Source organism: Hyalella azteca, unplaced genomic scaffold (genome assembly GCF_000764305.2).
Source record: "Hyalella azteca isolate HAZT.00-mixed unplaced genomic scaffold, Hazt_2.0.2 contig12726, whole genome shotgun sequence".
Taxonomy (NCBI): Eukaryota; Metazoa; Arthropoda; class Malacostraca; order Amphipoda; family Hyalellidae; genus Hyalella; species Hyalella azteca.
The window spans coordinates 193,147-325,925 of record NW_025942676.1 but is presented as its reverse complement, the minus strand read 5'-3'; the positions used below and the strand labels follow the sequence as shown (position 1 = coordinate 325,925).

General features: G+C 39.5%; 1 protein-coding gene across 2 annotated transcripts; it reads right to left on the bottom strand.

Moving 5' to 3' along the window:
- Positions 1 to 16,437: 16,437 nt before the first annotated feature.
- On the bottom strand, positions 16,438 to 82,217 carry LOC108668866 (abnormal cell migration protein 10). Of its 2 annotated transcripts, none has more exons than XM_018156123.2 (10): positions 80,888 to 82,217; positions 25,235 to 25,505; positions 23,854 to 23,970; positions 23,619 to 23,723; positions 23,000 to 23,127; positions 22,467 to 22,704; positions 21,980 to 22,176; positions 21,613 to 21,798; positions 21,183 to 21,350; positions 16,438 to 20,813 (listed from the first exon to the last, which is right to left on the bottom strand). In XM_018156123.2, exons 1-10 carry the CDS (start codon positions 82,091 to 82,093, stop codon positions 19,014 to 19,016), a joined length of 4,416 nt encoding a protein of 1,471 aa, XP_018011612.1. In that variant the 5' UTR covers positions 82,094 to 82,217; the 3' UTR covers positions 16,438 to 19,013. The 2 variants fall into 2 exon arrangements, with proteins under 2 accessions (XP_018011612.1, XP_018011613.1); XM_018156124.2 differs by lacking the exon at positions 80,888 to 82,217 and adding an exon at positions 26,291 to 26,780.
- Positions 82,218 to 132,779: the final 50,562 nt, after the last annotated feature.

Sequence of the window (132,779 nt, the reverse complement as noted above, 5' to 3'; positions counted from 1 at the left end):
TTACTTAATTAACTTATGAAGTAAATGGCATGGACATACACCTATCAATGTGCCAAACACCAACATAAATTATTTATGAGCCTATTAATTTGAGTTCTAATGAGCGCTGAAATTTCCATAGACTCATATTGTTTCATTATTCCCCTGTTAAATATCACATGAATGATCGGTTATATTCGAATATACTCACATTAATGTAGCTATCACGAAGCCCTTTTTGGGGGGCTTGTGTTTCGTATTCCCCCCTCCAGTTGGCTTGAATTGGGGTGATGAACCAGAGCGTTTATCCATTAGTGTGAAAAAGAATATTACTTACTATAAAACGGAAAAATCCTGTAAGAGTTCATAAGTTTCTAATTCCAATTCTCAATGTGATTAATTTAAATATTTTTGAGGGTTAATGAAAAGTTGAGACATGGATAAATAGATTCCTAAGCGACCCCTAAGCGATCTTAAGCAAGTAAGTTTATTCATTTTTCATTCGTTTTATAGGTCGGTGTGTTCCGTAATGATTTCAGCAAAAACTTCAGACGTTTCAAATTATAATCCAACTTTAAATACTCTATTACTGTGTATTTAACTACATATACTGTGGTATATGTATACCGGTGCTGGAAGAATGCAACAGCCTCGTCATGCGATGCCCCGACGCCAACCGCCTCGCGATAGCTGAGGCCTTCATCAATAATTAAGGATGGAACTCCAGCCATCAACCTTCAAACTGCTGGATTTGTCAGAAAATCGAGACTGTTTTCGGAGTAATTTTCGGTGTTTTAATTTTTGGTCATCTTCATACTTTCGTGATTTGGCAATTATTCCTAAACAGATTTATTTTTGAGTAGTATGCTATTTATATAATTTTGCACTTGATTATGTCGATTCAAATTTCATCACTCCATGCGCTTTGTAACTTGATAATGAATGATTGATACATTCAAAAACATTGTTAACGAAATAAAAATGTCAATCGGTACCCTGATTTTTGATTTACCGGTGCAAATTAAAAATAAAATGCCTTTAAAATATAATTTTTAACGACAACACTTCTAGAGAGGCCGGTGTCTCCTATGTTACACTTGTAAAATGAATTTATTATTTTATTTTCAAATATTAAAATAAATAGTTCAAAATTTTTTCTTTAATATTACAACTTTTGGTTACTTTTTAAAATTATTTATTTTTCAATTAATTCAAGCATTGTCTCCGACTTTACGTAAGTGTAAAAAATTTCAGATCGATTGGACAGACAGAACTGTGTCACTTATCAATAATAATATATGATTTATAGCAAACAAACAAAACAGAAGTGAAGTTAAAGAGAATTATTGTAATAATAATGTTCCATGTAAAAGAAAATAAAAAACCTTATCATGAATAATATAATCCCTGTAAAAAAACGGATTGCTTCAAGAAACTAATGTTGTTTATAAATTCTTATGTAATAAAGAAGGTTGTAGACTTCTGCAAAATATAAACTACATTGGTTTTACTAGCACGACCTTAAGCCGCCGACTCACATGCCACCTACAATCTGGAGGACCTAAGAACCACATGCGGGAAGCTCACAATGAGACCATCACCCGAGCGACATTGGAGGCCTGCAACAGCATAGTTATGCGGTGCCCCGACCCATCGAGACTGGCGATAGCTGAGACCCTCATTATCAAGAGCCAGTCTCCAGCTTTCAACCTCCAAACTACAGGATTCGTCCGGACGCTGAAATTATTTTCAGAGTTATTTTAAGCTTAGATTTCAAATTGGATCCCAAATACCGATGATTTGTACTATTGTCATTTAAAAAATGTTCAATTTCAAGTGTTGCTAAACCTTCACCTGCTTGATAATGAATATTGTATATTTGGAACGTCGCAGTCCATTAAAATGTCATTTGGTAACCTGATTTGTGATCTCCCGTCGTAAGTAAGAAAATTTCTTTGACTCATTGAAAAAAAGCATATAAGAAGATTGTTCACAAAAAACATGCTCAGGTCTTCAATCAAACTTACATAACAGAAAGACTTCTGTCTTTCATTATATATATTATACATATATATAATATATAGTAATTATAATATATACTATATTTAGCGATTAATAACCAGAGAATTCGTCGGTTTAATTTCCAGAGAGTCGAACAATTCTTCAGATGACGTTGGTAGATTAAAACGCATGTTTCAGGAAGTAGTTTGTTATGTTATCCAATGTTTTCGATAACATTAGAGTTATTGGAGTCACAACTGTGACATTGAACTGCCGTTTCTCCTACCACCTGAGACAAGCTCAAAACCAGACCAGGCCTGAAAGCATTACGAACAAGCAGCTTCATCTCAAGATCGTCGATGAATTCAACAGGCTTCGGTGTCACCCAACAACGTCAAACTCCTAACTAAAGCAACAATGGCCCCTGCATGAACGCGGGTGTTAATTAACCTAGAGGCCGGTATAGTCTATACATTTTTCTTCAAATAGGTTGTAGACTTCTTCTTGATTTGGACTACATCGGACAAATGAGAAAAGCTCACAACCAGACCGTGCACTCGCATTGTGCAGGAGGAACCCACCAGCATCGTCACCAAGCAGTGGCCCGACATCAACTGACCGACGAATCGACGATCACTGAAACCCCTCATCTCTACGGATTGGAGACCAGCTATCTATCGCTAATTGCCGGATTTATCATAACCTTGATGTAGTTTTCGGAGTGATTTTACAGGTTCAAAAGTTTACTGTTAATTGTATCCTTTTTATATATATTATGTACTTTTTTCCACCAAAATTTCAATATTTACAGCTTCTTGTAGCTTGAAAATGAATGTTTGCAGCAATCGAAACGTCGTTAAAAACTATAATTAATTCCTTAAACTTGCCTTCGATCTACCAACGTCATTTGAAGAATTGTTCCACTCAGTAAATCAACGAATTTTCTGGTCAGTAATCGCAAGTGTATAATCAAGCAAATTCTTGCATCTCCTACAAATCGTCCATCTATGGCAAGTTGTCAAATCTAAATTGCTTTTATGAATAAAAAAATTGAGACATCCAGACATCAATTAATATTGAAATAGTAGTAATATTATTACTAGTATAGTAAATTAAGTAATATAGTAACTAATAAAAATAGTTATAATTATAAAACAAATATTATATATGATAATAATTATAATTTAATAGTGGTTTCAGTGTTTATTAGGCTATATGGGCCTGGCGCCGATTCTTCTCATCACAGAACATTCACAGCTTGTTGCAGCCTCGAACGCGAACTCGCTGCTGCAATTTTGCTTTACTTAACCGCCCGTCCTCCTTGCCTATTCTTACCACAAACTGGCGCACAGAGCTGGGTTTGAACAAAATCTCTCTGCTCCAGTCCTGATGCTCTGAACTGTAACCTCTGTGCCACTTTGCCAATAATTTTCGAATTCGCAGGAAGCGAATTTAAGACACGTTTTGAAATCTTATAAAGAGTATTAAGGAAGGTGTGTTTGTTTATGTAAACGTGCTCGGAACCCAGTCAGGTAAACACGAAATGGCTATACGAGTATCAATGTACAAGTGTGTATCGTGGGGGGGCCCTAAATCGAAAATTCTGTGTAGTCAACTAAATTTTACAAAAAGTTAGGAAAAAATTTCGTTCTATGATACAATTTCCTTAAATTTGATAACGTGCTGTATTGTGTTCTTTGGTAATATAAGGTTGGATCAGGCATGTCTTTGTTCAATAATATTAATCAATTTATTTTAGAATCATTATGATAGCAGGGAAGACCATATGATTTTGGGTTTCTCTTATATTTTGTATTCCTTAGTATCTTTAGTATTTGTTTGGGACATAGCAGTCCCAGGCCACGATGGATCGCCGCCTCTGATTATCGTTCATCCGCCCTCATTTGGGCCACCTGATGCACGATGCTGTTGCTTGCTTCTCGCCGCTGGTAGTGTTGCAGGGGAGGTCGATCTGGAATTGTGCTCAGGAACACGTCTAGCTGTCTCTTGAAGGTCTCCAGGGTGAACTCCCCCTCTCTTAGATCCCTTGGTAGGGCGTTGAACAGCCTTGGTCCTGCCACGGAGAGTGATCCTTCTCGCAGGGATTGAAATCTGACTGCGGATCTGTTACGCAGGGGAGGGATCTTGCACAGTCTCCCCCTTCTCTCGTTGTGATATGTCTGAATCTTGAAGGTCTCGCTCTCGAAGTTTGGCACCATTCCGGTTATCATTTTCCATGTGTACAGAATGACATACCTCTCCCGTCTCCTCTGCAGTGAGTACAGACTCAGTCGCTGGAATTATCCCACTCAATGGCCGGATCAATTGCTGGTCCTTGGCTCTTTACTTGAAGTTCTTTCTGGACATTGCAGTCCCAGCCACGATGTTTTGGGAAAGCGTCGCAACACGCTACCTATTACCATAACTAAACCTAAGATGAGTCAAATAAAAGTGGAAAATAATCACGGTTTGTCTGAGAATACAGGGTGACATGGAGAATGACATGAATACAGGGTGATTTACGAAAACGTCCTGGTTTGTATTTCGTCCCAACCAGCCAGATTTTGCTAAAAAATTACGAAAAGTTTTCAACATGAAAGGCAAGGTCCTGAAGTTTTGTGTCCCGCCTAGTCAGTTGCCACTATGCATTGTACAAATGAGCAGCGTGCGTTTGTTGTTAAGGCGTACTTCTGAGACAAGATTTTGCAGAGCGCCTATCTCCTTGAGAGGTTAACTTCTTCAAGCGGCCCAAACCCCCGGCTTGGCTCCGTATGATTTTTTATGGGGTAATCTCCCCTTATTCGGCTCCGTGTGTTTTTATGACTGTCCAAGGACATCCTCTCTTTAGAAGAGCACAATACGTCAAGCCACCGCCAACATACCCGTCAATATGCTTCTGCGAGTAGTACGAAACTTCAAAAATCGACTAACAGGATGCATTGACAAAGAAGCCGTCATTTTTCCCATGTCATTTTTAAGTTTAAATATTTATCGCATATCAAATTCAGGTACTGTCTTTTTCAATAAATTTATGTTGTAATGATATCTCAGATAATTCTTTTTTAAATGAGTTTTTAAATCAGGAAGTTTTTGTGAATCATTAATCCTGTAGAATTCTGAATATGATATGGTGGAGAACGTCGAAGTAAGTACGTGATACTGAAATTGGGACTGAAAGTACCGGAACATGAATTGAATTTGAGTAAAACGACGAAATCTTGATAGTAAGGTACATCATGTGGCGAATGATAGTCAAAAAGTAGTCGAATTCACTACGATAAACTTCATGACGCGATCAGTGGTCCTTTGGGCTGGTTCCCAACAGTCGCCGCTGTAGTCGCAGGTACAAAACTTTCATAGGGACATTGCTTTTGATGGTCGAAGCACTGGGGCTGGTTCCCAGCAGTCATCATCCACATCACTGGTTAAGAGTACGGTCGCAGATATAACTGATGAAGTAGTTGACAGAGTTCGCTCCCGCCAACTGAAAAACCAGGGGTACGTCCTAAAAACTTCAGAGACTGTCATCAACCTGAAGACTGAAAGATGCTGGAAACAGGTTTTAGGTAGACTGCGAGTAGTGCGCTGGAGAAAAAGAAAGTAGACCCCAGTTCTCAAGAATTTCGGGCTACTACAATGCTGGTGTTCTATTATCCCAGCCACGATGGTGCTCTAAAGTCACAGCCGTGCTAGTGCTCTAGTGTATACTGTTGCTCTCAGCCTTCGGTCAAGAGTTAGAGGGGCAGGAGAACATAACTATTTACCCTCATTATTTTGCTTACCTCTTGTCAATCGTAGAAGGGCAGAGGCGATCAGAAATTTTACTCAGGAACACATTCCCATTACCCATTAACGTCTCTATGATTGAATCTCCCTTTTAAGATCCAACGTCCTAACTTTAAACAGCCTTGGTCCCGCCATTGGCAGGGATCCATCCCGTATACCTGTACATAGGACTTGTGCAGCAGCTCAGGTGATTTTTGAGGGCATTCTGCAGTATGCTCATCCTCTTACTGCGATATGTTTCAGTCATGAAAGTTTTCTCTTCAAAGTTAGGGTAAACCTGGTATTCATTTCCCCTGTGTACAGAATGATTTTACTGGTCCGTCTCATTTGCAGTGAATACGGGCCTATAGGTGCTTCAGCCTCTGCCGGTAGTACTCTCGCTTATATAAAAGGAGAAGTTGAAATACATTGCTCCTGATGGTTGCTCTGCACCTCCCGTCTAATTTAGTCACGTCACAATAGCTGTACTTGCGTACAGGGAGCATAAAAGCTCATGGAGGGCTACAGTATTTGTTCACTCACTTTAACGTTGAAACTTCACTAGAACTTTTCCTAGAATTGCTGTTCGTTTCTTTTTGTTAGGTGGATGTTAATGACCAGTGTGCCTCGATTCTTCATCCATGAACTCGAACCTTTCCGAAGAATTCTCGTTGCTTTTCGTTAGGCAAATGTGAATAACCAGTATGCAATGGTTCTTAAACTTTTTATGCAGTGACATCATCGCAGGTCATCTCTTTCAAAACAAGATATTAACTATTACAACGTTTTCTCTGAAATTGCTGTAAAAGAGCGATACCAGGAATATTATGTCTTTCATATCCCAGAATCAAATCATGATTTTAATTTGGAGCATTCCTTGAACTGATATTAGTTAGACCAAGTACTGATGCTAATTATTCTTAGGATATTGGATTTCTGGTATTTTCATTTAATGGTGGTGGGTTTTCGCTGAGATTCGTTCTTCAGATAATTACGGAAGCTTTTTGACTCATCATGTCTGTCGAAACGTACCATGGCAGTGGACGTTGATTCATTGCAAGTGATAATTGTCGATGATGGAAGGAGTTGCGATGGGATGCAAGTATAGAACCATAAGGAAGGGGATGATCAAATAACAGCCAGGTGAAGTTCCATAATCAAAATAGCATTAAGTGGCTAGACGCAAATATTCTTCTATGAGCTGAATAAACAGCATATCCTTTGCAGCGAGATTGATGGTACAAAACACTTGCATAGTCTCCTCATTTGCTGGCAGATCATGCACCACTAATCTCCTGTCTACCTTGAATAATTAATTGGACTCGCCTGCTGGACGAAAGGAAGCCAGTGGATGCACTGTACCTCGATTTTGACAAGGCATTTGATAGTGTTCCGCGTGAGCGACTGTTACGTAAAGTGAATTCTTTGGGAATAGAGGGAAATGTACTCAGATGGACCAGGAATTTCCTACTAGGCAGAAGACAACGTGTCAGAATTAACGGAACCGTATCAGACTGGGTAACTGTGCGCAGTGGCGTATCGCAAGTAAGCGTTCTTGGGCCTGTTTTGTTTGTCGCTTTTATAAAAGATCTACCAGAAGTAGTGTCAAGCGTGTGCTCCATGTATGCCGATGACACAAAAGTTTATAATACAGTTAAGGATGCGTAAAATAAAATGCAACTGCAAAATGTTTTTGACAGTTTAGTTGACTAGGCTGATGTATGGCAGCTGCGTTTCAATGCTGACAAGTGTTAAGTACTTCACCTCGGCAAGAACAATGAACAGCAAGATTACAGCATGAGAAGACACGGTTGCAACGATAGGGTTATTTATGGTTGAGAAGTCTTGCGTGGAAAAAGATCTTGGAAATTGGGTCGACAAGTAGCTAAAATTTTTTAGGCATATTGAAACACAAGTTAATAAATCCAATAAACTGCTTGGGCTGATCAGACGCTCCTCCGAGTACCTAGATATATAAATGATGAAGCTGTTGTTCACCTCTGTCGTGTGCCCGAACCTAGAGTTTGGAAACGTTGTGTGGTCATCGAGACTTGAAAAGGACAGAAATTTAGTTGAGAGTGTTCAAAGACGTGCAACAAGGATAATTCCAGGCTTAAAAGGCAAGTCTTATGAAGAAAGATTGAAGATTATGAAGCTTCCCAGTCTCCGTTATCGTCGCCTGCGTGGTGACCTCATTGAAGGATACAAGTATGCTCATGGCTTGTACAAGGTCCCAGAAGGATTACTAGAATTTGAAACAAGAACCAACACCAGGGGCCACAGCTATAAACTAAAAAAACTGCTGTGCAACCTACCCACGCAACAACATTTCTTCTCGCTTCGAGTCACCGACATGTGGAACAGCCTCCCTGAAGATATTGTTGACGCTCCGAGTATGAACGCGTTCAAGAACAGACTAGACAAGGCCATGCAGGAGCATATGTTAGTCTTAAAATGCCTCGTATCCTTTGGAACAACTGAAATCTAGAAGCGATTTTAAATCTACCGTCCGTTGAAAAGATTTGATCAAAAGGCCAGTCTAGTCAAGAAAAGTACAAGAATCGGCGACAGGCCTATCCAGGCCTATTCTTCAATGCCGAAGATACTATACTATACTATACGATTCCCATCTCTTGTCGAAGATGGAAAAATTATAACCGGATAGGCCTCAAGCTTTGAGAACGAAAGATATTCAAGTTTGTTATGTATCACAGAAAGAGAAAAACAGAATGAGAATAATACCCACATTAATCAAAAGAGCAGCGACAAGATTTGAAATCTCTGCTGGAAGGATCCCTTTTCGTGACGGGACTGAGGCTGATGAACTCTGAAGATGAAGCTGAGAGAAAAGGATTTCACCCAACAGACCTTCAAGCGACTGCTGTAAATACGTACCCCAATGCACAATCTCTGAACATCACCTAATTATCCTAATTAAAATCATGCACACTTGAAAAATTATTCCTGGGATAATATTTTTTAATTAATCTGATTTTAGTTTCATCAGGGTAAAAATGTAATTCTTATTTATGAATTTTAATTTCTTCGAATTCCGAAACGAAGTTTAGATGAGACTTAGTTTAAAACGAGCGACACGTTAATTCACCAAACTTCAGTTTCAAAATTATTACAATTACGTAAAAGTTCAATGCACTGGGAAGACCATGTTGACCTGCTACAATTAAGTATACTAATTAACACGCGTTACAATTATGTGCAGGCACAGGAGCAGGTGGGCATTGAACTCCATTTTGCAGGCCGCTACTGAATTTCGGTGAGTATAATTCAAGATTTTGCACATTGTGAATGATTCAATAAAATTTTTCTTTTATTTTTCTTTGACTGCCTCTAATTCGATTTGATTGCTAAGACTATGGCTTCACTACTACATGACACTGATATACAAATTCAGTGCAACGACTTTCTTGTGACTGCCGGGATACAATTATGACTGCTATTTCAAATTGACAGCAATTGTAAATGATTGTATATTAATTTTACTCGTACATGACTGACGCATACCCTTAGAGGAAACAACCATTGATATCGCTTCTTTGCATGCACCATGGCATGCTGAATTGCACGAAAGTCCGCTACCGCTATATTAATTGATTAAACAGGCCACAGTTAAGCAGCCGGAAGTTTTATCGGAGAGTAAGTTGAGCATATATCGAGAAAAAAAACAATGTCCGCCATATTGCGTTAGGTATGCCCCGCAGATTATTATTGATTATTATATTAATTATTGGACATGTTATACATAATAAAAATTTGACATAGTTTAATGAATTATTGTTTAATAATTTTTAATAATTGAAATTTTATCACAGAAATCTATTGGAAATATTTTTGCCCAAAACATCATAAAAATGGCAAGCTCTGACTTTCAAAAAGGCTAAATTGATGGTGCTCTAATTGTTAGAGTGCTACTCGGACACTAAATATTCAAAAATTTTATGAACCAAAATAACTGCGTTGTAACACATCCATGCGACAACATTTCTTCTCGCTTCGAGTCACCGACATGTGGAACAGCCTCCCTGATAGCATCGTTGACGCTCTGAGTATGAACGCCTTCAAGAACAGACTAGACGAAGCTATGCAGGAGCATATGTTCAATCTTAAAATGCCTAGAGCACCTTACGGACCTGACAATAAGTCCAGCAGCTATTTCAAACAATCGTCACTTATATAAAAATCGGGTTTAAAGGGCTGGATCCTTTGTGCATCAAGTCACGAAAAGTACAATAATCGGCAACAGGCCATTGGCTATATTTCTTCTGTGCCAACACTTCTATTCTAATACTTCGGATAATTGAGGTATTAATTACTGCAACTCTTGTTTGATATAAAAAATATAACTCAGTATTCACGGCAGTGAGTGACAGAGAGCGCATTTTCTCGTCGACGAAAACGTGAAGTCACGGACAGACGGACGGACAGACTGGCAGACAGTCGGACATGACGAGCACAATAGCGCCTTTTTTCCATAAATGAGAAAATACGCTAAAAATGTGTTTCCTTAATTTGCCCAATCACTGTATCTCAGTTGTTCGTTGTACGCAAAAACCGTAATAACTCAGTTCAAAGCGTTCATATCATCACATCATCCAGTTATCTTGATCAAGTGAACCAGTCATTTCTTAACTGATGTGCTGCAGAACATTGGCAGTCTGATAGCTGTATGTGATTAATTAAACAACTTTTAAAGGAAGTACTAATTTCGATTTCAACTATATAGGCTCTGTTCTGCGTAGAGTACGCGTTGTTCATTGGGCTTGAGTAGCGGGGTGTAACTTCACAAGATCGCAACAAACTTTAGAATTATTGTTGTCATATCGGACGTCCAGCTCTACAACACAGCTTATTAGTGTTGTTGGTTTCAAATTCAAGTTGACAGCGCATAAGATATCTCACGACATTGGTTATCACCAGAACACTAGCGCGCAATTTGGTGATGCTAACACGATCAAAATTTGGATTCGACTCGATCACGAGCTACTGTGCTCTTGGTTTTTGTAGCTGATGAGTCGTTGCCGTCTACCTCTCGGAGCCACTCTCTTCGGGTGAAATGATTCCGGGACTAGATCAATTTTTTTAATCAAAAAGAATGTTTTATAACAATTAATGTGTCTTTCATCTTGTGAGGTTTTCACACAATCGACAGGTAGTTAAAGAAATAATCAAGGAAACTTTTATTTTTATTCATCAAACAGAATCATCTTGAGTTTCAGTTCGAATGGTTTAGCTTCATAGTAATGGCGAAAATATTTAGTCGAAGAGCGCCGAACCCAAAAGTTCAGAATACGGCATAAGAGAAGTTGAAGGTTGATGGTTGACAGAACACGTGACGTAGATATAACGTAAGGCCGGCCAGTTTCAGGATCGGGTTAATGTATACTGTAGAAGAAACAAGTTAAAATTATAAATTTTGCGAAAATTACGAGGTAGCAAATTATAGCCAAAATAAAAAAAAATGTCAATTTATTTGTAATGCCCAGTGTGGTGATCACTTATTGAAGGTAGAATAATGCAGGAAAATAGCGGAAATCAGTTTAAGGGGTGGGAAGTTGGACGAGAAAAATAGCTAGAACAGTAGAAGGTTTTGATGCTTGAGAAATTTGAGATAAAGACTTAAGACTAAGATTTAAACAGTGATCTTTGCAAGTGACGTCAAGAAACGCCCTTCTTGAGCAAAAACTACTGAAAATTTGAATAGCTTGATTTGATTTATAATAAATCCTGAATAAATTTACAAAATTAAGTTTGATTTAGAATTAATTTGAATTGTAGCACTTAAACTAAGTCCAACTTCCCAACAGATTGAATCAATGAATTTAATAGTGCAAAAAAAATAAACAAAACGAAATTCAAACGACATTCACACAAACCAAGGGATAGAGAAACAGGTTTAAAGGAAGATGGTAGATACTTGAACGTTGATGCAGGTAAGTTGACGAACGGTACGGTTGAATGGCTGATATAAGTGGCAATTGGCAATAACTGACGAAATGTCAAGCTTTTAAATTTAGATGAGAATATCGAGATTTGAACACCGATGTTTTCACTGGCGGCACGGATAATTTTGATACAATCGACAAAAGATGCTAATGAGGACCGATAAGATCCGCGGCAGAACCCCTGATTTAGACTACTGGTAATACTTATTCTTCGGCTTAAGATAGAGAATCGGATTCTAGAAGTAAGATAATTCGGTTAATAATGGATCTTATAAACAAACCCTAGCATATATACTAATTAACGGTGGGAAATGAGGAATTTCTCACAATCTCTCCTACGACGCAATGCTTTTATTTAGAATGAAAATATATTTTTTTTTCAATCAAATTTCAATCAAAATCAATTGATGGCTGGAAAAATCTCTTATCTAATAGAAGAACGAAACTTTTTCATTCTCTCCATGCGCAATGTGCAGGGTTCTATCCCTCGCCGTGACTGTCATTTATTTGGTGAGGGGTTATCGCAGATAACATCATGTCCAATCAATTAGCTTGTTCACATTTAATAGAATCCGTACGATTTAGGAACAGATAGTGCATTATATTCAAATTTTCAGGTAGTTGACTCCTCGAAAATTAGAATATAATCGATTCTATGATCATTAATTGTACGTGCTTCAGGAAGAAAACTTTGCCGTAAAATACTGATATGAAAGGATGAATATCATATCATAATATGATATATCATACTATGATATATCATATGTTAATGAATATCATATCACATCATAAAGAACTGATTTGAAAGATGAATATCATAGTTTGAATCCATCGGTCACAGGTGAGAGCCTGACCAGCAGAAACGGATTGGACGTGGTAGTATTAATTATACATAAAAAATGTAGATGCTAAGTATTTCAAGTTCATAACGCTAATTTTATAATGCATTACTGTTAGATCTTTTTTGATCGAAAACTTTTTGCCATTCAATTGCACCTGAAAAAACGGAGTAAAAAAATAAAGGATGAAATTTGAATACTTTCTCACTCGTAAAGAACAGTATTCACTGTAATGACGCATTGAATGCAAGTTATCATGCTGGCAGATACATGAAGTCATCAGAGCGCTGCAATTCTCTAATCATTATTGAATCGCCCCAAAGTTCCATTCTGAAACTGGGAGCATAGTGGACAGTTTACAATTAATTTCATTGGACTTCTGTCTTATAGATCTGTAGTGGTTAGCATTCGGCTGTTATAAATTTTCTTAATGATTTCGTTTATTTATTTGCGTACGGTATCCATTTTATACATACGTATATGATTTTAATCTAGGGATATCCGTAGCCTGCATCCAAAGAATAGGTTTTACTGATGATTTATTACTGTGCCAGAACCCACGCTGGCAAGATGTGTACGGTTGTTTAGTGTCTTTTCGTATTTGTTTATATCCTGTCGTGTTATCCATTTCGTCATTCAGTGTGCATATATTCTAGCAAGGTGTATATATTGTTTGGTATGTAATAGTTTGCTTATATTTTAGTAATTCAATTCATGTTACCTTTATTCATTATAGTTCTGTTATTTCTTAGCAGGAGTCAGGATCGTGACCCAAGTTTGTTAAATATACTGTATATGCACTAAGAATCAGATAACACGTTAATATGCAAGGAGATATGCAACTGAGAATCTGGGGCGGATCCCCTACAGTCCAATTATCGAATTAGATGACGATTTATCTGAAGATGACTTTTTTTGTTAGATTGGCGACTTTCTATCGGACTGAGCTTGCGATGGCACAAGTGAGACGCATATATAACTCGATAACGCAATGAAGGGTATATATTCTCTCTCCAGCCATGTAGGAGTCAAATAAATACTTAATAGCTGTTAACGAAAAATGGCAGTCAAAAATGTATTCCAATACTCACATGAAAGTTATAGCAGTGTGGTCACAGTCCTAGAATATGCAAATCAATGTAAAATAGACAAATAATGGTACGGAATTCAACCAATTGATCGATTGATTTTTTTCCATTAAATCAATCGCAAATTCATTAATTTAACCGTTAATAAATCTCACCGGAATCATTAATTTTATTACAAAAACCTGTTCTGGCCTACGAAATCATGTACAGGACACACCTGCTCCGGTGCCTGCACATTTGTTAACGTGTGTTAATTATCGTTTCTAATTCTAGCAGGTCGATGTGAGCGAAATTGTGCAGTGAAAAATTGTCATTTACTTTATCTAAAAATCTGAATTAAAAAAAATAAAGTCTTGTGAATTAAAGGATGGCTCGTTTCAAACGAAATCACATTTAAAACACATTCAAATGGTGAAATAAAATTGCAAGTTATAAATAGGAACTAATTTTTTTACAGCACTTATCTTTCTTCACTTCTTGTTGTTTGTTTGTCTGTCAACTACAAATCTTATAATCGATATTTAACACACTCCTACCTGTCTAATCGATCTGAAATTTTGCACACTTGCGTAAAGTTGGAGACAATGCATGAATCGATTGACAGAATAAATAATTTAAAAATTAAAAAAGTTTCAATATTAAAAGAAATTTAAAAATAATTTTTTCTGCTACAAATCTTGGAATCCATATTTAACACACTCCTACCAGTCCAATCGATCTGAAATTTTGCACACTTGCGTAAAGTCAGAGACAATGCTTGAATCAGTTGACAGAATAAATAATTTTGTAAATTTACAAAATTTTTATATATTAAAAAAAATTTGAAAATTAATTTTTTTCAATATTGAAAATAAAATTAGAAATTCATTATACATGTGTAACATCAAAGACACTGAATTCTTTAGAAGTGTTGTCTTTAAAAAGTGATTTTAACGCATATTATTTCTTATATATTCGCTCAACTTAAATAAAGTACGCCAATTCCCAAAACAACGAAAACGATAAGTACTGCGGGTATGTAAACGCTCGTATAGTTCCTACATATTCACTGTGTATGCATGAGTTATATTCATGCAAAATGTATGTATTATACATGCAGTGTCAGGCTTCTATCAAGTAACCCATTTCATGAAATATACATGGTTGAGCAGGAGGTTTTGCATCACTTCCAAGTTGAACTAAGTTCTTCAGTAATATATTTAAAGTAGGCGTTTCTAAGTAATTAATATAGGAAATTTGACTTGATAATGCCCTCAACGCTTGCTCGCAATACAGTTATTCTCACCTGTAGGCTCTCTATATATAGTGTTTTTGACATGTGTACATGAGTAATACATATTCCACTTTTTTATGGCTTCAATAATGTGGGAGTTAACATCGTTACCGAACAAAGCGCATGCACGTGGAAGCTAGCCAACAAAGAATGTTTCGCATGAAAGAACTCTTTTCCAATCCAGGTGCGTGAGCTCATGAAGTGTCCATCCTGACGGTGAATTTGATGTTCTTAGCTAGAAATTGGTAGCGAAATTTCATACCAGAATTAAATGAAAGAGAGAGTCCAAACGGAATATTGAACCTCATATCACTGGTTAGATGACAGTGATCATGTTCCGTAATCAATAAAAAATTCCTGGTGAGTTACGCCATGGTTGAATTAATTCAACCATGAGTTACGCTATCCCAAAAACTCATAAGAACCAATCATCTAGGCTACCTAAAACAACGATTAGATAATAGAATAGAAGAATAGAAGTGTCGGCGTTGAAGAAATAGGCCCATGGCCTGTTGCCGATTCTTGAACTTTTCGTGACTTGATTCACAAGGGATCCGGCCTTTGGAACCCGATCTTTCCATAACTGACGATTGATTGAGATGCTGCTGGACTTATTGCCTGGTCCGTAATTTGCTAGGCATTTTAAGACTGAACATATGCTCCTGCATAGCTTCGTCTAGTCTGTTTTTGAAGATGTTCATACTCGGGAGCTTCAACGATGCTATCAGGGAGGCTGTTCCACATGTCGGTGACTTGAAGCGAGAAGAAATGTTGTCGCATGGATGTGTTACAACGCAATTTTTTTAGTTTATAGCCGTGGCCCCTGTTGTTGGTTCTTGTTTCAAATTCTTCAAATTCGTCAAAATAAATCTGACTTGACGATATATCATATATCCTAGCGACGATATGGTCTCATCTCTCCTCAAGCGCGAGCGGCCTTGGTCTATTTTTTGCCGGCTCACTTCCGGTCGCACAACAGTCGTAAAATCATGTCAGGTCGACGGCGGTCACGAGCGGTGGGATGGAAGGCGGCAGGGGAAAGAGCAAGCAAGTGATGGCGGCATTGAATGTGCTGCGTTGAATGTAGTATGAAGTTTGGCGAGTAAGAAATCCTTCTCCAACTGAATGCTTGTGGATGGATAATCCGGCATATCTACAATATGACTTGTTATATTATTATTAGAGAATTTTGATTCTTGGGAATGCCTCGATTTTTCGTTTACCTGAAGGGAACGTTTTCAAAACACTTTATTCCCTTCTGTAAAATAGTAATTAAAATGCTAGAAACACTAATTGTTACTGGAGTGCTTTTGAACGTTTGCGAACTAACTTTGGTTTGCACTATTAATTATTGCAGAATAGCAAACTGAATATTTCGTCTTGAAAAAATCTTACGGGTTACATATGTAAATAAAGTCTACAGCCACGCCTATATTAGTCTAATCTCAATTTATGGAGCGAAATTTTTTAAATAAGCTCGTCTACTTCATTCGCAATAAAACCCTCTCCAGGATAAATAAGAGAAAACTTAATGGTCATCTTTATATAGTTATATAATTTCTTTATGTATTTTCAAGACAGGACGTAGAAGGACGTTGTAAACAGGATAACTATGAATAATCAGACTGTAAATTTCAACGAGGCTTAGAACATTAAATGGCATTGAAAGAAATTAAAGCGACTCCAAATAAACGACTTTAGGATAGTAGGTACAATGTTACATACGTTAGGGTTTCTTAGGAGCTCAGGAATGGACATTTCAATAGCAGAAACATTAATCATGCATTCAAAAAGTCAAACATTTAAAGGCGCAAAAAGGCAAGTGTGACATCAAAATTTTCATTCTGCAAGTTCAGCTTCTACATCCACGATACTTATTGCCCACATTCACAATGAACAACTGCATAATAGAGTACGGTCGTGGCTTCAGATAAACTGTTGATTTCCATGTACGGACTTTACGGGAAGTTGGAAAAGAATGAATAAAAATAGTATGATGATAAGATGATGATAAATTCTTCTTGAGAATTTTTGTAAATTCACGTGACCAGAAGTGATCCAAGAATATTTTTTGGACGTTGATTCATTTTTTAGGCAGAAAGGTTGAACGACTCGCACACTCGACAGACTTTTGGCAGAAGAGGTCTGCTCCATCTTCCTAGTCGAGTGTTTGATATTAAATGCGCATGTCGGAGAGAAGAGCTGATCAACGGTAAGAAAGCTAAAAGACATGCACGGATTTTAAGCATCATCTTAAAACGTCACTTCCTGTCGAACAATGACGACGCACGAAAATTTCCGAGATCCTTGCTCCCCACAAACGGGTAATAAATTAAAAAAAAACAGTGCCAATAGGTTACCAAAACAACGGTAAACTGGAAATACTGGCCAATACATGTCAAGGCCTTTGGTCAGGTAAAGAAAAAATTTTACCGGACCCACAATGGTTATAAGAAAATGAAGAATGATTGCCGGGAGAATTAGACCAGTCTTGTAACAATTCAAGTATACGCTGAAAAAAACTGGAAATAAAACAAATCTTATCTACCAAACAAATTAAGATGCATGAGCTCAATGGGAAAATACGCAAACGAAATGGTCGCAAGTGAAAATATGAATGTAACCTTCTCATCATGTTCAACTTTGTTCAGCCATCAAAGCGAGTATAGAAACAAAGCAAGAAACACAATCACACAAACCAATATTTGATTAACAATTTATTTATGTGTCTTTATGTGAACAATTTATTTAGTTCATGTGTCGACTGTACATGAACCAGTGTGAGTAAAGGCAAAATAGGTACTGTCGCGGAACACTACATATGAAAATATGTACAGTGCTCACGTCCATCGGTTCACTAGTACAGACTCTAAGGCGCTACATAGGGTGATTTAATGGGGACAAAGAAAATTTGAAACTCAACTGAATGCTTACAACTGAAAATCATAATGAGTCATCGCACACTGCGTTCAATAAATTGCATCGAACAAATAAATCTAAAATCGTTTGTTGTGCATCTTGAGTCAAATAAGAGATCCCTGTAATGTTTGGCCGAGAAAACTACGAAAATCCTAGCATAAAGCTGGCAGTGTAATTCAAGGACTGAAAAAAAACAATGCAAGACGAGTTTTAAGATGAGTGCGTCTTAAGACTAGGCGGCGTTGTTTCCTCAACTGAAATCTAAGAAGGACGTAAAAATGAAGAATTGAGAGAAGGCTTAACAAAGGCACAAAAAATAGCTGAGCAGACGATCAAATTTAGTGGTTCGGTCATGATCTGGATGAAAAAAGTATTTTCAGTCAATAATATCAACTAAACCGTGAAAAACGATCTAGATGAGGGAGCGCTACTTCCGAAATTCTGCTCAAAGGCACAAAAAGAAGAAAGGTGCACCTTTAAATAATAGTTCATAGAAATAATTATTTATGTGTACTTATTTTTGTCCTCACTAAAAACAATAAATTACCCTGCTTGAGTTATATAGATCAGTATGAACTTTTTAATGTGGTACCGTCCTTGAGGTAAAATGTTTACCACCGCAAATCTATGATTGGTTATTAAAAATAAAAAAATTATACGATGATGTAAAAAAAGATGCAAGTATTCTGACGTCGTCAACACGAAGAGAAGATAAATTATTTCACAATAACGAAGAACAGAAAAAAAACAGACAGACTACAAATACCTCAGGTCACGAGCACCTTCACGCAAACTCTCCTGCACAAGTTCGCGTAATAAAAAGCGACCGAGATGAATAGCCAATGTAAACTTATGTTATTCTTTTTACAAAATCTAACATTATGTACATGTGAATTGGAAATCATTTTGTAGACATCATGTTTTTTACAGAGCTCACTAATATTAATTAACAAATTTGAGGAACTACCTTGTCACTCTGCAATAGAAAAATTAAGCTATTCTTGGATTTTGAATGAGTTTGAAGCTTCCTTCCGTGAGAGTAGTGGAATAATTTTGTTTATATACATGCAACACTTAGTAACCTGGCTTCATATTGAATGAGCAACGTGGCTTCATAGAACGCTGACCGCTAAGTTTCGCGAAGCCCTTAGCACCACATCTAATCACTAATCCTACAGGTAAAAAGTCATCAGTGAATCGAGGACAGATGCGTGCTGTCAGATCGCTTTGGCGGAGGTGGCGGAGGTCTTTTCTTGCCGACAGATCCTTGGCTCAGGCGGTTGCTGCTAGCTATGCTAGAACCGGAGCATGGCACATCCGACAGTGGTCTTTGAGACTGAACAGACGGAGAAGATAAGGGAGGGGATACAGGAGGAGGAGATGGTAAAGGTGGGGAAGGTAAACTATCGGAGTCACTACACCCATTCTGATTGTTTGGGTTGTTGCCCAAATGATCGTAGATATTTCCGTAATGCTCTTGGATCCATAATCCGACGTTTCTCTCGGTCTCTGTAGGCGGCAATGAGTCCCTGAAGCCCAAAACTTCATGCGGGTTTTGATCGAAATCTTTGCATTTTTCTGCAACTTGCCACTTGCGCTGCATGACTTTTTGCAGGCTGCAGAGGAAGGTGCGAGGAGGCGTTAGTTTGTTGGCAGGATTGGATAAACTCTGCGGGGAGTTGGAGAGTCGCGTCGAGTCTGAGCGAGGTGGGGGAGGAGGCTTACTGGGGGAAGACGGCGTAGGGGGTGAAGGGGATGGTGAATAAATACAAGGAGGAATGTTTTGTACATCTTCTTTAAAGGAGATTTTTTTCTTTGGCTTAGGAGGCGGCTGCACAGGAAGCTTATTTTTCATGACTCCAACAGGAGGAGAAAGCGGTGATGGAGGAGAGTGAGAACTGGAGTCAGAAATTCGTCTTGGCTTGGGAGCGACGGGAGGAGGAGGAGGTGATTTGGGCTTCATAGAAGCATGAGGAAGCGTGGGTGGGGACGCGAGCCGAAGCTCGAGGTTCGCTAAGGGGAGAGTGAGAGGCGGAGGGGGAGGCGGTAAGGAGATCATACTGCATGTCATTTCATCCGGATTGGGGGGCGACAATTCATCTGGAGGAGGTGGAAGAGACGATGCAAGACTGAGGGTGGAAGCTAGAAGTTCGGGGGGAGGTGGAGGCAAGAAAGAGGGATCAACAGGATCCACATCAGGTAAGGGAAGAGGAAGTGGAAGGCCGTCTATCTCTGCAGACTGATAGCTCGGTGCAGGCATTGAGGGGAGAGTTGAATGGCTGTTGCGTTCTTCCACAGAATGTTTGGCGGACGAAAAACCTCTTGGCAATGTGCTACTGCTTGAGTTTCTTCTCTTGAGGCTTGATGATGATTCGTCGTTAATAGAGCGTCTAAGCGACTGCCGCAAGGCGGTTATAAGCGAGGCACCGCTTGAATTGCCGATGACACCCGCGTTGTCTCCGCACTCAAACTCGCGGTCGTGCAGCATTTGTCTAGTTGTGTTCGTGAGGGGGATTTTTGGGGCTGCAGGTTTTCTCTTGATGGTTCCTTGCTGGGAGAACTCTGATTCAAAGCCGTGCTCTGTAGAGGGAGTTGAGGCGTTTGAGCGATGACTCATGCAGCCGCTTGATGATGAACTGCTTGTAGAAGTGGTTGAGGCAAGTGTGTTGTAAACACTGGCATTATGGGTGGCGGCCACAGATAAATCATTATTTCTGCACCACGCATGTTGTCTATCTAAGGTATTAACGGGAGTGGCACCATCGCTGTCGCAGTCATCATCCCTGTCACTATCGTCAGCGGACGTAGCCACGCTAGATGCCAAGCAGGAGTCCAGGGAGCGGGACTCGCTTGAAGGAGTCGTCGCCTGGCTGGACGGCGCCGCGACGGACGCGAGGCTGAAGGATCGCGACGACGCCAGCAAGTCGATGTCTTCTTGGGCGAGGTCCTCGATCAGCGCCCGGTAGTTGGTCAACAAGCGACGGCCGCACTGCAACAATTAGCTAAAGTTATTCTTCGCTCAAATTTATTACCAAGCAAACACTTGATGGGATTCCATTATACCCTCAGGGTTTATACTTCTTTAACAAGGCTCTGTGTACTTGGTCTATCCTTTTCAACATGGATGTCTAATTTCCTAAACTAATAGAATTATCTAAATGATCATAATCTTCTGATGAATGCCAGTTGGTATGGGGCAAAATTTATTCCAAATAAAAAACAATTTGCAAATTATCAAGTTTAAAAATTATCTACTGTTAAAATAAGTTTAAGCGCTAGGTAACAGGAGGAATCCTGCATAACGATCTTCGTCGGTACTCCTCAAATTCTAAGAAGCAAGTGCGAGAGCAACAGTCACCTTGGCGATGCGGATAGCAGTGATCCAGCGATGCATGCTAGCTGCGTCGTCGGTACACAAATATTTGATGTGCTTGCTGCTTTTGGACTGCAGAGCCACAGGCTTGATGGCGAATCCCCAGTCGGTGGGAGACTTGTGCTTCTTACGCCAACCCACGCCTTGGTAAACCTGCCGAATGTGAATGGAATATAAACGATGTCATAAACTGGTATATATCTTTCATTATTTTGAGAAGCCACAAAGTGGCTCAGCAGCAGACTTGTGGATAATAAGCGAGAGAAGAACCGTCCACTGACAAAAAACATCGTCAGCGAACATTGCGAAAACTTATAATGAGGACACGTGGAGTACCATTTATTCGACCACTGTTATAGGAAAATCAAATTTTTCGACTAGATATATAGTTATAAAATATATTTACAACCCTTACCTGGCTTCCATCAAAAGTGACTAAGCAAACAAGGTCCTTAGATGATCTGGAGCTCTTGCCTTTCGGGCAATAGTATAGGCCCGAAGCTCTAAGGATGAAATAAAATTTTTTCCACATTTTCTTCCCCTCAGATTTCAGGAAAAGAGGACCTTCAACCTCAGGCACCGAGCCGGATGAGAAAAATTCCTGAAGAAAAAGTATTAGGCAATTATCAGGAAAGACATCCCATTAGCCTGTTTAGGTACGGCCTTAATTAGTTCGATTGATAACTTGACGATTTTCGTCGAAGAATACACGATTACACCAATGAGTGCAAAACAGACACGTAGTCAGCGAATAGTAAAATTACAATGGTAAAAATTCTCACTTCTATCAGATTATTTTTGGCCTCATCATCCAAAAGAGGCTCTGCAGGAGTTGACTGAGAGGCGTTGAGGAACTGCTCGGGCTGCCAGAAAAGCATGTACTTGTCGGGCCGGTCCAGGAAATACAATTTATTCTGACTGTCACGGGCCCACAGCAGCAAATTTTCTACGAGCATCTCGTCGTCCTCATAAATGCGTTCTGTGGCAGAAGATTACACCATTACGCATGTAGAGAAATAATTTTTAAAATGCAGTTATGGAACGACTTTGCAATTCTTGAACATGCAAAGAAGCACAAGACAACAAGAAAAAAATATAAAAGCATTTTACCTGCTCAATTAAACCATTGCGATAAAAATGCAGATGTGTCACTCGATTCAAAAAATGCGACTTCAAGATCGATTGAGATTTCATTCACTGAAAAAGGGATATTTTATTACGTCATAATAAAATGCAACACGCAAAATTAAAGGTTCTTCAGAGACGCACCCATGTAGAGGTCGGGGAGGTGCTCGACGATGGTCCACTTCGGGTCCATCGTGACGTGGTTCTTGTCTGCCAGGAGTCTAGTGACGCGCGCCACGGTCATCTTCTCGTCTACCAGTAAACTTTTGCTCGAACCGTCACGGGAAAAGGCTTTCAAGAACAGCTTTTTAACATTCGCCTCCTTGATTTTTTCCAGCGCCAACTTGATTTTTTCTGCTTTCAGTTGAGCAGCGTTGTCCACCTGAGAATATAACGAAAAATAGTTATCTGATCTGCCGATTCACCTGGAAATGCTGCTTGCGGTTGACTTAAAGCTTGTGCAAAATTTCAAGTTTGTGTAAAAAAAGTCGATCGTTTCAATATTGTCATTCATTTGCAGATTTAAATACATTATCTTACATCTGGAAAAATTTGACAAAATATTTTTCGCTGGGCGATATAATTATTTTAGTTTTCTATTAGGAATAATAACGTCTCAGGTTTTGATTCTAGTTGAAGTTTTGTGCGGAGAACAGCAAGTAAAGTCACACTAGTACCTGATTAGCGAGCTGCAGCTGCTGCTGACGGTGGGCGTTAGAGGCGCCGCTGCTGGCGCTGCTCTCTGAAGACAGCACGCTGACGCAGTCGCTGAACGCGCTGTCGTTGTCAGGACTGTCAGTGCGAGCTGTTGAAAAACAAGCTATGAGGTCAGGGTAGGCAGGTTAGCCCAGTGAGTCAGGGTGGGCAGGTTAGCCCAGTTGCTACAGAAGTGCGGGTTCGGTCCCAGCTTTGTACGACACTTTTGAGCAAAATCGGCGAGGAGGCCGGGCAGTTAAATATAATCAAATTGAAGCAGTGAGTTGCGTATTCGAGACCGCAAGAAGCTGCGAATTTTCTGCGATGTTAAGAATCGGTGATTGGTTTAACGGCCTAATCAACGCTGAAACCGCTATTATTATCCATTTATTATATATACCAACATGAATTTTTTCAGCAATGGAATAAATTAAACAAATTCATCGCAGTCGCACCACAGCAATGATAGAATATACAAATGTTCACCCTAAATTAAGTAACGTACTATGAGTCTTGAGCGTTTAAAAAAATTAATCAAATGGGAACGTCAAGACAAAAAATCAAATGTTCTCCAACACTTATAATGAATAATCATCTTACACATGGCAGGATTAGGCTGCTCGCCATCACCGCAGTCAAATTTGGCCTTCGAGTCGCCCTGCTGCGACGAGCGGTTCGCGGTGCACGGCATTCTTCTAGCTCCTCCTGGTGGAATATTACCAAATAACGTCATGAATATGACATCCCATGGAGCAAGTCAAGTTTCAATGCTGCTGATAGGATGATTATCATTATATATTTCGATCAAATCTACAGGTTATTTCCGTTACGTCACCTGTGTTGCTGCTGGACGGATGAGGTTCGGCCGGGCGATCTTTGAGCTCTTGGTCGAATTGGCTGCCTAGAGCGCAAAGTTCTCCAAGTATGGCGTCCAATTCCAAATCCCCGGAGTCTGAACCACCAACGAAAAAAAATTAGAAAGAATGCAACTTTTGATCGATGCGGAAATAAGTGGTTTCAGTAGACAAGAGACTTGTAGAAACATAGAATAGTGGCTTGTTACAATAAACTTACAAGCAAAATTCATAAAGTTTCGAAATGCATTATATTTCAGAATAGTAGAGGTACCGGGCAAGTAAGTTCTTAAAATCTTTAAATACTGTCAAATATAAAAATCAAGACAAGTCAGTTCTAAAGTCAGTTCGTGACAAGTCAGTTAAAAAAATGTTTAAATACTGTCTAAGGCTTCTTTGTTTGGGATCAACTGGCCCAGTGTTTACACATACTTCACTCTAAACACATTACTCTCTCACATTATTTCACTCAGTGGTTACACATTACTTCACTCTAAATGCGCTGGTTGACAAACTACCTATACCAAATCACACTTTAATTATACGTGCAATATTTCCTAATCATTATCATGTCACTTCAACCATCGGCATAAATGTCAAATAAAACAATGGAAGACTCGTAATAACTTGTGAACGGAAAATGGCTTTCATAGTGGACGGCAATAGCAAGACCAAAACGTAAAAAATACACGAAGAGAATAAAATATAAAAATCTATTGGTTAAACCCAATAAGAAAGAATAAAAAGAAGGGTAAGTCAAGCCACTGCAAATCACTTGGTTGAAAGGAGAGCCTCCACTTACACGAGGCAGAGGCAAGAGCATTGCAACAGACGGTTTGTTATCAGACCAAACTGACAGCTAAGATAGGGCAAAACATGTCTCACGCACGATCACTTCACCCTATATAGCAAGACGGAACTAGAACATTAACTGCGCACCAAACATGATAGTTAACATTATTTTTTAATTCAGATTGGATCTCTAACATAATCGCAATATCTTGAATATTATTATGTCGTGCGAATATTATTTACAAATAATGACGTAACATAATTGTTAAAACAGCTTTCATCGATATATGTCCGCAGACGTCAATGATATAAAGATTCTTTTCGATGTATCACAACTGACGACATGCGCACATTGGTCAGCGCACATGGGGCTCATCCAACAACGGAATCCCAGGCAGCTCTTATCTATAGAGCGATAATCATAATGAAATGTAGGCGATAACATCGTCATGTGATTGTAACGGCAAACGAAGACTTGACCAACAGAAAATTAGCGAATAATATTGTACTATGTTTGTCATCAGCGCTGAAATAAAGGAATTAATTACCCAGTGTAACCGATCGACTTACCTTCCAAGTTAGCTTTAGAAAGTCTGTGGGCGTCGGTGCGAGGAGGGTGGAGCTTCTCCCTCCTGACGACGCCTGTAAAAGGCGTTGCAGAGATGCTACTGCTGTTGCTGCAGGAGCTGGTTGAGGCTGTGGAGGGCAAGACATGGTTGTGGATGGTTGTGGTGGCGCTGCTGCTTGACGAGGAGCTTCTGTGGGTGGGGGTCGGGGAAGAAGGCGCGACGTGGGACGAAGGCAGCGAAGTTCTGCTCTCTGAGCAGGGTTGATCGAGGCCCTGAAATAAAAACAATACATAGAAGTTTTCGCTAAAATGAAAAAAGAGGAATAAAGCGACGTGGAAGAAAATCCAGACAACTAAGCACATATGTAAAGCGAAGGAAATTTGAAGCATAAGTTGAGTGTGGCTTCCTCAGAAACTGATTTCTACTGAACTCCTACACGGAATTAAGAGAAATCAGGACCAAATATATTGTAACTTTTGAATTGTTACATGTCACTGGCGACTTCCAACTTACATAAATTTTTGAGCGCATCGACAAATTTCAAATTAGTTGTTGCCGGTTGCGCTTTGCGTTTTTTTATGACCGAACATTCAGTTACTTCAAAATCGATCAAAAATTCCTACTACTGTATTCAGTTTGCAGTAAACCGTATGCAGACGAAGGTCTGGAGGACGGCAGCTGCAAGAACAGCCAAATTTAGGGTCCCTGCAGCCGCTTAAAAATAGCAATGCGAGCGGCAGCTGTCGCTTTCGCTGAACCCGCGAGGCAGCAGCGTAGCGCTCATCCTGCGTGAAGGGCTGATAGCTACACACAACTAAACGTCGATCCTATAACCATCGTGAGCTAGTAAATCATTGATTAAAATGCTATTTTGAATTAATCACGTAGAACAAAATGTGAGGAAAAACGCGATTTTTACACTGTGCAATAATATACGTACTTAGTTGAGCTTTCATTCGAATTTGTTGCACTGGGTGACTGATGTGAATCGTGAGTTTTTTTTTAATGTAATAACTATAAATGAATGCAAGATCACGTGTTATTTTCTGTATCTTACCTCAAATAAATTGTCGACATCGAAAGAATTGAATTCACATAGAAGTTGGTCGAGGTTTACAAGGGGGCTGTGCTGTTGATGTGCTGCCAACGTCATATTACGAAATACTTTTCTGGTAGAGCATTCAACGCGATGTTTTCTCAATGTTTAAGAGCATAAATTGAATAAAGATTGAGCTGCAGCTTTGTTGAAAAGAAATGCAGAATTGTTGGTAAGGTTGAAATTTTCAATCCGATTTAAAACTTTTCCGAAGTTGTGTGTAGTTACTAGAATAATCTTTGGTACATGACTAGTATTTCACCTTGGAAATGAAAGAAATGATAATATTTCAGAAGGAGCGATTATTTAATTATACCAAACATCGACACACCAAGCATCCTAAGCAATAGAGTTACTGTCAAACGAGTTGATATTAAAAAGAGGAACTTTACATAAGATATGGTACCAGATATCAGTCAGTTGATATAGCATATAGCGCTCTATATTGATAAGGAAGAGCGAACTAACCGCTCACTGTTTCACCAGAATAAAGACTGACGTTAGAAGGCTTAGCAAGCATTGCCTACACTGCTTGATAATGGACTGAGTCAGAGATAAGGTGATAGATAACAAAGTACTTCGTGATATACAAATTAATTAAATTCAGTAATGATGACGCACTACATTTATGAGATCGAGGTTATCACTTTGGTCTGCAAATATCCAATAAAACGTCAATATTTCAAATAAATCTTTATTCAAGGCTAGACTGTCCTGGTTTGATACGAATAGTATTAGCTACTCATAATAGAAGGCAAGACTTCACTGAATACGAGGTACACTCAACGCAAACTAACGATTACAGTGAATGTTAAGCCCCAAATAATGAATTGTATGCAGGGTTATCGCACAATCAAAGAGTAAATCAGGAATGAATGAATAACGTCAAAGCCATGTCTATTGAGACTAGTAGTTACGATGGAAAAATAATTTATTCTAAATCGTGTCGCAGATTCGAATATTTATAATAATGAAAGTGATATTCAAAAATATCAATCGCAAGGTTTGAGAAGAACACGACGAAAAGATACACGAAGGGCGACTTGGTTTCACAGCACAATTTGTAACAACGAAAATAACATTGAGAAGTAGCTCATTTTTATTTAAACGTTGTTAAGTTGATGCCACCTGACTTTTCGCGAGAAAACACAATTATTCAGTATGGCGAACAATCATCATTACTCCCATCGTGTCGGTTTCAATTCGAATTTGTTATTATGACCATTTCGAATATTTCTTTAACACCATTGTACGCGTGATGATCCAAATTTGTTGAGAACGAAGCAAAATACATTCCGGAGAATTGGCTAGATTCATTCATGTAGCCTCTAAATAATAATTATAAGTTGCACCGCAACTGCAAGGCACCCGACGGAAGCAGTCGTTCTAAGCACTGGATGATGTCCACATCCTATAGCAAAAATCACCAGCCCAATTGAATGAAAAATTAATAAACTATCTACATGTCGAAATAAAATAGGTTCCTCAAAGTCAGAAAAAACGTTTTCTCGCTAAATAACAATATCACACAAGTCTTCCAGCAGCGTGCTGCTGAATACTAATAGATACGTGAACAATGGCCGACTAATAGGAATGGTCTAGACAAGCGAAAGCAATACTGGTGCACGAGCCCGACGTCGGGCGCCCAATTGTTGTGCACAAACTTGATGGTAGTTTGTATACTTCAAATACCTTCTAACCCAGACAATACATGCGATTTTAATTAAAACATGATAATGCCGTCTAACACACAACACACAAGACAGGAAGGGATATTTATAAACGTATTCAATAATGGAGGAGCAGAAAAAACGTTATCGATCACCAGTAGCTAATTTTTTTAATGTTGAACTAAATACAACAGTTGACAATGTCACATCATGGAAATTTGACATTAAAAGTTCTATGTAATGAGCACACTAGACACGATTGCAATTGATAATAATGCTGCACTGACATACAAGCGCACCTACACCGACACGCCACACCGCGGCACTGAGTGTGGCAGCAGAGCTACTGCTCCACAAGGCCTTGTGTCTCTAACATGACGTCTCATGCGGATGACGTATACGTTATGGACAATTTGTTTAATCAAAATAATCATTAAACTACCCCCAAGTCGGATCAATGAGAAAAATAAAATAATATAAATATCATGCTCGTAAGTGCACAATGTAACAGGATTTATTGGCACATCGCAATTGGTTGTACGTAGAGCTGGTAACCGCACAAGTGCTACGCAATCAAGCCACCAAGCTAAGCTCCGCCCGCGCAGCTCTGATGACGTAGTGAGGCCGCCAAGCCTGACTCAAAGAGCAAGCAGAAATACTATACATATTGCATTCACATCCGGTTAGTCATGAGAGAATATAAGGCCCGCGGTAAACTCGCTCCTCTCACGTGCGACAACGGTACATTTCAGCGGATGCTCCTGAAACGTGAGAATTGTACGAGCTATATTTATTACGGTAAAACCAAAATAGTGTGAGAAAAGTCATCAGTGTAGTGAAAATTTGCAACTAAAGCAAAATTGAATACAAATAAAAATATTAGTAATTTACTTGCTTTCAATATCACATCACTCGATTTTTTAATAGTTATTTCATGGTTGATAGACAAACACGCGTGGAAATTTTAGATAAATCTATGCATCTTTCTTGCTTACATTACAGAATTTTTTCAAATTGAAGATCTCATTCTAAGTCAGGACACGACAATAAATTAAATTATTTCTTACTTATACTCTACAGCCCACGTGAAGGTTCTCACCCCCACACAAGGTCCAGGTGCAAGCAGTTATTCCAGGTATTGGGGGGCACTAATGCCAGCACCGAACAATGGTCTGCATGCGACGAGGCGTGTCGCCAAGCGGCCGCGACCAACTCAATGACGCAAGCCTACATAACGGACTGTGACCGATTCGGGGAAAGGGCAAGTGCATGCATCTCGCTCCTGACGATGAACAACAGGAATACGTTAAATATGAGAGGGAAAAGTTTACACTGAAACGCCTGTCTCACGCTACCCTCTAATCCAATTAGGGTTTGGAAACTTTTCTCCAGTATAAGTTATCTCATTAATAAATTTACTTTTGTCATTTTTTCTCGGTCTGTAATTTTAGACAGCAATTTTGTTATGTATGTCGGATTTCCCGCTGGCTGACGACGAGCTCTCTGTCAGCGGGGGATCATTTAGGAGTAACATTGCGCGGAGCTTGGAGGCGTGCGGTGCTACGCAGTGCTGCTCTGGCCACAAGCTTTTTGGTTGAACTGGTCCACGGACAAAAGAGGCGTCCTCACTACAATCCATCGAGGATATTTTTCATCAATGGCAATAACACTGATCGCAAATGAGTTGTTTCAAGTCGCGAATCAATATATAATGACATCTAAATGGCGAATCCAAAATAATAACAGACAACACGAAAAACACAATTTTGCTATTGTCAGTTGCTGCACGGTGCGCATATGCAAGCACAGAGCTGAACACAAGTCAAATCTACAAGTGAATAATAATATTAGGAAAGAAAAGAAATGATAAGATAACCATCAACTACCGTCCACGTTGAATCTTATGAACAACAGACAGCTGTTTATTTCAGTTCACCTGGCGCGTGGGGTGTCTCGCAGGATCAATTACGGAAAGGAACGTGTCCTTGTTATAGGACAGAAGGTCCAGAAAAAGATGTAAGGACAGGAAGGAAGGAAATTCTACCCTCGGCACGGTGGCGCCTAGGCTTCCCAATGTCCTGCGTCTCGACGATGAAACCACTTCTAGCTTCGCTAAAAGGTGTGTAAAAAATAACTAGACGGGCCTCGCGTAGACACTCTACCACCGGTTACAATAATGAGAACTCTGTCTGTTACTTGTAACTATCGAGCTCAGCGGCTGATTACTTCGGAACTCAAGGAATAAACGTACAATCTTCCTCATTCTAATGTATCGAACTTTATACGAATTAAAGCCAGAACTTTTTTATTTTCGGTTCTGAGTCCTAACCTTGCGACAAAGTTGTAATAACATTACGTTAATTTATTTATTATATTTTTTTGCGAAAATATTGTTAATGAAAAATTAGATCAGCGGCGCTGGTAGAGATCATTTCATTAGCTTAAGGTAAATTGAATAGCTTAAGGTAAATTCATATGAAATTGATAAAATTTTCGCCGGCAATTTTGTCCTCAATCATGAAATAAATCAGTTCAGCAGAAGATATTACAGCCATCGAAAGAAAGCAGCAACACACAAAAAACAAAAAAGTTTCCGTGAAGGTAAAGGATCATTTGTCTAAATCTAATTCAGTTCTCGTGTTTCAAAGTTCCTCACTTTCGGCATTTAACTCAACCGTAAGTAATTTCACGTCGACTGAATTAATAGATCACGGTAACAACTTAGGCACACAGTCGTGCCATTGAATATAAATGGTTTAATTGAACTGGACATCAGCAATAGTAGAAAACTGTTCAGGCATTTTTCAGAACCGGATGAATTGAACAAAATCGAACATTCAAAATTAAGGGGCTGGATAAGTTTGGCAGTTTTAAATCAATCTCTGGCAAAAAAATATAATGATGGGCCAGAATGAGAAGCCGTACTGGATATATTGACAGTTAAGAAAAATTTAAAGGAATGTAACAAAATTTTACTATGCTAGAAAATCCAGCTGCACCAGTCCACGAATACATAAATTCGATTCAAATATATTTTACGAACGGACGAAAGTTGATGCGCTATATCATTTTCAAGCGAAACTATATAAATAACGAAAAGTAAAATTTAAATCTTGCTTTGGCTCCTCAAATACCTGGATGAGGGGAAGGAAGCACAGTTCATAACAGTCATAAAATAATTCGTCGAAGACTAAGTCAACCCTAGGCCTACAGAAGAGATCCCTGACAAGCATGGGGCTTCCCGCACGGAAGCGAGGGGCGTGGCAGAGTCAGCCTGATAAAGAGGTCACCCAAGCCACGTAATCACTAGATAAGTCAAATAACCGCTGAAATAACCATCTTGAAGATTGAAAAATCTAACCAGATGATAGGGTTGGGCAGCGGGGCGAGTTCACCAAAATATCTGAATGAGCGCCGCGCGATCATCATTCTGGACTCAATGGCAGTGGTATATTTGGCAGACTTGTAGGGGAGTAGGGGCGCTCCATTTACTGTACACCGTCTGAGCAGAATTATGTTGCACTCCCGCGGAGTGTTACGCAAATGGAGCAGTAAGTTTTTATCTGTTAAATTCAATGACTTAATTTTGAACAAAAAATTTTATTCATTTTATTTGAATTTAAATCGTTTGTCATACTTGGGTTTTACCCAAAAACCAAGGGGGTAAGCTACATAACTACATTTTGCGTACGTTTATTTCAATAATTCCACTTTTTTCACCATAGATACGTCATAATAGAGCAAAGTATGTATTGAATTAAATTTTCCCAGATCTTTACTGTATTCATGTTATTCAATATTCATATATCAGATTTGTTTAAGAGGTATGAATAAATATTTTCTTGATGACTTTAACCCAGTATTAATGTATTCTAAGTCGTAAGTAATAACATAAAATGGGTATATTATTATGCAGAAAGTTTCATCGATGTTTTATTTCTGGGTGTTAAACAACTGGAGTGTTTTACATTAAAAATTCGGCACATGTGGGTCAATGGGCTGCTTTTTAAGTAGGTGCACGGTGCAGCACCAATTTGAGTTATTAATAACACTTAAAGAGGTAATCACACTTGCGTAAACCAGTTTTCTATAATCGTGCACATAACAGATACCGTTGTAGATGTGCGAAGTGGATCTTGGGGCCGCCAGCGTTGTCGTGATAAGCTGGCAGATTTCTGTCTTAATGGACCGGCCGCAACTCGACAGAAGTGACCGCCACTGACCGGCTTGAGGCCCTGGCCGAGAGCATCTCGTGATTGCTTGGCTCGATAAAACGATGCCTGCAGTAGCCAACTGATGAGTTCTAAAAGCCCTGGTGCGTGCAAACGGCAAGGAAGAGAGCCGGCCTTGCAGGTCTGATAGGAATGAACTGCATGAGCTTTAGAGTACCAGGTATTCTCGAAAAAACGGTTTTTCATAAGAAACTTGGCTACACAAACCGCATAAAATTTCGAGCCAATAACGAGAAGTCCAGGGTTGCAGCGCTGCCAATTAGGGGTAAACGTTGGGAAAGAAGAATAATTTGTACTTACGAACTTCAAGAGTGCGCTCATTTGTAATGAAAGAATTGTTTAAAACCAAAAATATAACAATAAAAACCATAAATATTATTGATCAATGAACTATTTATATATACAATACGACATATGCAAGTGTGAGGCTTGCTACTTGATAAATTCAATCCTAAATGATAGAACAGAAGTTTTAGGATCTATTTGGTGGAGATTTGTGCAAAGATGTTAGAAGGAACTCAGTCATAGCGATGTGAGCTTAGAAGCAGCAATGACATTCAGCCGTAATGCGGCAGCGGTGTTCGCTCATCGATCCCGATGAAATTCGAAAAGGGAATGCGAGCGAAAGAGAAGCATTGTCAGTCCCAAATTCCAGCCTACGACTGTTCGAGAAACAGCTCAAAATGTTTGGTGCTAAATAGTGAGTGCCAGTGCAGATGAATATATGCCTGCATTTACATACGAAGTTGTATATTGACGTGTACATGTAAGCTCAGAAAGATTAAATTGAAATACCAATTTCAAACTTACTGGCCCGATTGCAAGTGTAAACGAAACGCACACAGGAAGGAGATGAGCAGTTATTATCTGAAATTCTTTGAGGCAAGAGAAATTAGTTAAAATTTCGTAGAATATACACTTAAGTCTGGTTAACTTGAAAGTAAACAATTGGCAATCGATAATACAAAATTGAAATGCAATAGATGCTAATGAATCGATCTCGACGTCCGAACCCAATCAAGGTAACCGTATATGGGACGGTATTAAAAAATGTTCTCAGAAACGACTAAAAATTTGCCGTTCATCAGCGCAGGGGCAATATTCCGTGAGAGCCGCGGCCGCTGCCTCTTTATAGTGACGTGAATGTGTGCAAGGAAACTCAATTTGGAGGGAGCAAAAATAGAAGTAGCGAACACTTTCTGAGATGAACCGAAAATAAAAAAAAGAAACAAAATATGCGTGAAGCCTCAAGAAATCGAACATAACGTACAATTAAAGTTAATAATAGTGAATTCTACATGAAATGTTAATAAACAAAGAGCGAGCGCACAAAAATCGAACAATATGTAAAGATGTATAACGTAATAAGTATAGAAGTTTAACAAAAACGTCATCCTGATCACCAAAGTAAAACTGAACGAAGGTAAACGGTATCTCCATTACTTCCAACAAAACAAAGCCATGGAAAATCTGGGACGACAATTTCACCTAATAATAAGATCAAATGATCGCTTGAATCACAAATTACCCATGAATACAAAATAAAAAAATGACAAGAAAGATTACGAAAGATGACGGAATCTGTCGTAATCTTTCTTTCGATGACGGAAAGATGACGGAATCTTATGACAATGAAACTATTAAAAAATTTATTTAGATTTCAAAATTTTATTTGAGGTGTGCAATTTCGTTAAGTACTTTCCGATTATCAGTCAGTAACAAGCAGCAAAGTCACGACACGGGGAAAAACACAGGAACCCTGGCCCAGCTGCTGATCAGAATTTTTTGGGAACAGAAAAAAATTACGTGACATGTGCAGGATGTATGCGAGACATGATTATATATCAGTAAACTGACTAAGATACATTTAGACTCAAGGTAGTCCCCTGTCATTGATATATCGGTCTTATTGCTAACTTCGTACGCTATAAGACCCGTGGCACAAACGCGCAAGTTTTAAGGAATATGTTGAGTCTTCTGAGCAATTTGTCAAAGTTGCGTCTGGAGCGTCTACTTCAAGGCTAACTTCTTTGCAAAGTTAGCTCTGATGCTAAAAAGAGGCGTTCAACTGACGCATGCGGCGTTAATTTGACAGAACTTACCAAGATATACAACTAAATAAGAGGCATTAACAACCGGAAATGCAACAAACTAAGACTTAAATGATCAATTAAATGGCGGACTGAATACAAAATTACATGACTAGTCAAGTTCGAGCATACGCTTGAGCGACACTTTCAGAGAGGAATCATCGTGCATTGCGTATGTGTGGTCAACAAGTTACATTATCTTCAGCACGTTTGCAATGCGTGTGCATCTAAAGCGTACATAGAGTTTTCTTCATTTCGTCGAGTACTAAACTAACCCACGAGAACTGCACAGGAGTCATAGCACTCGATGCTTTAACGCTCCCATCGTATCGAGGATTTTTTATTTACTGCAACAGATCGAGAGGGAGAGATGGCACAGCTTCAGGGGAGCTTAAGAAGATTACAAGCGGCAGTTGTTGTCCGTTCCTGATAGCAACATCGATCAATGGCAGCGGATCCAATGGCAGCAAACGCATAGATAAACTTCAGGTGTTCACGGATTTATATAAAAATTTCATGTACATTAAGACCTGATTGATAAGAGTTATAGGCGAAAACATAAGGAAAATTCAATCAGGCAGAATAGGTATATAACTGGAAAACTTGGGTTATGCGAGGACGAAAGCTGTGATGAGTGTTTGCAGACTACAGTAAAGAAGGAGATTATGAGGAGAACTGAAGGTAGATCCGATCTATCTACTCCCGAATATGATCCTGACAAGTTGTCGTCCACGCTCGCTTCATAGTCATTACATTCTCCCGAAAGAACGGCCCTCAGCTCAACATTCCTTATAAAGCAGCAAATCAGAGCAGGCGGAAGGCTAATAATCAATGGCAGATGCTCATTAGACAGCTCGCTGGCAAACACGAATACACATCGTAGCTAGAAGTGAACTCTTGATTGTTCCGAAGCAAGACTTTTATTCTTTATGATTTTTGGAGCTTATAAATGGTTTCAATAAAGGAGCGCAGAAGCTTTTGTGCTTTAATTGCACCTGTAAAATGAAGCAACAACAACAAAGGAGAATTTATTACATACAGGAGCGAAATTTCACATTAAAGACAAATTTACCATATGGACCATTTGAGGAAAAAAAGATTCAGATATATTGCAATGTTAATATTAATATTCAACCGTATAGATTGAGACTCGCACGGTTCCGTTAGCAGTTAACGGCTCAAAAGATTTTAAACCAATTTGACGTATACTAAACGCTGCTCGTTGGTGCCGTACAGTAACGCAGCCTAGTACCTAACTGTTGTCCATGTCGTGTTGAGAAGCTTTCTATGCAATGTAACCTGATATTGTGGCTTATTGTACGATTGTGTTTGAAATTTGATAATTTAATCTCATAAATTCTTTGAAGGATTACTATTTATTTAAGACGAGCTAAATTACGCGTTGCAAGTAACTGCAGAGTGTGAAAGTCGCCTGAGAAATTGATCTAGTCGTACGACCAAGACAGTGTTTCGCTTTTCATATTATAAATAAGACTGTAGGGGCACGAAAATGGATTCAAACTGACTTTCGTGTTTAGTTAACACGCGCCACTAAAATGATTGCAATGCAATAAAAAAAATTGGACGGAATCAGGGTGTCAACCGAACGTGCCGGCTCACTGCCTTGAGAGTAATGTCAAGCATACGACATGATTCCTCTTAGGTTTATTCCTCCGCAATTTCAAGAAAATTTGCGCAATTGTCTTTACTTTGTCTCTTGAACCTGATTAACTTTTTCACTCCAAATTACATTTCATTCCTAGTCATATCAAGCTTCATCGCGACAGCAACAAAATATGATGCATGCTACCGTGAACATATAGTTAGTGCTGACAGCGTCCCATACGAGCCCGAGAATTTTTTTCAGTCATTCCGAGAAGCGGCTGAACATGTTGGCGTAACAAAGAACGTATATACAATGCCAATGACGTAAACGCCTGCTTACGGTCACCGTCTATTTGAGGGTAATGTATACGCCTGTAAAGTGGACACTTCGCTTCCGATATGTCCTTATTCACGTGAGTTGTCTTCTGAATGGTGGCATTGACTGACCTCACATTGCCCGTAATTGTTATTTGGCTGGGTTTAAAACTTTCAGGGATTAAAAACTATCAGAATATTCATTAATAAATCGATTTCCTATGCACTAGTGCATTGAAATTCCCACTAGAGGATTGATGTCTTGTTTCAGCGCACTTTATTGCGATCAGAAATTTTTGTGATTAGCAGCATGATGGTTTATGAAACGAATCACAATTATTTGTCTCTTTAGTCGCAAGCATTTAATTCTACTTCACAAATGGCAGCAAATTAGCGCCACGAAATTGCATCGGTACTCATTAAGCGTAAATAAGTCTTAAGATCACTCAACATGGAGGAGCGTAAGCCGAGCTACATTCAGCTGTCAAGCCCAGACTGCACTTGCGCCCCTCTAGATTAAACTGTTCAGCGTTGAATGGAAACTGTATGAGACTGTCAGACGAGTCTGGTTACATCTTACACAAGATGAGTGAACACATACCTCAAGTTTGAAAGAATTGCAAAATTTCATGCCATCCCAGCCTAATGAAAGAAAATCAGTCGATGCGGGTAGAATTTCAATTATTATGAAGACCTTGATCTCAACACACTATAAAAAGGAGGAAAATAATCGTGCGATAAAAATCAAAATTAGAATATCGGAAATGTTTAGTTTGCTCAGAATGATGCTGAACAAAAAATAACCTACTCTAAGAAAGTAAAAAAACTGTAGTTAACGTGTTAACCCGAGCATGTTTTAAAAACAGCCGAATGACCAACGAATAAAATAAATTGGGAAATTACAACACGCAGAAGGAAACAAACTTAGAAGTTCAAATTACCATACATTCCCTGCACATGGATTCACCATCCGAAAACTATTATGCAAGAAAAAATATTCCATTTGAATAGGCTGTTTGTTGATAAGAACTACAGTGCATACAGTTGTCAGTACCAAAGCACATGTACAGTTTCACGCTGGCTGAAGCAGAGCCTTGAGGGTAGCCTAGAATTGGTCATTTGTAATTTTTTGGTAGCCAATAATTGGCAAAAACAAGAATAAAGTGTAACATAGCTACAACAAATTCAAAATTTATTAGCAAGATCAGTTCATCGAGCACGATATTAGAAGGCCAACGTGCAAACATATCGGCAATTATGGAAAGTCAAAGAAGGGAAATAAAAACATGCGCAGGAACCCTTTTCATCAGATCTTTATGACCTACTGAGAGCAGATGCAGCAGCAAATATACGAGAAGTTAGTAGAGAAGCATTTATTAGTTATGGAACGTGATAGATGCCAATCAAGGAGGTTACAAATATTGCGATAACTTTTAATGAGTTACATAAACAGCGGGTGAGCTCTTGGAAAGCCTGTCTTAGTGCGCTCGTAACCCATCTTTTCCATCAATACCTGTCGCAACAATAGCAAAACTCCACGGGTATAACATGAAACATTTCACTAAGAGCAAGTAAACACGCACGAGGGGAGCGACGGAAGAACGCCCGCGCCCGACATCGTTGTGCACACACTTGGAACAGTGATAATAAAAAATACTGAAATTGCTTTTTCCGAGCCATACATTGAAACATTCTGAAGTGTGTGTGAACATATTGTAAGTCATAAATTTCTAATCATCTTTACTAACACTACAACCAATTATGGAATGTACCAATGTACCCAGGCATATATTGAAAAAATGCGAGTCAATAATCACTCGTGAAGAAATTACTATTGCATGAAGTAATATTCTGAGAGCGCTATGACGAGTAATTTTAATAAAATGGGGATGTAATCAATGGAATAGTCTTTACGTAATTGCAAGTATATTCAGGCACGAGATGCTTCGACAGTAAAATCGTTTCATAAATAATGACAGCTCGTTATAGTACACTTCACATGCGCATCTAGATCAACTAGGTCTTTCCAGGCACTAAGATGGCAGCTACACAAATGAATAGACACATTTGAGGAAATGTCTGCGCTAGAAAGAAGGCCGTGCAGTCAACTGCTCTAGGCATTTGAAGGAACAGTAGACAGGTTTGTGGAGTTGTTCAACGATGCAGCGCAGTGGACCGCAAGTAAATTACATTACTGTATACGTGTAGCTCTGCCAATAGCACAAGGCGATGCAACGTCTCCATATGGCTTACCTGTTGGGAAAAAGAAAACATACATAAGTAATCAAAATAGGCTCAAAAAGTTGCAGATAAACGTATGAGGCACTGAGAAAAAAAATGTACTTATTATTTTGACACAAAAAAACATCAAAACAGTCACAAATTTCCGAGAAAATGTGTAAAAAATTAACGCAGAAAGAGATGCATTACATTCAACATGAGTGAGCTGAAGAAATGCAATATTCGCCAAGTGTGAATTAGTAAGAAGTGTAACTTTATAGTTCAGGCCTACTTAAGAACGTACAAATATACCGCTCCTCTTATTTATAAAATATATATCCTTATGGAAAAACCCAGTCAACTGCATGTAATACAACTTATTTCAGTAATTCTGTCCAATTTGAGATCAAATTCAGAAACCCACAATATGCATTTTAGTCACACATGGCATTTCTGATTATTATTTTAATTTCAAGAGAGCAAATCAAGCGAATCCTGATAGCTTCAACGTTACCAGGATTACATTAGATTTTACGTCATTTAACGAAGGGCTGAAAATATTCGATAGACAATTACAGGAAAGTTATGCACGGTGAATAAATGTCAAACCTTACGACACAATGGACTGGACTTCACCAAACAGTCGTTAGAATTTCCAACACTTGTCATGACTAAAAAAAAGAAGACTTCACATCGGTTAACAAACAGAAGTAAAAATCCTTTATGGTCTCCAGGGAAACTTCATTAATCAAGTGTTGGGAAATTCCCCATCAGCAGAAATTACGAATTTATTCCAAATGATATAAACACTAAGTTAATAGCATCTAATCATTGGGGTAGTGATTTAAAATCATTAATAATAGCATTCACTCAATCACAAATTAAGATGCAGAAACTATAATGAGAATCGACTTGCAAGAGCCTGGAACACCCAACACGCCAGCCAGCGCTCACGCGGCGACCTACGAGTAACAGTGCTTGTCCTTCCCTTTGTCAATTACGAACAACAACTGCAACACAACCGAGCCGAGGGGAGCAGCAAGCTCCACTCACCCCCAACTGCAACACGGCTGAGCCGAGGGGAGCAGAAAACTTAGCTCACCCCCAACTACTTCAGCAACAACTGCAACACGGCTGAGCCGAGGGGAGCAGCAAGCTCCACTCACCCCCAACTGCAACACGACTGAGCCGAGGGGAGCAGAAAACTTTGATCTACCCCAACTACTTCAGCAATAACTGCAACACTGCCAAGCCGAGGGGAACAGCAAACTCTTCACCTCCAACTGCAACACGGCTGAGCCGAGGGGAACAGCAAGCTCCTCACCCCAAAATGCAACACGGCTTTGCCGAGGGGAGCAGAAAACTTTGCTCACCCCCAACCAGTTCAGCAACAACTGCAACACGGCCTAGCCAAGGGGAGCAGCTAACTCTGCTCACCCCCAACTACTTCAGCATTAACTGCAACACGACTGAGCCGAGGGGAGCAGCTAACTCTGATCACACCCAACTGCAACACGGCCGAGCCGAGTGGAGCAGCAAGCTCCACTCACCCCAACCACTTCAGCAACAACTGCAACACGCCTGAGCCGAGTGGAGCAGAAAGCTCCACTCACCCCAACCACTTCAGCAACAACTGCAACACGGCTGAGCCGAGTGGAGCAGAAAGCTCCACTCACTCCAACCACTTCAGCAATAACTGCAACACGGCTGAGCCGAGTGGAGCAGAAAGCTCCACTCACCCCCAACCACTTCAGCAACAACTGCAACACGGCTGAGCCGAGTGGAGCAGAAAGCTCCACTCACCCCCAACCAGTTCAGCAACAACAGCAACACATAAGTGACTGAATCGATAGAGAACGGAAAACGAAGTTGAGGTGCAATGAGGGCTCGAGAAATAGGCCACAGTTAACGATTGTAATGTAAATGACTCAACGTGTAACTTACGAAGCAGCGTCCTAATAGATTCATTGCAAAGAACGTAATATATATTTGTCTGCAATACTTTGCTTTCGAGAGCTTATACTTAGTTAAATTAGTGTAATCAACGTCTTGCCGCCTGAAATTTTTTGTGAATTCTGTAAAAAAATAGCGATTTATTCAGTCACTATTGGCCTAAAAAAAATTCAAGCAATAAATTAACTCGCCTACACGAAAATAACTTCCGCTAACTAACTTTTCCCGTTAAAGACACAAAGCATAAACTCGAAGCAGTTCAAAATCGAAGTCAGTAAAGCATTCTCATCATTGGAAAATATAAAACAAATGAATTATAATATTACCGTAAGACTGCATAATAACGCAGTCGGCATTGACAAATCAATCAGAGGTCGCGATGCGAGCTGCAGCAGCAGCAGCAGCCAGGCAGCGGGCCCGGCTAGGCGAGGCGAGCGTCTCTTTAATAAGCATGAAATATTCTCGCGCTCGCAGCCCTGCAGCTCACATGAAGCTCCTCACGCCATAAAACTGCCAGTGATCGCCCTTTCAATCCCCTAATTCCTTCTTAATTGAATCAACTCCTTGCATTTTGGGCAGGCACAATTTCATTTCCCTTGCATTTTGGGCAGGCACAATTTCTCATTTTAACGTTCGCTTGATGAGTTAGTGTTAGACGATGTCAAAACGGACCTTAGAAACTCTACCGCGCTCACACATAATAAATAAATGTTAATACTAACAATTCCAAGAGATACATTAAAACTAAAACAAGATTGTGCTCGAAACGGAAACGCCGGGAACCAAAATACTTGGGATTCGCTTTGCTCACAACAAACACGTCGATCGTCGATACTACACGTACGCTTATCAAAATAACGATATAATTACTAAATAACGAGTAATTAATAGAGTTTAGGCAAAATGAAACAGATCCGAAAGCCGAAATGAAACTAAAAAACCTCACACCTGGCATTGAACCTTCGTAGTCAGATTTACGGGTCAGACTCGAATGAAGCATGGGAGAAACTGAAGCGGCCAATTTTCATTTTCACGACACAAGGCAGCCAGCACGTCTAGCTCTGGACTCATCTATGTGGCCATCACGTTGAGCTCAAGATTAATGAGTCTCGCTGTGTTATAGGACCAATTAATGAGTCTCGTTCTGTTAGGACCCATTGATGGGTCTCTGGATCAGCTCAATTATCGAACACCGCTGGAGCGGGACCAGGAGCGTTCCTAAAGCTATGTCTGTGACAGCTGCACATTCGTCAGGATTGGATCACCTAGCATTCCTGGTAAAGATACACGATATTGATATTGATGCAACTGCTGACAGCGAAACATAATCAGATGACAAAGAAATCAAAGATAGGAAGTAATTCAAAGTAGAGCTCATATTACAAATTTTAATCAAAAACTGATCTCGATTGTGAAGATTGGACCATTTATTCGCAAATTAAACTAATGCACAGCAATTTCTGAGGAGTTGGACGCGCTATATTTTCTTCAAAGAAAGAAAATTTTACTGGATGTCTGTATTCTATGAATTGTCGACGATAAATTCAAACACGACAGTTGCAAAAAATAAGTTTAGGATTCCCTGCCAAAGAAGCCGTTTTTGGCCGCTCGGTCTTAACGATGTCTCGCTACGTGATTGCGACTGCGGCCGCGAAGAAACCAAAAATAGGACAGAGGCCAAATAGAATGTAGAGGCATTATTTTCCAATTTCAGAGCAGTCAAGTCATTAGGCAGCGCCGCAGGCTCGTGGTAGAGCGGTAGATAGGACGAAGACAGCAGCACAGATCTGTCCCTCAGGATTATGCGAGACGCCTCGGTCGAACTGCTTGTGGGATTACGACAGCCGCTTACCACTGACGTTACTTCCTCGGCTACATATGAGTGCTAAGCTCTGCGACGGCTTAACAGTAAGTACTGCCGGAGCAACATATCACTACAATAGGTCCCATAAACAAATGTGTGATCAGATAACCACCGATTCTTGATATACGATCAATTCTGTTGACAGTAAATCAGACAAGCTATAATTCTTTTTCTTCTCAACGGTGAAACGAGACAATATGCTGTAAGTGCACGATAATCCTTATTAAAAGTATCCGTATACGATGCACATAATCGAACGATGATTACAACAAAATAAGAATTTCAACATTAAAAAATTCAAGTGCAAGCTCAAATGACAGGCGTTGATATTGCGGTGAAAAATGTTGCGTTGAGAAAAATCATTTAGATATGCAACTATTAGGTCACAAAAAATGATCATGTATAAGAATGATGTAGATAAATCAAGCTTAAATTAGGATTTAAACAGCTCAAGCACTGAGATCATGCTTTAATTAGATTTTAACGGAAGGTGCTGGGATTGTCTGCAAATTGCTTCATAATTAAAGAGGCGACACAGGCGACTGGCTTCAAGCTGCCTTGTATCATGGCAGAAGCTCCTTCGATGGAGTGCATGCAAGAGAAGATAATTGAACGTCTGAAGTTAGGAGGTAATAATAGAATCAAGCTGGATTAGCGGGCTGAAGGTAAGGAGGTTATGGGACACGGTGCGGCGGCAGCTCTGTATTTGATGCGGTGTGAGTTTGCAGTGTTGGGATGAGTGATTAGTTTGATCAATATTAAACCATGGATTGCGTAGCGCACAGTTTGGGTTGCATGGGTTGCAGTGGTGATAGCATTCGTAACAAAAGTGCCTGGATTCTATTGTTACTCTTTTAAACATGTCGGGGATATTACCCGCATAAGAAATTTCGTCCATTTAATAACACTTCATAGAAGGATGCGGGAGATCAATAATAAAATTCATTTGGAAATTTATATGTTTAGCACTTATCATATACGGAAATGAGAAACTTATTCTTCCATAAAAAATTCAAACTAAGACGTGACATGTACAAAATTAAGTGCCAGCCAAGCCTGGGTAACCCTAGACAAAAGCCACACAATAGCCATGGCTTGTCTTCGTCAACTCGCGCAACTCGCCATCACTCGTGGCGACAGGTCGTCTCATAGAGACAGAAGAGCTCTGTGCTCGGATGGCGAGCAGTGAAATGTGGGGGCAGATGAGTAGCGAGACGTTCTTTATTCCTGCAGCAGCGAGGATCAGCTAGACTAACTCGAATATTCGTATGCAGCAGTTTCTTTATTCCTGCAGGTCAGGATCAGCTTACTAACTACTAACTAACTTGAATATTCGTACGCAGCAGTTTATTTATTCCTCCAGTGGAGGATCAGCTTACTAACTAACTTGAATATTCGTACGCAGCAGTTCATTTATTCCTCCAGTCGAGGATCAGCTTACTAACTGACTCGAAATATTCGTACGCAGATGTTTCTGTGTTACATTAGTCGAGGATCCCATCGCTAAGCGGACTTGCAATATTCGTGTGCTGAGGTTTTGAGACCATATGATCACAACTTCCTAAACTCGAGTTATCTGAGTATCACAGTGAAAATTAATTATTCACGTAATGAAGCTATAAAAATTACGAGTTGCCAAGAAGAAAGAACAGAACGTTGAACGGCCGTTCCGCCAAGCTGAAAAACTTTAGTCGCGGACAATTGAGGAAATCATCGAATCGAAGGGAAACTATTCCCGTTACAAATTTTACAAATTTTGGCGATAATTTTTGCTTTTGCGATAATTTCCTACTCTTTCCTTCAAATGATGAAGCAAAACTGAATAATATACGTTTAAAAATTACTTTTTAAAGACAACACTTCTAAAGAATCCAGTGTCTCCAATGTTGAAGATGTACAATGAATTTCTCATTTTATTTTCGAATATTAAAAAAATTATTTTTCATTTTTTTATACATACAAATTTTTTTCTCAAAATTATTTATTCTGTCAATTGATTTAAGCATTGCCTCTGATTTCACACAAGTGTGCAAAATTTCTGATCAATTGGACAGGTAAAAGTGTGTCAAACATCAGTTATAAGGTTTGTAGCTGACAAAATTATTTTTTCAATTTTTTCAATATTGAAAACATTTTTTTTTTATTTTTAAAATAATTTATTTTGTCATTTGATTCATGCATTGTCAAAATATCAGATCGATAGGATAAGTAGAAGTGTGTGTTAAATTTCGATTATAAGATTTGTAGCAGACAGACAAACAGACAAACAAGAAGTGAAGTTAAATAGAAGTGTTGTAAAAAAGTATGAATCATTTGTACTCAGTACCCGAATTCGGTGTTGGCCATCAACATACACTAGGAGCAATCAAACTCGACAAATCAAATCTAACGTGGCAGACACATCAGCCTGATATTTTATTCAAGTTTTCTTTACGAATAGAAACACGAGGAAAGTTCGTTCAATGGTCAAAGTTTCGAGTCAGGAATGCAAATGCAGAAAGTCGAGATTCCGGCGTCTAAGGGTAATTATGAATCAATAAGAAAACCCACAACGCAGAACTGCGCGAGCTTCAAGCGCAGTCGTCTTGGCAGCCTCAGTTCTGCAGTGCAGTCTTGGTCGATGGGACTGCGAGGCTCTGGATCTATGCAATAGGAATGTAAATATCGTCATAATCCCCAACACAAAGCAACCAAAGCACGAACATGAATGAAAAATACGCAAGTGCTACCATTTGCAGAACTTTTGCAGGTCTTCTGAAGGAAGCTTCTTGAAACATGCAGCCTACGTGGAATTTCTAGGTCCCATTTGGTAAGGTGCAAACAGTCATGAGCCGTCGAGGTAAGAGGTTTACCAACATGAAAGACTCGAAGCAGCAAGAAGGCCTACAGTACTCAACGGAAGGCTGCTGTTTGGGCCTCAAGAGTAAATGAGAGATTTTTTACATTATGGATTTCTTGAAACGAATTTGGGTTTCTCATCTAAGTGGACAGAATGAAATTTTTTCGAGGCAAAACATTTACGATTCATGAGTAAGATAGAAAAATGTACGTACCTCTATTTTGATCGGCGCAATAAGGAAGCGACAGCAAATTACAATGATGATAAATTCCTAAAATTATGAACTCGTGTTTATGTAGTGCTAAAAATGTTTTTCATGTTAGTAACTTCACGATAAGCAAATCATGAACGCCAATCAATAACGAAAAAAATCTTTCAGAATTTGTTAGGCTTAATGTATCCTTAGTACTTATGACGAAGTATGTTCCACCAAAAGAGAGGACAACGGATATTCGGTTAATAATTATAGTTGAGGCGCTTCGGCAACATTATTGCACAGAGTACGAGAGAAAAAGCTAACTGAGAGAGAGAGTTAGAATGGTGGGAAGAGGAGAGGGTGAGACTCCTGTTGCCAGGCAGATAAAGTAAATAAAAAAATTGCATGGGATTAGCGTAAATGGGAATTGTTGTTTGTAGAGCCGCCAGGCGCAGTCTTGACACCACTGAGATTGTACGAGCGTGGCTGCCCAAACAGCGATAGCGTTAATAGACGAGCACCAAAAAATAAGAAGCATTGCGTGCACGTAGCAGGAATTTCGAGAATATGACGCCGAGTTTAGGGTGAAAATTTCACAAGACTGCGGGCATAAAATTTGCCTCACGCATATTATCTCTGCTTGGAAAAATTTCGTTTGTGCTTATGATAAATTTTGTTTCTTTACTCAGTTCCTCAACAATACTCGCTGAACTTTACAGTAAGTGGATTACTTCTCAAGGAGGAATAGAATGTAAGTCCTTTATTAATAGCAAATTAATTCTAAGTAATTAAAGATATTATTATTTAAAGGGGTAATTATTATTCAATTATAAAAAATAATTAAAAAATATCTATGTTACTGTAGACACACTGTGAATACATGGATCAAAAACGAACCATTTGATGGAAATGAATCATTGGTTTGAAGAGCCGATTCTCATATAATAAGCTGAGCTCAATTAACGGGCTTGACAAAACAAATTCGAGCGAACAGGCATTTATTTATTTTGGTCTTCATCGACCATTCAGGGCAAAATGATGAAATTGTCAACTCCGCCCACTTGAGCACGATTTGGCATGGGTGCAAACATTGCAGATTGGGCTTGCATGGTTTTTGGTTATGCAAACTTGGCATTACATTAGACAAGTCAAGTGAGATCCAAGATTTTAGTATTCAGCACACTTTAGATGCGAGAAAGGTCATCACTAACCGCTACGATAAAAGTACACGCAGCTGAGAGCACAATAAAAATGGGTGGAGAGTACCAGTGGATTGGAAAAATGCTAGTACGGGTAGATGATGGGTGGGAAACGGCAGGAGGTTATACATATAAGTAGATTGAGTCGAGTGTGAAAGACGACCGAGTCTCGAGAAGTGATCGATCGAAAAATGCAATTTTATTTCAATCGAGTAATAACAAATGTATACTAAAACTATGTGGCTTAATCGGTAAACAAATTTTTGCATGAATCAAGCTTGAGCGGTCAGAGTAAGTTACAAGATTTAATACATAAATGGAGGTTCGAAATTTTGAGTTTAATAAGAAATTTCGAGTTTCCAAACCACTAGGCAACTAGTGTAGAGGAATAACACGGGCGATAACTGACTTTTTAATCCCAGTTACACATTGAGGCGATGCGCTGCAGGCAATTACGGAAAGCAATTCAGGCAGAGAGGAAAAGCAATTTAGACATTCCAGATTAGTAGGCCCCTTACTGATATTAAGTTATATTCAAAGAAATTACTTACTTCGGTGCAGTCATAGTTAACTACATTTTGTACTCCGACAAATGAATTAAAAACTTCGAGCAAACAGGGAAAAAGAACCTCCCTTAAGGAATTTCCCGACATCAACTTTAAAGGAAAAAAGTTGAAGCGGACACGGGGAGACTGCTCGGAATATTCAAATTGGATTCGGCGTGTAAAATCTCAGCAAGAAGTGACTGTCGTTCGCCACAAAATAATTCCTTATGCAATTCGAATTTATTGAACAGCATTGTTTCATCTAATTTATTGAACAGCAGTGTTTCATCTAATTTATTGAACAGCATTGTTTCATCTAATTTATTGAACAGCATTGTTTCATCTAATTTATTGAACAGCATTGTTTCATCTAACTTATTGAACAGCAGTGTTCCATATAATTTATTGAACAGCAGTGTTTCAATTAAATGTAACATGCAAACGCAGGAACAAATTAAAATAAGAACGGACACGGGTTAAATGGCAAGCGATAGCCAAATTCATGTTCAGAATGAACTTGGATATGCATGGCTATACGCTACACGCAAATAATTACTCCATAAGAACTACATAATCGACAAGCTCGCACTGGCTCGCGAATTGCAGTTTTTGCCAGTCATCTTCTTGGCTATACTGGACATTACCAAGATTAAACATCTGTTGTAGAGACACTGCATTATTGAGAATAAGAAAAAACTCATATACAGCGCAAAATAACATGAAAACAGTTAACAAGAGGATTGCTGCTGTCGGTCCGGTACAACGGTCCAGTAAATACACAGAAACGCGGGGCAAAAACTCAACGCCAAAGAAAAACACTGCCCGAACCGCTGATTTCTTGAACGATTTTTTGCCTACGCCGGCAAACAAATTCCTGGACGTCGGTCTCGGAGGAAAAGTCGGTTCTTTCGCTGCGAATTTGGAAAATCGGTGGAGACGGTGAGATTGTTTTAAATACAACTTTTGAGAGAATTTCAATAGGATGTCAACAATAACGCAAAACCGCGAATCGTTTTATGTGTATTTGCATATTATTCGTGTCACTGAACTCAAAAATCTCAATATTGACGTAAAATCAAATGCATACAGGACTTTATTGAGTAAAATGATGAGATCATTAAAGGTTATGAGAATGCACCTGAATTAACGTCAAAAAGTTGTAATCTTCTGGAAATTCATATAGTGAAGTGAATAGGGAAAAACAATCCATCTGCAGTGAGTGATAGTGAGAAATGCTTGGCTTGAAATGGTGACTATTATAGGGAGTTTGACAAAATATTTTGAAAAATATTGCCCGAACTCAAGCTATTCCCAACCAAGATGGATAAATTCACGAGCACTTAGAGACACAAAGAAAGAGGCGCTCAGCGCCTGCAGGAAGCATACATAAGGAAGGCAAATCTGTTCACAGGAAGCTGAATAGGTCCCTTGGCTCGAGTTCCAGGCAGATTTGGTGGTAAGCCAGCGCAAGCGGGGATCAGGAGACGCGTTAAAACCTCAATTGCAAGCCAAGAGAGAAACCCTGTCAAAGAGCGCGCTCAACCGAACGGGCGACTGGACCAGCGAAGCTCTTAAATTTATCCAGCCACGGATCTATTTATCTTTTTTATTATATATAAAATCAATAGACCAGGAATAGTGAAAAAGTTGAAATTACTTCAGATCAACCTATTGCCATTAATTATAGAGGGTAACATTTTTAGCACCCTCAGTATATATGCTCAGCAAAGTGCTGTAAATAATGTGCCCGCGAGCTTAAAAAAAATATACTAAATGAAATTCTCTCGGTTTCCTCGTAATAATTTCTTTGGATAGATCGAAGTCAATGACTTTACAGACCCCATCGGCTCCAAGTACGTACGTTGTCCAGTCTCGCTCACTCCTGATGAAGAAGTCGGGTTCTGCTACCGGCCTTTCCAGATCGCAGGGCCAGCGTTATTCTCAAAACTGGAGGGATTGAACCCTCCATTAGAGCATTAGGAATCGGAGATTTGCTCAAAAGAGGCAAATTTCGAAAAAGGGAACGATTTCAATAGGAATGGAACGAGGCTGCTTTTTATAGTCCGTAATGCTATAGTCTACCACAGCGTTCACTGGACGCTTGGCTGAAGACTTTCGTGATTGCCGTGGACCGGCGACCGTACGAGCAGACTTGGTATAGAACAGCGACCGTGGTGAGTCGTGAGCGTTCAAGAACTCGTTGCGAAATAATTTTACAGGGCTATCAAAATTAACTAGTAAAGAATAGCAAACTATAATGAAGTGGGTTCAATGCAAATAATAAGATGCTGAATGGCTTTATAAAAAAGGCACACACCGATCTAATAAAAAGAATAATAAACACTTCTGCCGCCACGCGGGAAAATCTAAAAATTGAAAAACGGCCATATACCATGAATGTTCATTGTTGTGTCCACGTCCACGAAGCTGTCAATGCACAAATGATTGTATTTTCAGCTTAGAACTACGCTACAAGTGACGCGTTTTACATTTATTTTGATTATTCATCTAAAAAACAAAATAGTCAAAGTTATCATTAAATTATTCGAGTAACACAAATTTGTTTGACAGTGAGTGGAGATTTGCTTTCGAGAATCTGAAGAAACTGGCACATGAAAGCCGAGGCGATTCATCAAAGCTCAAATGTCGTAAAGCGAAATTGCCGAGATATTAGCCCCGAAAAACGTAATTCGTATAGCTGGCGGGTAACCTTTTGCGCGGGAAAATAAGAAACAATGCAAAATTATGAAGAAATTACATTCATGACAACTGGACGCAGGAACACAAAATACTAGAACTAAATTAGGGCGGTCATCGTATATTAAAAGATGGATTACACAGTAAGTTAATATAAAGCCCTTCCACTGCACAAAACTGTAAATGCTACAAGCTTCTTACACGAAACTTTTATAGATCATTTGCATTGCAGACGCACGGAAGTTGCAGCTGGAATATCGAGTTTATAACATGTTTGATGTCTGGACACCATCAGTATAGGATGTGACGAACTCGTAGAACTTATGCTAAACCCTAGGTAGCAGCCGGTGCAGTCGCTAGAACAATGGGTTACATGCTTACAGGCTCAAATTCGTGTTTTGTCCTCGTGGTTGAGAGGTTGTACACAAATAAAATTGTTATCAAGACAAATGCATGAACAAGTATTTCATAATAAGCGAAATTAAAGCACTATCGTACATAAGGACAACTAATGGTTATATTAGACCGAGAGATCTGAATCGATTTACTAAAAAAAATCATAATAAAAATGGTACTGCGGTACTTCACTGGTAACGGTACGCTTACAGAACGAAAACTTAGCAGACGTCCTTCTCGTTCATTATTTTGTTGTTCCAGTGCAATAAGCACAGCGAGTTATCGATTATGTTCCATGGCAAACATTTCACTGTCGAATTAAATCAAAATCAGGAAGTGATAATACAGTTTTCAGAATAACTCTGTGTTGTGCAAAAAGATGTCGAAGTTCTTGTTCTGAGTGTCGTGCAGCGCTACTGCGTCGTCTGGAGATAAGTGCAGCTCGAGGAGCGATGATCACTGCAAGCGCAGCTTTGGCAAGCGTCCAGTGCGACTGGAACGCTCGTCTCCTTCAGAATTTATTTGTTGGCACAGGGCGCGCGTGGGTTCGCTGAAGAACTAACAGGTTACAAGAAAATAAATTCCATTAATGAACTTGTAAACAAATTCACTCGCAATCAACCGTACCCGCTATATGAAAATAGAGAGCGAAAAAGAATAAAACATTTTTACCATTGCATATATATAATTTTTAATAACTGTAAATAAACATGTGAATAATTGCTTTAATCGAACTTGAATCCGAGCACAAGAAGAATAAAAAACAAGAGGTTGCGATGAATATTATCAATGTAAGGCATAACGGATACATGTAAACCTAAGAATATAAAAAAATGCGCAATTACGTTTCAAAAATTGCAGAGTAAACCAAAAATAAATCACTATTAGATCTCGGAAATAGGAAAAAACTTCAAACGTCGGCAAATACTAGCTTCTCGAGTTCTTAGCAAGAAATGCAAAAAAAGAAGAGCGTATTTCGTGCGAACGACAAAAAAAAAACCTCCCAGTTCATCACTTCATGCAATAAGTAGAGAGTCGTATGCAAATGATACCTCGAGGGCATGAGAGCAGAGTACACTTGACTGGCTCCTGACATTGTTCGGGTGCGAGGACGAGGAAAGCAATTCAGTGCGACGGCAAATGGCGCTCATTGCTGGCATTGCGGGCAGACATCGGTGGCTGCTACGGCAGCATCTCAATGCCCCGAATTGGCGGCTAGCTGTATCCCGCATGCTAAGAAAATTTCAATTAACTACCAACATAAAGACAGCGAAAGGGATCGCTCTTGTAATTCCATTCAATTCGGACAACAATCGCAGATTATTTCAATCATGGTGTGGTCTAAAACATTACAAGACCAACTAATTTAATGACAAATGCCTAAACATTCTTTTTTTTATGTACAACCATACATAAAAATAGAATGATGACCCCAAGAAGGATGACCCCAACATTTCATTTCCGAGACATGTTATGTTTAAGTTTCTATCAGCCTTCTTATATCATCAAGTCGATGGCAAAAAGGAGGACCGGCAGAGAGCTAGGTCCCAGATCTCCGGCAATAAGATTAGCGAGGGCGACACGGTGCAGTCACGATCACACAATGGCACATATCTCGAGGGAGTCACCACGAGGCAGCCGCCATGGGCCGTAGCCACGATGACGTCTCGATCAAGTTAGTTTCTCTGCACTGTCATGTACATGCAATGCTAATAAAGGTACACTTGCTTATCCTGTTGAACTTCCTTTCTAGTGCTACTCATACGATACCATAATAGATATAAGCATTTGAATTTCTACAAAATTCCACATAATTCATGTCTTCTATAATGAATTATTCTAGTCTAATATGAAGTGTGTGGTGGGGTGTAGGCTCAGCTGGGTGCAGGGTAGCGAGGTTCACCCTCCAGCGCGTCGCAACAATAGAGCACGCGGCGACACAGGGGGCGAGGGCAGGGAATTAATGAAGAAAACGCTCGTAGTCGTCACACGCACGAGAGACAGAACACTGGATCAGATGAAATTCATAGCCAAAATGAATACAAGCAATATAAATATAAAAAACTGCAAAGAGACTCGAGAGAATGTCGGCGAATATGAGAGAATCCTTTGTTCGTAACCTGAAAATGTACACAATCATATAACAGATGTAAAATACCTATTCTAAGATAGAAGTAGCAGAAACTTAAAATATAATTATGATTTTTTTCCGAAGTCAAGGCACAATAATGAGCATAATTTTAATAATGACACAACTGATACCTACTAGACACGAGAGTTAAAAAAACCGCTGACGAAGAAAACACTCACGCTTGAGGGTTTTTTATGGAACGAGGGTCGCCGCTCTCACTTGCGACAGTTTCGATGACATGAACCCTAAACTGATTACATCGATCGCCAAGGGAAACATTACCGAGGGTTATGAGGCGACCCTCAGCGGCTCTGACAATAATATCAGCGCGACGCTTCACAACGCATCGAGATCATCGTCCAAGATTTCCTCGCCCAATATCACGACGATAAGAGAGACAATAGGTTGCATGACAACGGAAAATTATTTCCTCTAGAGACAGTTCTTCAACATCAACTTCAAACATAAGACATAAATTCAATCTTTCACCAAGACAAGTGCAGACGTGGCATACACGCCAATTGTGCAGACGAGGGTAGGAAGGGCAGTAGGAACGTAAGAGACAGGACTCTAGCACTCATGCGGGCGGTGATTAGCTTCATCACGGCCATGACTTGCACTGTACACAACCACATCAGGATACCAAGCTAGAGTTCAGAACAAGAGCAAGGCTTTCAAGTAAAACCTTCATGGGTGTATAAAACGGAACAGGATTTAGAGTCCTTACGGAAAAAATGCTAAGAATGTAAACAATCCTAATTGAAATTGTTGTTAAATAGTAATGATAGAAACTTGTTATCATAAATCTGGCAACTAGCCCCAATCATCCTTTTTTAGAATTGTAATCTTACGAAAAAGCTATGTAATATTTTCACGAAGGACAAAATAGTCAATCAGCAACATTTACAAATTACAGTGCTCGTTAATATTTTGTTTTCAAACAAGTGCCATACAAGGCGGAAAATCTTAGAACCAATTTAGAGCAACAAACATGATACGAACCTGCGACCTTCATGGTTTCAAGTAGAGGGTCTACGGCGTCGAACGCTTCGTCAGGCGATATCTCTTCCCTACACGTTCACTTCATAACTCAAAAGGAAACGCAATACGTAGGCTGATTGGACTCAATTGTCAGGAGACCGTTTAATAAGAGTGAATATTTTTTTACTGGACGGATCATAGCAAAAGCAAAGACAAGTCTTTGATTAGTTGGTAAAAAAATAGGCTATTGATAACATGGTCAATACAAAAGATTTTTAAATGAACAACGTGTTACTTCAATCTTTGATTTGAACAATTTTTCAACCGTCAAGCATTCTAAGGTAAGCTTAAATACTCGACTAGACGATACACGTCCAGAAATTTTGAGCTTAAAAATGTGAATGAATGGCGATCATGCGCATTGATGAGCGCGGTCACTTACAATCCAAAGTAGTGAAGTTGCCGCGTACGGTACACATCAAACGCCTCACAACACAACTGATAGGAGATAAATAATCGTTCGTGCCTTTTAAACTTTACACATTTCCTCACGTAAAAAGTTTAGTCTCATTTTTCACAACTCTTACTTCAAGAGCATGCGATTTTAGAAAAAAAATTCAGTAGTAACGAAGCCAAAGCCAGAGCGTAGGAACGACAAAAGAGCGGCTAGAGGGGAGCGAGAGGCGCGGCTTCCCTCACACGGAGCGAGCACTCGCAGCAATGACGGCTGACGCATGCGAGAGTTGGAGCGAGGCTTGACTGAGGGGAACCGTCCTCAGCCATCTCTGCAGCCAGTCAGCCGCTCAGCCTTTTGAAAAAGCCATAGACGAAGGCCTGGCATAAAAACGCTAAGAGTTCAGCAGTAATATGAATGTATGAAAGCACGTAATAATTATAAGTGTGTATCAGTTTCTGCAAGGAATCGAACATGGTACCAGCAATGTGTATCAGTTTCTGCAAGGAATCGAACATGGTATCAGCAAAGGAGAAACATAATTCGCATAATACTTCGTTTGAATATGAATTATCCTGCATCTGTATTAAAAGCATTTTCATAAATACTCACGAAGTGCAAATATCTCACGGGAAACATACAACGGAACGACACAGCGCGTGTCAATACCGACACCGACGCAGCTGTGCAGCGCACACTTGCGCTCGATCCAACACACGTGCTTCATGGCCCTGGGAGCAGCAAACAAAGTAGCGCTGCTACCACGTAGCATCATCGCCGTGGCTACACGCAGGTACATGCACGCTTACTCGACTTGAATGATACTACAAGTTGCTTATAGTGGGACCGCGGTGCTGCGTCGTAAGAAGCGCTTGTACATAAGAAAATACAGAAATGCCATAGCGACAAATGTGTGCTCGTATTGTGAGCTTCTGCACTATTCTTAGCAGCACAGTTCGACATATTACTAAAGTTTTTCCGAGGAATATTTGAAGATGTGAAAGAAGAAAAACATGTGACAATAATACCGTGTTGTCTAGGGCTGACCGATGCTCCATGGAGCTCCACGCTCGCTCAAGTGGAGCTGCACTACCGATGCTCCAATGGTGTGCAAGTGGCAAGATGCTCTTGACAGTGCAAAATAGAAACGTGGCCACAGAATAGCAGTGATGGATGTGGGATTTCGTGCGCGAAGTTTCATACCACGGCGCACACTACGCGATCTGTACGTAACAGTCTCAGTGTACTCAAAACTTCCTTGGTAACAAAAAAGTCAACTTGGAAGGTAATAACTTGTATATTATAGAAAGATCTGGCAATATGCAAGCAATTATTCAAAACTGGGACAGATTTAATTAATACAGTACCGTACACTATTAATCGATTTAATACTTTTTAGTTGAGCAAAATGAAAGATTTTGAAGAGGGAGTAGTCAAATTACGGGTAGCAGTGAAGGAAACCAAAATTGCTAGGAAACAGGTATTATCTATTCATATTGACAATTAGGACAATACAACGCATATTGTACTAATAAAAGTTTTAAAATAACGATTTAAATTCATTAAGAGACCAATTGAGAAATTCTCTGTATCAAGTTGGAGATTTGCTGCATGGAGAAAGGCTGTTGCACATAAGCGCTATCACAACGATAATTTCATCTCTTCTTTCATTGCATATTTTTACAGTAATTCAATGTCGTACAGCAATTGAGAGTGACAATTTTTTCGCTGCGCTCGGCATGACAAGTGACCTTAAACTAGCAACAGTGAACGTACGGCATAAGCACGAGACATAACCACACGCAGGATATCCTGACGTTTAGCTTATGTTCACAGCTGCTGCTACTCTCTGCTCTGCATTGATGGAGTAACCTGACTGTGCAGAGCTGCTGCTACTATTCTGCTCAGCATTGATGGAGTAACCTTAGTGTGCAGAGCTGCTGCTACTCTCTGCTCTGCATTGATGGAGTAGCCTTACCGTGCAGAGCTGCTGCTACTCTCTGCTCAGCATTGACGGAGTAACCTTACCGTGCAGAGCTGCTGCTACTCTCTGCTCAGCATTGATGGAGTAACCTTACCGTGCAGAGCTGCTGCTACTCTCTGTTCTGCATTGATGGAGTAACCTTAGTGTGCAGAGCTGCTGCTACTCTCTGCTCAGCATTGATGGAGTAACCTTACTGTGCAGAGCTGCTGCTACTCTCTGCTCAGCATTGATGGAGTAACCTTACTGTGCAGAGCTGCTGCTACTCTCTGCTCTGCATTGATGGAGTAACCTTACTTTGCAGAGCTGCTGCTACTCTCTGCCCAGCATTTATGGAGTAACCTTACTGTGCAGAGCTGCTGCTACTCTCTGCCCAGCATTGATAGAGTAACCTGACTGTGCAGAGCTGCTGCTACTCTCTGCCCAGCATTTATGGAGTAACCTTACTGTGCAGAGCTGCTGCTACTCTCTGCCCAGCATTTATGGAGTAACCTTACTGTGCAGAGCTGCTGCTACTCTCTGCCCAGCATTGATAGAGTAACCTTACTGTGCAGAGCTGCTGCTACTCTCTGCCCAGCATTGATAGAGTAACCTGACTGCGCAGAGCTGCTGCTGCTACTCTCTGCCCAGCATTGATGGAGTAACCTGACTGTGCAGAGCTGCTGCTACTCTCTGCCAAGCATTGATGGAGTAACCTTATACTGCGCGCAAAGGCTGCTAATATTTTACTCAGCAGCTGCGAAAGCTTCTTCTGTGATCAGCTAGGCTACTCTTATACTTCCCAACTGTTACTGCAGCGCCTCTACTATCAAGCGGTAGCGCCTATATAGTAGGTGTGGGTGTAACTTTCCAGTTCGTGCGCCTATAGGCAGTCAACTGTAGTTGCCGCTATTATAATATACAAAGGCATGTGTTGTTCACTATACCAACAAGAACTACACATTCAAAAACTTAGAATCGTAGTTAATCCCATGATTTATTTGGTCTTCGAGATCAATAAAGGCTAACCTAACAAAATTGATTAATTTTCGGGATTACATATGTATTTTACATAATAGAAATGAAATGCCAAAAAAGTTGAGATAATTTCTGATGAAAATTTGAAACCAAAAAATACTTCGAAAGTAGATTAGCGCAGCTTAGGAAGAGGAGAGCACAGAGCGTCGTTGGAGGTTTACGGATAAGGGAAAAACAATTGTGGTTGGGGGCCCTCGCTCTCGAGACGCTACGCAGCTAGGTGGTGCGCCCGATACTCTTCGAGGCGGTTGCGCTGAGGGCAGAACTATCGGCTAACTATTAAGAGTCCCGTGTAGCATAACGTAGCCATTGCAATTACGAGTAGCATCAAAGTTAGAGAACTTTTCCAAAACCAATTGTTCATCTGGTCTTCTGAAGCGCATCAACGTGCAGTAGAGGAAACCAGGCTGCCTAAATTATTTTGTGTGATTTGTACTTCCGACGTTAAGATGCTCATCTCCGGGATATTGATTGATGAATTCACCTACGCGTTGACTACGGAAAACTGCAGAAGACTAACATTGCGTCTGACACGGACAAAGTCTTAGGAAGACACGAAGCAGAATGCTAATTCAAACTAACTTGATCATAAAAGCCCATTCAAACATTTTGCCTGACAATAAGGAACACTTAGGGCAATAATGGTATTGACTATGATACATGTACAGTACTCGTTTACAAAACTCAACATAAGTGTACTCTTGGCATTGAACACCAGGAAACAAAGAACATTCTGATTAAATAATGAAGAAGGATCGTCCGACTGTAGAGGTAGTGTAGATTAGGGAGACAGAGGATAAGTGGAGGGAGTGATAACACCTGGCAGATGATCGATACGTGCGGCCTACGTGTGGGGAGCGCACAGTTAATAAGTGGACAAGGAAGGGTTCGTCGGGTCAGCGCTCGATATGCGCTCCGTGCAGGTGCTCATTGATGACGACTTGTCTTGATGGGCGGGTAATATTTGAACAAAGACGTTATATTTATGCTGATTCAAATGCACATCAAAGAACATTATCTTATCATGTGAAATGATACTTAGAAAAAATTTCCGTTAACCAGGAAAATGTAGTCGAACTTTCAAGTGGTTGGGTGTAAAACAGAAAAGTGGTGTGAATGTACAAATCAAAAGTTATGATAGATATAGCTAGCATAATACGAAACGTGACTTAAATTGACCTTGAATCAAAATCAAAATTGCAAAAGTGACGAGCTAATTATGGGCAAAAACTTGAGCAGACAGTGCCAGTTCAAAACGATAAGCCAACGAATTGTGACATAATAAGAGAAAAAAATAGAAGAATGCCAAATGAAAGTATTAAATGATCGTTATAAATATAATGATATAGTAAAACTGGGTAAAATTGATATAAAAATGAATTCAGATTAAATACGATTAGCCAGAATTTGAAGGTCCACACTCGATACAATGATCACAATATGTGTATATCGCGGATGAATAGAACTTCAACCAGCACACCTCATTTTGAATGGAATTCATGGCCCTCAGAAGTTCTTCAGGAAATGCTTTCATATGGCCCAAGATTTTCCATCTCGTGCGATGGCTTGGGTCGGATAGTAGTTTATGGGGCGCAATGGGCAGTAAGAGGAACGTATCTCAAGACGCTGAAGTGATCGCGACAGAGCAGACGAAGATATCACTCCAGCGTTTGGGTCTTTGGGTCGCTCCACAATGTCTGGCAAAGGAAAGCCAGAAGAAAGCCACGGTCGTTCTTCGTTTAGGAGTGTCCCGAGGCTGAAATCAATAAGGGTTCGTAATATTAGAAAGCAATGAAGTAAGGCAATAAGAATTCGTGAGGGGAGACAGGTATTATTGTGCTTCAGATTCTGAAACAATTCAGTAGGAAGAAACGAAGAGAAAAACCGATCACAAAAATGAAATAATCGCGTCGGTTTGATTTCTATGAAATGCATAAACGTATACAGAGATCTGAAAAAAACTAAAAGTTTCTTTATTATCGACGATGATCATTGTTGAAAAATCGACAGGCACGCCTATTTAACCAAGCAGATTGATTTTAGTTTTTTTTCTGCAAGTAATTAACGAGTCCAATAAGTTACGAAGTCAAATCTTCTTGGTCATGATATCGTCGGTACACTTTTGCCTGATGCATTTATGAACGTACATGGGTTCTCACAATTTTATTGAAATTTCTTCTTTTCGGAAGTTTTGCGACAATTTCGCTCGTCTGTTTAGCAAAGCCGTTGCAGCGGCATCTGAGACCAGTAGTTGTTGATTGTGCATCTAAGGTGGCTGTCACATAAATCCTTAGTGAGAGCACGGAGAAGCAATAAAATTTCCTGTAGGTTTAATCGTCGGTAATAAATCTGGCAGCTTGTGGTCATGTTCAGAGTTAAGGGTAAATTCTGAACACCAGCAGCCTACTATTCGCCACAGCACCACGATTTGCATGAGCAGTGCTGCGCAATTTTATATAAGTTGTAAAAAAAATGCAAAAATTCTTTACCTTCCATTCCAACAACCTTGGCACGACAAATTTAATATTATTTTAATAAATGAAACCCATTTATTAATAATCCTTGCCAGAGGAAGGCCAAGAAACTTCCAATTCAACATGCAGGGCCACGCGAAGTTATGTATACATACGCCAGCCCATACAGGCAAAACTGCACTGGAACCTACTCTGAAGTTGCAGATAAATTGACCCATACAATCGAAAATAAACTAGCAATTTCAGTGCACGTTCCATATACAAGATGCGGAAGTTCTGTAGCGCTGAATCTCTGAACGAAGACGAATAGACCGAGCGACCGGCAAAGCCACTGCGTTATCGAAGCTCGAAAGCTGCAGTTTCACTGAGCCAGGGACTGCACATGAAGCTGGCTTATGGCAACAACACAGATTTTCAAAACGCAAAAATTTGCTTGAAACAACAATTCCCGTGTGCAGAGGATAATGGTCGGTTGAGGCCATCGATAGAATTCGTCAAAAAAAAAAACGAAAAAGCAATCATTTAAGTAATTTAATAAGTTCTGTGGCTTGGAGAAACAGAATCGTAAGTTTTTTTTTTAAGGAAACAACAAATTTGCATTTCTTGTAGAGCGTCGACTCTTCAAATTTTATTTGATTTTATTTTCAAAGTCAATAGTACTCAATATATAAAATTTACACTCCTTAGGTCGTTAAAGCATTGATTCGAGGTTGATCAAACGATTACTTAGGCACGGTCTATTCGAGATATGAGCATGCAACGCGCAAAAAACGCGTTCATGGGAACGTCAGTTTGAATCAGCATTTATTTCGGGTTAAAATCACATGACAAGAGTGGAATTACAGAAGAAAAACAAAATTTCTCAACACACTGAAGCTTGGTGGCACGTTTTGAAGGGTATACGAAGCAGCAACAGCAATGATGATCACCAGTGAGGGCCCGCATGGTGGCAGATAAACCTTCACTAACGAGCTTCTGATGAACCTCCGCTCGCCGGGGACGACCACGACAATCATCCGCGACGTGAGCTCTGCACTAGCACGGTCTGCTAGCCAGCAGGGTTGGAACACGGCAAGCCGTTACGATATTGTTATCACGATGACAAATCAAAGAAGTTTCCTTGTAAATTGCTTAAGAAGTACATGTTCAAATGAAATTCACAAAGCAAAAATAGACGTAATTGTCAAATTTATGGGTCAAAAAGTTATTTGCTCTTGTTTTGAGTTACCATTTATCTCCAAAAAGGAGCCTAAATTAGAAAACGACAGCAGCTACAGTTGACACATCGGACGGAAAGAAATCCACATTAAGTTTTTATTACATAATATATAAATCGGAGCAGTATTTATATTGGTCCTGAAAAAATTTGCGCACATATCCCGAGACGTTTGGGAGTGAAAGAATAATATTGATAATTTGGAATGGGAACAAGTTGCCGCCCGAAAAAGACTTATAAAAAATTAGGTAGTTTTTGAAAGGCAGCACTAAAGCCAATAGCAAAGTTAGCGGGAACTCCGACACTTCCATTACGGTATGAAAAGTTCAGTTTTAGGCCAGTTTGATTGACGTCAACGGAAGTTCAACGAAAAAATCATCAGTAAAATAGAAAGTGAATAAACTGAAGAAATAAGTCACGCAACAAATACGAGACACGGAAAAAAGACAATGTCTTTCAAGTGCACGAATAATGGAACAACCGAGCAACGAATTTCTTTCCTGATCCAACATCAAGGATGAGAAGTAGGTAGCCAAAGGAGCTGTGACTTTTATTGCCTCAAGTAGATCAGGACTTACGGCAAGGACAGGACTTGATATGCGGATGATTGGTTTATGTTGATTTCGGCAATTTGGAGAATACGATTTGCAAGCCCCGTTTACTTCAAAAATTCGATACTACCGTATCAGAAGGTGCATAAAGGCGTACGCATCACCAACGCATACTAGAATACATTATCTGATACGTACAAACGGAAATGTTTAAAGATTGTAAAGATACAGCGCGACAAAATTTCTAACTGATTCTCTAAGTGCACTTAATTAAACTTCCAGCGAATGTTGAGTTAGACGAGCAACGATGCTCGGAGAAAAATGATGTAGCTTCAAACAACAGCCGGTTATGAAAGCAGAAAAAAGCTAAACGTTACGGAAGCCAAATCGTCTCGATAAGGAAGTTCAGGCTCAAAGTCGGCCAGGACTTCTACGACCTGTCATCGGTCATCACTGATTAGTTTCCCCTCGACGCAGCCCTCATATTTCCCCATTCTTCATGACGCACGGCAGGAGCGTCCGGGATTGTGGAGGAACATCAATCGGGGATTCTGCAGAATCAATCGCAAGATTTCCAGAGATTGCCATGAAAGAATTTATTTTCCTTAAAATGTCCGTTTTCACTATACTCAATAGTTGATGATCATGGAACTAAGCTACTTTCATCACAAGAACAATGAGCTCAAACTAATTGATGTAAAATACTTAATGGGCTTCAATTCTTCAAATAAACCGCGTATTTTTTATTCTGGCTTACACTAGAAGTTAGGGATATCTCTCGAAACTAATTTTAAATTGAAAAAGAGCATTTATTTTATGAATGAGCAAAAATAAACTTCAACAGCACCTTTCTGAGAACCTGTTCAGTGTACACGGTAAAAAATGTTTAGTCGTCATTGAATGAGAGCTGGAAAGCTAAAAAAAAAGTTTCTAAATATTTTCCCGAATAGATTTTGTGTGTAAAGTAAGGTCGAAGATATAAAATCCTTACTCGTAAATATTTTTCTTTACCTCGTAATCATAACAGCAACATTCGCGTATTGTGTCCAGTGCGAGAACGACAGACCAGTTTCGTGACAGAGACGATTACGCCAGGATGGCGTGCACACGTTGGGCTCAATGCAGAGACGAGGGTAGCGCCAATCAATGGAAGTAAAAACCATGCTCTGTTAATTTTTGCGCCGGCTCCTTGTTTACTTAGGCTATAACGGAAATTTATGGAACAAGGACAACACGGTAGACTCGGATGCAGCAGTAATTGAACATGAGAAACTTGCGCGATATTCAGGAGCGCAGGATATGAAGAGAATAATTTATGGGAAGCTGCCATGACATATTAATTGAAATACTTACTCGGTGTAAAAAAACTACGTTAGCATTTGTTTGTTGATACCAAGTAAGTTTCACGCCGTGACAAAACGTTTTCGGGTAAAAAATATGCGCTATTTCTTAGTGCAAATGAAATACTCGATATAATGAGAAACAATTGGGACGCAAAACTGACGCTGGGAAACTTACATGGCCGCACGAAAGTTGATTAATTCTACGAAACATTTAGTCGCAGCTTCTCCTTAGGCACAAGTTTCAATGTGACCACGAGCGGGTAACAGCTACCAGCAACATCTCATTAAAGGCTCTCTCGTAGTCCTCATTAACGAGTCTTGAACCGATTTAATTTCGAGCCGTAACATTTATTCAAATAAAAGAGTCCGACAGCGGCGCATTTCGAGGGCTAGGCTTTAACGAGAGCTGCCCGGAAATGAGGCAATTCTGTGAAAATGAAAATTAGATTACTACTAAGTCATAGTGAATACAAGACGAGCCCGAGTGATAAACTTTACGGGAAAGAAAAATCTTACTCAAAAACATTGTGGAAGGAGAAAAACATACCCAGGTGATAAAATAAGACAATTGACACTGAAGAACAAATGAAGAAGAACCTAAAAAATGAAAATTGTGAAACAAAACAGATACTATAATTGCAACGTACACATCCTGTTCTTTTAGCTCTGCTGTTCAACAGTCAACAGTCTACGGAATGCGATACCAACATTTAAGTACTTGCCGTGTTAGATGAAAATACGAGGCTAGGCTCGTTATGTGGGTATGTTTCTTTGCAGTGAAGACGCAAGAAATTTTACAATAAATATCGTTGAAAAATAGTAAAGGTATGATGCTTTATGATAAATATCGTTGAAAAATAGTAAAAGTATGATGCATTATGAAATAGAAACCTCAAGATTCGATCAGTGTAATATAAATTTATTTATGCTACGAATTATGTGCACATAAGCCATTAATACGGAGATAAACTACCATTTGCAGCGGTATAATATGAGGAAATGAGGAAGACGCGCACCACTGCAGTCTATTTGGCCAAGTTTACCGGCGTGGCTACACATAGGAAGCAGATGAGCATAAAGAGGCACCACAAGGCAGCCACCTGCTTAATGGCAGCACGCAAAATATTTACATTTATAATGAGATTAGCATGAGGCACAGGGCTACGGTTGCGGCAAAAGTTTGCACATTAAAACTTGGAACAAAAAGAAACTTTGCTAAAAAGATAGAAGTGAACGAAACAAAAGGTAGATAATAAATTGCCTAAGATTTCCGTACAAAATCACGAGCACCCTCTATATATGCTACATTGGGCTATGATGTTGCTCTTCATCCTACAAAAAATCACCCGATAACAACTAAACAAAAAATTTTGAACGCAGAATGTGGGCAAACAGTAGAACCGATGTGAAATTTCAGCTTTTTGGGGGTCGTGTGAACCGAAATTCAGACTGTTTTTGGATCCCTCATTTCCATACGTTTATAAAAAAATGTAAATTTTTGCAGGAGAGTCAACACTTTCAAATTGGGTCCCGAATCTATTTCAAATAACAACAATGCATTTCAGTAGACATGAAGGGAGGAACCTTTTTTTTTTCTTTAAGAGGTGGGAAAAACTAAAAGTTAGATCAATTTAGGATCTCAGAACAGACTCCCGAAATGTTTTGCTCGGTGGAGCTTCTAAGTTTAGGTGCCGCGTGAAATGAATAGAGCAGCAAGGAGTTAAGCAACTGCCCTAGAAGAAAAAAGAAGACCGCTATGAAGAAAACCGTAATGAAGCCTCGTGGGAAGAATTAGGGCAACTTGCTGATCCTCCTCCAAACTTAAATTTGCATTAATAATTTGTCTTGAGCGCGCTGGGGCAGCAGCAGACGCTTATTGAAAGAAGCGTACCAAAGAGGCGGAAATAACAGGCTATTGGCACCGTTACTTCTATTTGAAACTAAGCGAAAAGTCGTAGAATAATAAAGAAAGAATGAACTCCGACAGTTCACTGACGTTCTCCATTATTGATAATCTAAACTTCAACGCAAACAAATCGTACTAACCAATCTGCTCTAAATCAAGGTTGATAGTAGAGAATGAGTATTAAAATAGGCAATAGCTGCACCTGAATATGAAATAACAACCAAAATCGCCCACGCACAGTCACTTTTCTTCGCATGCATAGCACAATAAATACCATTAATGCCAGAGTGAAAGCACGCATGCATGGTACGATGCAAGGCACACTCTGCGCAGGAGTACAGGTTGCACCAACTCGGTTCGGGTAACACGTCACAAACACGACTTTTCTCAAGAAGTTTTATGAAGTTGCTCGCCCAGCAGAGCGCGAAACTAATCTGCGAAACAATTTCAAGAATGCGCCGAAGTTGGGACCAGGTGCTGCAGTACACGTACTGCGTAGTTGTCAATCGAACACGAGAAGCAACTCGAGTAGAACGCGAATAACTCGAATTGAAGCGACTCTGAATGGCAGGGTTCTGTTCTGACAACGCAAACGCCAGTGAGTATATAGAGCACTTATCGGCATTCTTATCTTCTTGAATATAAAGATATCTTCACCTAAGACAGTTAGCAACACATTCACTTTTAGTGAATTGTGTTCATTTACCTACTTCTTTTACTCACAATAGACTAACTTCGTCACAGCTTCGTTCTTCGTGGAAATAACTGTAATTTGCGATTGCAGCCGTTACCGATGCTTGACAGAAATTTGTTGAATAAGACAGGTTTTCTGCGCTCCCATTTTTCATTCAGAGTATTGCCTCAAATTAGGTATAGAAATAATTAAAATACTGATTAAGGAAAACTCAGGCACTGAAGCCATTCGACTTAGCAGACTTCTGAGCAACAATCCATTATAGCAAAAACAAACATTAGGGTTAACCATCCACAAAATTTCAGAAATCATCTACATTTTTACTGTACAAAAACAATGGAGATTAATTGAGAAGCGGATACTAAACTTGTTAAAGGACTGAACACGAGCGATTGATGTGACGCCTGTAATCCAATTACGAGGTGTTTGTGCTATAGCACTGAAAGAGAAGCAATGCAGCGAGCCACGCCCTGGGTAGCAACACAGGGGCGGTGTAACATACTGTCAAACCTTTCAATTTGTCGAGTTTAGTATATTAATACCATAAAACAAGCTACGAAATAATGTAACGTTCGAAAACAATAACGTGATAAGTTCTTTCTTGACCAGGTTGACACAATCCGATTTATGAATTTTCGAATTCACATTATAAGTAAATTTGAAGTCGATTGCAATTTTTTGCACAGTTGATAAATGTTGCCTTTTTGGATATAAAATTAATCTGTTAAAAGCCTGATGTGATAACATTTAGAGAAGAGATTTAAGCCTATTACAAGCGGTTGCACAAAAATAATTTGGAAAAGCTGACAAGATGCTAAGACAGATAACTAATTTTCATTTGACAATACGCGCTTAACGTAAGGCACAAAATTTTGTACAAATGCAAAAAGTAACAATAGTGGAATATACAGGTGGAAAAAAACCGTCGTAAAATTTAAGACGAGCAACAAATGTATCGATAAAAGGACATAAAAGCTAAATCGTTTAAACGCAGCTGCCATTTAGCTTGTGAAATAAGCACGCAAACCCACACTTGCAGTTTCCACTTGGCTATAACATCGTTGAATGCAATAACATCACAATGTAGACAATGTTTGAGATTTACAGTATTAGAAAATGAAATATTCCCACTTAAAAAGATGAAATACAGAACTCAGTAAGCAATTATTGTTCTTCGGTCAAGACTGGAGATGGTCACTATACATACAAACTATTAGGCATCATATCATAAATTATCTATAGAAATTAAATCACGTTAGCCAAAATCTTGTAATCATTAACAAGAAAAAATTACACTGACATTAAATAGTGGTACAAATTGATGTTAATTTGTCTTTGAATCACTAAACAACATAGTTCAATGTCTACAACTGACAATAAAAACGTGAATTCTCCCCCGAGAATCCCAGCCTCGACCGAGCGCTTGAGCAGTGCATGGGCTGAGCGGAACACAGCAAAGGCTCCCCGCAGTGCGATTAGCGCAAAATACGCACCTGGGAGGCGGAATTTCAGGGAACAAATTAGGAACGGACCGCCGTGGCTGGCGGACCGGACAATAACACAATGAATTGTGGTGTGGGGCGCCTTCAGAGTTGGTACGAAAACGTCGCAATTTGCAGCACACACGTACTGCAAAAATTTTGAAAGGTGTACGTATATTTAAATTAAGGTGTATATATTATCTATTGAAATTGCTGTTCTGCATTATTTAGGAATATATAAAAAATTAGGGTGTGTATATATATACATATTTAAATTACAAGCAGCAAACCGCCCTGCAAGTGGATGATCGTGATTAGACCCTAAGCTAACGGCAACTAAGATCATAAGCATAATAATACAGTCAGTCAAATGATAAATTAAAATCGCAATTCAACACTTTAAATCAAAGTAAAATGAATATCGCAGAACTAGGTATTGCGATGATCAACACTCGCAAGCTTTATTTTTTTTAATATTACGAGAATGGATGAAAAAATCAGCTTACAAATTGAATTGGCTTACATTTAGGTCACGTAACTAATTCATTAATAAATGCTTATTGTCACATCTTTAACGTCTCTCTCTATAAATGTGAAATAAATTTGTTGAAGTATAAAAAAGTTCCAACGAAGCGTCTGAAATGTTACCGAGATATAATTTATTCCTTTGACACTCGTAAGGCTGCGGCAATGATTTTCTCTAAGGCCCATGGCAACATGCATTACAAATGCATTTGCATTGGCTTGCTCTAAAGAATTCAACGAACAAGGGTAGAAACAACAGACGCAAGACAACTTAAAGCATAAACCTGCTCTCTCCAATTTAACTAAACCACGCCCACATAGTTCACTGAGTAAACTCGGGAGCAAATTCAAGCCACTGATATCGGGTTAGGCGAGAATAGCAACAAGAAGATGCCATATTAATTGATATTCTCTGCAGGAGCTGCCGAGGAACAAATCTGTGACTCGGGCGTTCGTCTTCAGAGGCAAGTTTTAATTACTTGCCAACAAGCAGTGCAGTGTCGGCCTCACAGCATCGACTAGACAGCCAATCGTGGCCGATCGCAATAATTGAGAATAGTCAGACTTAATTGTCAATGTTAACGCATAATGGCAAACTAAAACATATCAATGAGAGAGGATGAGCCAATAAGCTAGCTGATACATTATGCAGTTCATTAAGTTCAGCAATGTGAGAAATGAACGCGAATGAAAAATTGATAAATAATTAAAGAAACAAGAATGCTTAGTGAAGAACCTCTCATATAGGAAGGTATATACAGTCACAAAAATGAACAGCAAATAAACTTGAGGATTTAAACAAAAATAGAACCTTTTGCTTTTTACGCGCAGTGAATAGTGATTTTTTTCAAATAGAAGAGTGCAAGAATAATTGAAATAATTCTTGCCAGATCTTCATGCAGCTCGAGGAAGAGGTGCGGAGTAAATGTATGATTTGTTTGTACTTCCACTGCTTTCTCGTTTGATATTTCTAATTGATTTTTAATTTATAAAGAGGGTCGCACGAGAGAAAAATTCTGGATCGACAAATATATGCACATAAAAGTACAAAAATTGATTGGCATAAAAATATAGCCCTTAATAAACCTTGATAGATGACAGCTTCATGTGAAACTACCAAACTACAGGTGAAATAAATCCGCAGAATGGCGGCAATAAGGCGCCCATTTACTCAAGAGAACACATCAGGCAATGGGGCGACGCAACGTGCAGTTCACCGCAACAGCGGAGCGCGGCTCAACTGTAGTGGCGCTATTTAAACAACAGCAATTACGGCCAAGTGTGAGCGATGTATGAAGAGGGCGACAAAGCCGCTCCAGTGAGAGATTAATCCCAGAAACTCAGGATATCTTAGCTACGTCTACGTAGCAGCTGTGTAACGTGTAAACTTTTTACTGTACAATGAACAATACAGAAAACTGCGTGAACTAGGAGGATGGTATATGAAAAAGAAATCATACATTTATAACTCCGGGTCGCCTATAAACGAAATAATGTCTCAGAAATACATGGATTAAATTTCTCAGGTTTTTGAGAAGACATTTGATAAGATTAAAATAAGATATGCAGCAAAATTTTATAATTATCAACTAAATATATCTGTAAAGGGCAGAACTGAACAATGAATGGTCCAGTTAGGAAACTGATTAACAACCAACACACCATCAGGTTCAGGTGTGTAGGCATGGCGTTAAAATTTGCTTAAACATCTATTGTAAATGGCAAAGCTAATGACGGTAAGCTGGATTTTTGTTCCAGAAAATAAGACCTAAAAGTGCTAAAACAAAGAGCAGGCAGCAGCGCACAGAGATTGACTGACACATACTGTAAGTGCGATTTTTCAAAAAAATGGAAACATCCTATGGGTATGAATAATTTTCTCAACTGTCATTTTACTTGGAAAATTAGAAATGATAAGATCTGCCTTCAGTTTCCGCAATACTCCCACAAACTACAAATCCTATTGCCATATATGAATCACATAAAAAACAGTGACGTCAACTGGCGGTACGGCCGTCGGGTAAAGAATTTGGTCGAGTAGCGGGGGACTTTCTTGCTGTGGCAGTCGTGATGACGGTGAGGGCATTTGGCGCGGTCATGACCCACCCAAATTATGGCTGTCCGCGTAAAATTCTGCCGCTGTCACCGCAGCAGGCAAAATTGCTGAGAATATTGTGCTTCCTGGACACCAAAGTGGGGTGGGCAATACAGCAAACCACGAGATGGATGCATGGCGAAAAAATTTGTTTTATGGAAACTAAATAGAAATGGTGGGAAGAACGGAAACACTGTATAAGTATATGAATTACGTGCATTTTACAGGTGAACAATTTTCACTGCCATAAAATTACTACAACCTACTATAATAAAGAGCATCAAAATAAATATTTGGACATAAAATAACAATAACGAATGGGAAAGTCAAATTTCATGATATTATTTTTCCCACCAGCAAAGTACGATCAAGAATTACACCTGCAGATTTACATACATCAAAAGGAAAACGATTATATTGTTTGTCGTTCACTTAGGGTGTAGAAACAGAGAAATAAGACGAAACTACCATTAGCGGTAAAAAAATACTAAATTTAGCATTATTTCATGAACCATGACTGAATTTTTTCAGTAGTTATAACTTATACATATACCAAGTTAGAGGGCATCTTCACATTTTAGTATATTTTCACTTGCACTAGCCCTATCAGATAAAATCCAGTAAGATTATTTATTTAAGCAATATTTCTGTTCATTCAAGCTAGAGGTACCGTACTAACAAAACCTCGCATGAAGAAACTTTTAGACTAAAAGGTAACCTAAGCTGCGAATATCAATACTTACGTATGAAGCCTATAAACGCATTGCGTTTTCGGTACTCGCGTATGCAGAAGACACGATTTTTCACTCCCACAGTATGGCGATAATGAATCACAAGAGGCAGTGAATTAATTCGCATTTGATAACTGATGGATAAAGACGGTGCGGTCTCAAAAAATTGGAATTTACTAACGGTAATCAATATCCGATTGATGGGTACGTACTCAATTTGATTACACGGATAACAGTACACGGATAACGCTGCTACTCAGTCTTCAAACAATACGCACAAGCCTAATGGATATGTTGGAAAAACCTCATTATGGGAGCTTATCAAATTATTCAAAGAAGATATAATTAAAGGATAATCAAAGAAGACTCGTGTGATTTGCGCGGGTCGACTCATGACGGATTAATATCGAATTATAAGCCAATACCATGATGTTTCCTCGCACAGCTCGGCCGAGCCCGAGACCGCTAACGTCATGCGTGACGGCTGCAAGGCCGAGGCCTCATCAAGATTTCAGGGAATGTGGTACGTTATTGTTATGCAGGAGTGCTTGGGCTTCAGAGCCAGGGTAGGTTATGGTGGCCGAACGAGACAGGCTCAGCTATATAATAGCGATATTCTGATGATACTCACCTCGTCCAGAAGATCATCTTCGGAGTCGTCTTCAATATCGAAGTTGAACTCGTGGTCGGCTTCTAGGTCTGTGTCGGGTGTACAGCAGCCGCTGCGAGGTTGAACAGCCAGCACAAAATAGGACTCACCGTCCATTATTATTGACAACTATTACCAGCTAAATTCAGAAACCTATAACAATGCCCAATGCACCAATTCATTACACGATAAGCCGAATTGAAAACTTCAGTTAAACCTATAGCCCTAAAAATGCCTAACATCTATTTAAACTGCCGGAAATGAGGTACAGCCGAACTCATTATAAAAAAATCTAAATTGTAATCGTAAAAAGTAGCATTGGTAACTAGAGCTTACCGTGCCGTAAGAAGAAACGTCTTTCAAGGTCGCACCAGAACTTTGACAGAAACTGTGCCCTAAAGGAGCGGCCATTAACAAAAGCCCACAGCATTGTTTTTGTATAGGCGCGCAACTGACGAGAGTCAATTAAGGAAGTGCGAGTCACAACACTTTGAGTAATTAAAAGAAACGCCCTCACTCCCTAATGACTCAGCCACTAAAGCCACTTTCCCCTTTAACGTCCCCAAATGGTTTGGGGAAGAGAGCACACTCCGCCGGTCTCTCTTCCCCAAGTGAAATCCCCAGGATGCTCCCCCCATGCTAGACGACCGAGATCGATTTCTCCCCGTGTTCCCAACCCGATACAAACGGAGGCGGGTCGTTTATTTTACTTCCTTCCCCACACCTGCTCCTACTCCCCAGCTGTTGCCTACACCCTAAGTGGACATAGCGTTTTTACTTGTGTAGTCGGCGGCACAAAATTCACGTGTATAAGTCAACTCGCTCGACAGCTTTTACGCCAGGGAATTATGAGCACATAAGAACAAACTAGTATTGTCTTAATTTACAATATTAGACGTTCCTTCAAGGTATGATTACGAATGATAACGAAATTTGGGTGGCACAATACCAGATTACGTGATTAGATATAGAAGACACTGAAATATTCGATTCCTTTAATTATTATAATTGCAAAATATAATTACTTGCTAAATAAAAAGGTTTACTGCCTCACAAAATATAGATTAAGCTTGGTAAAAATTGAGATATTAGTCACAAAACGAAGTAAGGTAGGAAATAGGAAGATACTTCGGCATTTCCGGCATTCAGAGCCAAATGCGTGAGCGAAGCCCTCTGCGACGCTGGCTTCAATTACGCCTCGCTCAGTCGTGGTGCTCCGACCGTATTGTAAAATTTCCCAATAAAAATCGAATGATCTCAAAATTTAGTGCGGTTTCAACAATAAACTGAGTGGAATGATTTACAAATAGTATTCCCCATAATATTTTATAATAATATCATAATCCGGTTAGATAAATCCGTGGAATTATTGGAGGTTACACACGTGTATTGAGAATTGTTCGCAAAATTTTACTTGTCAGGCTGGTTTTGCGACCAATTGCACAGGAATTACTCCAGTGAATGCTGTATTCCAGGAATAGTAAGATCTCCAAAAAACCTAGGCTAGCAAGCATGGCAGAATTAGATGAACGATTAATGCAAGGTAGACAGAACTTATAATATAATAATATACGTTTAAAAATTACTTTTTAAAGACAACACTTCCAAAGAATCCAGTGTCTCCAATCTTAAAGAGTTACCATGAATTTCTCATTTAATTTTTGAATATTAAAAAAATTAATTTTCGATAGGATAAGTAGAAGTGTGTTAAATTTCGATTACAAGATTTGTAGCAGACAGACAGACAGACAAACAAGAAGTGAAGTTAAAGAGAAGTGTTGTAAAAACAGAACAACATTTACTAATATATGCACCAATACGTGCGATTCAACTCATTGAAGAAACAACGAATATTTTTTTTGTATAATAACAAAACTTTGAATATTTCATTAATAATGATGTTGTAAATATTGACTTTGATTTCCTGAACGTTTGCAAAAAGAAAATTATTTTTGGGCACAAGCAAGGCATTGGCATCTCCTGTAATTCAATTTCTTTGAACACGTAACGATGACCACGTTGAATGACCAACAATCGATTCTTCATCACTTTCACGACAGACCCTCAACCTCAAGCTATATAGAACCTCAAGCCTCAACCTATAGTAGAACCACTTTCCACTATGACGACTCCTTCAACACAATCACCACCAAGTGCACCATTGTTCAGCGGAGAACACAGTGTCTGCACTGGACGCGTGTGGGTGCGAGTGACATGCAGCTGTTGTCTGCCCGGTACAGCACGGCCGCACCCAGAGCTCGTATGGCGAGGCAGAGCAGCGCGACTGGGCAGACGAGATGTGGGCAAGCTCACGGGCAGAGCGCTACTGTGAAGCAGCAGCAGCAGCTGTCAGATCCGTGCCCGCCTACCCCTCAGCCCTGGGAGAGCGTGAGGGGCATTGCACCAACTGTTCAATACCCACAGCAAAACCCCACAAAAATTACCCGAAATAAAATGGAAGAATAAATTCTTGGTTGTAGCGACGCGTGGGCGCTGGAGAGGATATGCGATAAATGATTTAGGCATCATAGCTTTGAGACATTACCGCTCAGACGGCACTTATTTGAACTTAGCTTATTACAACAACAAAGAGTAAAACATTTTGCCATTAGAAAGCATTTGGTAAAACATAAAGTGCTTTCTCGCTTTCAAACAGAAGTTATATTCAAACCTAGGGCCGAATTGTTCACAGCAAACACTTTTTAATAAGCATTAACTTTCTTATTTTGCGTTGTACTTGCATTTGCTGTGCTGAGACATGCCGTACCTTTAATTATTTTAAAGAAGCCCTTCATCTGATCACTCCTCTGGTGGATGAAGTGTGTCGAGGCTTCACTGATCATACATATTCAATACAGTACATATAAAATTTACTTCTGATTCATGAAATCAGCTGAAGAGGGTCCATAAAATAATTTTCCGTAATAAAATTGCAAAGCATAGCCATATTATGTAAAAAACAATGCTGCTATTTACAAAAAATTAATGGACTTTCAAAATGTTCATTTAAAATTAATTTATAATATTCGCTTCTAGGTAGTGAGGACTGAGGACACATATTGATGAGGACGCCACGCGCGACGGCTTGTCACTTCTTCTCCGAAGTGATTTTTATCCACGAACGCTTCATTCTTGCTAGTAAATGTGTGCTCACGTAACACAGTTCCGTGGTGTGGCCAGTAGTCATCGGTGGGTCATAGGAAATCAAGTCGTAACAGGTAATAAATAATTTAGGCAAGGAGAGACTTCGCCTCTAGGGAAAAAAAGAAGAATGAAGCTCATTAATTGGGACAAAAACAGTCTTCTCGTGTTATATTATTTCAGGCGATCTACAATCCGTTATCCTTGGCAATATACAAACATATTAAACCACCCGATTCGTTTCATTAGCACAGGATTATCTATCCTCGCAAATCTCCATGAAATTACTTCTAGAAGATATTTTGCTGGGAACAAATCACATAGTGGCCGGTAACGACATTCAGCGACATAATAGAAAACAAGAGAATTTAATTGTGAAGGTAATAGTAAGCTTCGGCTGATTATACAGGAAATACTTTAAGTCAAATCTAATTATACTCAAAGGTTCTGTTACGTATGAAAACCAATCTCATTAAATTTTATATTCACGCAACTGAAGTTATCACAATGTTCCTGATGTCGACATTAAAATTAACTGCCGACGTAATGATTTCATTTGATTTGATTACTTGCAAACACTAAATTTCGCCAATTAGAGGTTAGCACGCAGCCTCGAAATATTCAGGTCGAACAGCCAGTCGAACGGCATTACAGCACCAACCCCCATTGAATGACGACCACATTTCTCTATCTTTCTCATTTTTGCTCACGTATCGTTATGAATGTACTGTTTTTTGATCGTGATACGAAGATGGAGATTAGCTAGTTTATCTTCGGCCGACTACACCAGCGAGGCGGCACTTGACGACGTGCAGTAGTGAGACCACGTTGTGTGTTGAATACTTGATTCGTCATTAGAACTTCATAGAACCCTACTGCCATAGAGGTGAATTGCGGTGCATTGATTTAGAGTGTCACGCCGGTATAGGCCTTCTAATTTCAGTTAAATGAGTTGATGCATATAATGTGATGACTGCATGCTTCCGCCATTCCTCGACTATAAAAGTTAATGTCATGCGTATACTTAACCACCCAGTCCTGACGCTCCCGGGATGTTTTCCGCTGTTTTGGGTTAGACAAACTGTACATTTCACTTACAGTGATACATCAGTTTTAGGAAGCTGGGATTATCTTCTGTTTATCGGATATTTTTCAATACCTCGCAGTTTGCCAGCGATTTTTTTCTTTTTGTTGTTGTTAATCGAAGCCAACTTATAGCAGCGACGATATTGCTTCAGCAGATGCAGCTCATGCATCGTGAAGCGTGGCGCAGGGACTACGTATAGCGGTCTTGCTTTATTACAGGTATTTTATTATTTACAATATATTTTATTACAATATACCTATTTTATTATTTACAATATTACAATATTTACAAAATACTTCAGAAGATAACGCGACCACGCAATGAAATAATTATAGAACGGCTATGAAATTAGAATATTCAAATAGCAATTGCGATTCATTCGTGACGTTCATCATAATTATGAAACGGTTTTCCGCGAGGGTTTGTAGTTACTAAACCCCTAAACCACATTTAACCTTCTTTAAACGCCAAAAGCAGGTGTTTGCTTAAAAAAACATTTCAGGCGTTATGAACAACAAATGTTTTTGGTTACTAGTAGATATAAAGAAGCAAAGAACCGTCAGATCCGAGTACCATAATGCAGAGCGTGGGAGCGCGACTTTCATGCAGCTGAGTGCATGGCAACGCCTGCATCGCTGCACAGCACAATATTGTCTTGCCTGCAACCTAAGCTTCTTCACCGAACACTTCAGTGCGTCCCGGCATGGCAGTACTCAACCGTCTTGCCAAACCAGCCGTTAAGGATTTCATTGGCAACAGTAAAACAAACAATTTGAGCTGATTGAAATCTGTGAGATGATTTAACAAGACTTCATGCAATTTATGTGACCTCACGAGCAATTATTTCATTTTAATACACATTTGAAAATAAATTTGCTGGGAGCCAGATATCAAATGATTGATTTTTGGAAAAAGTATGATTATTTTTTGAATAAAGTAACACGATTCGATAATACAGGACGTGATCATTCAGTAATTGTTTTAGAACTCAAGCGACTTTAACATGGAAACATTCAAAACGAGCCAGTGCACTAACCAATGCATACGCGAAAATCAACTGTAAATTGATCGAACATGCTGCCACAATAAAACTTATATAAATAGTCGCCGTTCACCTCTGCCTTCCCAGTAAGCAGTTCTGTCCATCGATAGCATGTTTGAGTAGCGAAGTGTAATCAGATTAGCAAGTTACGAGTCATGTTCTATCTGGGATGAAGACGATCGCACGTCACAGCAGCTGGCGCGGTTACTAGTTGAACAGCGAGCGTTATGCTCGAACATGCACTGCCAGTGATACCACGTACACGATCTCGTATAGGCTTCTTCACAAGGCTTCTGATAATACACGTACTCAAATGAATCTTTACCAGGATTTTGATAACAGTCATGTTCTGATATGAATCTTTACAAGGCTTTTGATAACTTATACGAAATGAAATAATTCTAGACGAGGATTTTGATAACATACATGCTCTGATACGGTACTTTACGAGGCTTTAGATAATATAGTCCATGCTCTAATGAGATCCTTTACTAGAGTTCGAAAAGTTTTCAGATGTTTCATAAAGTTCTTATCTCATCAAACCTTCAAGCGCCGGACTGCACTAAAATATTCGCCTTATAAAATTTACTTATCACCTCCTGATAAAAAGATGAGAAAACTGCTTCGAATTGTTTTTGGAGCGCGTATTTACAGCGAGGAGATGTAACTGTTAAGTAGAAGGTGGCAAATTAATCAAGCATGTAACTCGCATTCCAGAGCTTGAATGCGTATAGATCAAGAAACGAAAAACTCGAGAAATTAATAGCTCGCATCACACGCTACACGTATTGTGTACACTGGACCAGCAACAGGTATAGGAAAACTCTGTGGCCAGGTGCAGGCCTTTATGCGATGAATTTATCTCATCGACATAAATGATATTATTCTGAATCCGTAGAAGTTTTAACAAAAAAATCTAGCATAAAATAAGGGATGCCAAGTAATAAAAAAAACGAGGTCCCAAAACGTATCACCACTAACATCTATTTAGTCTGGCGGTTTGCACACTCATCCATTTTCTTGGCTGTAAGACCACTAACTTTCTACAGTAGCAGTGCAGCCAGATATTATTTATTTTCATTGAAAATGGTGGATCCACCTAGGGTTCCCAACACTCGGACGAAAAAAAAACGCGGAGGCATCCAGTTCAGTAATTCAGAACAGAAAGGTAAACAAGCTTCAGTGTAGCCAAATGAAATGGAACGCGCTTAGGACGATGAGAGCAGAGGTACATATTGGGTATGCAGTTTATCACTTTTTCTACGGGCAAATGACAAGAAGGGCTCAGTCATCTAAGCTATGTAAAACTTTTAAACTCTTCTCATGTTACTGAATGACGTGGTGATGAGACGAAAAATAAAGTACAATTGGAACCGATCAAAAATTTCAAAACTCTGAAAATGATCACTATTTTAATTAAGGTCTTCCCGAATTATTGAGTTATTGAGTGCTCTGATGCTCGGTTAATGGAGGTTCCATCTGTACGGCACAGTGATGATAAATATTCTTGGTAGCACAAGACAGACCCCAACAGGCCAAATGCAGGAGTGAAGGCGTTTGCTTATATGGCGCTGCCAGCAGCTGACACGCCGCAGCTTAGGGCATCAGTTACTTTGAAGGGTTCGAGTTGCCTCAAACTGCTTCGTAAATTAGCCTCAAACATCAGTGAACCATTACCATGTCGCAGGCAGCTCTTTCGTAAGGATCGGAATAATGCAACACAATTCTGCCGTCTGAAAAAACTGGCGCAAGTGCAAGATATATACTACTGATACAAGGGGACAAAAGCTTTACAGTTGTGTGAATAATCGATTCATCATTAACGTCGTTCAACCGCTTGAATCGCTTACAACCAAGACTTCAAATGCGAATAAAAATTGTTCATATTCCCATTGATAACGTTACAAAGAAGTTTGCTTTTCAGTTTATATTCACTGTTCAGGGATTCATTAAGATTCGCAACCATGAAAAGAGAGGGACATAAATGACGTAGTTGACGTCTTAGGCTGTAGCGTGCTTATTAATTTACAAGGCTTCGACGGCTGCGGGTGACCGCAGCTATTACGTCTTTAGAACGAAATGTACAAATTTAATCGTATCGAAAAGCGAACGTGATGCACGTTACCTGTACGATTTTGTGTCATTCTACCAATTGGAAGTAAAGCGCTGATGGTCGGCAGGTTTGATTGATGGCAGCTGAGAGGTGCGACTAAACAAGAGCTGGCGCAGAACAGCAGCTGCTACACAAGAGGGAACCCACACAACCAACACAGAGAAAGTCATCCACCCAACACCTGAGCCATCACAAGACCCTTCATTACAACGTTAATCAATTCTATGGCGGAGTGAAGGGAGAACTGCAATATTCTCAACACTTGAGATAGGACACAGTGTCTGTATTCTTTAGACTATAGAGCAAAGAATATTTTACGCTTCTGGTTCATTTATCAATTTCAAAGAAAAATAGTTATAGAATAACAAAACAAGTGATACATTAGTTGCATAATTATAAATTAAATCCGTGAATTCGGGTGCACATTTTTCGGGATGACAAAAGGCGTTTCCACATTGTACGGTGTAAAATGTAGGAAAATTATCCTACATAATTTAAACGTATCAAGAAAAAATATCTTGTCTGAATATGCGTTCATGATTCTTCTCCGAGTCTTTCACGTACGAGTTGAGAATGAATATCTGTCATTGCGAAGCGAATCAATTCCTGTATAAAATCCTATATTAATCGAGCGAATCCAGAATTCATAATAAAAGATTGGCAATGATAGCCCAACACTGACATATTTTCTCAGAGATTCTTAATTGAGAATAAATGAAGTCGTTCAAGCCATCAAGAAGGGAGTAAAGGTTCGGAAGTAGCGAACAATTTCGATATGTTAGCAGAAAATGCATGTGCGTTGTTGCAGCACAATTAAGTTACAAGCTGTTAGGATAACATATTTATTTCGATAACGAATTTTCAATGAATATTAGCAGATGACGTCCCAGGATAAAACAAACACCAACGAAACGAAAACTTGTTAACCGGTGATTATTTTACAAACTAAAGCTCCTCGCTATTGAAAAATTCGTCGACAAAAACGATGGAGAGCATTTTAAAAAATATTATAGTTTACTTTTTATTTATTTTGATTTTATTTTCTTTTAATTGCGGATATGATTTTCCATTAAAATGAACTAGCTGGTTAGTCCGGCGTGGACCGTGATGATATAATTAAAATCGTATAAAATTATCATTCAATCCATAATCTCATTTATAAGAATGAAAGGAGAGTATGATAATTAAAAAAAAAGAACCGTTCAAACGCATGTATGACAGAACTGTCATTTAAAGCTCCAATTCAAAGTTATTACATGCCCTCAAACCATTGAAGTGAACGTGCGAAAATTTTAGCTCCTACTACCCAAGTACCTATACAACCTCTGGTGCAAAGAGTAAGTACATTTTTAAGTCCAACATCTAATGCAAATCCTTCCATACTGATAACAATACATTTTATAGGACGATTTGCAGCATATGTAGCAATACAAAAAATGTTTTGGCATAATATTTACAAAATGCATCATCTCTTCAATTAGGCCCTTCCCTTCAAATGTGCAAACTTTGATATGTTTGAACTTCGAACATTAATGGGAAGGATCCTAATTTTATTCAGTCGAAATTGAATCCCCATCTCGCAGTCCGTCCAATAAATTAATTTGGTTTATGATGTTGCTAATTGATAGCGGATCTCATTGAAATTGTAGTGCTAGAAATATCACCATAATAATTAAAAAAAGGTTATTTACATTCAAAATTTACCATTTCCGGAGTATATTAAAAAAAATTACTGCTCATTTTCGTGTGGTTTGCTCGCTCGTTTAATTTTTCATGTGGTTTGCCCGCTCGTTTAATAAACACTTATTCAGCATATTCAGTTGGGAACAAAGCCATTGTGCTGCACATCAGACACATGATGGCACTCGTCAAAGGGAAGAGAGGACTGTAAGACACTCGTGGACTGAACGTTCCTTGCGGGGCAAAAAAAATGGTCGGTCAAGTCGCCCCCCCCCCACCAGCGCCGTGCAGAGTGCGATGGCGTTCGTTTGATTAGCGACTTTGCCGCTACCAAATTTGGCGAGGCTGAGCTTGGCACCAGAACGCAGGAAATACTCCAATGAGGGACCTGAGTGCGCGTCTACAGATGCGGCCCAACTGTACTTCCCCAGTACACAGCAGCATCCGCACACTTAGCTAACCTACGGATACAGCACTACACTCTGCAAACCCGCGGCTGAGCCGTTAAGCGTACACTTCTCTAGTCCACGGCTGCAGCCGAATACCTTATTAGCACGCGGCACGCGCCTGTCTATATTCATATTCGCTCGAAATCCGGCACCACATTTCTGCTCCTTCATGTTGCTTCTAACACATCTATTTCCTGATCATGGATCTCAAACTTAAAATATAGCCGGCTACTGGGTACTGTACTAACCTGACACAAATATAGACAAGGATCCTAAACCCGATTTCGACTTTCGAGCAATGACCATTTCTTATTTTCAAACATTACCAACTTTTATGCACTGATAGAAGTTTTAAATGGAAAACATTTAGATAAAGTACAGAATATAAAACATAAACGATACAAGTAGCCATTAATAGATGAAAGTGGAACTGTTGAAGACTGACCGTAATGTAATAAAGAAATGGCAGGCCGAAGAAGACCGAAAACGCTACAACACGTGAGGTATAAAAGAGTTAACCCTATAATTTTCTTTCTACGCACCTAACAAAGAAAACTTGAGATTTCGAGGACTTTCTTCAACATATGCTTCAAAGAGATATTTGTGTATATTTAATGTAATAATTGACGAGAACGGCGGAGATCGCGTGGCCGCATCCGAACTTTTTCAGCGGTTTGCCACTGAAATCTGCGTTAGCATTACCTGATAGGCTGATTCCCGAGTTCATTGCACCAGAGACAGGAAAATATTTCTCCAAAATCGGATTAAAAGATTGTATTGTTGTACACACCATTATTTGATACCAACAAAATTAGTTGTCCAGTATCTGAAAGATTCATTGACGATAAAATCATTTCGCCTCATGTATAAGCTACAACTCAGTAGAATGATATGCTATCTTATAAAACAGTCCAAGATATCTAGCCTAATGGTCAATTTGTTTACTAATGAAATCGTTCAGAATGGTTTAATTATAAGGTAAGAAATTTACGTTACCATTTGCAGGAGCCTTCTGAGCGTGGGTGTGACGGGGAGCTGCCGAGCAGAACGAGTCGTCCTGGACCGCCTCGATGATAACCTTCCTCCTTCTTCCGCCTCCTTGAGGCACCCGAGACACGCCTCGTCAGCCTCACTGAGGTCTCTACCACACGAGGAGTAGATGGACGAAGCGGTCACACTAGACGCGCTGTAAACGCCTTCGTCTGTGCTCGTACCAAAAGACGAGACAGACGAGCCGGCCTCACTGAGGCTACCCGAGTACAGAGGGTCGTCACCAGCCAGGCTCGCGAAACGCGACGAACATGACGATGACGAGGAAGAGGCAAGAGAATGACGTTTACAGAGACGAACGTTGTCTGGAATACCCGAATCGAGAAGTTGAGAAGCCAAATAATAGGTGTCGCTACTGCCTTCACCGTAGACGGTTTCGTTGTATATGTTCTCGCGAGGACGAGCCCCCTGACAAGTGGAGGAATGATTCCTTCCATGATTATCGGATGACGATCTCGAAGGATCACTGGATCGCAGGGGGTGGAGGCAGTCTTCCGACTCCATAGCCTCGCTGAGCTCTTCTTCACCTGCAGCTCTGCATGAGCTGGAGGGAGTTCTCGGCAGGGGCTCAAGGCTTCTGAAGTGCGAGGATGAACAATTAGGAAGAGCGTCTGGCACGGCATAATGTGGACGGGCATCATGATTAATATTTTCTTTATGAGGCAGCTCATGAATGATTTCCGTCTTTGACATTATATTTTCATTGGGTAACATTTGCATCCCAAGTCCTCGATTTGAACTTCGTTTGATAGCGAGTGGTGGAAGAGTCTGTGAGCGACGGAGTGGTGAACCTGTGAACTCCATGTATGAGTCGACAACCGACAGGGGCGTCGAGTATGCCTCGTGCGACAGACATGCACTGGGGGTTGACAGCGGCAAGATGTGGCGGCTGAGAGCCAGAGGACGGGCAGGTTCTCCGAGTACGTCGTATATGGACGCCGATCCAGCGCTGCGGGTGCTGCGGACGCTGCCGCTAACGGTGGTGCGTCGCGTCCTCAGGGAAGCCACACCGAAGAGCCGTGAGAAGTCGTCGCCACGAACGCTCGACGACCGCGCCAGTCGAGGCTTCTTGTCATCTTTGCCGCCTCCAGGTGCCCAGTTGGTCCAGATGTTGCTCTTGACTGGCCGGGGTACCGCGCACAGAAGTTCCATCTTTTCCGAGAAGAGTAGCTAATAAAAGCTCACAATTTAGCGCAGCACATATTTTTCTTGACCTAGGAACATCACATCACATCTTATTCGATAACCAACACGCCTGAACTTTCACATTCTAAAAGCAACTTAGCAAATGATATGACCCTGTAAACAGAAATTATAGAGGTGAACATGTTATCCTGTAAATGACTTATGATGATGAAAGGAAAAACAATTAAGGGGTAAAAGATATTAATAGAATAATAATAATTATTTAACAATAAGACTCAACTTTAAACTATTTTTTATGGTGTAACTACGACTCTAAGTAACTGTGTATATAAGGCAATATGCGTTACATTAAATATTTCGAGCGTAAAGAACTACGATACAAACTCTTACCGAGCAAAAACTCCCAATGATGCGTATTGGAATAATCACCATGCGTGCGTACTTGCTGAAAAGTGACTAGTATCAATTGAATAACCTCCAGTTACACGAGGTTTTCAGGACAGCATGCAAGACCTCAAACAATGAACCACAATCGCGCTTCGAGATCCAGAGTGCAGGCGCAGCGAGCAGGTACAGCGGCAACGATGACCTCGTCAGCGCAGGAAGCTCGACGGAAGCACCGGTAATTACGGGGCTTGAATAATCGCATTGACGATTAGGAGATCAGCGGGTCACGTAGGATAAGGCGACGGGTGCCTGCAGCTCGTGCGTAATGAAGTGAGCTACGATTAAACACATTCAACTGGAGCAACCTCGCATTGAGGCAATAACAGAGCAAAGTTTGACAGATGGGAAATACGTGAAGCAACGGCATGGGAAAGCGAGGGGATATATCGAACGCATCAACAACTTAACAATCATGGGTCACACAGCCGCTTTTTTTGGGCAGTCTACATGAATAAAAATGAAGGAAGAAAGTTTGCATTAATAAAATAAAGGATATAATGTCCACCGCATGGCAGCAGTATTTTCATAAAAAAAAACATAAATTTCGATGAGTTTTCTGACTTCATCATTAGCGGAGCAGGCGTTCCGCACCACCCTCTCTCCATTCGTCAGGAACATCCATTCTCCTGAAGGTGGGGCATAAAAGCAGGTGTACAGAATGCGTGTGATGAGGTTCGGTCACCCACACCTCAGCAGGAGGCCGCGTCACAGAAACGTGCGCACCCGCCTAGCATATGCAGCAGCGGCCACTGCCGGCCAGCGCGCTCCTGCCATCGCATAACAATGGCTGTGCAAGAACAATGCTCATGCTAGACCGACGTGGTCTTCCTTAGCTCACTATAGAACTAAAATACACTATATCTCAGAACAGTTCATTTCTCTCTCAGAGATTCGGGCGCAAGCTATTGTTCCCACAGTTGATTATGGAATAAGCTAAAAATTATACAACGCACCAAGAAAAAAACTATAATGTAAATTTGTCGAATAGAAGTAAACTCAGAATGATTTCTAATCGCATTTGATCACCAGCCAAATGGTCACTCAAACGCAAACGATAAGATATATTGGAGATTAGAGCATGGGAAAGTAACTGAATGGAACTGCCAGTCAAAACACATAACAACTCGTGTGGATGCCCGATAAATGAGAATTTGAAGCAATGATATTAACAACCAGAGTGTAAATATACACAGATTTTTACACCCTCAAGCGGCATGGATTTATATGCAAAGGATATGACCGGAGATAATACGTGTAGAGAGCTATCAACTAATAATAATAATTTCTTGCGTATAATGTTATGATTTCGATATGTAGAGAGTTATTTCAACAAATTGTCACTAATTCATGCCAATACTGGTCTGAGTGCGAGGATATGAAGAGTTGTTGCAACAAATCATCATAAAGTCATGCGTATTCATTCGTGGTCTCCTCCCGAGCCCATTTGGAACGCCAAGCGACGACACACTATAATGGACTTATCAATGTTGAACCTATATACTGAGACAAAATCCTGAGACCAGGAAGGCTTAAATTTACGCTGAACCGAGAGAAATGGCACAAGTGAGAAGGCATGAGGGAACTATTGCGATACCCCTTTTCTTGTGGTAACAGTACAACGAACCAGCAATAGCCGTATAGTTGGCAAAACTATACTAGGAAATAAAGACAATAAGTCAATTTGTATAGTACTTAGACGTAGCCAAAACATTATTGACCGCCTGAAGAGGACCATGACACTGTTTACAGCGTAAAGAATTTTCTTGACATGCACCAAGAGTAAGTGTGCCAAGCATCCGGTGCGGTGACAACTGTAACCGTTTTCATACCGACCACAGCAACAGCTGTCAGGGCGCATTGACGGATGTAAATATCTATAACAAAAGAATAAAGCTAACAGAGCTCACTTTAAACAAAATATTTCTGATAAGATGATGAATAACACAGGATGTTTGATGGCGCACAAAGAAGTTCAGTGAAAATTATTCTTTCTCACGCGTTGCTATCTAGCGGCGTTCGTGGAAAATACGAAAGTTACGAATCGGGCAAGATGATTCAAAGCCAACGATACTCATACATGTTATTTTCTATTAACTAATGAATAAGGTTAAACTTTTCGTGAAAACTGGCACGTAAATAGGCATGAAAAGCAAACAGGAACTCTTGGACCAGTTTTTTTTAAACATATTTTACGCTTCCACGAGTTTAATTTAGCAGGATAGTTTGGGAATGAGTGATCTATCGACATCGCCCAGCAAGTCATCGATTGTCAATATATCGCGTTATCGGCGCAAAATGTTGGCAATTGAAGGTTAAAATGTTTGAAAACATTCTGGAAACCAGTGAACCAGGCTTTGATATCATACTACAAAATACGAAAGAAATCAACCGATTCTAGAGAAAGACCATCAAATTACGTTGAAAATGCCCACTATTAAAGTGTACTTCCTGGATATAACTGCGATATTTTCATGGTCCGAGCTTCATGAAGTAGAACAAAGAAAATGCCCACGAAGCAGAGTGAGTCACAAAAGTGGGAGAGGGAAAGGCTTGCGTGATGGTGTGCGCGTTGATCAATAAAAGGGTTACCCTCACAGCCGACCATCGTCGACGAGGGGACATAAAAGGAAGACGGAACGAGAACTGCGAACTTCTAACGTAACTTGTCAGGCCGGCAGCACGCGAGAGAGGAAAAATCTAGGCAATGTGATAATTCATCAGCGTCCTCATCACGCCTATATATATGGGATGATGACTCTCGCCACATGATAAATCTCGGCTAAAAATAACGATTTATTAAGGAACAAAATTGTCTTCCTAGATGACCGAATAATTACACCTTCACTTTTGCTTCATATAATACCCCAGCTGCCGGAACTGTAATCAGGAGTAGGTAATGACTGTTGCATTAACAAGTAACGTCGTTATCAGGAGTTATGACCGTTACAATTAACAATTAATGTTGTTATCAGAAGTAATGATTGTTACAACTAACAATTAACGTTGTTATCAGGAGTAATGACCGTTACAATTAACAATCAAAGTTGTTATCAGGACCATTACAATTGACTATTGTTAGACCCAAACATCATCTCTGGGAATTAGGCTAGTCAAATACTAATAATATCTTAACTATTTCATGTTGCAACAAAAACAATGCATCAGTAAAATAATTAGTGAGATTATCAGTCTGTGGGAGCAGGCGGGCAAGCCAGCGGCTACACGAGGGGGGCCTCGTCTGGGCTGAAGGCACGTCGTTACAAAGGCAGGCTTGAGCAAACGAGGGGGAGACTGGCCCGCGAATTAGATGATTGGCAAACCAAGATTGGGCTTAGGCTATTAATGCTGGAGAAAAATAACCTCGGTTAGACGTAAAATACGCACCCGTAAATGGTAAATGGAAATGTTTTGCGTTTTTTTAGCGCATTTTTTCATTCATGGAAAAAATGCACTATTGTACTCGCCATGTCCGTCTGTCTGTCTGTCCGTCCGTCCGTGACCTCAAGTCCGTGACCTCGTCGACGAGAAAATGCGCTCTTCGTCACTCACTGCAGTGAGTACTGAGTTATATTTTTATGCAATTTATCAGAGGAGTCAATAGCAATTACTATGTTGATTTATGAAATTTTAATTTATAAGAAAATATCATTGAATTAAAATCAGTGTCGTGAAAACGTTGAATAGTTTACTCAGAAGCTCCATTGCAAGTATGAGATCACACGCTTTGAAAGGGCAGCTTGCCTGAGACTAAACTTGAAATTTTGGCTTTTTTCTTCGAAGAGCGACCGGTGGAATGATTTTATCAGTGTCCGTTGCAAAAGATAGGCAACTTCAGTCAGGTCATCGCTCTTGTACCAAAACAGTCACAGTCAGCAAACAAATGGACAAACTACCAGATAAGAGGCCAAAAACTTGCAATTGAACGGAATCATATTAGAATTACATTATGCACAACTAATAATACGCCGACGTTCGTTCTGTCTTATAAACATTCCAATTGTAACTCCCAAAAGATAAAAACCACTCATAATAAAGTGTTCACTGTTCAGTCCCCACTTCAAAGGGAAGATTTTAAAAGGCTTATGAAAACAATTTTGATTTATGTAGTTAGTGAGTATATTTATACGCGTGCGATTAACGACCAGAGAATTAGTTGATTTAAATACCAAAATGAAAAACGTTATCAAACATTTTTTCATCGGCGACGATGATTGTCTTTTCTTGCGTGGTTACAGTCACTGATAATTAGATCAGTGGCAAACCAAGATTGGGCTATTAATTAATTAATCTAATCTAATTCTTTAAATCAACTAATTCTCTGGTCGTTAATCGCACGCGTATAAATCAACAAATTCTGCCATCTAAAACTAATTAGTGAGTATATTGCACTAATTAGGATGATTAAGAGCGTCAGATACCCTACATTTTTTTCGATGCATTTATTTATATAAAATAAATTCTTAAAATTAGCTTTAAAATATCGAAAAAATAAAAGATGATTCTTATCAGGAATCACATACCTATATTAAATAAAAATCCTATCTGAGTGAGACGAAAAAAATTATTTCTAAAAGCGGTTGGAAAATTCCTTGATATTTGTCTTTAGGATTGGTCCTTGACGATAAAAGATGCCAGCTTCAACTCTAGTTGGTGGTTGAGCAATGAGCACTGCTCTAATATTCAAGACAAACGGCAGACGAAGAACAGCTCACTCTATAGCCGTCCTTGATGGGCGGGCATTACAGCATCCGCTCTTGTGCGAGCAAACAACTTCATTGATGCCGGCCGTAGTCTGGTTCCCCATGCACAATAAGTATGCAAGGTTATGATCTGCTTCACTGCTGTGGATATAGTCAAAGCTGTGTGGATATATAACCAAGCCATTGACTGATGTAGATATAGTTAATAAAGCTGTGTGGATATATAGTCAAGCCATTGACTGCTGTGGATATTGTCAAAGATGTTATCCAGTAGACAGCGTCGAGTCACGGGTAGGACATTAAACATAATAAGAGAAAATTAAAAACAAACAAGAAACTGAGAGGAAACGCAGACGAAATAGACGACCGTGTGTTCTAAGAAGGGAGGACGGCAAGGCGCCACTGCCAGCCGGCCAGTGCAGCAACAAGCTCTTTGTCCTCGGCAGCACGAGTGTGTGCACGAAATACGAAACCCTCACAGCTTAGTTTGCTTTGAAATATGGCGCAAAGACGATAGAAAACTCGAACATATTCTGTCTTTAATGTACAGGAGCGTTTTATTGGCTGCACTTGAATAAAACGGGATCTGGTGTACCATTTAAGAACTATCTGGTTTGCACAGATGCAGTGTACATAATGTCTATTTTTTTAATAACCGTTGAGTTAAAAACAGTCTCTATTCAAGTTTTGTCAACTCCATCTCCTTATTTAAAATGTGACAAAAATTAATTCTATACGAAAATAGTGCCATCAACTATGAGCAATTCTAAAAATTATGAACATTAGAAATTGATTAATCCATTAGGGTGGTCTCGGCCCATATCTAGCAGCCTGAGTACTGACTGTTCATCGTGGTCCATATCTCGGGACTAAGATATGGAGGCTTAGGGAAGAAGCAAGCTGAATCGCTCAAATGGAATGGGGCAGGTTCAGTTGTGATCCCATTTATTAAGTCCAACACCCGTTCGGGCCGAAAATATTCCTTACCACACATCACATTCTTGGGATGCTGGCATAAACATTGAAGTTAGTACTCAGTCTGCAGCAATTCTTATTGCGGTTCATTAATTTGCGTTCTTCTAATAAAGAGCCTACGTTACGGGAGCGATGTGAACGTGGCGGCCAGAACGAGTCATGAATGAGCTCCTGTGCTGAGGAGAGGAGAGCTCTGCTACCATCACAGAATTGCTAGCTAGCAGCCGCCGCTGCTGCTGCAGCTCTGCACTCGCTCATTCACTTCTACAACAGCTGCCTAACAGAACGAGCGTTAGGAGCCTCAGCACTAGAGTTAAGGAAATTATATATAATAAAAATTACTATCGACTAAATTTGCATAATTTTAGACACGAAAAAGGAAAAGGCCTTTCTCAAACTTGATTGTGCGGGGATAGTATAAGCCTGCATCAGCTCCTGACTGGACCTATAGCAAGCTCATTTGTGTACTACATCCACAGGGTGATCTTTAAATAACTCACCTTATAAACTATGATAACTTGCATAGAAATTTAGGTAAAATGATTAAACTAGTGCAGAAATAACTGAATGTTTAAAATTATTTCGGTAATCATAATTTCCCTAGATTACCCCTAAATTCTTCATATATTTACGATTTCCCACTCCTGTATAGGTACTGAAGTATTTTCGAACATTACGTTGGTGACCAAAAAAGTGTCGAGTTTTAGTTTTTGCAAAAGGAATTCAAATTTGTACCGTTAATCAGAAAACTTCAGCTCATTTCGATCTGACTGATTGCGTTTTCATGAACACTTCAAATAAACTATGAGCTTTCGGGGTGCTAAATAGCACAAATGAGCCCCGCACCACTTATAATCTAAATTAATATAGACACTTCAATGATAAAGCTATTTACCCTTCATGAATTGCCACCTATATTTGTCCAGCATCATTGATATTAAAAGTGCAACTCAATAGAAGGCAATCATTGAGATAAGGATGTATGGTGAAAATGGAGTAAATATCGGAGTTGAGAATAAATACGGAGCGCATGGAACAACAATATTACCTCTTCACTGATCTGAACATATTAGGCATTTCATGATACAATCCGGCTAAAGTTAAGTGGAGATCCTGGTAAAGAGGTAGACCGCAGTAACATTTTTACGGACTGAACTGGCTATTGAATACGTACATCGACGTAATTACTGCAATGCTTTTGGCTTTCGCTAAAAAAAAACATCCAAGTACAAATAAAAATGTCTGATCCTATATTAATCAATCTACGTATTCCATTAAAATTTTCACGTCACGACATCAAATCTTCCAAGATACGCTTAACATCATCAGTGCAGCGTTGCGCTGGGACGTGGCTAGAAAGAAATGATGTGAACTACAGCCTGACAGGCAGGCTGGCGTGCAGCCGAGAGAGACGTCGTACATGAAGCTCAACTGGCGCAACCTCGCCGAACGAACGACGCACCATCAATTCAAACAAACTTATCAAATAAAGACGTACCTATGCCTAATACCGGCCACTCGTTGAACAACTCTAACTGTATTTACTCTATTTCGCTGGAGCTAGATTACTCATGAAAAACTGTTCAAATATTTTGAATCGTTATTTATCGCATTTTAGCCAACCATTGTTTGATAGGAATGCGTTCGGTCGTGGCGCGCGAAACATGACAAATCATTATTATCGGAAGATAGATTTCAGCTTCGCAACACTTGCAAGGATAGGGATAAGTTTGCCTGTGAAAATAATTGTATAGAACTATTATCAGTTTATGAGGCGATAACACACAACCCAGCATCAGTAATTCACTAGACCTCGCAATTGCATTTACTTCAGAGATATATAAACCCACATGCATGGGCAGTGTGTTTAATAAAAAATCGACCTAAAGTATCACAAGCGCGCGCGTTCCTTAAAGAAAAACGCGCAGTATAATAGTTGATAATGCGGTGCGATCAGAAAGTTGGTTGCTTTATTTATGAGCTCACGGTGTTAAAAATCAGCGATGTCTTTTATCGCTTCGCAGAATGGTACCAGCATTTTGGATACGGTGTCAAGACCACAACCCACTAGTAATAAGCGATATCAAGACCAAAAGCAATAAGCGAAGTTTACATTTGACCTTTACGATGCCACGAGGAAAATGCACGTGTGATGGTACATCTCGTTTGTAACAAATTTAATTAATCGAGTCAGACATTACTAAAGAACTGATCTAGTTTAATAAAAGTGTGAGACACCTGTGCGATAATGAAAAGGATTGATTTGTACCGAATCTTTTATTCTGAACAAAAGTTTTAAAACTCGTGATTGGAGTTTAGATTGACAATAATAGGTTCAGCTCGCTAATGAATTTTACATGTACTTTGAATTAGTGACAGACGCACTTATTCGAGGTAGTTCACGCCGTCTAACCACAGGCGCTACACATAACCTATTAAGTTTGTTTTCAACGAATGGTTGAGGATATTGAACGATAAAGATTATGAAAAGCGAATTTAATAATTACAACTAAGTCAACAAAATGTTGACATATGCAATGCTGACTACGGTTAAGAGTGTGCACCTTCCATTTGAAGGAGAGTAAGTCGATTTTGAAATAAGAGCGCCGAACAGAAGGGTCCTTAAAATAACGGAGCAAAAACTTTCAGCATTGACACTTCACTCTGCAGTTCACAGAACAAGGCGACAGCCAAGAAAAAAACCATTAGCCAAAACTCCTCTGCATGCCACCGAAAGACGAATGTGATATCGAATTTGTAGCTTTCATTAAGCGATTTTGGATGTTGATAACAATATCAGTCAAAACTTAAGCATTATAAGATATTGATGCATGCGATATAACACTGCCAAAGGTAGCACATGCAATGATTTTTCAAGTAAAGTCTAATTGACGAACACTGCAACTATGCGTTGACAAATAGCCTAAGTTGCGGCAAATATTTATAAAAAATCAACAACAATTATTTTTTGAAATAATTCTTTAGCAAAATCATTGAAAATAAGCATGTTCCAGTAGCGATAAATATGAGGAGCAATAGAAAAAAAGAGCAAAAAATTAAATAAAATAAAAATGCAAGAGGGTAATCCCGTCACTGAATTGTCTCGTCATTGATTGATCAAAATAAATTCACAATAATCTTACACCAAAAAGTGGGACTGAAAAAAACTTCTATTATAGCACAACTACCAAGCTTACATCCATTAATAGAATAACCAACACCGCACGCCCCCTAGTCAAGCCGCTATTAGCTCGCATAACATCAGCCGCTATTCAGCTAATAGTTTCTAGTTCCTGAGCAAATAGAAACTGGGAGAGCTGGGCTCTGTCACTCAATTTCCATGAGAGTATCGCGCGATGAGGGTTTTTTCCACGGCCGATCCTAATGCGGGTGTTACTATATGTGAGCGCGCGCGCGGCCCCGGCCGGCTCTAATGCGGAGGTATATGGGAGTTAAGAGGCCCGTTCAGCCGGCTCAGCCGCGTTAGTCGCTAATGTAATTTTATAACTATTACTAGGTCCAATAACTCCCCTCATAAATGAGATATAAGTCTGAAATTTGGAATGCTATCCTGGCTAATTATTTTTAATACGTAGACATTAAGATAAATTATGTAAACTTTTTATTTCAACTGTTATCAGGGAGGATGAAATCTTACACCCCGATATTCGTAAAGCGTGTAATTTTTCTAGCAATTTCTCGATATACGTCGGTTTAACTATTTATTCTTCATTGATCGCTACCTCAAACATTTCTGAATTATTATTCTAGTATTAGATATAAGCACTTGAAGCCCAAGGGTAGGTGAAATTTCCGTAGATTAAAGCACGACCAGACAGCTTTGGTTGTCATACTCTCCTGCAGGCGACGGCAATAAATTTTGTCTTCAAGGTAAACATGCACTCTCCTTTCACAGCCACTTCGCGGTCTGGTCTATGAGCGTCATGGTCGTAAATATATGAGCGTAATTATGTTTTTAAATATGAAGAGAATGAATGCAAAAACAACACAATTTTGTATAAAGTTTTCCATATGCTACCACATGAACGATTAATTTAATGCACATCTCTGAATTAAATGAGTTAGAATATAGCATATTAAAATCTATACGTGCAGGATTCTATGTAATCATTGGAGTATTTCAGTCGATGTAGAAATTTTCCATGTCAGCAATTTATTAAAAACGGCTAAGGAATGTTCTTATTTTCATGTCATTCCATTCCTATAAAAAATTTTCCAAGGAGAAAAAGTAGTCAGTAACAATGCATTGAACATCGCTTAATAATATATCATATTAAGATCAGACTAGGCTACTAGACCTACTGAGAAGGAAGGCATATTCATTGATTGCGCAGTCGCCACCTTGCACCTCGTCTGTACGTAATGCGTCATGCCTCATTATTAGGAATTTGGTGCATACAAATTGCACCTCATTATAATAAAAAAATGCACCTCAAAAAAATAAAAAATGCACCTCATAAATGCCAAGGGTGAGAATATTCATGTCATGAATTAAAAAAAATATTATATTATGAAATACCAAACGAAATAAGAATTTGCGTTCCGTTACTACATCAACGATCAATTTACCGCCAATAATTACTCTGTGATCTTTTGAGTAATAACTGCCAATTACTTCCAGTAAAAATTATATAAGAATTCGAATTAACCAGAAGCAGTACATTGTACATGGTTAGTGATTACAGTATAAGCTTTCATTTTCACTTGCGTTTTTCTAACCTGTTCACTGCTTTTTAGGCACAAATAATGTTAAACTGTTGAACTGTCTGAACATTTCTCCTCGATTTTTGTTGTAATGGATTCTTCCTTCCAAATAAAATGGAGGTCGCGCTAAAATTTTTGTACAAATTACGAAAAGATAATCGTAATTATGTTTTAAAATATGAAGATAATGAATGCATAAACAGCACATTTTAATATTAAGTTGTCATTTACTAAACTTGAACGATCATATATTATTTCAAATAATTGGATCCATCTAAATTTTGTATTCCTGACACGCGTTTCACCATCGCTTGGTTGTCGTACAGTACATCGCTGTCTGGTTAATAAATGAATCACTGAATTAAATGAGTTGGAATATAGCAATTTAAATTCTATACGTACATGATCTGTGCAGTAATGAGAACATTCATGTAAATGTGTAAATTTTTATCAGAAGTTCATCAAAAACGGTTAAGACATGCATTTAAATTGATATTCTATTTCTGTAGACATTTTTTAAAGTCTAAAAATTACAACAACACATTGCACATTGCTTAATAATCTGTAATATTAATATCAAACGGAATATTATTATCAACCCGCTGAATTATTATCATACTGAATTACTGATTTAAATTATTATTACTGTGATTGTAAAAATTATGATTTATATGATAATAAAAGGCAAAAATAAATAATTAATTTTAAAGCAAATAACAGGAGCGAAAACCGTAATGATGCGAAGTACCGTGGTACGGATTACAATGGTAAAAAAATTTGCAGCTATATTTGCGCAACTGCTACATTAGCATAATATGAGACTGCACGTTCAAATAAAGTTTGTATCCTAAATTATTGAAGTCAAAACATGCTCAGTAGTTTCTGAGGGAACCGCAAGCACATAAATCTCTCTCTCGGCGCTGTCAAGTGCCCCTTCACAGCAGTGCCTTCTCTCCTTCCCAGCCCGTGCGGTCGGCCAGAGCAGGTTCGCTCCGGCCGCCCGCTGGCAATTCACCGGCCACCTAAAGCCGCCCCTTGCCTAAAACAATAACCTTGAGGCCTGGAGTGTGTTAGCCACAAATATGCGGCTAAAGTGATAACGAGACCAAGGGCTGGTGACGGCCGAACTTACACGCGAGTGCAGATTTTACTAAGATCTGCTGGTCCCAGGGAACTCCCGACTTCAGGGAACTCAATGTTACAAATTATAAATTAGTTAAAATTTATATCACGTCACTACCCTGCAAGACGCTGCTGCCAAAATTTACCCTCAGTTCGCCCAGTGTGCCGAGTTTGGAGTTGGAGCGTCCGTGAACAGGCCTCTTAAGCGCGGCCACGGCCGGCCCTAAAAGTTTAGCGCAGCCACGACCTACCTTAATTTTCGTGTAACGTGACCCACCGTCGTCTCCCCCCCCCTCCCCTGCCGAGATACGAGGCGCCGCTCCATAGGGTGCGACACAAGGTGGACCCAGCCCTTACGAAGCACAACCCATGAATAAAGCCAGATCATTTCCCCAGTTATATTGGTATTACTTAGATTATCATGGATCATGGTTTCATATATATTACCATTTTGTCCTACGAAAGGACAAATGACTTCAACATATAAAACAAACCGCAAACAAACCGCAACACATTTTGCAGGTAAAAAACTAAACCTAGCTTATTATTGCACAGGTAGAATAAAATATACGCAGTTTTACAAGTTGATGAAACTCGGTCCCTTGAAGAATGTTTAGGAAAATGTAATAATAAAACGATAATATACTGGTATGTTTGCAGCAGTGAATTTGAAAGCCAAAAACACAATTTGGAAATTTGGGGCCCAACCTCTAATTTAATTTAGGGAAAAAATTAGTAAGTTGTTTTATGGTCAACATTTGGATTAACAGCGCCGAGAACAAAAAGGAATGTATAAATGTAATCTGTATTGCAAATTTTTCCATACCGACATCGATAAGAAATTGTGTCGTTCCGACGAAGCAATTAAATGATTACAATAATGCAGAGGTGGCTACTAATCAAGTAGCACGTAAGAAATGTGATCGCCTAAATTCACGAGTCCCGATCACACACAAGTCATTCCTTTTCTGATTAGGTTGTAAGAATTTCTTGAACCAAGTGGAATATTGCAAATTAATTAGAAAAAAAACAATCCGGAAAGAGTGAACTACTGAACATTAATCACAGAAAAATGTTTTTTCTTTCAAGTTGTGCATCGTTTTGAGACAATATACACACCATCATCGGATAGTTAAAACGAAGAAACTAAGGGAAAACAGGAATTGTTTCTCTATATGTAGGCAGCAGAGCCAGCAACGAGACGAGCCAAGAGCTGTCCATCACGACCAACCGTGGGTGTGGTCACTTGTAGGCCTAAGACATATTGATCCATGTATCACTGAACAGAAAAAAAGTTTCAAAAATGCATGATAAAAATGTTACACGGGATTTAGAATTTTAAAAATTGGCAAGAACGAGCATGTTTCACTGGTAATTGATCGACTTAAAAGGACGGAATTTAACATAGCTTCCAAAATTTAATTCGATTGCAAGAAATACAAAAAAAAAACGAGGGGAATAACATGATTTCTGAGCGGTCGTCAAACGTCGATACCAGATTTCTCTAGCTAAACTTTATCTTACAATAAATAGCGCCGAATATTTTTTCAATGTCTGAATTAAATGTGCATGAAAACGACAGTAAACTAGACACTGAAAATACGGAGAAAGTGACCGCAGTCGCTATTGACAGAAGATACCCATGCTCACGTTCCAACAGCAATGAATTCTATAGAAATAACAGCAAGCTGACCGTACAAACAGAACGCTAACGGCCAGTACAAGCCAAGCTATAAATTAGTGCACGCTCCACTACGGCCCTTTTTACGGAAAATGCGTTGTTCCTGGAGCGAGAATAATATAAAGCGAAAAAATCTGGACAACAAAATATAAAAACGAAAAAATCATTTGAAGTTAATGAGAGGTTCAAGTTTAGTTAAGACAATTTATTGGTTTAATAGAATTTATAATAACAAATTACACATCAGCTAAACGAAAGAAATCTCTTGACATAAAAGCCTACAAATATATTAGAGTACAGGCTATAATGAAAAAATCGACAGAAACAAGAATCGAATCGTCCATGTTTAATCGAATACCTACACGAAATTAGAACGTAACTGCAGGCAAGTCTTGCCGTGGAGACCAACTATACTCCTATCCGTCAAAAACTATGACCTATATGCATTACAAGGAGGGAGGAAGGTTTACAATGAATGAGGCATGCAATAATAAAATCGACGGGAAAAATTTGCAATCCAACTGATCCACACAGCAAGAAATTATTAGATACATTACATTGGCCACGTCATAGCCAACACAGATTGGTCATTGATCGAAGAGAAATTCACAAATCTGCTAACATTACGAGTTCATTCATTATGTGGTGATTGAGATGGAAACGGAACCAAAATTAATGTCGACAAACCCTTTAAAGATATTTCCAATATCGTCAATAATTATAAGACGTCTACGGCATACGTTACAAGCTCAACAAACACCAGAGTTCAATGCCATGAACAGCTGAAAATAAAGGATAAACTTTGGACGAAATTGAAGTGTAGTTGTACAACGAAATGCATCGCGCGCCTAGCAAAAAGTAAGGCAGCTGCCCCCGGTCGTCGCCCCAGGGGAGGTCGCGCCAAGAACGTGGCCGGCAAGCTAGGGATACCGACACCTAGAATTACCGTAGCTATTCTAGACAAACATATCCTATGTATTGTAACATCGATAATATACGTCGCATTATAATTGTTCATCATAAATATTCAAATTATATACCATGGAAAAAATTATGCAGGTAGATTATCATTATAGTATTATCAAAACTTGGTACAGTTAATGCTAAGAAGCATTTTAATTCGATATATCAGGCAGTGGTGTGCGCGCAGAGAAAACCCAAACCAAATAATTCGCTTATCCATCTTCGTTTCAAATTATGGTCATAATCTATTAGTAGAGGATGAATTATAAATCCATGTCAGAATCCAAGGCAAATTTAACGATTGTTTGAAGCGCACAAGCTTGCAGCGTCCGACCAATGAATAAGACAAAACTAATCATTGCAATTAACAGGTTGCGTATAATGAATTCAATTCCATTTAAATGTAATTATTTTTATATTACAACAACAGAATTTCGAGCATCACGCATTGGACGAACAGAATAAACTTTTATAAAATTTCTAATTCCGTTATTGGCTGAACTAAAAAAAAATAAATTACAATGACAATGTCGTGGAATTGGGATACAAATATGACCATAACCAGAGCTTTTCAACAACCCTAAAAGACATCACAAACGTGAGACCTAAATTTTATAAAAACACGTCTCGAAGGCAAGTGTGAGAGAATCAGCGGAAGTAAGAACTAGAAACTGAACTGGCTTGTGTAACCAAGCGTCGCTATTACAGATATGATCGGCAGCGCTGTAGAGTCCACGCCAAATTGTTGCAGCGGCGGAACTGGGAAGCGCGACCAACCGCATGCGGTGAAATCGTCCAGGGTGTGCGAAGGGTTATCAAGAAGAAAGCATATCTGGTACGCACGTCGCGACTGAGGAATACGCGGTTTTTACGATATTTGACTTCTAAAAAAGACCATTGCTCTATAAATTTGGGACCCACATAGTAAAATTTTTACTAGGCCAAATTTTAAATTCTCTAACGGGATAACGGGATAAAGGTTTCGCCCCCTCTCGAGCGTTGGCCATTTTATATAGGCAGTCTGATGAGTTAATTGATGATGTGCATATAGTTTATATAGCTTGCATTGCCAGCAGGAAAATCATCATCTTACCTCATCAAAAAATTTTCTAGAAGCAAGTGCTCTCAATGTGAATGATCCACAGTGAGAAAACAAATTGGACAAAAACCGCGCTACTGTGATGAAAAAAATACATTAAAAACGTAACAAATGCGATTCACCAAACTAACGTAAATCGCGTGTATCACAAGATAAATTCAATAGTACGCATTGTGAAGAAAAAAGACGTGAGACCATCTAACAAAACTCAAGCGCTTTCATAGTAAATAACTAAGGACTGCGCACTGAGGTCAATTGTATAACGGCAGCGGTTACCACACAATGTCGCGCGTGAACGAGTGTAACGGACCAGCGTCTTGGTTTGACCGCGGAACGCGCCTCCAACAAAGCGGGCTAAAAGAACTCAATATGCAGCGGGAAATCCGCAGGAAGCCTGGCTGCGTGATATTAAAGTTTGTAAAACGTGCACTTCAACCATTGTGCTCCAGCTTGGTACGAGGAAAAATAGTAACGGTACAACTCATATCATAGCTAGAAATTTGGAAATTGTTTGCAATAATTTCACACGCTCCAATTAGTCAGATATTAAAGCGATTAAACCGATATCTGACTAATCAGATATTATCAGATATTAAACCGTCAGATATTAAACCGATTAAACAACCGATTGAACAAAAGATACTCATAAATTCGCAACTAAAGTGTAATACAGCCGCTATTATTTCTAAGCACGCGGGAGCATCAGACACGAGGCCAGTTATATACTTCTACAGCTTCCATGATTATCCACTGATGTCCAGCGTGAGCAGAGCTTCCATATTCCATCTGCCGGCGCTCAGAGCCATCTGCAGGAGCTGTTCAGCAACATCTGTCGTGCTGGCAGGCTCGAATAATTTCTTGGCCTTGGTCGATAAAGTAATTGAATTAATTTTTCCTTTAATCTGCAAAAAATGTTCGAAACAAATGCATGTCGAGTTGCGTAGTTCACGTCAAGCCAGAAAATAAGTTAATCTGTTTCATCCCACGGTCAACAAGATGGCATTCACGTAGCTATAGGTATATTTTCTTCAAGAACTGACAGTACAGGAAAATATGAAAGAATTATTAGGTATAGCCTGGAAATCGCCGAGAGGGTGGGAAGGGTCTGAACTAAAAATAATTCGGGGAAAACATGAATCTTATCATGCCGGCGAGTAGAACAATCACGGATAAGAAATTATGAGTAAGACGCATAATAAGATACCTATTAATATTAATTCGGTTGCAACGGCATGCATGAATTATACCATTTGATTAGAAATCACGCGCGAGTACTCGTATTTGAATTTCTCTTGTGTACGTACTTTGCGCGGCTGAGGGCACGTAGTATTATTACTCGAAGCAATAATCGTGGTTTTGATAGTGGAATGACAATGCTGGGCTACTGTTCAGCTGTAGTCCATCACCGGCAGCTGCATCAGGTAGGGTTACCCAGTCTGCGGTTAACAACTGCAGTTCAGCTGTAGTTTATCACCTGCAGCTGCAGCAGGTAGGGTTACCCAGTCTGCGGTTAACAACTGCAGTTCAGCTGTAGTTTATCACCTACAGCAGGTTAGGTTACCCACACCGTGTTTAACACGAGAATCAAATAGAAGAGGAAAATCCGGATCCTGGCTCGCGTAGTGGGCAGGTGCGAGGCGGCCGCCGCACTGCAGCTGCCACACCGACACGAGCCTCCCGCCACATGAAGCTCATCAGATCGATCGTCATGACATATGATCAGTACACAGGAAAGATATTCTTCAATAATAAAAGTTTTTATCTTCATTCAATACGGTAGAAATGAATAATGAGACGCAAATGAATGCATTTAAACATTAAAATTGAGACTTAATCAATTCATTCATATTTACAGAATGATAAATAAATACTGTTCAGCGAAATTTTTTATAGATATGATTTATTTGTATTCAGAACTTGTTTGCAATGTTAGTTCAGCATATAACTTCCAAAACTAATTCTAAAATTCTAATTCTAAATTCTAAAAATAAAAAACTAATTCTAAAAGCAAGAAAAATCGACAAAAATTAGGAAAATTAGATAACTTAAATTGAGAGAACCCTAATTTAATAGATTTTAGTGATTTAAAAATGCAATTGACAAGGAAATAACCGGGAGAGTAAGAACTCGCAGGCTCCGCTCGTCTAGAGGCACGCCGTTTCAGCGCGTAGTGCGGATAATTTCTGTCATTTATACTTGATTTAATTTAATTTAATTGAATTATATTTAATTAAATTAAATTAAATATGGTGTATATATTGTATATTGTATATATTGAATTATAAATTTCGTGGCGAAGAATTACTGGCGAAGTGTCAGATATGTTTCTTGAATTCGTCCGACAGCAATATCTTCAAGGATAGCAATAAGGAAACACAAGCCGGGACATAAATTAAATTACCTAATTATTGTGTTAAAGAGGACAGGTTGAAGACGATTAAACAAACTTGGCTTGGACTTTTAAACGCGGGATAAAGCACAGGTAGGTATTAGTGAGAATCAGATTGAATTGTAGATTATTCCTAAGCCAAAAAGGTATCAAATAAAATAGGCGATTTACAAAAAATGAATGACTAGAAATAAGATGGCATCTGTCAAATAGCTCTCCAACCGTGTGCAGTTTTGTATTATGAAAATGATTTAGCGCGCTATACTTTACTATCACGAATATAGTATAAAATCAAGAAACTTTATATGCCAATAAAGATGAAAGCAAGAAGGCTATGTTGTTACGCCTTTATGATCATCACCAAAATTGAAATGCCGTAAACAGAATTGAAAAAAAAAACCTTTCGTACACATTTTATAGGGAACATCAATTCACAGACAAAAGATTCGTGTCTAATAACCATTCTGAAGAACGGCATCCCCGCCCAATAATTTAGGCTTCGTCATGCATTAAGACGCAGCTGCGCCCGACGACAAGTACTACGCGCTCAGACGGCGCCATAAAAAGTGGCCAATTAATATTCCCTTACCATTTATGGTCACAGTTTTATAATTGATAATAAAGCCGCGGTGGGCATCAAGCGCGCATGTAGAACCTTTGACCCGCCGCCAGCCTCATCTATTCGCAGGAATGACATCTTAAGGAAGCCGCAGATCAAGAACCTTTCGCGCCTGCACAAGTCGCATTTTCATGCAACAGATTAGTTTCAATTAAAATGGTTATTGAATGTACTCTAAATCTACTAATGCGGCTTCAGCAGGCAATAAAATGAACAACTTGAAGGTTTGCCCTGAATCACGGCAGGTATATCAGCCTTGAGTTACTTCCCTGCGGGGAACCTTTTTCCCCAGGACTGAATGGCACAGAGTGGCATCCTCCCAGCGAGGAGTGGCGCCGAGTGACCAGAGTGGCGCAGAGTGACCAGAGTGGCGCAGAGTGACCAGAGTGGCGCAGAGTGACCAGTGTGGCGCAGAGTGACCAGAGTGGCGCAGACTGCCCAGAATGGCGCAAATTGGCGCAGAGTGACCAGAGTGGCGCAGAGTGACCAGAGTGGCGCAAAGTGACCAGAGTGGCGCAGAGTGACCAGAGTGGCGCAGAGTGACCAGAGTGGCGCAGAGTGGCGCAGAGTGACCAGAGCGGCGCAGAGTGACCAGAGCGGCGCAGAGTGACCAGAATGGCGCAGAGTGGCCGCTTCCTCAGCAAACCGAGACCATAAAGTGCCCGGCTAACGCCCAGCGTTGACCTGCCTCCGGTCCGCTGACCTCTGCAGCATGCCGGGGCGAACCCGCCCGAATCTACACGACTCTTAATTTATATATTCCACTGAAGTGTACACAATAGCGGGCAAAAACTGGCTGTTTGCCAGGCAAGAAAATTAGTCTATAATTTGTGAACATATTTTCCAGCAAAATCGGATGACAAGATTTTTCTATCGTAATATTGTCCGTTTTTAACGAGAATTGTTTTTATGATTCACAATGAGGCTTTCAAAGAAACCGATTGGGCATCTACAAAAAAAACGTCATTCAATTAAATTCCAAATTAGTTGGGGAAGTATACAGAGACATATCGTCCTATGATGTTAGATAGCTATGAAAAGCGTATCAGAAGTACGGCTCAAATAATATTATATTGGTACTAAAACGTATCCTGTGTAAAAACCGAGCGCATGATTTGTATAGGAGTGTATTGTGCGAAAATTGAAAAAAGGCACAGAAAATAGATATAAATATGCCAAAATAAAATAGTGAAGCATTTCGGTAAGCCGTTGAACGTCAAGGCCAATGCTGAGCGGTTATGAGCTTGAAATTGTAAATGAAACGACTTGAATGAAGCGTGGCTTGCTGAACAGAAGGAAGACCCTAACCACAACGTCACTCTCCGCCTGGCGAGTAATTATTAGAGCAGGTCGGAGGAGCTGGTAAAGGCAATCAAAGCTCGGCTTTCACGGTAATAACGAACAGTTTTATGTTGCGAGAACACACGTGCGCTCTCAGGAGACTTGGTAAGCACAGCGATCAGCTCCACGTGTTCGCTGCCGTGTAAACGTTGCAGAAGACTTGTCTTCTGAATCATAAAGAAAAGGTATGGCATCGTAAATGTTATGATATGGACACAGGCAGCCACAATATATTTTTTTTAGAAATCAATGTACAGCCAGGCAGATTTTAGCCTATCGGACAAGCGTGGTTGAAGATAAAAGTATAAAATATCTTGCATAGATCTTTTATGAAATTTTTTCTATCAAAGCTTGGTTGAATATTTCAGAGAGTGGTTTCAAACTTGACTCATTTACGACGTTCGAGTTTCTTATTTTTAACTCAATTTATTACGTTTCGAGTACTTAGGATTCCAATTTTGAAAGAAGTTGGCACGGGTAAGACGACGGTCAAAAATTAATCCTTGAAATAAATTCATTAAGTCACGACAAATCCTATAGTTCGAATGTCGCTGGCTGAAGTTTACTCTTTCATAAGCGCTCGAATTTAGCCGTTCGGAGCACGCTTGTTAAGATGTGTATAAATTAAGCAAGACAATACCACTTTAAACGATAAATTCATGCATGAGCGAGGGGACAGTTGCACATTAAAAACTTCGACAAAAAGTGCTAAATTTCACTAAAATGTCATTAACAATGGCAATGAGAAGCATTTGGTCGCGGAACTTGAACAAAAGTTTTAGATTTTCTACTTATGCACTTCCAGAGGTAGTGTGATTGTAACAAGATCGCCGCACACTCAAAACGGTCTGGAGAAAGACATACAGCTTGGGGACTTTTTTCGTCGATAGATACAAATTTTTCGTCTATATTTACCACAAAGAAGTTATGTAAAAGTCATCCAAACTATAAAGATATTCCTGATTCACATGCTCAAGAATTCTTCTAATCTTAGCCATATTGAACAACAACTCGCAAATTGATCCGATGCGAATTGGAACGTTAACGTAGAATTTCGTAGTTCACATGCATTTAAACCCGTGACATCAATTCGATGCGTATATAGTGCAGCGGCTTTCACGAAGTGATAACGACAGAAAAAACCGACGCTTTAGCAATATCAGCAATACAACTAAATCGCCACAAAATCTAGGTTAGAGCCCTGAGAAAAGGTTGACATTCAAAGCAGGATACGTGTGGGTGGAGGACTTATTTTCTCAAGCTATTCAGGAGCTGTAAGGAACTAATAACCTGATAATATATTTAAAGGATAACTGAAATATATTTTGAACCTCTGGGCAACAATTACTCGTGACAAAATTGGTAATAATAGAAAACTTAGTAGAAGCCAATGAGTTCGGTGTTAGGTGCAGGCAGATCTGGCGCTTCTGACATGACAGGAGATAATTTGTCTTCTTGCTCAAAACAGAATCGTGTAATATGTTGTCGTTTATAAAATTTAACGGCAATCTAAACTCTGTACGTTGCACACAATGCGGCTACCATGACTCTAAAAAAATTTTTATTGAGAACTCAATTTTAGATTTTAATTGTACGACAATGTTCATGTATAAACAATAATCACATAGAAAACACCGATGGTGAGCAGGATGCCCAGGTCGTGCTTGCATGGCACAGCTCACGGCTGCATGACAGGAAGTCTCACGTCCAGCCCTGAGAACGGTATTGTGGTGACGACCGCCGTGTGAAAGCACTATTTTTAAGCTTCATTAACCTTTCACTGCACTCGGGAAAATTTCCCCTATTAATACTATGCAATTCATAAAAGAACTGTATTATATTTGGGGAGAGAATGGTTATGTTTCTTCATGCACTGTGTTTTGTTTAAAGCACACGACGTACGGTAGGTACAAAGTATGTGGTATTCCACGAATGTCAACTAAAAGAAATTAGTGAACATGTCAACGCCCGATGAAAGTTTATAAACATCATTACGATATTTCAAGAGAATAATTAAGTGCATTGTTTTCAATTCAGCCCACGATTGCATAAAATCTATCCACATTCTATTAAAATAAAGACAAATTTCTTAACGTTACACACGAACTAAGTAGATAAATTTATCAATTTAAGACTGTCATGATGCTCACAATTTTTCATGTATTACGTCTAACGTTTGAAATTTCAGCTACATTGCTATAAGCAATCGGCGTCTATCCCTCGTGCGAACAGTACGAACATGAAAGAAAACGATTTCAGTGATCAAGTTGGGCTTAGTTTTCAAAACTCAAATTCCCCACGTGGTTTCCGAATGAAATCTTGCATAACTTTCCCAACAACATCTATGCTCACGCATGCTCCACGCTCCGCCCTAGAGATAAATTCCAAACAAGTTTTTGTCGTTGTTTTCGAATGTTTATTTTTTTGTCCTCCGCCCCTGACGTAAGCCTTTTTCAGAATTTCCACTCCAAAATCTAATCAGGAAAAAAGAAAATATTGCGGATGAAATAGAGCACAGAAGTAAAGCAAAAATTTTGTAACTTGGTGAGTGAAAAAAATAGTAATCTTAGTCAGCAAGCAAAATTTTAGCGCCTGAGAAATAGTGATTTGCTATATGATAATTTTTTTCTGTGAGTTTACTTCTATTGAATTAGAACGATGCCAACAAAGAGCAGGATAGAAGTAAGCCACAGGGAATTTGTGGCATGAGTAGAATTAAAACTTCACGCATTCCTACCGAACAAAATTCGAAAAAAGTAATATTATGAAAATTCTTGAAACCTTTCTAAAAGCTGTACTATAGTTGCTATGGCATGAGCAAGTGCTATAGATTGTTTTGGAATTATGACGGTTATTGTAACAATTCTCCTGACAATGATTACTGTCACTGGCTAGATTATTATAGAATAATGACGGTTATTATAACAATTCTCCTGAGAATGGTTACTGTCACTGGCTAGATTGTTATAGAATAATAACGGTTATGCTAACAACTCTCCAGATAATGGTTAGTGTCACTGGGCGCCGCTCCTAAAACAAACATAAAGGGGCGTTCAAAAAGAGGCCTGGTGGACGTCAGAGGAGCAGTGATTGATGTAACACAGGTAAACAAGAGATTGGTGTCCATAACAAAGGATTAATTGAGCTGGACCGGCATGCACAGATTGCATCCGGTTTAGGAAGAGAGAGATAACCAGCGGTTATTCTCTCGTAGTCCATGAAATTATGCTTTTTCCAAGAATCGTTATGAGATACTCAAAACATACGTTATTATTTTGTGGCGTGACAATGAAGTAACTTTAGAAAAAAAAGCAACATAAAGAAGGTATAAATACAGTCGACCAAAATTATACTTCCAAGAAGTCAAAATATCCGCGGTAATAACGGGTGTATTCCCCGTGAGCCTAAAACACCGAGAGCCTAAAAACTGAACAAAGAGAATTCACTATCTTTTTTTTTGCTCCATCAGTATTAATAGGATTCAGGAGATTCAACAAATGCTATACCACACTTCGATTTGCAAAGACCGACTTTCCCCAATTATCAGTGGGTTTCAATTGGGTTCTGGTGATTGAGAAAAGAGCGTTGGTGCGCCGATCTAATTGATGATGGCAAGACGAGGTCCCGCCTGTCCATTCCGCTAGGCGCCACAACACTAACAAGCCACACAAACGAACTTCTCCAAGATAAAATACAGCAACAAGCTGGCCTTTCCAAGAACTACCTACTCTCTTCATTCAAGGCATCTTTGGGGGCAGCCAACTAGAGATTGCAGCGGAACAATCATCATAATTCAGTACCTGCAGAGAAATTCCAACGTGGTTCTATTAAGTAAATGGATGCAAGCAAATTAAAAGTTACGATAAGTGCAACTTTAGTTTTTTATGACCGTTAAAATAAATTACAATGTTCCAAAAGGTCACAACTGAGCCCCTAAAATGTTGATATGAGGACCTATCTATGATAATAAATCAGCACTTTCACAAGTGTCCCAAACGCTTACAAATTAAGAATGTAGCTGCAGTTCAGCGCCATATACAACACGGAGCTTCCCACTGAACACTTAGATGCAATCAAAGATTGAAACTACTAACAGGAGATGGTAGCTTTAGCGTAGCGCCATATACATCACAGAACATCACATTCAACACTCAGATGCAATCTGGTGACTGGGTTCATTACGAAAATTGGTCACATTTGTCAAGTGATTGCACGAATCATGATCAGTTAGCGCTATCTGGACAGCGAACGGAGGTCTTTACGAGTAACATGATCATAAATTATAGCGCCATGTAAGTGCATAAGGTGCAAGCGTCTCAAACCTTTCGGTAATAGAACTAAACCAGAACGCACATATTGTAAAAAAAAAACACAACAGCCATAACTCTCTAAAATAACAATAAATCTTGGCTCCGCAGTGCGTAAGTTGTCAAGCAAGACTTATTTGAACCTAAATTTCATAGGATATATATGTTAGTTTATCCCAGGAGTAGTAGGGTCAACCTTTAGACAGAGAAAAGTTTAAGAAAGATGACAAGGAGAGGCAATTTGAGTGATAGCGTGTATTATTTCTTTATTGAAATCTCTCATTCTTCGGGGAGGAGTTCAATATATATATCAACTTATCTGTATATCAACTATTGAAATGAAAAAAGCAAGTACAAATGAAAATACAATTACAATCATCGGGATTTTAGCTTTATGGAAAATTTATTGGCTTAATACATAAATGAAAGATACCAGAAGGAAAAATGCGCACGGATATCAGGCAGAAGACATGAACGTGAAGTGAGCGCGCGAAGAGGTCTGAAGTCTCGTAAAAATGCCTCACGAGTTTCGAGTTGACAAGGCGAGGATTACGAAGAAATGGCAGGAGGATTTCAGCGTGACGAGCCTCGGCTCAGGCGATACATCGCCCACATCAGGGAGAAATGACTCCTAGTTTTAAAAATAGAAATTCTTAAAAAGGAAAAATAGAAATATCGCAGTAGCTAGCAAATGAGGATGAAGATTTCAATTTTAGAAACAGCAGGAAGGAGCATAAAAAGAAACGCAACGAATACGTAAAGATTTACATACATCGTCTTCTCTGAGATCTGGCGAATTGGTTTGTTTCGCACCATCAGACAAGACTTCGCATTTAATAAATAGTTATTCACCAATGTACTAACGATGGGAAATTTTAAGCGGTTTCGTACAAGGAGTGTGTCCATGGCGCTTTAATAATGCAGGAAGAACGAGAAATGAAAACGCGGTCCTCACTGTCGAATGACAGTGAGGACCGCGTGAGATATTTTGTGATGAACGAACAACGAGGCAATTTACATGCACATCGTAGTAATAACGGGGCGGCCTTTCGGTTTTTTAGTATCCATCATCAATTTCCATTGTTTGCAGTATCGTCAAAAATTCTGTCGTACCGTAACGATCTTGAGCACTTCATTCATTAACGTATATTACATCCGCAAACCCGATAAGAACATTAACAATTGAAGTGCTATTTACAGAGCATCACAGATGAAGAAGATTAAAAAAGTTGTTTTTTAATATTTTGTTTAAATATTTGTTTAAATATTTTTTAATATTTGTTTTTGTTTATTTGTTTAAATACAGTTTTATTAATTTAACTACCCTCAATTACAATAAATTTATAACAATTAAAAAATGAATGATTCATTCAACTTTTTAGAACAATTAGTTGTTTAGTTTAAATCGACTCGTTAAACTCGAAGTGGATCTAAAGTGTAGACAGTAACTATATGTCCTTTCATTTTATGAAAAAATTACCACTAAATATTTAGTGGCTTTCTCTTCATCGAAAGTTAACGAGAACCACAGAGCTTGGCTCATCTTCAGAGGGAATAGCCATGGTGGAAAAAAGATGATCGATCACGGCGTGACTGTGATCGATGGAGGGATGAGGATTGTGAAACACGGAGAAAGTGATCGATTGATCACTTAAGCACAATAACTTATGATGAAGCTGACAAGGTGAGCAGGCGTTAATAGAATATTCGTCCACCATCGTATAAATCGCACCACGCGTGCCGTGCCCACTTCCTACATGTCCATCTATGAACAGGAATTACACGGCCAACACACGTAATTCAGCAGCTAAGGGCATCGAGAACGACGAGTGCGCTGCTTTTTACAGTGTAGGCAGCGAAACAAAAGAGCTTTGTTGTTTTCAAGTCTGGGATGTGGTTAAATTCGTGTAATATTACTGCATGTGTGCTAAAATGTGAATGATAAGTAAGTATACTTTTTTATAATAAGAACACTCAACACCGACCAATAACAGGGTACAGAAATGTGAACTTCCATTTTAAATAAAACAACAACAAATATTAATTCAAAGAAGTAAAAAATATCCGATCGAGACGTCGAAAATTCGTGGCAAGTGATGATTATAATGCTGTCTGTCCGAAAACGTTTATCAACTGTGCGAGTGCGAAATAAGCAGTCGGAGCATAATTCTAATAATGCTTATTAAAGACGTTCTGCGTATTACTAACTTTTTCATGCTAAAATTGTAACAGACTTCGACTGCAGGTCCCAGGAATAATGCAGTTTGTGAGGTTGAGCTTACTGTGCACAATACCACAACCGAAATGAAATAATTATATGTGTATTCACGAATGTCGCACGTTACATCACAAACTTTCTTCATACACAGTAACATCATGAGGAGAGATGGCGGCACCTACGAGTATATAGAATCATTGGAGCGACCACATTTCCTTCCAAGTGTGACGTGCGGATTGATGTGTAGCATAAATCTAGAGTTTGGAGTAACGAACCATATTAGGCAGCAGAGGCTCTTCAGATAAACTCTAGGGCCAGAGAATGAGTGTGGGGGACGCCAGTGAAGTCCTTGTTAGGTAAGAGCCCGATAGCCTACCCGGGAGGGGGCCAGACGTGGGTAAGAAGAAAGCGTCATCTCCGAAAGCAAAGGACTACCTCCTGTGGGGAATAAAAATTCACGGAAGATTGGTTGAGCAATCCATTTTTGAAACATAACTGAATACTCACAACCAACATTTCATTCCACATATCTCATAGCATACATTTCTATTTCGGACAGTGATAATATTAAGAAGACACAAGCCAGAAATTTTGGAGGCAAGAGCGAAAGAAGTCGCGATAAATCGGAAAATCATTAAATTAAGCAAGGCAAGGAGGCAGGCTACATGGGAAAGCGCAGCATTGGTTACGCACGCGGCCAGTCATAAATGCGCGGTAATGAAAGGATTGTGTCAGCAACACAAGAGATTATTTTCAACAGCCGAGACGAATACTCTGAGGAGAACACCCACGCCGTGGCAGGGCTTTTGAATAAGAACGATTGCGAGAGACGCTCAAGAATTTCACGGCGAAAGGCGTGCCTCTCTGGAGATCAGGTAAGGCCTACACTCGGACGCAGGCGCGTGTAACTGCTCAGCTGCTTCTCCTAATGCTCAACTCTGCCCAGAAAACCGTGACTTCCAGGCGTGGATGGCCGCGTTCACATCACAGTCATCTATCCCTGATTCCGAATACAAGTCATAAAAAGCCATAGTATTGAAGGATCGAAATAGAGTTACCGATATCAAAGGAGGCTCACAGACAACGAAAATTCCTCTGCATAATATAATACAGAAACATTTTCCTATCAATGATTACTTAACGTAACATTGTGCGTCAACTGCAACATAGATTTTGACCACAAGTTCTAAGGTGAGAAATAAACATTGCGAAAGGACCCATGGGAGGGCGTTCAAAGAACACATTTGTAAAATGAAGCCCAGCTGTTGCTGCCAAGAAGCAAAGTCAGCGAGCCCACTACTCACTACGACTTTATGTCCGAGCTTGTTTTAAAGAGAGGTAAGATAAAGCAGAGCAAGCACTTGGGCCTCCCGCTGTAGAACGATGTCGCACCAAAAGCCTCTCACCACTCCAACTTTCGCTCCATACATGGCATCTTTATCGACGGAATACTCTCAATGAGATCTTCATTACCCTTGCTCACATGCTTTGAAACTGACAAGCTCAAAAGATTATTACCTGATGATAGAAGAAAACTAAACGAAAACTATACACAAACTCATAAAGGCTAGTCTTCAGCAAACGTATCTTTTATGAAGGCATGGCAGACATTAAACGAGGAGAACAAGAAGCAAAATGTTAGCTTATTTAAAAGTCACGAAATTTGAAAAAAATCGCAATTATTCAAGATAACTTAGCAACAGTTTTAACCAATAATACAAAGATTTATTCAAAACAGTAAATTTGTACACCGCGATGTACAGACAAGTTGTTCGTCTGCATGCTGTCTGGGAGCAAATCTGACGGCTATGTCCTTATCGAAGGGCTATCCGAGTAGCGGCCAGTGACAGCGGAGGCTCATTAAGATAGTGACGTTCTAATGGAATGTCTATTGGGAGAGACAAATAGTGGACTACCACAGTACATAAGAGTCACACGTCGAGCTCGACAAGCTGGCGCCAAGGGGCTAGGATGTGAGTCACGAGTCACAATGGTTAAAAAAATGTCATGTGTAAGTCCGGCAAAATAAATCTTACTTGGTTTACTGCAGAATTTCACGTCATAGATCAGGTGTAGCTAAAATTATATAAACTGAGCGCATGCCTAATAATTAATTCGTAGTAAATTCACGTTTCGTAATGGCCTTGTGAAACCATCCACAAGTTCACAGAACTGGCAGCTCCGCAGCTGTACTTTACACGCACATAGAATAATCTTGATTCTCAGCAGAGAGAAATTTTCAACTAACTTTCCACTATAGAATACAGTTTAAAAATCGAAATATACAGCCAAATTCTATTTTATATTCATGAAATAAATAGGCTGATTATCTTCTTACAGTCACACGACACACGCCGAGCTGGATGTGATGTGCGAGTTAAATTCCGGAAGTAACTCAAGTTTTATTATTCTAGGTTGTCTGGACCATCTGCAGACAGAAAAGCTTCGTCTATATTTTTTAGGGGATATACCGACCACCTGATAACAGGATCTGTTTTTTGAGGGGGTTATCACAAAACAAGAGTGAACGGAGGCTCTTTCTTTTAATTTTTTTTTCTCTGGAAATATAAACCGATCACTGTCTCCAGTGCTACTTTCCAGGTCTGACTGAAAGAACTAAGTTTCATAATTTCTTTTAGAACCCAACAGCTCGCTCGATTTCTTGGTATTGCACCTTATACCAGGTATCAAACTTGAACCATAGGCGTTCGCGTTACGCATGTCATTGCCCGTAAAACGGACAAAAGGGACTTCTAGTCTAGGCGTTACAAACGGTATGTATAACTCCTTAAACCAGGCACCATGTTCCTAGTTTCGATGTTCCCTGAATACGACAGGGCGGTGGCAGGGAATGCAGCCGACAGCTCGGCCCCACTCGTGGAGTGGCGTAACTTGCACAGCCCGCGCTTGGCACGTCCGGTGGCCACGGACATCCTCGAACTAACCCTATAACGATCCATTGGTGTCCTTGACTTCAAACTAAACATTTATTGAGGTATGATAGTCAATTATACAACAATGGTAAACATGCCTCTCGTCTAGGCACTCTTCTACAAGTAATAGACCAAGTCTGGCGATAACAGCAATTCACTGGCAAGAGGCATGGAAGATATTAAATTTCAATACCCATAATGTACATTTTTCTTGAGCAGTTGGAAATTTTTTTCCCCTTTAAGCTTTAAATACAGTAACAAAAGTGGTGCTCGTATGATGGAACTAAACCACATGTTTAGTGAGAAAGCATCATGCGCTGAAGCGTCGTTTCGGCAGTGTTGGGTATATACATCGGACAATGCCGAAATTGCTGCAAACAAACGTCAAATAATCGATCCTAAAAAATATTCTAGATTTTGAGGCAATAGAATGAGATAAATGTAAAGCATAAGGGACCTCATTTTTCTCAAAGAATTTGAATAATTAAAACTTAAATTTCAAACAAAACGCACGTAAACGTTCATGAGTGCAGGAATAAAGTTACAAGATCATTAGAACTCAATAGGTCCCTAAGATGGTGAAGCGATGGCCTCTCAGATGTGTAGGTCGCGCTGTTTCTGGGAACAGCGATCGGAGCAGAGCAGCTTCGTTCACACGGCTCTAGGCGTCGGTTCTTCGTGATCAACAGAATTACCAAAGGATGAGTAATGGATACTTCTCATTTGAAACGAACTTTTCAGAATGTTTACTTCCACTTCTTGTTAAGAGGCGGAGTCAGGCACTGAAGTCTGACCGAGAAAGAAGAGAAAAGGTCTGTTGGTAGAACCTGTAGAGGTTTAGTTCAGGCAGAGTTAAAAGGTCTATGAAGGGGAAGGAGGCTGAGGTAAGGGTCTGGTTAGGTAGGGTGGACTAGCAGGAGAGGCAGAGGTAGAGGTCTGAAGAAGGGAGGTTGAGGTCTATGAAGGTGGAAGGAGGCTGAGGTCGGGGTCTGGTTAAGTGAGGTGGTGGACTAGCAGGAAGGCAGAGGTCTGACGAAGGGAGGTTGAGGTCTATGAAGGGGAAGGAGGCTGGGGTCGGGGTCTGGTTAGGTAGGGTGGACTAGCAGGAGAGGCAGAGGCAGAGGTCTGACGAAGGGAGGTTGAGGTCTATGAAGGGAAATGAGACAGGTCTGGGTCTGGTTAGGTGAGGTGGAGGACTAGCAGGAGAGGCAGAGGTAGAGGTCTGACGAAGGGAGGTTGAGGTCTATGAAGGGAAATGAGACTGAGGTCGGGGTCTGGTTAGGTGAGGTGGAGGATTAGCAGGAGAGACAGAGGTCTAACGAAGGGAGGTTGAGGTCTATGAAGGGGAAGTAGGCTGGGGTCGGGGTCTGGTTAGGTAGGGTGGACTAGCAGGAGAGGCAGAGGTAAGGGAGGGAGGCGGTGGTAGTAGAGCGGCTAGGGAGGTAGAGAGATCTGGCAGCGGAGGCCAGGTTGGCGCCAGTGCTCGCCATAAACGGCGTTGCTCGTAATGGCGTTGCCATGAGGGGGCGCCGCTGTTGTGGCTACATAGAGACCTAAAATACTGCCCCGACATTGCCAGCCTGCCCTACGTCTGTCGACCTTATGCTTCTTCAGTCTATTCAACTAACGCAGGTAATTCGAAGGCTGCTTGAGGAAGGAGAGTTTGCCGAAACGGGCAAATTGTTTTTAAAATGATGGTCACGAACTAATAGGACTAATGGTGTTGTTATGTGAACTTTTGAAATTTACCTCGGGTCATGATCTGGATTCGACAATTTCGTTATGTTATCAACGATTAAAGTTTCATATCAACAAGTTAAAATTTATACGAGACGATAAGTTTGATCTCAGAGAAGATAGGTGAATTAACATCATGCAATACAGTCCAGTTAATACGCTATAATAACAATTAAATATTATTTCAAATCATGCAGCAAATTTCGAGGGCAAACTCAAAGTTATTAAAAACTAGCAGCCGACTGTCGTAGCACAGTTACTTTTCTACATCTATGATGATAATTAAATGTTTTACATTCTATCCATAACTTAAAACTAATTCTAACCCAAGATGCCCATGAAACTGCCAGCATTTCATGAAAGAATAAACAAATTTGCCAGACCAGTCACATTTTGCATTTAGAGATAATGAGCAATCATAAGGCGTAAAACGTAATAAACAAGCGAGCGGATCGAATGACTATTTCATAAAGATGAAGCTGTCTGAGTAGATGGACGTTCATTGAATAACAATAATAAGACAACAATCACCGAGCGCTGAATGACGGGAATAATACAACAATCGATGAGCGTTGAAAGACGAGAATAAGACAATCGATGAGCGTTGAAAGACGAGAACTAGACAATCGATGAGCGTTGAAAGACGAGAATAAGACAATCACTGAGCGTTGAATGACTAGAATAAGACAATCACTGAGCGTTGAATGACGAAAATAATACAATCGATGAGCGTTGAATGAAGATAATAAGACAATCACTGAGCGTTGAATGACTAGAATAAGACAATCANTAGATGTGTATAAGAGACGAGAATAAGACAACAATATCGCTGAGCGTCGAACGACGAGAATACGACAACAATCGAAGAGCGTTGAATGACGAGAATAAGACAGCAATCACTGAACGTAGCCCCCAGATCGCCGGCGGCAGATCAGCGTCATGTACAGGCCAGCGGTTGCGGTAGCTCGCTAATAGCGCGCTAGAGAAACCCACAGCGATGAGACGATAGCGGCCCAGCCGAGTGTCCGACGCTGGTATAATGGAGCTCAACTTCACGGCTGTTGAAGCCTTAAATAGCGTTGTACTGACGGCATCGGATTATGCCAGGGGCTTAAGACCATTTGAGTAATCCAGTTGGCGTCGTGTCGAACTTTTTCGGCTCTAGTCTTGGAAAAAGAAAATGAAGATACAAAAGAAAATGAATAATGTAAGAATAAATTGATAAATAAGCAATACAAACACTAATTTTGAATAGGCTACAGAAGTAACCTTGATTTGTAGTCTGCTCTATATCATTTCATAAATTATTAAAAACAAAATTCTTGATAAAAATAATAAATGTACGCAGTTCAACAAAATAACTATATAATTCCACACCGCAAGCAAAGTCATGTTCAACCATGCTATTTCAGACTGAAGATTACGTAGTCAAATGATACAGGATAGGTTATTCCCAAACGTCAGTAACCAAAGGCCAATTAAAGCTCAGACGCGGCAGATAAGTTTTGAGCACAAATCACACGGTGGGAAACAAAGGCACGTCTCGTCAGTAACGAGTAGTGATGTAGTCAAGTTATCCAGTCGTGGCATCACGCGGCGCCAATCGCGTTCCAGGTTTGCAGTTCACACGGTTCGAACGTGTTCTTGAATCGCAGGTAAACCCATAAGGACTTACCCGTAAATGGGTATCCCCTTCACGAGTTTTCTAATCCTCCCCGAGCCTATACTCTGAGACAGTTCGAGCATGATTTTTCATATCGTGTTACCGGAGGTAATGTACGAGTGAAGGTTTCGCTACAGAATATTTTAAACGCAGAGCGCACGAGCCGTCGTAAAGCCTAGCTAATACATAGAACCGACACTCAATATGGAAAGAAAAAGAACAATTGAGTTTACCAAAATGACGATGCATCATGTACCGTCGACATTCTTCGCAACATATATGGCGAGAGAACAAGCCTCAGTGACCCTAACCAGATTACGGCAGGGAGAGTAAGACACTATCAGCTGGGCACGATTCTATCGCCAAGATGAGCACGAACTTCATCACGACATGAGTGCACCTCTGTCGACGGTCCTACTATTGTAGAGAACTACATTATCCCAAATATTAATCTTTAATTGTTATACAATAAAATATTGAGCATAATTCTTAAATTGGAAATAAACAAAAAGTAAAGAAATGCAAGCAATTATAATAACGCCTAGCAACCGAAATCATGCCAGCAAAGCAGCGCGTGTACGTCAAAACTAGCTTCAACAACCATTCAAATTTTCTCAAACCAGATAACGGATATTTTATTCAAATCTTTGTGCCCTAAAAATATCAAAAGCTGCCGTCAGCTACATTGCAAAAAACTCGAATAACGGAATGCGTACAGTCCGCTTAGTGATGTTTGTCAGGCCATAATAGAACAGCAGGTGCAGGAACTTTCAAAACTGACTGTCAAGATAATTAAATAAACTGTTCTAAATCTCTTTTAAAAGATAAATCTTGCAATTTAAATTTTGTTTCCACAAAAAAAAAAAGTGTCTAGGTTGATGGAAATAAAAAGACCAAAACGACATCTTTAAACCAAAACATCTAAAATAAGCAAAAAAACAGTTGCTTTTAATTTTAATTCGCAATAACGATTAATTTTACCTCATTCGAGTTAAAAACCTGGTCACAAATGGCCTAAATGTTGATACTCTGTAAGCGAATTCATGATAAATTCATGAAGATGACGACTTTGGCGGTGGTTCCTTTATTCGCCTAAGAAACAGCACCGAGTTAACAGGCAAGGTAAGGTTGCTACACTCTAATACGGCATTATAATGCTATACGCTAATACGGCATGGGCGCAATACGATAATACGGTTAGACTAGTCCGTGTGACCGGGCTAACATGTCAGGAACATGTGCAGCAGCACCACCGCAGGCAAGCGCGCCCTATAAGGTGAAGTTTGTTGATCGCTGTACAGCGCATTCCTGCCTCGAGAGCACTTCCAGGTCCGGCTCCCTGCAGCCCTAGCCTAAAATGAACAGCAGTCCCATACTGAGAGCGGACCATTCTCGGAGACTCCATCACTTTGTCATGAAAGGCTTTGTTGAGACATTTTCTATAAATAAATATAGTTTTTTGAAGACAGAGAAAAATCACGAGGGAATTGATAAATTTGAATAGTAAAGCAAATTCTATCGCATTTTTGTTTACATATTCATGAAACATTTGGTTATCTAGGTAAAATTTTATTATATTTCCTATTTATTGCATGATCCTGTCTTGCTTTGTTTTAATAAAGATCACTTTTTAATAAGTGTTAAACGTTCACAGAGTATAAATATATAGATTAATAAGAATTAATATAAGAGAAATAATCACAAACGGATTTAATAGATGAAACTTGCAGTAAAAGACCAAATGTTCGAATCAGAAATTTTCTTTAAAATGAGGTCCACATAAGTGCGATTGTAGCCGGTAAAAACATATTCAGATACATCCAAATCAAAACACAAAGAGCCCTTCGTGGAAAAATCCACGATTGAAAGCGCGCTCTCTGACGGCTGCCAGAGAAATTGGTTCAAGCAATGAAAAGGTCAGCAAAAAAAGACGCAATCGAGAAATATTTTATGGCCAGGCGTCATCAAGGAGAAATTCTTGCTCTGTCACGCTTGCGCACGGCGGTCACCACATGCCACAATTATTATTCGACTTTTTAGAAGAATTTTTAATGTAACTAATTCGATTTTAAGCGGATAATATCCGTACAGTTGGTATTCACCATAAAAAATAATTTTAATCATGCTTAGCACGGAACTTGCGATAATATTTAACAGGGGAGACTAAAGTAATTCATGAATCAAAAACCTGCACATTTTTCGTAAGTATAATATGGATTCAAAACGAGTAAGTTCTATAATGATTACCACAAAAAAAATAATTGCTTCGAGTGCCGTTATGATGCAATACTCATTATAAATGTGAAGTTTTTATACCACGGAAATTAAGGTATAGACGTTCACATGAAGAGGATAATAAAAAGCTGCTCAAAATTTTAAATCGGTCACAACTTCAAATTAATCCTTGATCTTTTGATCATTTAAGAGAATTACTCGGGGACACATCAAATCAACATCGCGGCGCGCAGATCGCCTTCGGTCACACCTTGACAGCATCAATAGAAAGTAGCGCTCAGGGTTTGTCCAGGACTTGAGAACCAGAGTGACATTATTCGCAAGTCATTATTGCACCACCCGAATGATGCGTGATATCGACAGTGGCAATACCTTATATGGTATAAATGAAAATATCAGGTTTTGGAGAAGTCAATAAAACGTTAATATTGCGCAATAAAATCAAATCTGGGTTCGATATGTTTCCGGCTGCTCATCTGATATCGAAAATTCTTGGCCAGCTTTTACAGTGTTCGAATTTATGCTTCAAGTTTGAACTTAAGGAAAAAAACACTAGTAAATACAGACAATTTCAGCACCAGATCTTAGAGCAACCAACTTTTTCTTGTGCGGAGGCATCAAAATCCAAATCACGAAAATTAATTATTTAGCAAGCGCAACCATAAGACAGGCACTCAGCAACCCGGCCACGTACATACTTGCTTCTCCACGTAGTAAGGCAATCAGTATGCAAGCGGAGCACCCGCAACGCCCAGTGACCCTACACATGATTGCCGTCTACAGCGGAGAAGATGATTTACGATACCAGTTCTAGCAGGCGAGTGTTGGCTCTGGCAGCTACAGGTGCCTCTTTCTTCACTGACTAATTGATCCTTTAGACTTTTTTAGAGCCACCATCCACACCTGCCTTAGGTTCTGCCGCTGCCTCTTAAGCGCACTGCCAAGCAATAATTATTGAAGCAATTATCAATATGTTGAAGAGATAGCCCCGCACTACCAATACGACGCCAATTTTCGACAATTTAAGGAACATCCATAAATTGTTATTACGAACAGCCATGAATTAGGTTAAAGTAATTCTAATTTTCACTTCCAGAATTGCAGTACTCCATAAGTTTTAGCGAGATTATTGCCTACCGTTCAACTGAGACGAAAAAACGGTTTAAGATAAAAAAAATCCTCAATAGGTACGTTCCCACCATCCACAATACCTTATGAGGCAAGTCATGCACATGCAATGCTCGTTTACGTCAAGCAAGAAATGTAACAAAATTTTGTAGAGATAATTTTAGCTCATTAAAAAAATGCACGTAGAGCAAGAATTTTAAACAATCGTTGTCTTAAAGGAATTAACACAAGGTAATTTCTAAACTTATGGTCCCGCATTAAAATTAAGTGCAAACGGGTTATTAAAGTTTCATCAGATTCATTAGCAGAGATAATCAATGATTCATCTTTGTCAGCAAAAGGTAGTTGGTAAACAAACTAGGATTAGAAATAAGAACAAATTCCTTCATCTAGGAGAGTTTTTGTCACCAGATGGCCAAAGGTTGCGTAAGCCCGTCGAGGGCAGGCGAGCCACCGTGGCCCTGAGAGCCGCGCGGTTGCCACGAGCACGCGACTCAAACCACGCCAGTTGCCGCCACAACGACTACTCGTCATTTGAACCTAATTCACAGGGCGAATTAGTTATGAGCAATTAGTTATGATAGTTATGAGCTAATTGAGAGTTTTCAAAAAAATATTTGGTCTTGCAGCGCAGATACGACTCACTACGTTAGAATGGCAAGCATTTGCCCGAATCCCAACTGGTTACACACAAACTTCGACGAATTTCGTGCGACAGCAGTAATGTTGAAAAAAGGAGCGTCACATCACAGTAGATTTCACAGATTATTGGAAATTGATTCATTCGTACGTCATGTTATCAATAGAAGCACATAAAAAATAACAAGTTTAAGTACCAATATTTCAATTTACGAACTTTGCTCAAAGTTGAAAATAGGTTGACGGAAAAGAACTAATTTCTCAGCGAAGATTCGCTTCGAAACTTGCCTTCCGACAGATGACTACCGAGACAAAATGACGCATTGAAACGATATCAATCCAGTAATGTGAACCATCGCATCCTCTGCCAAAAACCGCTCACAAGAACAGTCTAATGGGACGCGCAAGCAGCGATGACCTCTGGCCCAGGATCGTGACTGAAGAGGAAAGTTTTGTTAACTTAGCCGCACTAGCACTCCTGCTGACCTGCCGCCGCTTCTTATTGTTAGGGAATTGTATAAATTTATTCATGTTTCGTGGCAGCAGTTTTCCATTTTCATTCAGACTTTCAGTTCCGCAATTTAGGTTATGCAAACATCCGGAATTCATTCATTCATGTTTTAGACTTTAGCTGGAGTGGACGGTACGGCACAACGCAATTGTACATACGTGTTTTACCAAATATATTGTGAATACTCAGTGTCCTATATTAACTGAACCTTTCGCGGCCGTATCGAGTTAAAGTGATTATGAAGTAGTCCCCCAGCATTATCATGGCAGCTCTACTGACAGCATCTCTTGATCAGAGCCAGCAATAAACACGGGTATTCTTAAGTACAGCGACAGCAGGCCATGCTACAATATATGTCATAAATAGCGGGAATAACGGCAAATGTTTTGCAGTACCATGGAGTCTAGTTTCTTCTGATTTTTATGTAGTGAGAGATGAGTCGAGATTAAGTAACATATTCTACACTCGTGACATTTGAGGCAGAAAAAAATTGATATCGAAGGAATCCTTCTGAATAATGTAACACGTTTTAATTTGAAATTGAAGAAATGGAGAAGGATATCTAAAGTTTCGCCTCAACCAAAATATTCAGGTTCATTCAGGAAAAAAATCCAGTCAACTCCATTAACCGAGTCGGGTTCTCCGTTGAGGTTCAGGGTAAATTAAAACCAGAAATGTTATACTCTTGGAATTGATATTTTACGGAAGCAGCTCATAATGGAATAAAATAAAGGAGCTAGATTTCTATTTCTTTACGACAGAATTCTATAAATGAGGAAGACCTGCCAGCAGAGTATTATATTAGTTTCAGTTAATGCACCTCAACTATGAATAATGTGAGGAGCTACAGTTTAGTGTTACAGAACACGGGCAGATGACACAGGCATCAGGTATGCCGACCAAATGTATGTGGAATGCACTGCTTGAATGAGGTAAAAACCGACAAGGACGCAACCGTCAGCAGGTCAAAGAAATTAAGATTAAATTATAACCGGGTGATCGGGTGACACTCAGGAAAGGTGCAACAATAATTAAATATAAAGCGAACAGGTGATAGATGTGCAAAGCGCAATGACTGGCGAGCGAGATGACCCCTTTCTCCTGAGGTGACCTAGCCGTCGGCCACCCCTGTTCCCGAGCAGCCCCTTCCCATCCACAACCATCTGGTTTACAGGTGGTCATTACACGTCTCTTAGCATCGTCTCCAAGGGTCCAACAATGATATACAAGAAATCATAAAGCAAACGTAAACGTGATACTCATGGTGTTAAAAGTTAAGAAGGTGCTTTTAACAATCATATGGAAAATGGTCTAATTCATAACGTCACCCCCTGCATCGGTCGAAGGGTGCTTTGCCATCGTATCACGAATGCATGCGACGAAGAACATAAAATAGCATAGCGCGTACGGTACCTTGCATCTCATTTGAAACGGAATACCGTGTGTTGGGTTACTCCTGGGCCATTCAGAATGGGTCCTTTTCTGAGAACGAAATGCGACCTCTCAACGCGTTAATTGAAATAAAATTTCTTAAAAAATATGACACAAAATAGATATAATAGAAAACTTTGAGTAGTGCTGACTGCTAAATTTACGTTTGATGACTAAATTTCGCTTATAGTCCACCAAGGACATTTGAAAAAAATCTGCTTCGTCTCTAAAGGAAATAAAACTCGGAATGATGGCCGAAGAATGCTTCGGATTGCATGCAACGCGCAGGAGTGCTATTTTATACTAGAAGTTAGAATGTAAAATTGAATATTCAAGCACACTGGATTGACAACATTGATGATAGATGACTACATATTGTGACGTGCTATTTTTTGAAGCCAGTGATTGACGTAGTGATCCGGCGTCCAGTCTGAGTGATAAATAATCATTGGAGGAGAGTATGAGGAGCATCTTTGGACCTAGCGAGCGAAGGTCCCTTAGGACAAATGATGTGCCGTGGCAATCAGCTGATAACATCAGCAGCAGGCTTAGTGTCGCTTGGGGCAAGGACGGTGGACGGTATGCCATCACCGTAGCCCTTGGCTGCCACAAAATTCCAGCCGAGAACATGAGGTTTTGCGCTCATAACCAACTGAAGGAATAGATAAGAGAGTCAGCATCGGGTTCTTCTTCCGTGGATTAACAACAATTAAAAGGGTTTTATTAAATAATCAAAATTTCCGAATGCAGAAATACAGCAGAATAGTTAATCACTTAAGATGTACAGTAGACAAGAAGATACTCAGAAAATTATTATTATAGCATTAATAAAAGTGTTTGTTGTTGATGTATAAATTTTGCTGATCAGGTATAGAAACGCGCAAAATATGTAGCCCGACTTCGGCCGACCAGGGTGCTGGCTTCAAAGGTAAGTTAAGGTAAAACTACCTAAATAATAATTTTCCAATAAATGTGCCCCCAACAGAGGCCCATATTGCGATAATCACATTAAAATACTAATTAGAAGTGCTAATAGGCCTAAGATGCACGAGGGCATGGGAAGCTCAAGTGTTTCAAGTATCTCATTAATATCTCGATTATTGGCCTGCACGATGGAATATGAACCCTTCACTAAAGTGCGCCCATAATCTCAAGAGCATTAGAAGAAGACTTCATTTAAGATTTACACTTAGATATTGAATGCTGAGACACGCATGAGTGCCACAAATGAGAGCGACGTGCCACAAGTGGCTAGTTAAGCCGTGAGCGAAATCAGACTTTCAACTAAATATAACGTCTACATTGAAATATCTACAAGACGAAAAATGATAAACTTGGTTGCAAAAAATTGATTAATAAATTGAAAAAGCTGGTTGAGAATGGGGAAGCAAGTATGATCGACAAGTCCCCAGTAGGTCACTACTGAAAAATTTACCCAGTATACGCTAATGATAATTTAGTTATGTAAATAATCTGTTCAATCCATTTGACAATAAATTATCCGAAGAATTACAAGTCATTTCTTCTTGAGAAATCGAAATATTTACCCGAAAACTGTTCTTCACGGTTCAACATTTGCAAGCACTATTATGCAGTGGTAGTAACCTTAGATAATATAAAATAATTGCTTCAGGCGTTCTCCCATGCAGGGAGGAACTGTTGGTTAAATCAGACACCTTATATGTTTACGGCACTTACTGGGCCAGGATAAGCCCATTCCTCTCACTCGTTTGCCGCAACCCTAAAAACTGTTGACCGTCAGTTAAAAAATTACTAAATAACCTAACCACTGCTGTAGCAATTAATAATTTCTACTGAAGTAACACAACACGAGCGAATTCAACGCAGGTCATCATATTTCATTGGTCATGGTAAATTAAGTAAACTTTCTTTATACGCATATATAAATTTTGTTTTACACGGATTCATCATTAGATAATGATCACTTTCTAATTATGTTATACGTATTTTCTCTCCAAGAAGAGAGTTGTCTATCAGAACATTGTACTCACTTTATCGCTCGAACAACACAATACCGAATAATTCGACTGTCGTATAACTCGTGCGATTCCTTCACTCCATGCACTATAAAGTTTGACAATTGCTCGGTATTCTGACGCATGAGAATAATTATTAAGCGATCATATCGGCAACCCAAGCAGATCTAATTATTTGTGTTGTGCACAATGATTGTCATACAGCCATATTTAAATAGATACATTTATTTACCATCACTTTAGTTTTTATATTCTGTTGATCGGACCGGGTTTAGTGCTCACTATGTATTCCTTTGACGCTCGTCTCATTAACGATACACTTGATCAATTAGTTTTTTGAAGACCAGTTAGTTAATTTCAATTTAATATCATAATTATTCTAGAATATTATTTATAGGTACTGGTATTGGCTTACCACCACAAAAAAAATACGCCGAACCTTATTCCCCGACATCAAATGCCATAACATGACGATAAGCCAAATATTTTAACGTGAAACAGCGATGTTGGACATAATTCTTGCAACTAAAAAATAAGAGAAGAGATCAATTAAGTGATACAAGAGTGCAGTAGGCATTATAGGTCAGGCAGCCAAATGTATGAGCGACGCGAGTATGCAGCTTACTTGTACACCAGCTAGCAGCGTCAGATAGCAACAGCTCGGCACTAAATTCCAGTAAATCTAAACCTCGCCGGGCGAGGTACTACTGCACAATTAATGAGCAGCTCACCGTTACAGGCGAAGAGGTTGATACCCTGCAGGACCTTCACTCCATAATCAATACTTGTACAGAATTTCTTTCCTCAGAAGATACACAAAATTAAAGTGAGATATCATGAACAAGACATGGGTTCTTTCTTAATTAGTGAAGATAGGCAGCAATAACTGATTAAAATTTATGGTCATAAGGAGTCAAAGCACCTTATATCATTATTTTTGATGATGGAAAGAAATTATCGAGATGAATGAACACATTCTTATTCTCACTTGTTACCTGTAGAACTTACTTCCACACAGAGATAAATAAACAGCAAAATCTCACAAAAATCGACGTAGAAACTTACAAATTAATCAGAATAAAATATCATTATCGAAGGGCACCTAGAGCAGTGAAGATCTACAAGAGGGACAACAGTAACGCTTAGCCCACATACTCTCAAAAAATGTAACTCAATACCTACTCATAGTAGTGAGTGACAGAGAGCGCATTTTCTCGTCGACGAAAACGTGAAGTCACGGACAGACGAACGGACGGACAGACGGACATGACAAGCACAATAGGGCATTTTTTCCATAAATGAGAAAATGCGCTAAAAATGCCCACACAACTGGTTCGCCCGCAGATCTCAACTACCTTGACAACTAAGAGCCAAATAAATGAGCCAAATGTTCACAACAACTAAGAGTGCCAGAATGGGACGTCATAATTAACACAAATGGCTGAGCCCAAGAGAACGCAGCATCAAAGTTTATTCGATGAATGCATGCACTTAATACCACAGATTCATAACAGAGTTGATTCGCACATTGGATTTCAGATCTAGAAATGTTACATACACACTAGCAATGTAAGTCGTTCAATGGGACAAAAGGCCCCCATTCCAGTTGTTCTAAACAACATCCTAGTTAGAATTCCCTAATTGTTCACTTGGTAAGATCCTCCGAAGGGACCAATTGTGGGAATAGAAGAAATACATATACAACTTTAGCACTCTCACCACTTACAATGTTTATCAGGGCCTATATTTTAAAAGAAGTTAAGAGATCGTAAGTTCATCAGCCAATAATTGACGGACTTTCAAGCTAACACCACCAATCACAAATAAGAAAATAGAGCGTAAGTATTTACGTTCACTTAGCGAATTTTGAAAGTATAGGCCCAGAGTTCTAATCAAAATGCGACAACACGACGATAACTTATTAAGACGAAGCCTTTGGACTCGACGAAAAATAATCTATTCGCTGCGCATGCAAGAATCGGCGCACAACCAGCATCAGCAATGACGTCCTAACACAGCGGTTCAAGGCCGGACTATAAAAATGATTCTTCGACTAATAAGATACTAGCAGATCGCATTGCACCGGCGAATTAAATAACAATGGAAACGTATGCCTTACTAGCCTACGGTGAAGCAAGGGACTGCACTGCTGAAAATTCATGGAATAATTGTTCAAGTTCTGAGGGCACAAAAGTTAAGCAGTTCAATGCGTGTAACTGCTGTAGATCTGAGGGCACAACTGATGAGTGAGCTTAACTGCTCAAGCATTAATATTCAAATACCCAGCATAGATGGCGCGTGTACAGCCTCTAATGTAAGCTAACATCTTGCTTTTCGTATCTTTACGTAATGAACTTCGCAATTTCTCATCAAAGCGTAAAAATGTTGATAAATAAATTCCTAACAAATGTCGTAACATAGAGCGAGATAGCAGCATACGTGTAACATACGAAAGAAAAATTCTCCATTTCTTTTGCATCGGACGCATTAGTGTACCGTAGGTTTTAGATTAACTTTTATTTTATTTAAAATTTCATTTATTGTATTCAAGTTCAAATTGGAGGGGAGAAAAAAATGTGATAAGGAATCGTAACAACATTGCCTTGTCTTACAAATTCTCACAAATTGTGATACGCATAAATCAAAGAGCATAATTAAACGTCTTATATAACGCACACAACCTCAAGTCAACAATCTATGTAATCAAATCTAACAATTCGAGAAAATTCTTGTCTGTCATACACCAATGCCCTATCGTGTATACATGAATATCCTACACCTACAGCATCGCATGTTGCTGACCGGATGGTCAGTCTACGCATTTCGACAGTAAATTCATTTAAATTCAAGTCTAACTTAAATAATAGATATTTTTCTATCGTCGATATTTCGATTCAGCATATATTTTCAAGGCTCAAATTTGCAACAAACAACAATTAGAAAGAACCAAATTAATGACGAATAAAAAATAAGTTGTAGACGTAAAATTGATTATACAGCAAGAGAGAAATTTCAGAGAACCATACAGAGAAAGCTTTCCCGCTCAAAAATTTACTAATAAAGTCGATGGAGGAATTCCAACAAAATTTACTCAGAAAAACGGAGCTCGACGCGAAGAGTAAGACAAGTCTAATAAATTTCAAAGCATACTTAAAGTTTAGTGAAAAACTGAAAGAAGAAACGAAGGTCAGACCTTACCTAAAAAAACTGTATATAGCTGAGAAGTAGTATGGAAGAGTCGTGAGCTAAAAAAAAATGAAAAAAATACAAATTTTGACAAAAGACGAACACTAAAGCAATATATTAATTTACAACTATGAGCCGTCAGACCTTGCAACATGACACACCACCTCAAATCTTTCCAATTGTGCTCGGACTTTTTAAACCCGGTATACGTATTGACTCTGGCATCTTCCCGAGGTACATTAATATGAACGGGTGTTTAGGGCCGTTGTTGCTGGCCAAAAACGGCCATCAGGCTGAAAATAAATATTTGCAGCCGAACAAAACAAAACATAGGCAAACAAATATTATCGACAGGTTTTCAGCAGGTAAACAAAAATATGGCGTCATTAAATAGAACGCAATGCACTAATCGTCGACAATCGTGGAAAAAATATTCCAGCGCCATGAAGAATCACTCAAAAATATTATGCCAGCATTTTGAAGAAGACAACATTGAAAGTAACGAATAACGAAACAGAACACTCCTTTGTGAATCTGCTCGCAGCGGAATGCGGGCCTCAAAATACTTGCAATACAAACGGTCTGCGAGTGAACACCAGCGCCTCACCTTTCGGTCTCGAGCCGCCACGAGGAGTCGCGGTGACGAATGAGACGCGTCCCCATAAAGCTCAGTTGACTTCCTCACCTTAGGGGGAAAAGTCAAGATCGTAGGGGAACTACGCCATTTCCTGTCATGTTCCTTCAGCCGCTGCCCGGCCTATAAATAATATTAGGGGGCATGCGCAGTGCCGCCAAGAGTTTTTCAGGACCCTAGGGCGGGGGGCTTGAGCGAGCAAACTCGGCCCCGCGGGGCAACGAACTTCGCTGCGGCACGCGTCAAATTTTGTTCAGAAAATATAAACAGCGGGAAAGGCGTGACCGCGACAACCGAGTAAGGAAAAAGCCTAAAAACTGACCGATCAAAGAAACGTGGAGTGCATAACAGGATTCTCATAGAAATATTCCATTTCAACCGTAAAAATATATTATTAGAGCGCAGTTATACTACTGCTTCAGTGCGGAGTGCTTTGGATGAGCTTGATAACAATTGATAAATAACACAAAGTTTGAGAGATAATTAAATCTAAGAAGATGAGCAAAATGAAAAGCAGTATTTTCTTGAAGGAATAAAATTACTTGTTCATTTATTTTTCGGTCACAAGATACTTAGAATTCGAAGTTATTAATCATTTAATTAAGATGACAAAGATTTGGCCACTAGTAAATCAGTTCAGAGCTCGGAGATGCATAAAACATTTTCTTCTCAAATTTAAATAAGATAGAAAGAACAATAAAAAAACCGATTCCAGACATCAAATGCACCATGAAGAACCAAGAAACGAAAAATTGTTTGCAGAATAGCATGATGCATTCGATCTTAAGTCTGAACAACTCTCGACAGCGCTGATGTCATCCAGCATTTCGTATTTTATCAATTCAAAAGTCAACATTCGATCCACTTAAACAATAACTTGATACGCGTCTAGCAACATCGGCTGACTAGCATCAGTGAGTTAACTTCTAAAAGTTGACGTTAGGATTATTATTAACTTACAGTATTATTATTATTAACGTTATTAACTTATTTCAGGCACCCTTACTTTTAGAATATTAATTTTGGGCACACTTATTTTGAAGTTGCATATGCATATTAACCGCGGCATTTATACGAGTGAAGACACGACCGCTTGGCCCTGATTTTGTAGCACCGGAAGACACATCCAAGACAACAGAGGCGGGATGCAGAAGCTCGTTACAATGAAGGCCTTCAGAGGCCAACCTGCAATTTAGCAGAGTTCCGTAACCGCGTTAGCCACGCTTCGCTTGCGGGGTGTTGGACTGTTGGTAAACAACGTCCTAGACAACAAAAAACTAAACCACGGAAACGGATGAGTCCGATCGTCGGTTTCATTCCTTACAGCCCACCAGCATGGATTAGATTGATTGGTTATAGCTCAGAAATGTAAGCAAGGCTATTTTACGCCTCGCAATGGTCGCTAGAGGATGCGGTTGTGCAGGCTTTCCGCTTGGTCCAACGTAAGTAAAATCGGTAGGTGGTGTTCGTACATACGATGGCTTCAGATTATATTACCGAGGTAATAAACTGCGGTTATTTATGGAAACTAGACAACCGAGCCATGAACCGCAGTTCAGGAATTGAAATATGATTTTGAACGTTACGACCATCGTAAATCACAGGAAGTCAAGATTAAACGGGCGGAATAGAACTTCTAGATGTATTGATAATAATATGAAACTCAAAAGTTATGTGTAAATTAATTTTTACTTAGATGCACATCTTATTATACACTAGAGCTGGTCTAGGTTAAATATAATTATAGCCATTATATTTTCAATACCTATAGTCACTAAATCAAGTGATAAATAACACTTTAAGGTAACACGAAGACAGGAACCTGGCAGATAAAATACCATAACAGATATAATTCAATCAATCAACAGAATAAGAATCACAATTCGTCGATATGAAGCAATTTGACACCGCTCAGTCGAACCATTGATGAGAGCAGAGGGCGGCTACGCTGGCCTCCATGGGAGTGCGCGCGTGTAATAGGATCCTCGTACGCCACCAAAAATCGATAGCTTCTGCACACTCACGTTGATGTGCTCCAGATGTGCCAAGCTGACGGAGGGCTGTACCTACTGTGCCAGTACCGATATGCCGGGTTCCGGCTAATAAATTGGTCATAGTTCCGGGAAGAGCTCCGGATTCCGATGACAATCGTCGGAATACTAAACATCGATGTTCGAACAAAACTGCACGAAGAGTATGGCTTCACAACTAACGAACTTCGAATATGATGCAGTGGAATGCATAATCATTCGTGTTAGTTTAAAAAGGCTACCAATCCGCGGCGCGCGCACACTCGTCCTAAGTTCCAACTCCAAACCAACAGGAAAGCCGCAACCGCAGAGGAAGCATCGAAGGCGTTTACCAGCTTCAGTGCCTACAGGAGTTTCGTCAAGAGCAATATTCTCAAGTCTGAGCAGAGGAACAAGTTTCGAGAAAACAAATCATAAACCAGGATGGTTGTTGAGGAATGACAAAACAAAATGGGCACCATATGTAAGTTATCATAATCTTACACCGGAATAGTCAAGACATCTGGTACCTACTCAGTCCTTAAAATTTTATTTAACATGGTGGAAAAATGGCTTAAAATATTATATTGAATTGATTTAATACGAGGTTTGATTTATACTAATAAACATAGTATCTTAGTACCTATCGAAATATGGTAAGAATTACCATTAAATATATTAAAAATAAAAGTATAAACTAGCAAAATAGGTACATAAATATACTTAAATGACCAATGTTCGTGAATAAGCTGTTCGCCACAAAAATAGCTGCGACCAGCCAAATTACTAGGTAGAAGAAGTGTCCTAAAGATACAGAAAAAACTTACCTTTCCTACAGTCAAAATAAAGAATTTTAGTAGTTCAATAGGATCACGACAATAAACTTTTTGCAAGGATCATGACAAATCTCCCTATCAAAATACGCAAACTAAATCCATAGGCAGGTCTGCACTGCTGGATCGGTTCACAAATGTCATAACATGATGTCTCGCGAATTTTTTTAAGGAATCACTTCGATTTAACGTCCAAAAATGACACTACTACATAATCTATGTGCAGAATGTTCACTATTACACGACCAATATACGCTGTTACTACGAGTACCTATATAACAGGCCGTAACCGACATGTGAGACTCAGGAGAAGAGTCAACTTCTCAGTCAAGAGAGCACAGTTAGTTACTTTGGAACAAGATAGCGGGTAAACCACTGCTGCCTTGATGGCCCAAGAACACTTGAGCATATCTCGCAAGCACAAGCGATTTCAGAATTGGAGAATAGATGAAAAACAAATTGGATAACTTGAAAACAAAATACTGGATTCGCTTCGAATAACATTAATTTGTATCACACACAGAGTCCCACTTCCTCCAGTTGCTGGACTGAAATAAAGTTTCCCCCACATGCACTGGATCACTGGACGATCGTCACGCACACCACCACTCACTCTGACGCTTCCCGTCGCTCTGCGGCTGATCGGCGAACAAGACCTCAGCCGAGTCGGTCTGGGCAGCAGCGGCAGTTTGTGGGGGACCATAGAGGCAGACAAGCGGCTCTTGCTCCCTCAGCACCACCCCCTTATCCACCCTCCCTCTTCCTCTCCAGCCACCTCCACTCCCCACTCGAAGTGCTCACTTGCCTTTACTGATCAGCATGAGTGCGCAACATACATAGGCTGGCAACAAGTGGCTTAGCTACAGCATGCGAAGCCACCTGCTCCAAAACAACGCATTGTGCTCAACAAAACAAATTCAACTAATAGCAGCGCCATAGTGAATGCTGCAACAGAAGATAACAATGCCTTTGCGTATTTGAGGATGCAATACCAGCCATATTCGCAGCTTGAACCAACATTTTACGCATTATATATCAGAGTATTCTAATTGACCAAGAAATGTCACAAAATACAGCCTTGCTATATTGTGATGTAGCTAAGACACAAACTTTGACAAATATGTATAATATTAAACATAATTAACAAATAATAATAATAATTAGAGGTGTGACTGAGTTCATTGAAAGTTGAATTTTAAATTCAAACCTGCTACTAGTGACTGTCGGTACAATTTCCTCCCAGATGATTTATTAGTTCGAAAATTTCATCCTCTTAAAGAAATTGGCCAGAAGTCGGCATAATACAGCCGTAATATGAAGCGCTAATTACCAGAAGACATATATATACCGACTTAGAAAATCGACAAAATGAGCCATGAAAACGAATATTGTACAATGCGACTGTTTGTAAAAAATCACTAAATCACGCGAGCGAATATTTTAACTTCATTCGATATATATGTACTGTACGTGCAAAGAATATATATATTCGAAACATATGTAGATATATACAAATAAAACGAGTTCAAATAGAATAGCAGGAACACAAAATTCTAACTTGAATTTTTTGCTTAAGTAACGCTCTGACTTGCAGAACTCTCACCATTATACTTTAGAGTTTAGAATTTTAAGCGTAGCATTTTTTTTAGTTGCCACGCAACATGGGTACCTCGGTAGTTTATCCGCAGCTTCGCCGCCCAGAAATCGTAGCAATAAATTCCGCGCGCATGCATTAGCTTGGTATCCTTGCTACCATGCATTTGCATCTTACCATCGTTCATCACAATTGTTCTCGAGCAACGCGAGGTTACCTGCTAGTCAATGTGAATTATTTTCGGTTTTAAGTCAGTGATTTATAGAAGAACATATGAGAATTACTAGGTGTATTTCGTAAAAAAAATTGAATGAAATGCTCAGATTACGTGTCCAGTATTCAGTATCTTTTGTTAACACAAAACAGAGCTAATGACGCCTTGAGATGAGATTTCATACTAAAAAATTTTCTATTGCTTATAACAAAAATTGCTATTTTTTTCGTTAGCGTGAAAAATTCGATAATTCGCAGGGCAAGATCTGTTTACTCATTCGCTTTATCCATGCTAGATATCAGGTGTAATGCCGCTGTAGAGCATATCTCGCGCAGCTGCAATGAGTGACGAAAAACAAACTGCGAAATATCTGCTTCTTCATAAAAGGCTGTTATAGAGATCAACATGCAAAATTTAACTACACACTTGAAAAACGAGATACAACTGCACAAAATCTCAGAACACAAAATTCACTATAAGATCGCCGTTAACAAAAACAAGGCAATACTTAATGAGGTCGGTGTGTCGAAAGGGCTCGGACCCGTGCCTCGCTTCGTACGAGCATGAACGTTACAAGATAAAACATGAAAGTAATACGAGGCACGTAGGACGAAAAGATAGCTGTTAGCATCGCAGGGCTGGCAATAGAAACGATCACGTGATACGTTTTTCCGGCTTCAAGTTGCCCGTACTCTTAGCTTATGTTGACACCTGTATAACGCGCGGGGAACGGGCCGTTTTCAAGGCCATGTTGCATTAATCCCAATGCATATTGAACGTGAATGTCGCACACGGAAGAAAATAAGATTTCATCATATCTAAGAAAATTAAAATAAACAAAGGAGTTCAATTGTAAAGTTAGCGAATGATACTTTGTGGATGGACGATTTCAGCAAAATTTGTTGGGCTCTTACTAAATTAAGGCATGGGACTGGAACAGTAACACATTTTGGATAACTTGGTGAGGAACGATGTTAATTCACCTCGAACATGCAGCTTCGTGAATATTGAGACATTTTCATGTGTACGTTGGATCTAGATCAAACACATGACTCAAAACATCTGCAACGTTGTAAAAAAAGTGAGAGTAGAAACTATTTCACGAAAAGTGAAACGAGCACGTTTTTCCAAGACAGCAGAAAGCTGATTTAGGCACACCTTACTAAAGCTGAGTTCGACTATAAAATGAGACTTGAGAGTTGAGAGGCATCCAGTGTTGCTGTGGTGAGTGATGGTTCATTGCTGCTGGTGCTCTATCTGCAAACCCAGCCTACGTGTCATGCAACCACTGCAAATAAGGTGCTAGCTAGAAGCCTAAAACACATCCACGATCTCACTTGGTGTTTAATGATTCACTTCGCC

Bases quoted from the DNA above. Each gene is read 5' to 3' on its own strand.
- LOC108668866 (XM_018156123.2), bottom strand. From the start codon at position 82,093: ATGGAACTTCTGTGCGCGGTACCCCGGCCAGTCAAGAGCAACATCTGG. The intron at 23,724-23,853 runs GTGACGTAACGG...ATATTCCACCAG, and splicing joins TCCGTCCAGCAGCAACACAG to GAGGAGCTAGAAGAATGCCG. The intron at 20,814-21,182 runs GTGACTGTTGCT...TAATTGTTGCAG, and splicing joins CTGCTATCCGCATCGCCAAG to TGCGGCCGTCGCTTGTTGAC.